Source organism: Solanum dulcamara, chromosome 11 (genome assembly GCF_947179165.1).
Source record: "Solanum dulcamara chromosome 11, daSolDulc1.2, whole genome shotgun sequence".
Classification (NCBI taxonomy): domain Eukaryota; kingdom Viridiplantae; phylum Streptophyta; class Magnoliopsida; order Solanales; family Solanaceae; genus Solanum; species Solanum dulcamara.
This window is the reverse complement of record NC_077247.1, coordinates 61,503,529-61,646,287: the sequence shown is the minus strand read 5'-3', so window position 1 is coordinate 61,646,287 and position 142,759 is coordinate 61,503,529. Positions and strand designations below refer to the sequence as shown.

At 33.1% G+C, this 142,759-nt stretch overlaps 14 protein-coding genes, 5 non-coding genes and 1 pseudogene across 23 annotated transcripts; 14 read left to right on the top strand and 6 right to left on the bottom strand.

The window, feature by feature from the left end:
• The first annotated feature begins 6,860 nt into the window (after window positions 1-6,860).
• On the top strand, window positions 6,861-10,352 carry LOC129873974 (phosphoenolpyruvate/phosphate translocator 2, chloroplastic-like). Its single transcript, XM_055949175.1, has 8 exons — window positions 6,861-7,513; window positions 7,999-8,151; window positions 8,393-8,478; window positions 8,772-8,856; window positions 9,118-9,240; window positions 9,345-9,422; window positions 9,748-9,877; window positions 10,003-10,352. Exons 1-8 carry the CDS (start codon window positions 7,046-7,048, stop codon window positions 10,077-10,079), a joined length of 1,200 nt encoding a protein of 399 aa, XP_055805150.1. The 5' UTR covers window positions 6,861-7,045; the 3' UTR covers window positions 10,080-10,352.
• Window positions 10,353-11,331: 979 nt separating this feature from the next.
• On the bottom strand, window positions 11,332-20,242 carry LOC129873971 (ATP-dependent RNA helicase-like protein DB10). The gene is made up of 9 exons (XM_055949173.1): window positions 20,009-20,242; window positions 17,278-17,611; window positions 16,486-16,608; window positions 15,436-15,504; window positions 14,652-14,921; window positions 13,622-13,972; window positions 13,158-13,435; window positions 12,114-12,488; window positions 11,332-12,041 (listed from the first exon to the last, which is right to left on the bottom strand). Exons 2-9 carry the CDS (start codon window positions 17,584-17,586, stop codon window positions 11,621-11,623), a joined length of 2,196 nt encoding a protein of 731 aa, XP_055805148.1. The 5' UTR covers window positions 17,587-17,611; window positions 20,009-20,242; the 3' UTR covers window positions 11,332-11,620.
• A 2,309-nt stretch (window positions 20,243-22,551) lies between these two features.
• On the bottom strand, window positions 22,552-28,181 carry LOC129873973 (shaggy-related protein kinase epsilon). The gene is given in 12 exon segments (XM_055949174.1): window positions 22,552-22,859; window positions 22,861-22,877; window positions 22,980-23,067; window positions 23,246-23,509; window positions 23,592-23,642; window positions 23,742-23,882; window positions 24,619-24,675; window positions 24,748-24,819; window positions 25,824-26,096; window positions 26,837-26,929; window positions 27,028-27,224; window positions 27,986-28,181. Coding segments are annotated over 11 exon segments (1,221 nt in total). The 5' UTR covers window positions 27,127-27,224; window positions 27,986-28,181; the 3' UTR covers window positions 22,552-22,793.
• Window positions 28,182-30,466: 2,285 nt separating this feature from the next.
• On the bottom strand, window positions 30,467-39,471 carry LOC129872789 (peptide deformylase 1B, chloroplastic). Its single transcript, XM_055947672.1, has 8 exons — window positions 39,460-39,471; window positions 33,925-34,255; window positions 33,688-33,826; window positions 33,100-33,292; window positions 31,499-31,609; window positions 31,112-31,174; window positions 30,883-31,013; window positions 30,467-30,803 (listed from the first exon to the last, which is right to left on the bottom strand). Exons 1-7 carry the CDS (start codon window positions 39,469-39,471, stop codon window positions 30,912-30,914), a joined length of 951 nt encoding a protein of 316 aa, XP_055803647.1. The 3' UTR covers window positions 30,467-30,803; window positions 30,883-30,911.
• A 3,967-nt stretch (window positions 39,472-43,438) lies between these two features.
• Window positions 43,439-47,972, top strand: LOC129874853 (MYB-like transcription factor EOBI). The gene is made up of 3 exons (XM_055950229.1): window positions 43,439-43,574; window positions 43,687-43,816; window positions 47,573-47,972. The coding sequence occupies exons 1-3, from the start codon at window positions 43,439-43,441 to the stop codon at window positions 47,970-47,972; spliced, it is 666 nt and encodes a 221-aa protein (XP_055806204.1).
• Window positions 47,973-54,826: 6,854 nt separating this feature from the next.
• Window positions 54,827-56,473, bottom strand: LOC129872788 (glucan endo-1,3-beta-glucosidase, acidic-like; annotated as a pseudogene).
• A 3,021-nt stretch (window positions 56,474-59,494) lies between these two features.
• Window positions 59,495-65,913, top strand: LOC129872339 (monodehydroascorbate reductase 4, peroxisomal). Its single transcript, XM_055947303.1, has 7 exons — window positions 59,495-59,685; window positions 60,924-60,975; window positions 61,577-61,657; window positions 62,553-62,671; window positions 63,644-63,863; window positions 64,453-64,571; window positions 65,004-65,913. Exons 1-7 carry the CDS (start codon window positions 59,566-59,568, stop codon window positions 65,736-65,738), a joined length of 1,446 nt encoding a protein of 481 aa, XP_055803278.1. The 5' UTR covers window positions 59,495-59,565; the 3' UTR covers window positions 65,739-65,913.
• Window positions 65,914-66,197: 284 nt separating this feature from the next.
• Window positions 66,198-66,269, top strand: TRNAP-UGG (transfer RNA proline (anticodon UGG)). The gene has a single exon. It is a non-coding gene; the product is annotated as a tRNA-Pro (tRNA).
• Window positions 66,270-66,736: 467 nt separating this feature from the next.
• LOC129874581 (50S ribosomal protein L12, chloroplastic) lies at window positions 66,737-68,311 on the top strand. Its single transcript, XM_055949884.1, has 2 exons — window positions 66,737-67,429; window positions 67,996-68,311. Exon 1 carries the CDS (start codon window positions 66,846-66,848, stop codon window positions 67,416-67,418), a length of 573 nt encoding a protein of 190 aa, XP_055805859.1. The 5' UTR covers window positions 66,737-66,845; the 3' UTR covers window positions 67,419-67,429; window positions 67,996-68,311.
• Window positions 68,312-69,330: 1,019 nt separating this feature from the next.
• On the top strand, window positions 69,331-69,402 carry TRNAP-UGG (transfer RNA proline (anticodon UGG)). The gene has a single exon. It is a non-coding gene; the product is annotated as a tRNA-Pro (tRNA).
• Window positions 69,403-71,286: 1,884 nt separating this feature from the next.
• Window positions 71,287-72,068, top strand: LOC129874966 (50S ribosomal protein L12, chloroplastic-like). The gene has a single exon (XM_055950365.1). It carries the CDS (start codon window positions 71,359-71,361, stop codon window positions 71,929-71,931), a length of 573 nt encoding a protein of 190 aa, XP_055806340.1. The 5' UTR covers window positions 71,287-71,358; the 3' UTR covers window positions 71,932-72,068.
• A 3,906-nt stretch (window positions 72,069-75,974) lies between these two features.
• Window positions 75,975-79,282, top strand: LOC129872873 (PWWP domain-containing protein 6). Its single transcript, XM_055947816.1, has 2 exons — window positions 75,975-76,199; window positions 76,528-79,282. Exon 2 carries the CDS (start codon window positions 76,531-76,533, stop codon window positions 79,072-79,074), a length of 2,544 nt encoding a protein of 847 aa, XP_055803791.1. The 5' UTR covers window positions 75,975-76,199; window positions 76,528-76,530; the 3' UTR covers window positions 79,075-79,282.
• A 12,455-nt stretch (window positions 79,283-91,737) lies between these two features.
• On the top strand, window positions 91,738-91,837 carry LOC129875387 (small nucleolar RNA snoR1). The gene has a single exon (XR_008763181.1). It is a non-coding gene; the product is annotated as a small nucleolar RNA snoR1 (small nucleolar RNA).
• Window positions 91,838-91,905: 68 nt separating this feature from the next.
• On the top strand, window positions 91,906-92,045 carry LOC129875394 (small nucleolar RNA snoR77). Its single transcript, XR_008763184.1, has one exon. It is a non-coding gene; the product is annotated as a small nucleolar RNA snoR77 (small nucleolar RNA).
• Window positions 92,046-93,964: 1,919 nt separating this feature from the next.
• Window positions 93,965-97,688, bottom strand: LOC129874885 (cinnamoyl-CoA reductase-like SNL6). The gene is made up of 5 exons (XM_055950264.1): window positions 97,340-97,688; window positions 96,806-96,987; window positions 95,140-95,325; window positions 94,382-94,535; window positions 93,965-94,291 (listed from the first exon to the last, which is right to left on the bottom strand). Exons 1-5 carry the CDS (start codon window positions 97,602-97,604, stop codon window positions 93,996-93,998), a joined length of 1,083 nt encoding a protein of 360 aa, XP_055806239.1. The 5' UTR covers window positions 97,605-97,688; the 3' UTR covers window positions 93,965-93,995.
• Window positions 97,689-106,400: 8,712 nt separating this feature from the next.
• LOC129875169 (uncharacterized) lies at window positions 106,401-109,946 on the top strand. Of its 2 annotated transcripts, none has more exons than XM_055950611.1 (8): window positions 106,401-106,502; window positions 106,674-106,738; window positions 108,904-108,951; window positions 109,030-109,076; window positions 109,417-109,483; window positions 109,563-109,606; window positions 109,714-109,771; window positions 109,855-109,946. In XM_055950611.1, exons 2-8 carry the CDS (start codon window positions 106,694-106,696, stop codon window positions 109,903-109,905), a joined length of 360 nt encoding a protein of 119 aa, XP_055806586.1. In that variant the 5' UTR covers window positions 106,401-106,502; window positions 106,674-106,693; the 3' UTR covers window positions 109,906-109,946. The 2 variants fall into 2 exon arrangements, with proteins under 2 accessions (XP_055806586.1, XP_055806585.1); XM_055950610.1 differs by having other exon boundaries at window positions 106,427-106,520.
• Window positions 109,947-111,702: 1,756 nt separating this feature from the next.
• Window positions 111,703-111,774, top strand: TRNAD-GUC (transfer RNA aspartic acid (anticodon GUC)). Its single transcript has one exon. It is a non-coding gene; the product is annotated as a tRNA-Asp (tRNA).
• A 501-nt stretch (window positions 111,775-112,275) lies between these two features.
• On the bottom strand, window positions 112,276-121,932 carry LOC129872085 (serine/threonine-protein kinase BLUS1). Of its 4 annotated transcripts, none has more exons than XM_055946956.1 (22): window positions 121,677-121,932; window positions 120,675-121,037; window positions 120,386-120,591; window positions 119,422-119,676; window positions 118,885-119,009; window positions 118,734-118,778; window positions 118,569-118,650; window positions 118,399-118,467; window positions 118,162-118,332; window positions 117,992-118,057; window positions 117,032-117,100; window positions 116,808-116,933; window positions 116,528-116,601; window positions 115,527-115,793; window positions 114,819-114,895; window positions 114,601-114,677; window positions 113,634-113,759; window positions 113,521-113,563; window positions 113,359-113,405; window positions 112,944-113,005; window positions 112,822-112,873; window positions 112,276-112,631 (listed from the first exon to the last, which is right to left on the bottom strand). In XM_055946956.1, exons 3-22 carry the CDS (start codon window positions 120,554-120,556, stop codon window positions 112,608-112,610), a joined length of 2,028 nt encoding a protein of 675 aa, XP_055802931.1. In that variant the 5' UTR covers window positions 120,557-120,591; window positions 120,675-121,037; window positions 121,677-121,932; the 3' UTR covers window positions 112,276-112,607. The 4 variants fall into 4 exon arrangements, with proteins under 4 accessions (XP_055802931.1, XP_055802929.1, XP_055802930.1 ...); XM_055946954.1 differs by having other exon boundaries at window positions 120,386-120,805; window positions 120,879-121,037; XM_055946955.1 differs by having other exon boundaries at window positions 120,386-121,037; window positions 121,150-121,932.
• A 2,443-nt stretch (window positions 121,933-124,375) lies between these two features.
• LOC129872925 (probable phospholipid-transporting ATPase 8) lies at window positions 124,376-132,624 on the top strand. The gene is made up of 11 exons (XM_055947881.1): window positions 124,376-125,300; window positions 126,324-127,684; window positions 128,753-128,863; window positions 128,996-129,272; window positions 129,385-129,473; window positions 129,556-129,664; window positions 129,740-129,949; window positions 130,076-130,201; window positions 130,641-130,739; window positions 131,085-131,276; window positions 131,894-132,624. The coding sequence occupies exons 1-11, from the start codon at window positions 124,911-124,913 to the stop codon at window positions 132,458-132,460; spliced, it is 3,531 nt and encodes a 1,176-aa protein (XP_055803856.1). The 5' UTR covers window positions 124,376-124,910; the 3' UTR covers window positions 132,461-132,624.
• Window positions 132,625-136,142: 3,518 nt separating this feature from the next.
• Window positions 136,143-137,280, top strand: LOC129873380 (uncharacterized). The gene has a single exon (XM_055948463.1). The coding sequence runs from the start codon at window positions 136,312-136,314 to the stop codon at window positions 137,140-137,142; it is 831 nt and encodes a 276-aa protein (XP_055804438.1). The 5' UTR covers window positions 136,143-136,311; the 3' UTR covers window positions 137,143-137,280.
• Window positions 137,281-142,759: the final 5,479 nt, after the last annotated feature.

Genomic DNA, 142,759 nt, shown 5'->3' with positions numbered 1-142,759 from the left:
AATTTGGAATTGGAAAAACATCCAAAATCTTGTTAACTTTTACTATATATTTTTAAAAAATTTACCCTAGTTTTTTTCTTATGCCAAGAAAAAACCGCAGTCGCTACTCTTTGTGTGTATAAGGTAAAACCGCAGTCGCTGTCATGCAATAGCTTGCAAATCATATAGTAAAGGAGTACCTCCACCCACGATCGGTAGGTCTTGGGTTCGAGTCACACTGGAGGGGAAGTGTGGAAACACTATAAATCCTTCAAAATGGGGGGTAAAAAAAATATATATATAGTAAAGGTAACTCACACTTGACCTACATGGAAGTTTCAAGTCCAAATCACCGAGCCATCCCCGAAGGTTAAGTTTACCCTAATTTTATTTATTTATTTTTATAAAAAAGATGACTTTTTTATTTTATCAAATATTGTTTACAAAAACTATAACCAAAAATAACTCCAACTTCAAAAACTTCAAATGAAGTGAAAAATATTTGTAATAGTGTGTAGTAGCTGTGTGATTATCTATTACATTATGTTACTATCTTTTATGAGATATTATTCTTTTAGAATAAATTTAATTGTATGTTTCAGATAAACTATTCAAATTCGATGATTTTGCTAATTTTTAAAAAATGAGAGGAAAAATTTTAAATTTTAAATATTCTTACAAAAATTATCACCAAACATAATTTCAATTTCAAAACTTTAAAAATTTTAAATAAAATTAATAGAGTAATATTGTCTTTGATATTTATGGCCAAATGCAACTAAAATAAATTCTGTTAGTGTGGCGTTGAGGAAATTGGAAAGGCACATCAACAGTCCACTGCACGATGGTGACCACAAAACCTCTGATGACAGTCCTTGTGTCATTATTCAAGAATACCACATATCTTCCACTCCCTTAATTCACACATGCTTTATTTTTTTTACCTGTCAACACAAGCACCCCATGTATGTAAACGACAGTGGTCGCCCCCCCAATGCCATGACAAAAATAAATAATGTCAACAACTGCAGCAGCAACGACAATAAATAGCTAGTAGAGTGGGGTTTGAAATGTCTAACAATTGCAACTTTCATGTTAGTCCTGTTAAATAGAACAGGTTGCCATTTTCCAGAAAGAAATAAGCATGAACTGAGAAACACAACTTCATTAACATTTAAGGGTGCGGCTTAGTGAATAATGAATCGGATTAAGAACAGGAGATTTCAAGTTCAAATTTCAGCATAGATAAAATAATGGGTGATTCTTTTTATTTCTTTTTGTCTTTGTGGACGGAGTTATTATTGATGAGAGATAACATATATCTCGTGAAATTAGTCGACGTGTAAAAAAACTATGATTATTAAAAAATAAAAAAGAAGAAGAACTTATTACTACTATTTTCTCTATTCTTTTTTAAATTCTGTGTTGAATTAAACTAAGACAAATACGGAGGAAGTATTATTAATGTCTCGTGAAGTAAATACCAGCTTCATCCAGAAAAAATATCCGTCTGGGTTTTTAATTTTCCTGGAATTTCTGGTTTAGCAAGTTGTTGAATCAAATTCAAAATGGCAAATGAACTGGGTTAAGCTAAAGAGAAAAGAAGGTAAATAAATGTGGCAGAGAGGAACTTTTCCTGCCACATCAACAGTCAGCTCAATACATTGTGACCATGCAAATAATACTCACTCTCCAACGACATAAATCACCACACACCACTGCTCCAGTGTCCACTCCCTTTGTGTGTATACATCTTTCGTTTCAATTTATCTATCACAATTTAAATTATTAATTATAATATTATTTACTTAATTTTAATATGTAAATTTGAACAGAGAAACTACAATCCAATAATAAGGTTATAGTTAACCAAACAAATCTGGTCCCTCATATTGTGAAGGGGACATCAGACATGTGTGACAGTATAAGATATTTAAGGGCTAACCACTGGAAATGGAGGAATGACTGACCTACTGGGGTCTGGGAGGAACAAGATCCCTCTTGTAATACTAAATTAAAAAATTATAATAGAGCCATAATTTTCATAAAAAAACGTCAAAATATAACAAAGATGACTTTTTTTTTTACTGAAAATAGATAAACTAATTATTATTATTGTCATTCTAAGTTCATTATCTCTTTTCAATCCATTCAACATTAACAACCCTCACTCCTTGATCATCTCAACGCCTGAACCCCCCAATCCTTACTCCATCTCGTCCATATAATATTTTATTAAATTATATATAAATATTTTTAAAATAATATTTTTTGGTTACTTATTAAGCATTAATAAATAAATGAATAAAACAACATGTTATAAAATAAACTAAATCTAGCAATTTGAGACGGAGAGAATCTGAGAGAAGAAAGAACAAAAGAGAATTGTCGTATGTATATTTCTGTTCTAATATGTTTTCTGTGTGTTCCAATGAATTGCCAAACCTGGCAATTTATAGCCAGGAAAAGCACGGCAACTTGCCCAATATTTCAATTAATTGCCTAACTATCCAACTATCCAAGTGGGTGGGTCCCACTTGGATATAGACATTCACACATAACACTCTCCCTTGGATGTCCATGTATAATATGTCTCTTTAACAATTTTATAAGAGATAATATACATAGTTATTTTCTGAACATCTATAGACGATGTGCCTCATTAAAACCTTACTAAGAAAAACCAAGTGGGAAAAAGCCTAGTGAAGGAAAAAGAGTACACACATCTGGTAATACGCCTTGATTGATGCCTCATTAAAAACCTTACCAGGAAAACCCAGTGGGATAAAGCCTTGGTTAAAGGAAAAAAGAGTGCAGCGCGTATTTTACTCCCCCTAATGAAAACTTCATTTGATATTTTGGAGACGACGCATTCCAATCTTATATCTTAGTTTCTCAAAAGTTGATGTTGGTAATGCCTTTGTGAATAAATCTGCAAGATTATCACTTGAACGAACTTGTTGTACATCAATTTCACCGTTCTTCTGAAGATCACGTGTGAAGAATAATTTTGGTGAAATGTGTTTCGTTCTGTCTCTTTTTATGAAGTCACTTTTCAATTGAGCTATGCACGCGGCATTGTCTTCGAATATAATTGTGGGTACTTTGACATCATTTTCCAGGCCACATCTTTCTTTGATGAACTGTATCATCGATCTCAACCACACACATTCTCTACTTGCTTCGTGAATTGCTATTATTTCAGCATGATTTGAAGAAGTAGCAATAATGGACTGCTTTGTAGATCGCCATGATATAGCAGTTCCTCCGTGTGTAAATAGATAGCCTGTTTGAGATCGGGCTTTATGTGGGTCCGATAAATAACCTGCATCTGCATAACCAATAAGGTCTGCGCAACCTTTGTTAGTACAAAACAAACCCATATCAATCGTACCCTTCAAGTATCGCAAAATGTGTTTGATACCGTTCCAATGCCTTCGCATTGGGGAAGAACTATATCTTGCTAGCAAATTAATAGAAAATGTTATATCAGGCCTAGTTGCGTTAGCAAGATACATAAGTGCACCAATAGCACTGAGATATGGTACTTCAGGATCAAGAATTTCTTCATCCTCTCCTGGAGGTCGAAATTGATCTTTTTCCACTTCAAGTGATCGAACAATCATTGGAGTACTTAATGGATGTGTTTTGTCCATGTAAAATCTTTTAAAGATTTTTTCAGTGTAGGCAGATTAATGGACAAAAACCCCGTCTGCTAAATGTTCAATTTGCAGACCTAGGCAAAGTTTTGTCTTTCCAAGGTCTTTCATTTCAAATTCTTTCTTTAGATATTCAATTGCCTTTTGGACCTCTTCAGTGGTTCCAATGAGATTTATATCATCAACATAAACAACGAGTATGACAAATTCTGATTCTGTTTTTTTATTAAAAATATATGGACAAATGACATCATTTATATATCCTTCATTTATTAAGTACTCACTAAGGCGATTATACCACATACACCCTGATTGTTTCAGACCATATAATGATTTTTGCAGTTTTATTGAGTACATCTCCCGAGACTTATTACATGTTTCACACAATTTTAATCCTTCTGGGATTTTCATGTAAATTTCATTATCAAGTGAACCATAAAGGTAGGCTGTAACTACATCCATTAGATGTATATCAAGATTTTTATGTACAGCTAGACTGATGAGATATCGAAATGTTATTCCATCCATAACGGGTGAATATGTTTCTTCATAGTTGACCCCGGGTCTTTGAGAGAATCCTTGTGCAACAAGGCCAACTTCATTTCTCTCATTTCGTTTTCGTACAAATACCTATTTATAGCCAACTGGTTTTCCACCTTCAGGAGTTTGGACTCCAGGTCCAAAAACCTCACGTTTAGCAAGTGAGTCCAATTCTGATTGAATTGCCTTTTGCCATTCTGGCCAATCACATCTACGTCGATATTTTTCGACGGATTTAGGCTCAAGACTTTCACTATCTTGCACGAGGTTAATTGCAACATTATATGCAAAAACATTATCCACCGTAATTTTTGATCGATCTAGATTTATCCCATCACCGGTAGAACTTATTGAAAGTTCTTCATTCACTTGAGTCTCAGGTTCACTGATTTCTTCAGGAATACTCAAATCTTGACCTTCTTTAGGAGGTTCTTGTGTAGTATCATCTTTATTATTTCTTACGCTTCTCTTTCTAGGATTTTTATCCTTTGACCCAATGGTCTACCACGCTTCAGGTGTGTTTGGAATTCAGAAGCTATGATACTAGTAGATGGTCCTTTTGGGACATCAATCCGGATAGGCACATTCACTGCAGGGATATGTGATTTAGTTATCCGTTTCAAATCAGTAAATGCATCTGGCATTTGATTTGCTATTTTTTGTAAGTGGATGATCTTCTGGACCTCCTGCTCACATATGCGGGTACGTGGATCAAAATGTGATAGTGATGAAACTTTCCACGCAATTTCTTTTTTTTTTTCGGGTTCCTTTTTCTCTCCCCCTAATGGCGGAAAAAATGTTTTATCAAACTGACAATCTGCAAATCGAGCAGTAAATAAGTCTCCAGTCAACGGTTCAAAGTATCGAATTATTGAGGGTGAGTCAAACCCAACATATATGCCTAACCTACGTTGAGGACCCATTTTTGTACGTTGTGGTGGTGCTATAGGCACGTATACCGCACAACCAAAAATTCTTAAATGGGCTATATTTGGTTCATGACCAAATACTAATTGTAACGGAGAGTATTTATTATAATGTGTCGGTCTGAGACGTACAAGTGCTGCTGCATGTAAGATAGCATGACCCCAAACAGTAATTGGCAATTTTGTTTTCATTAGTAAAGGTCTTGCTATCAATTACACAAATATCCTCGTGATTTATCATTGATCCAAACAAGATTTGAGGCATTTCCATATTTAATTCAATAAGAAATAAAATACGTATTAACACATGGTATATTACATAAATTTTTATTTATTTACATTGATTAGAAAAATACAAACATCATATTTAATACAGATAAAAAAATATTTACATATTATTAGTCCTGTCAATATTCATATTTTCGTCTGGAAAATTAAAGAAATCAGCTACATCCAGATGCATTGGCTCAATATTATCTTTAGAGATAAAATTTATCTCTGGATTATTTTCTGCCCTTTTTAATGATGCCTGATATAGCTGAATCAGACGTTTTGACGATCGGCAAATTCGCGACCAGTGCCCCACACCTCCACATCTATGACATATTATTTCTGAATTATTCTTTGGTAAAACTTCTGGATTTTTACCCTGCCTTTTATATTGCTGGTTATTTCTCGGTGCCAGCCGAACATCATGATTAAAATTTCTTCTTTGACTACGACCACGACCACGACTGGGGCCATGGCCTCTTTCTCGTAGGTTAGAATTTGCCTGATTCACTTCAGGGAGTGGCAAAGAACCAACTGGCCGACTATCATGATTTTTCATTAATAGTTCATTATGTCTTTCAGCAATAAGAAGGTGAGAGAAAGTAATTCATAATATTTTTTAATTTTTTTTTCGCGATATTGCTGCAAGAGCATATTCGCGGGTGGAAATATGGAGTATATCTTTTCAAGTTTATCTTGCTCAGTGATCTCTTCTCCGCATAAATTTAACTGAGCTATAATTCTAAATAAAGCAGAATTATATTCAGTTATATTTTTGAAATCCATTAATCTCAGATTTAGCCAATCATGACGAGCTTGTGGAAGCATGACTAATTTTAGGTGATCATATCTTTCTTTTAAATTTTTCCACAATTTAAGGGGGTCTTTTAATGTAAGATATTGTAATTTTAGCCCCTCGTCAAGATGGTGACGGAGAAATATCATGGTTTTAGCACGGTCTTGATTGGATGCCATATTGTCATCTTTAATGGTGTCTACCAGACCCATTGATTCTAAATGAATTTTGGCATCAAGTGCCCATGATGAGTAGCCTTTTCCAGATATATCAAGAGCAGTAAATTCAATTTTGGAAATATTTGCCATTTTATGAAAAGAAAATTAAATAAAATTCTTACCGCTTTTTGTTACTTTCAAAAACAAATAGCCGGAGTCTCGTGCTGATAACATGTTATAAAATAAACTAAATCTAGCAATTTGAAACGGAGAGAATCTGAGAGAAGAATGAACAAAAGAGAATTGTCGTATGTATATTTCTGTTATAATATGTTTTCTGTGTGTTCCAATGAATTGCCAAACCTGACAATTTATAGCCAGGAAAAACATGGCAACTTGCCCAATATTTCAATCAATTGCCTAACTATCCAACTATTCAAGTGGGTGGGTCCCACTGGAATATAGACATTCATACGTAACACAACACACTTATTTACCAATAAAGTATTTTTTAGTAAAAATGTTTTCTCCCCTGAGACACATAAAATGAAAAAAGGAAATATAAATATAATAATATTAATGGTTTTTTCTTCTCCCTGCCAAAGTCCTGCTGCCAACATAAACAGCAGATATATGTGTAATTGAACGGCCAATGGAAGAATGTCAACCATCAATGTCGTTATAAGCTGATTCGAACGACATTTGGCTCTCACAAAAATGGAAACCTCTACATTTTACATGTCTCTTCCCACACCATTTCTAAAGCCTCAAAAACCTCCCAATCAAATCTTTAGTAGTAGTAGTAATAATAATAAATTCAACTCAGCTCTTCAGCATTATGCTTTGCACAAACCAAAAAGTTTCTTAATTCATAAAACTAGTGTTCCTGTTTTGCTCAAAAAACAATGTCGATTGGATCTGTTCATAGTTAGGGCTGTGGCAGAAAATGCAGAAGAATCTGAGGTTGTGAAGCCCAAGGAAGTGATACAGACTCTGCAACTGGGCGCTATGTTTGGAATTTGGTACCTTTTGAATATCTGTTATAATATATACAACAAACAGGTTCTCAAGGTTTTTCCATTTCCGGCGACTGTTACGGCATCTCAATTTGGCTGTGGGACTTTATTAATACTCTTTATGTGGGGATTTCGTCTTCATCCCATACCAAAAATCAGTAAATCTCAAGTTACTCTTTCTCCTCTCTGCTGCCTCTTTATCGTTTTCTTCTGCTTCTCTCTATTGAGTACCTCGGTAGTCATATTTTCCAAAAAAATATTTTCATTAGTTATTTTCGTTTTTACTATTATACCTGTTGCTTTATTTGATTTGTTTATCTTGCTATTTTGTTGTCGTTTTTCTTCGATCCTATTTTGGTTACACTAATTTTGAACCCAAGAACAACCTCTTTATAATTATCTTAACTTTTAACTTTATATTACTTGCTTTGACATCTATTAATCTTTAGCACCCAAATTCATCAAAACACTCAAGGATTTGTTAATGTGATTTTATTATATATTTTTCATAGAAAACATTTCAAGAAAAATAAATATTTCACACAGAAAATGACTTCCAGTTGTATGATCAAACACACGCAAAGTCATCGAGTTTGAATTTTGTTTTCGGTATAACTAACCTTGTTTCTTTTGATTTATATATTGAATATCCAGTTTAAAACAATATTCTTACTCGCTGCAATTCACACATTGGGTAATCTTTTAACGAACATCAGTCTTGGGAGAGTAGCAGTTTCGTTCACTCACACAATCAAAGCAATGGAACCATTTTTCACCGTGCTTCTTTCCGCGATGTTTCTTGCAGAGGTATAAAAAAAATTGCAACCTTACATCTTTGTAATATATGACATTCAGTTGATTTTGACTTATAAGCACTTTAGTTGTTTACTAAATGCGTGATATAAGCTAAAACAGTATAGCATAACTTTTATGGAAACTCCCCCATATATCTTTATTGTGAAATTTTTTATTCTTATCCCTTTGTGCATTACATTAGAGAATCATCATCTATAATGATGAGCTTATTGTGATCCTCTTGCACATGTAGCGACCATCTCCTTGGATTGTATCTTCTCTGGTTCCCATTGTTGGTGGAGTAGCATTAGCATCAATGACAGAGGCCTCTTTTAATTGGTATGACTCTCCCTATTTTTGTACATTTTATCGTTTAGTTTTTGTAGGCTAGACCGGTCTATATATTGCTCTTTCCTTGTGTTTATTTCACTGTAGGGGGTTGGTTCATAGATACAACTTTTGTAACTTTTCATGGTATATCTATGGATTGACCAGTTCTTGTTTGGAAGACTGCAATTTCTTAGCCGTCACAGTTTCTACTCCCGTTAATAATTTAGCACATTTGCTGTTGTTACTGTGGGGTCCTAATAGCAAGTTAAACATTGATTCTGAACTCTCTGTCTTTGGAACAGGATAGGCTTTGGCAGTGCAATGGCTTCCAATCTGACTAACCAATCGCGTAATGTATTTAGCAAGAAATTCATGGTTAAAGAGGAGGTATAGACACAAAACATTCAGATGCTAGGAAAATGAATATTATCAATTATACTATCATCATATGTATTCAAATTCAGACATCTTACTCTTATTATAATAAAAAAACAGATATACCCTTGGGTGTGGCCCTTCTTCGGACCCCGGTGAAAGCAAGATGCTTCGTGCACCGGGCTACATTTTTTAGTCTTTCATTAATCATATTTGTTGGAGATACAATATTTTGTCTTGTGAAACCATTAACCAGCAAATATTGTCAAATAGGAGGCATTGGACAATATCAATTTGTTCTCTATCATCACAATCATTTCATTCATCCTTTTGGTACCTCCTGCCATTTTGATGGAAGGGATCAAGCTTACTCCATCTTATCTACAACATGCTGCTGTAAGTAGTAGTAGTAGTATATATTAACTTCCAGCCATGTTTGAAGTGATTTTTGTCTTCTACTTTTGCTACAATGTGATATTCAAATTTTTTTCTCAATCTAGGCAAGCCAAGGTTTATATGTCCAAGATCTTTGTGTGAGACTTCTTTTAGCTGGATTCTGCTTGCACAGTTACCAACAGGTTAGCTTCCTGTACATTTACATGATAATCTTCTCTGTTTGCTTTAGAATCTCCTGAAAATTGAAAACTATATCACTAAGCATCATCATTCTAACTCGAAGCGGATGCAGCCTTTGTGCATTATGTTCAACTGAAATAAGTATTTCCGGCTCGGGGCATAGATATATGTGTGAAAAACCACAATAATTTCAAAAAATATTAAACTGTGCACTCAAAATTGCAAAAGAACAATAGATTTATGCTAATAAACTTAAAAGCTGAATCTGTCAAATTTAAATGTTGGATCCGCCTTTCGTTCTAACTGTGATCTTCTTCTTTGTGGAAGGTATCATACATGATACTACAAATGGTATCACCAGTGACTCATGCAGTTGGTAATTGTGTGAAGAGAGTAGTGGTCATTGTATCCTCAGTCATCTTTTTCCAAACACCTGTCTCACCAATTAACTCCCTTGGTAAATATTGATTCTCTATTTACTATTTCTTTTTTTAAGCATATCAGTTTCTTAATATCTCTATTGATTGGTTGAGTGAATCTATTAGTAATTGACTAGCTTGAGAAACTGTTCAATATTCTCAGGGACTGCTTTGGCTCTAGCTGGAGTCTTTCTTTATTCAAGAACAAAGAGATTACAGCGGAAGCCAAAAGTTGCGTGACAAGTGAAGAAAATTGCCAATGTCTGTAGCCTTAATGCAGAACTAAATTTGCAACTCTGTAAAGAATATGTTAACCAAAAACAGGAACTCCAAGATTGGGTTCGAGTAATTGGAAGATTGGGTCAGGAACTTCGTTCGAGAATACCAGTCAAGAGTGTAAGGCAAAAGATAGAGGAAGAAGAAGAAGATGATATTGAGAAAAGATTATCTTTTTTATATTTTAACCTCAATAGACTAAAATCAGTTAATATAGATATTGTGTTAACATATTCATATTAATCATTATTTTTTAAAGAGCTTGAAAAATTTAAACTAGAAAAGTAAAAGTGAATGGAAGGAGTATAAAACAAGATATGAATAAATTTTGTGAAAATTATACAATAAGTGAAAAAAAATTAATTAGTTAGATTAAATGATTAAATGAATTTTGTAACGTGTCTCTGGTTAGGATCAACTTTACCACATCCCATATAGTATGTCCTTTGTGTGGCATGTCTTTCTGATGTCACTTTAACCTTTTCCGGGGTTCTTCAGTGACCTGTAATTTACTATGTTAATCGTAAATAATGATGTCCTACATTTTTGTTGCTTCTTGCCAGAGGTAAGGTTAGCTTTTACCAATACGACTCAATTATGCACTCGAGAGGAAGCTAACCTGTTGGTAACTGTGCAAGCAGAATCCATTTAAAACTGTAATAAAATGTTCATCTTACATCTTTTTTTAACTTAAAGATAAAAAGAAAGCAAAATATTGCTCATCACATTGTTTAAGTATCGTGGGAGATTATAAAGTAAGAGATTAGTAGGTTGTGAAGAACACAAATTAAGTATAAGTGTGATCTCGCTTATCCTTCCATACTAATAATTATATCACTACAACAATTATTTCTTGTTCCTCGATTTCTGTTCCTTTTTGTCACTTTTGTACTTCGATCATCATATTATTTTTTGTAGTTACTATTTCAAAATGATTTGTCATACTTTCTATAATATTTTTGCCATGGCTTCTTCATTTCTGTTATTCCTTATCCAAAATTTCTCTACCTCCAAGGTAGGGATAAAACTTGCATGGTAGGGATAAAATTTGCATACACTTGCCGTCCTCAAAGCCCACAATGGTATATGATTATACCGGGTATGTTATTGTTAAATTGTTGAAGTAATGCATTAACTACGGAAATTTGCGCATGCTTAGACCAAGTGACCAGTTAGGATAAAAGAAAATCAACGCAAGCAGCACCTAGAAGTGGGCTTTTCTTAGCAATGCACGATTGATATAGCACACCATTAAATAAAGTTTGACGTCAATTTTTTTACATTTACATCCGTCAAAAACTTTCCACTTCCAGACTTTCAGCTATCTATTTCCAATAATACGCTAAAAGCTTCTATCCAAAAACTTTGTTTACCAAAACATATACCGGTGCTAGTTTAAACAAAAATAAAAAGGGGTCCTTTTTCTTCCAGCATTTCCTATGGGGTAGCTACAACACATCAAAAATCAACAAAGGATATAAGACACGCCAAGTTAGGCTCTCGTTTCATCTCCCTTCAGGAAACATACCTTCTTCCTCCTCCCCATTGTTAGCACGGGGTCTATTGCCAGATTTCCCATCACCTTGCCATCTACGTGGAGATCTCTCTTTTTCCCAGTCCTTTTGGCAATCATCATATGACCCTCCAACTTTTTCTCTGAAATCACCAGCTGATCTACCACAGGCCATCATGCTTTCATGGAAACTGCGTCCTACTGGGACTTGAAGAGGAGCCCGATATCTTTCAGCACTAGGGCTACGACTGCGCTCCCTGCTTTTCCTATCACCCCATCCAGAACCTCTATTTGGGCTTCTGCTCCGACTTCGATCACCTCTCTGTGAAGCCTGCATCATAGTCTCGTGGAAGCTACGAGCATGGAAACTCACTGGAGCCTCGGTATCACGAGATCCATCACCATTTCTATCACTGAATCACAACCAACTAGTCAAGAGTCACGGAAAAAAAGAAATCCATATATAATTAAAAAATACACAGCACCTGTCACGTGAATCCGAGTCGTAAACACGTCCACTTCTTTCCGATGACGGGACTTCCCAACCACCCCTTCCTCCACCTCGTCCACCATAGCCAGCATCATAACGTCCCCCATGTCCTCCTTCACGTCCACCTGAGCCAGAATCCCATTGACGCCTAGCCTTTCCCATACCACCACCTCGGGAAGCCATATCACGTAGTTCAGTAGGCACTTGCTGATTTGCTCCTTCTAAAACTTTAATAAGATCTGAAGCATGTTTAGCATCCTGGTCACAAAAAAATGTGTAGGCCTCACCAGTCGCACCAGCCCGACCAGTTCTTCCTATTCTGTGTACATAATCCTCTATTCCAGTAGGAAAATCATAGTTGACCACCACCCTGTCACAAATGTTTCATCAAGTATTAGCTTACACCAAAGACAAACCCCCCTTACCAAAATAAATTAGGAGAAACTACTCTTTAAAGAATATTTATAAGGATGCATAATATTTCAACTGTACAACAACATACCCAATGAAATCCCGCAAGTGGGGTCTGGGGAGGGTAGAGTGTACGAAGACCTTACCTCTACCTCCATTATTTCCGAAGGACCCTCAGCTCAAGCATATTTAAAATGTAAAACCACAAAATGCCAGCATGATGTCAAACCATGCCACCTAGATCTTATTGACAAGATATGATGTAAACTTCACTCATCCACCTACATTGCAAACTAAATCATGACATCACAGATTCACCTGTGATTTCATTGCAAGAAAGCTACAACGTTGCAGCTTTGGCTATGCTCTCTAGAAATCACCTAATGATCCCCAAAACAAAAGCAGAAACACAACTCCACACCCCACACACCTGTTAGCACCCCATTGACTAAGGGGAAATAACATGGAAAGAGTATATAAGGAATATATATCGTATATATCGGTCCGAATGCGCACTCCATAAAAAGTGAATGCATATCTATTCTTTCATTCAGTTAGCCATCAAAAGAGAATTGAATGTGAGCCACAAATAATCAAGCACACTATTAAGATTCTTAATTCCACCAACCTGATATCTTTGACATCCAAGCCCCGAGCAGCAACATCAGTAGCAACAAGAACGGGGGACCTGCCAGTGCGGAACTGGCTCAATACATGATCCCTTTCACCCTGAGATTTATCACCATGAATTGCAGCAGCTCCAAATGGGCGTGTAAGATTCTGAGCAAGTCGGTCACACATTTTCTTTGTTGAACAGAAGATAATGATTTTTGATCCAGGCTCTTGGGATCTCAAGATCTGGTCTAGCCGCTTTTGTTTATCCATATATGATAAGACTTCAATGTACTGCACATGACAATTAATTAAATATGATGTAGCCTCACTATGTCAAGTACAGGTTCTACCTTGGGGCACAGGGATATACGAGAGGCATTCTATCATGACACCTCAGTCCTCTAACCCAGTTTGAGAGAGAGAGAATCTTAGGCATGTTTAATGAGCAATGTCCAAGAAAAGAGAATAGAAATGCACCTGTGTTATAGACTTGTTCGCAACAAGCTCATCAACATTCCCAATGTTAACCTGAACAGGATTAACCAATAGATCAGCTGCAATTCTGCGGACCTCCTTTGGCCATGTTGCTGTGTACATCAGTGTCTGCCGCCGCGTAGGCACTTCCTTCACAATCTTCCGTATCTGAGGTTCAAATCCCATGTCCAGCATACGATCCGCTTCATCTAACACCAAGTAAGAAACTTGATCCAGCCTAACTCTTCTCATCTCCAAAATATCATTCAAACGACCAGGGGTAGCTACAACAATATCAACTCCTCTGTCCAGATCTCGTAGTTGAGGGCCTTTTGGGGCGCCTCCATATAAACACTAACCAAAAACCATACAGCATTGTCAATTCTCAAGAAAATTGTCATAGCAGAGGGCCAGTTGGGTCCCCTCCGTATAGACACTAACCAAAAACCATACAGCATTGCCAATTTTCAAGAAAATGTCAAACACACATTCACTTGGTTCATCTGGCCCGAACATTAGCATGTCAACATTTCTTAATTGTTCTACAGGCAGGTGCAGAAGAGTATACTATTGTAAAGGTTTATAAAATCATTCGGTATATGTTTTTTTGGTGAAGTAAATTCATTTGGTATATGGGGCCTTCCCCTTTTCGTAATGGTGCACAGCACTATCTTGGTGCATGGCTATTTACGTTAGCAAAACTGATGTTTGACCAAAAAAAAAGCATATAACCATTTAAAGAGATTGCATAGAATTAAGCAGATGTGTGTATTATACTACAACACGGGAAGCACAATGATTACCCCCTAACTTTCACTTTTGGCCAAACAAACATTTGAAAATGGATCTTTAGAATCACACTTTACAGGAAAGTTAGAGTTGAGTATGGCAAAAAAATGTGACCGAGCTAGATAACTTCTGGTTTTTACAATTAACACATTAGATAGCCCATGCATCAGTACTTGAAATCAAAAGAAAACTCTACTTCTGGAATCCAACTTTTGGCTAAACATAGTCAAATAACAATTCATACCGTGCAAGATATCTTTGAAGATCTACCAAACTTAACAGCTTCGTCTTGTATCTGTGTGGCTAATTCTCTTGTTGGCGACAAAACCAAAATAGTAGGGCCTGATTGAGGATTACTCCGACGTTGCTTTAGAAGAATAAAGCCAGGAAGCAAGAAACCCAAAGTTTTCCCAGACCCAGTCTTTGCAACAGCTACTATGTCACGGCCCTGAAGTGCAATGGGCCAGGACTGTGCCTGTATTGGGGAAGGAGCAGGAAACCCAGCTTGATGTATCTGGAAATGTAAAAGTTGGAAAACCTCTGTCAGCAATTGTACAAGCTCAAAAGTTACTACTAGATTACTACTTTAATTTTTTTTAGTGGCCAACACAAGAAGAAGCATATCCCCCTTACGCAGGCAGCCAACACTTGCATATGCAAGCAAGAGCAAGAGGACGCCTCTTCTTCATGTCAAACCATGTGGCAGACTGACACCACCAACAGCAGTCACAGCCATGAACAAGGATGATTCAGAAAGCCCTTCAAAATTTGGTCCACCAAATAAGGGAACTCCAAATACATGGAAGACCAAAAAGAGGACCGCACAGCGTACGACATTTAGCTCCTCCCTGGAGCAAATATCGCATCTGCGTCAAAGCACAGAGGGAAAAATTGTATGAGTACTGAAATGGACCTCCAGCAGCCATTTAAATTAAAAGAAGAACATTTGATCCTTTATGAATAAGTAAGCTCTTCACTAGATATGTTCCTGAAAGAGATTAAAACAAAATAATGGACTACATGTATACCTCCCTCAAAATCTCCGAAGGAAACCCAGTAGCTTCAAACGATGTGAAAGGTGGGGGCACATCACCTCCCTGGAAAAATAGAACATAAAATAAGACATGAGTATTCATTATCAAAAAATAAAACATGAGTATGACTGACATGCCTTTTCGGGCTTGTTTGCATGGAAGGATGGATTCTAGAAAGATGATAAAAGATGAATACACAGGTTTCCAATGAGCAACATGAGTAATGTAATGAAGTGTTTTCAATAAGCAATAATGAAGTTATTATCAGTTTCACATATGAGATGCCGCACTCAGTGCTATGATCTGTGTGCACATATAAATTTAAATTTACAGACCAAAGAAACCAAAAACAGTGTATCTTCTAGATGAACCAAACAAAAAGGCCAGTCTGAGTTGCATTTCTTGTTTCATTAAATTGTTTATTATTTTTTTAAAAAAACTAATCTTGTTTCATCAAACTAAGGATTACCCTGACTACAAAATAAATTCCTCACTGTTGTCACCAAAGATATAATAACTGCCTTTTAACTTTCTATCATATTGCAAGTAGTGGTGTTTTCTGAGAGAATCTCTACAAAAAGTTTGTTATTCACATAAAAATAATTTCATGCACTACTCATGGTCACAAGTATCTATACTTGTAAATCGATTTTTGATGGGATGAAAAAGACATATATGGTAGAATCGTAAACACAGAATATGACCCTAATCAAGAAATTATATGACTTGGTACTTTAGGCAGAATATTGCAGCCACTGGACAACAAAAAAATAAAAGTGTCCACGTCCATTCTTGGTAAACGTGATATATGTAATTATTTAAAATTGGCTTCAACTTCATTAGGAATATCCACTAGTTCGTTATGATCCTCAAGTGTTAGAAATTCATATTTCTTCATAGCAAATTTTTATGAAGTTTATAGAACTGCCTTAATTAATCCAAAAATTAAATCAATGGACAACCGGGGCTCCAGTTTCCCAATTGGAACAAAAATGAATAATTAAAAAATGGTTTCTACATGATTGAAAAGGTACAGATGCCTACTGTAACAGAAATTTCATGCTGACGGCGATAGGCATCTGGAGATATGTCACTTCCAGCAGCTGGAACACTATAACCTTTAGGCGCAGATGTTCCATCACGGGAATGCTCATTTCCTCTTGCAGTCTACAAAAATGATGGGGAAAAACGTGTGTTAACAAAATCACGGAAGACAATTTAGGAAACTGTATAAAGGCAAAAGAAAAAAATTACTTGGACCAAAAGAAATCCAGTATCCTTTGGATATTAATCAGGAATGGTGTGAGCAAGCAATAATTCCAAAAAGAGTCTAAAAGTTCAAGCTAAGTGTTGTTACAATAACTACAATCACAAAAGAACACGGACGAACCTCCTCTAAAACATACAAGCGCCAAAACATATGTTATTTGCAAATTCTTTGTTGGAACTTGGAAGTATCAAACCTCTGAAACATTTACTACGTAGGAAAATAATTCCTTTTTTTTGTAAGGTCATAGACAATATGATGCACAACATAAGGTGGTTACAAAAGATCAAGAAAAATGATATTTACCATCTTTTCCAACCTCAATCATCAAAATTTCATTAATGCAATGTGATCTTATTATACATAGTGCAGGTTCTAATTTGCATTGAAAACTGTCAGAGAGAACATGGGTCGTTAATCTCAAACAGTGATTCTCAAAATGACAATGGACAATCCAATATACTATTCAAAACAAAAATTTGCTGATTTCCCCTGTTATGTGTCACTAAGCCACCGAAAGTCAGAGAGAGAAGAGATTGAATTCACATGTATTAATTAGAACTGGATACCTGAATACCCTCTCCAGAGGAAAGCTTGCTCAAGCCACCATTGGTACCTCTGTTGTCATCACGGTCAGGATGTTGACTTTGAGAAGGCCTCTCAACTGATGAACTTACAGATACGGATGATTTATGTTGTGCAGTACCCCCATGAGAAATAGCAACAGGCCTCTCGTATTGGGTAGTATTGGTCTCTGGATTCCAAAAATAGAGATATCCAGTTTTACCATCAACTAGGCCTTTCCAAGGTTTGGGAAGGGTGGGGTCCTCTGGTGCATAGCGTGGACCAGCAGAAGATGCAGTTGCAGTAGCAGCCATCTCAAGCTTCAGTATCCAATTACCTCTGGCACCAGAAAACACACAATGTTTTAAAAGCATGAAATGAGAATCAGAGTTAAACAAAGCAATTATACTGGAAAAGGACTCCATGAATCACATTTTTCATGTGTGATATTCCATCACCTTGAATAATTGATAGTGTTATATAAATGGAATTAAAAATGTACTACAGTCAAACAGCTAAATAAGGCTGCTCAAAAGAGAGAAAGAAGATCAACTACACAAGGGAAGAGAATGGTACATCAAGAATAGTAGATATGTTCTTAACAGAGAGAAAGCAACACTTCCAAATGTGCCCCTTGCACAGTATATGGATAAAAGCAAAAGGCAGCACACAATTGTTTTGTATAGCAATCCCCTCACCAACCAAAGAAACCCCACCCAGACGCCCGATTGTGACCCTTTCCCACTTTGCTACCGTGGTGACTCAATCCCCCAATTATACCATTGGGTAAAGGGCCTGACCACTACGCTACCCCTCCCCCTCCCTTGACAAAAAAACACTTAAAGTCAAATACATAAAACTGAATTAGTGGGTGGATGACCATTACACAACTCTCAGAGAACAGGAACATTAACTATCTATGGAAATAAATAAACATGACTGCTGTTGTCCCTCAAGACTACAGGGCGGATGCACCTTAAGAAAAAGGGTGTCATCCGACGCCGATTCGTCGAAAATTTAGTATATATATAAAATCTGAAAACAGAATATGTGTACATATATTATTAAATGACACCGCTTAACACAAAGTGCTCTATGGCTCGCTGGTTAAGCTCATAACTTATGTTGCATTCACCCTGAGTTTGAACCTCCTTCTCAGCGAATTTGTGTGATTTTTTTAACTTTAAGAGCTTAATTGCTAAGGGATCAAACAAAACCTATCAACGAAGTTCCGCTATTGCATAAATGGTAAACATTAAATTTATTTAACCAATTTTGAACTGGATTAGTCAATATAAATTTAAAACCCTAATGTCAAAAAATTATTCATTATTTCCTCTAATCCGTTCTCTACTAAATGTCAACACCACTTACGAAAAATCTTGCGTACGCCATTGACTACAATAACACGAAAGTGGGCTCCTCTCAACCAAAACATGCACATATGCATGTATATTCACGCAAGTGGCACTAGTTCAGAAGCTTTTGAACTGTTGGAACACAAAACAATAACAAAACAAAGACATGAAAACCTAAAACACACAAATTTGAGGCCGAACAATTTTTTAAAAAAAAACTATTTAAAACCACAGATTATCATTTACTAAAACGTAGCAGGGGTCAAATGCCAAACCTAGCAAGTTCAACTTCAAAAGGACGAGGACATCGGCCAAACAATTAAAAATATTATCTAATACATTATCATTTACTAACACGTAGCATGGGTCAAATGCCAAACCTAGCAAGTTCAACATCAAAAGGATGACAACATCGAGACCAAACAATAAACAAAAAACTGATGTAAAACCCTACATTATCATTTACTAACACGTAGCAGGGGTCAAATGCCAAACCTAGCAAGTTTGGCTTCAAAGGACATCAACATCGAGGCCAAACAATTAAAAAACTGATCTAATAAAACTGTACATTATCATTTACTAACATATAGCAGGGGTCAAATGCCAAACCTATCAAATTCGACTTCAAAAGGAAGACATCATCAAGGCCAAACAATCAAAAAGGAACTACTTCTAAAACCCTACATTATCATTTAGTAACACATAGCAGGGATCAAATGCCAAACTTAGCAAGTTCAACTTCAAAAGGACGACAGTTTTGAGGCCAAACAATAAAAAAATAATCTTAAACCCTACATTTTTATACATCAACACATAGCAGGGGTCAAATGCCAAACCTATCAAGTTCAACTTCAAAAGGATGACAATTTCGAGGACAAACAATTTAAAGAAAAGGATCTAAAACCCTAAATTTTTATTTATCAACACATAGCAGGGGTCAAATGCCAAACAAGTTCAACTTCAGGCCAAACCTATCAAGTTCAACTTCAAAAGGACGACAACATCAAGGCTAAACAATTTTAAAAACGATCTAAAACCCTACATTATCGTTTACTAACACATAGCAAGTGTCAAATCCCTAGCAAGCTCAACTTCAAGAGGACGACAACATCGAGACCAAACAATCAAAAAAAATGATCTAAAACCCTACATTTTCATTTATCAACACATAGCAGGGCTAAACAAGTTCAACTCGAGGCCAAACCTATCAAGTTCAACTTCAAAAGGACGACAACAGCGTAGGACAAACAATCCCCCAAAAAATCAACCATCTAAAACCCTACATTCTCGTTTACTAACACATATCAGGGGTCAAATGCCAAACCTAGCAAGTTCAACTCAGATCTGAAACATCGCGAGTAGAAATGAGAAATGATACCTAACGAGGTCGTTCCAATGACGATGAAAGAAGTTGATACAAACGATTCCCACCTCCGACGATCTCTCCCGTCCGTTCTCTCTCTCTCTCTCTCTCTCTCTCTCTCTCACTCTCTCTGCTGAATAATCTTATATATAAAAGTATACAAAGGTATGAGTGAAGCAGCGGAGAAGCAGAGAGAAACCTACGCTTCCGATGGTTTAGTGAGAAGCGTAGGGGCTATAAAATGGAATAAAATCGGCTGACAGATGGATATTTATAAGAGAGCAGAGAAATGAGAAATGCGAGTACAACAATAGCGCCTCCTGATGTAAGAGTTAATTAACCATGGTTAGGTTAGTAGTATTCTGTAACTTATTTCGACACGGGTCAAACACTCCGCCCATCGGCACTATATACGATACTACTGTTTTTTTTAACGATAAAAATATTCTCTCAAATTCTTTTGATGCATCACCTTTTAACATTTACTAATTTTGATGCACGTGTGTTGCATATAAATACCAAATTATATAGTTGTGATGCGCATGTGTTGTACGTAAATATCAAATTATATAGTATATCATTGTTTAAAATAATATCAATATTATTAAATTAAAAATTTAAGTGATGATTAATGGAATAATAAAGTAAAAGTTTTTAAGAATAATAGATGTAAACTTTCTTATGATTATTAATTGTGTCATTGTGTGCATACTGAAAATTATGAAATCAATATTCAATTTTTTATATATATATTTATAATATAAAGCTAAATATAGATAAAAACACTCCATCCATTGACTGTATATAGGATAATACTGCTTTTTTATCGACAAAAAGTGAGCTAACATATTATTCCCTCCCTTTTATAATGTTTTGCCTATGTTGATCTGATACAATATTCCTCATAAGAGTTTTAATTAAAAATATATTTTATTAAATTAATTTTATTAATAATATTTTAAGACTCTAAATTTGATTGTTATTATTTTAGTTAGTTATTTAATACGAAGAACATGTTTGGTGTGATGATAAAGAAAGATAATCCTTGAATAAATATTAAGTATCCTTAGTCCGTTGTTTGGTTCAATGTTTAGGATAATTTATTCAAGGATTAATATTTAGTATAGGGATAAGTTATTCTTGCATGTGGTGGAATAATAATTGTGGGATAACTTATTTCGGAATAAATTAGTTAAAATGATAAAGAATATCCTCTCAAACTCTTTTGATACATCACTTTTTATATCTTTTACACTTATGGATCGTAGGGTATTTTTATAAACAAATATCTTATTCTTAGAAATTATACAATGCATATTATTTTTAATATAACAAATCAAACATTCCCAAAGAAATAATACGGTTATCATAACTAATTACATTATAACTTGTCTTCAAAACAAAAGCCCCCTAAAGGTAGTATGGAAAAAAAAATTCAGTTGATTTGCTAAAATAGACAAATAAACTAAAATATTTATTTTTGATATAAAGATCAAGTAAAATAAAACGGGGAAGTAAATGTTTTTCATCAACCTCCTTTACAAAACATAGTAGTAATTTCATCATAATCTATATTAGTTTAACAGTGGGTGGGATGGGAGTGTGTGTATTGCAAAGCGTTTATTTTGTTTGTCCTGCCTATTAGCTTTAGTTGTCAAAAGGCGAGCCACTTTGTTTTCTTGTTTGAAGTTATGCCTGGTTTGTACCATAAGCATTAACCATCTCTGCAAGCAAGAATTAACGCGTGGTAAAGTTTCATTTCCATTTTGTAATGTGTTAATAACGTAACGTCCGTATAGTCTATTTCTATTTCTAGTGGAATAGTTGTTTATCGTTGGCCATTTTCAGTCCTTCGTGCAGGGCTTGGATTTCTGCTAGAGGAGAATTTGCATGCATACATGCTGTCATAAAAGTATTTTAATTAGCCAATTATCATGGCTATCTCCTCCAGTATTCTAATCTTTCGAAAAGTCACCATCAATGTTAAGTTGCATCATTTATCACGAGATTTATTCCATTTAATAATATTAATTAGATCTCTCGTTTGCACAGCAAAGGTCGTATTTAGTAGCACAATTGATAATTATGTTGTAACTAATTTTGAGAGAGGTGTTGTTATTATTTCTATTTGTCCAAATGTTCAAACAATAAATTAAGGGCTAAGGTTTTCCCATTTAGCGATAGGATTTGGTAGGGGTAGTGGGGTTATACAATGTCTAATGAAGTCAAGCCAATGTTGATTGATGATTTCATTTATCATAAGACCAGTCTCACTCCAAATTTTCCTTGTTGAAGGGCAGGTGAGGAAGATATATATACGAGTGATTGTTTCCTTATCCTTCCAACAAACAAGGCAGTTGTCTTTAATATTTATCCCAATGTGAAAAGGTATATCTATAGGGAATCATGCTATGATAGTATTTGCGCGAATGAGAGTAATAGATTCAACTAAAATGCAGTAAGATTATTCGCGAAGTATTTGCGCGAATGAGAGTAATAGATTCAACTACAATGCAATAAGAATGTTCGCAAACTAAGCTGGGCATACAAAAATAAAATTCTTGATAACGAATAAGGAAAATTTCATTATACATTACTATTTACAAATAATTGTCTCTGGAATAAAGTACATGGGGCAAAATCAGCTGATTACATAATTGGCTAAAAGTGGTATATAATGAACAGGAGATGTCAAAAGGTTTTCCTAATTCTCTGGTCAATATATATTAGAGAATAAATACAGGGATAGCAAAATAACAAATAGGATCAAGTTTACAAAAGATACACAGATTCTTAAAGACTAGTACCCAACTAAGGGGCACTGCTTTTTAGCATGTTCTGGTAACAGTTTGTTTAAGAGTTTTTGAAGACGCTCCTTTCAGCTCTGCAAATGATAGTATCTCATAATAAGAAAAACAACTATATGAATATGAAAGGGATAAAAAAGACGGACCACTAAAACTGGAGGAGAAGATAATAATTAAACCTTGAGGCCTGAAGTTGAACAGAGGTGGCAATGGACGACCATTAGGGTCACGTAGTTCATGAAAGAAAGTGTGAGCAAGAGTTTCCAACTGCAAAATGAATCAAATAGATCACATAAAACCAAGATATACTAAAATCTCCTCACACAAATGATCGCTGCCTCAAATTTGATGTGGAATTTTCAACAAGTACTACTTTCTTTTGCTCTGACCACTGTGTTTGCAACTGGATGATAAGGAAAAAGAAAATAGGGAGAGAACTTGTTACACTCATCACGGTGCACCTCAGATTTGGAGAATACTGGAGAAGCATTGACACAAGCTCTACAGCTTCAGGAGGCATAAAATCAGTACAATCCAGGGTTGAGGTCACGAGTTTCTTGATGTGCATCAAAAAATGTATCTTATATATAGGAACATAGCTCAAGATTCTCATCTTGTGCCAGGGGTGAGCTTTGATTTGCAGGAACTTGAACTCGGTGTAATTTGGATTCATACACTTGATTTCTTCACGCGTTGGTGTTCCAAGAACCTAAAGAGGACATTTTGAATTACTGGATTGTGCAAACCAAAGATCACAAATTTAAATCATCAATGAATCAACTAGATGATACCTTGATTATTTCGACGAGCTGATCTACACCACTCTCACCAGGAAAGAGGGGCTACAAGTTTTGGAAGAGTAAAGATTAGCATGAAACAATCATTTTTTATGACATCTTTTTATCTCAATAAAAGGAATTGAACTCCACAGGAAATACAACCTGACCAAGAAGCAGTTCAGCTAGGACACAACCCACAGACCAAATGTCAATTGCATTGGTGTACTCAGTTGCTCCAAATATAAGTTCAGGAGCACGATAATAACGTGAACAGATATATGAAATATTTGGCTCGCCTTTGACCTGTCAGGATGGCCGAAATATGAGCATGAACTATCTCAATAAGATTACAAGATAAGACTAAGCCAATCCTTCCACCCACCAATCACACATGGAAGATGAATAAAGTCAAGAAAGGAATCAAAGTAATGTCAATTTTCAACAAAATTCTTTTTTTTTCCATATTGTTGAGCTATCAAAGGTACTTCTTCATCAGTTCTTTCGATTTGATAAATCCAAACAAGTAAAAGATCAAATTCATACGAACATCTTTATCCCCATAAAATAAAAAGAAGAGATCGTATAATATTCAAGAACACTTTCATTTCCTGAGGATGGACACAACATAATATCATACAACTTACTCTAATTCTTGTAACATATTGTAAATGTGACATACTTATGAATTATGATAATACATAACCACAAGCGTTTCCTGAATTATCAAACGAAACATGACACAGCTGTATTTAGCATCCAGTTAAACTCATTTTAAGAAACCTTCTTCCGCAAGCACAACTACAAGTGATAGATGTCATCAACTACTTACAGTTATATTATGACAAGTTGTAGCGTTTCACATGTGTGGAAAATGAATAAATAGAATATTTGTGATCCAATTTTACCAAACAAGTCAACCAAACGATCACATCTATTCCTAAACTTCATAGTGGCAAGAAGTAGAAAGAGAAAGTCCAACATACACCTCAGACTTGAGAAGTAATAACAGGACTTTTGCAAGCTATCAAATAAAAATTACCAGGACTTTTGCACTCCCAAAATCACAAAGCTTAAGCTGATGTGTGGGGGGGTTGGCCTGCCATAGAAAATTGCAGTAGTCAATATCACAATGTTTTTAGTTGATTGAGTTTAAGCTTCAAGTACAAACCAGTAAATTCTGAGGTTTGATGTCCCTGTGGCAGACTCATATCCCATGTATATAAGCCAAAGCTCTAAATATCTGTACAGGTACATCATCAATCAAATATAGGTCGCAACAAAGATATGCTAAGGTGGGTGTAAAGAAGAGGTTTTGCTACTAGCCATAAACAGTAACAACAGTTAATAAATCATAATCGCAACAAACAATAACGCAAAATTTTACTCCATGCCAGAAAAGCACAACAGCACTAATTATTATCATCTTTAACAATTATAACTACAACAGAGAACTTGTTATTTTAGGATATACTAACAACTTGTAAGAACCTTTACCACTGCACATGAGGTCAACAATTTAGGTCACAGCCTAAATTTAGGGTTGCATGTAGAACAAAAGGATTGGAAAGGGAAGTGCACCAACATCCAAAAAAGAATTAATATCACATTAAACGGTACATGAAAAAATGATATAGCTACAAGGTAAATTAGGTCAAACCTCCTCCATACGTAGTTTAGCCGAAACTAAATGAATCTTCCTTTCATTTAAAAAAATAAAGATACATCTCCAATTGGATGATTGAGAACAAGTCATTAATTTTGAAGGTTATTTTACTAAAATACCTTTCTCATTTATTTCTTATCCATTTTGACAATGAGATAAATAGTACAGAGTTTTCCGAAAATAGAAAAGAACACTAAGTGGGTAAAGTTATTGGCTCCCCTGGTCGAAGATAACCTTCTATATTATTGCTCATTATTTATTCGTGAAGGATTTGGTGCCTTAAAACTTGAAGAAAATTTATACTTGGGTAGTAGGGTTGACATTGAAGAGGCTAGTATTGCCATAATATTTTGATGAGGGATACAATTTTTACACCTTTTACATACCCCATAACAATTTGAAGACAACGAGGGGAATTAAAGGCAAAGGAGGTTTCATAACAACTTGAGGCACAGTAGAGCATAAGTCACAATCAAGCTATAGGGCCAGGTCCATTTAGTTTTGTTAAATGTACTTCACCCTATGTTCATTTGTTTCTACGAACAATGAGAGAAACTTGCACATGTACTCAAATGGAATACCTGATATGTGTATAGCTTGACATATATCATAGGCATCCGTTGGCTTGCTTTGCTGTAATGTCTCAACACACGGTAGACAGTTTCAGGTACAAATTCTAGAACCAAATTTAGATAGAGCTCATCCTTTTCTGTGGTCGAAAAGAAGCAGTGCCTCAGTGAAACAATACTAGGATGATCAAGAAGCCGCATAGTCTGCAATTCTCGGTTCTTGCATCTCTTGTCCTGCAAGACCTTTTTTATTGCCAGAGTTTCTCCTATTTCAAGGCATTTGGCCTGCAATTTAGCTTCAAAATCAGTGACAATTGATTTAGTGAAGGGGGTATGTTAGAGTTACTTTTCTTTCCCAGCCACTGTGATACAACATTGTTGATTATGGTAGTGACCATCTGAGACATATTAACAACTTATACCTGGAACACAATTCCAAAGGAACCCTGTCCAACAACTCGCTCTGCCACGTAACTAATGGTCGGAATGTCAAGGAAAACATTAGCAAAAAAGTTTTGAACACCAAAAACCCACATCAGAAAGAGAAAATGCTGAGGGAAATGATAAAAACGAACAGGCACGTAAATTTAAAAGCACTTGCTCAGTCGAGATTTTATTTATTTATTTATCTGTGGGATGAAGTGCAGATAGCTTATTCACACAAACAGTGTCAGTCTCGAAGACATGGTAATAAGAGCATTTCAATTATCAATCCACGCCAGGAATACAACATTATGTTGAGTAGGACCGTGTAACCTTGCCTAATTTACAATACTTCCTAACTATTATAAGCTACAAGTTAAATAAGAGTGAGACCAAAGTGTTTGTCGACTCTCCAACTCTCCAAAGATATTATCAAGTTAAAGTCAAGAAACATTATCCCTGAGATCAATGACATTAATCTCACAACATGAAAATTCTTATCAGTTGGATCTGTTAGTATTTGGTACAGACACAACAATAAAAGATTAGTTACAAGTGTAAAATAAGATTCTTGAGGTTAATCAAATGATTGAAAATGTCACCTGCTTTGGCTGCCCCCCCCCCTCCAAAATAGTCGTCACAATGATGTGACCTGTTTCAGTTCCATTTCCATACACAACAGCTGCTTCCATTTCCTATTCAGGCTATCACAGTGAGACTTGCAAAGATAACCAAGTATAAACAAGGAAAAAGAAATCAGACAAAGAGTATGCATCCTATTTCCAAGAACGACCTTTCCTTCTTTGTCATCTTTGATCTTCATTTCATTTATTTCTTTAGGGAAGTTGTCAATAAGCGCATCAGTTATAGGTTTGCCACCTGCTGAAGACATAATACTGCCAGAAGCTATATCACTGAATTAAAAACAAACTTCCTTATGTACTGATAATTGGTTACGACTCAAATGACAGATTGTCAGCTTCTCAAAACCTGAATCATAAAGATACATATATTAGACTGGACGCAAGTGATGGCAGAGGAGATCACGGAATCTAGAAATCGCACTATGTAGACGTTCATATAACAATGACCTTTATTGACCCAAGCAGAACCCCAGCCACTTGATGCTCAGTTAACATATCGAAGGAATGTTACCTCTATCTTCACATATTTAATGTCCGTGTGCCATATCTATGATAATAACGTATAGCTCCCGCATATAAAGACATATATGAAATATTTTTAGTTCTACCAAGACTCTTTTAGCATTTTGATAGGAGAGGTGAATAAGTCAAACACAAGGTATTACATAAATACTCAGACAACTATCCACAAGCAAAAAAGAGAAGTTCAGTGCTTATTGCAAGCACAAAGCAGTATGATAGTATTAAAGTTTCAAAAGTTGTGTTCATCCTGAAACGCAGCCTATTAGTTTAGATACGTGCTCAAGCACTCAAATTAGTCACGTGAGCCTCTAGATGATCCCTATATTATCTTTTAAACCTTTTACCAATTGTTCAAAGAACTCCTAGACGTTGAAAAAACTTCTCTAGCTCATCATAAAGCCTCCAAAATTTTCTTATTGGAACAAAGCATATCTTTCCACAAAATTGCAGCCATATTTTTAACTTAAGAGCCTTCACAGGAAGCTACTAGCATCCTACATTCTCAACCACAAAAATGCATGAGATCAATTATGAAACTTGTTGAAGCAAACATATTTATGATTATTGTATCAACCGAAAGAGTACCTACGGCGGTGAAGTGAATCGCTCGTACTGGCGACGGAAATTGTAAGTGAAACAGCAAATCCCAAAGCGCGGAAGGAATAAAGTGGAAGTGAAAATGGCGTATGCCCAAGGTTTTCAGGTATTTGGTTATAGACCTCTGAGTTCTTTTTCTCACTTTGGAATTTGGATGCTCTGTGAATTTTGATGGAACTGGCGGACCTCAACTAATTTTATCCATTTTAGTTGATTGGAGTTTTGGGTGTACACGTGTAAGCTTCTGTTTGGTAGTTGGTAGGCTTACTTATTATGTTGACGGATAGTGATGGGATAAGTTATTTTGTTTATATGATGGATAAGTTATTCCACCATAGCTAATTCTAGAATAACTTGTTTCTAATCAATGGACCCTATACAGTATTAATTCTATTAGTAGAACTAAAAGAATTAGGATTGTGATGGACTCCATTTTTAATCTGTCGCTTCGGATTCGAATTAGAAAACGTTAAAAAAAAGTGTTTTACCCCTAACTGGAGACTTTCCGGGTGAAGCCACCTAAGCTGATTCGCTTTTAGGAGCAGGAGTTTTTTTCTTTCCATGGTGTCCGATAATTCTGTCACCAAAAATTAGTTAGACTTCGTTTAAGAGTCTATTCTAATAATAAATAAAAGCACTTTTTATTAAATACTCGTAGCATATTTCACTTCCAGAAAATATATAAACTTAACACATTTGTTTCTATTTCTTAACTCTGATCAGAAGATGGAAGGTAAGGCGCTCTCGAATTATGAGAAAAACGATTACGGCATTCTCACTTTTTGTTTACCGTTTTGATTGATTATAATTAGTGTTTTGCATGTTTATTCATTCCATATGACTTCTTCCTATTTGTTGTTCTAATAGGAAGTAATGATATTTCTAAAAAGTTTATTTCACCAAGTTAAAAACAGGTTTAGAACATGAAAAGTGAAACTGATAATACCCCAATCATATTTGATTCCAAATAAATCGCTAGCGCTGTTCAACAAATTTGAAAAAGGTTTTGCTCACTTCCATAATACCAAAGCTTAGGTAGATGAGAACTTGATATTCCACGTTTTTTTCCATACCGTCCTTTTCGGTAAGTCTATTGTTTAAACTCGTTTAAATCCAAAGTCGCAATACTCCTGAGAAGCAAGCTGCTTTTAAAAAGGACTTCTGTTTTACCAGAGTTTGTCTTTCTAACCAAACCTATCTCATTCCCAGGAACCAATTGCCAACTCGAAGTAGTTCTCCAGTTGAAACGTTTTGCATCTATCTGAACATTTCCTTCAGTTACACATGATCTTTATATAGGCAAAATGATTGCTCCTACAAGCCCTGTTATATGGGGATCATCAGGCTTACTACAATGACTAGAGTTTTCAAAGCATAACAAGAAAACATCAATGGAACTATAGCAGAAGATGAACAGTCCAGCATGAGAGCAAACTCTTCAAGATACAAATTATAGTAGTTCACTCGATTTGGTACTATCAATTAATTGTTCCAGCCCTCCCCATTCTTTCCTCCAGCATATGAAGAGCAATGGGTAACCGCACGACTAAGCATGCCAACAGAAAGATTCGATTTTGACTTTGCCTCGCTGCACGCCTGCAGCCAATTTATCAAGTTTAACTTAATTGCCTCCACAGCTGTAACTATAATTGCTGGGAACCTCTACAATAATTTGCTAAAACTTTGTCGAAATCTGACAGTTAAATGGAGGTTCAACGTAAAGCCCAAACACTCAGCTTTTATCGGAGTGGAAGCACCACTCAACAAACACATCAAATGTCAACTTCCAACCCTAAAAGCTCAAGGTGTGATCCACCAGATTTTGCTTCGCAACAAGCCAAAAATCCAGTTCTAGACTGGAATCGTTTATTATGATATATATAATGGTACATATGTAATTAAACAAACGTGTGACAAATTCAAATACATTTTTGTTCATTTGACCATTTCCCGTAGTCAAAGAAAACAAGCAGCACAGAACAAGTCCGAACATTTGATTACCAGCAGAAATCATTTTGCAGGAGATGACCCTCGCCATACAGAGTTGTTTTACATCATACATACACAAAACGAACTGTGTAGCTGCACATGGAAATAACATTGGCAGTCTGGGGAAGGATAACACTAAAATTTTACCTCGCAACTCCATAATTTGAAACACCACAAATATCTCCCTCTTTTTAAAATCTCTAAGACAATATAGCATCCTCACAATCTCTCTAGAAACTGGGCTTATGCGTAGCATGTATCGATTTGTTCAAGTTTCTGGAGTTAAAACCCCCATCAGGATTGATCAATTATATTTTGATGGGAAAACTGCTATCACAAAACATCAGCAGTGGAAGTGTAGGGATATTTTATTAATTCCTAAAAGGAGCATATACATTAAAAGCTGTTCATTTAGCCTCTAGTTCATTTCATGCCTTTCAGAGGTATAACAATTACCAGAAGAAAAGAGTTCAAAAACCATTCTGCTGAGGAACTTATGGAGAATTTCTCTTCCACACTGAACTACATCAACCGAAGTGTTCAAACAGCAAACTCTCTCAAGGAAAAATAAATAAGAAGAGAGGTCAACAAGGCCACTTCTTGATTTTCAAGCTTTGATCAAATGTACTTACATTTCTTTTTTCATACAAATTTCTGTGGTAACCCTATCATTCCTAAACAGAGCAGTAGTAGTAGAAGGATAAACCTCAGAGGACACACTTCTGGAAAGTTTCACAAAGCACAAGTGTCTAAATCAATGGCATACCAAAGTTCAGTAAAAGCTGGCAATCCCATTTCGTGCTTCATCATACAAATACTGCATACATCAAGTAGCATGTGTAAAACACATGCAGTAAAACAGTAAGGAAATGAAACAAAGGTAAGGCATCAAAAACCTGAGAATATCTCATAGATTTCAGTAAACTCATGATTTGCCAAATCCAACAGCAGCCTTCTTTATTTTTCGTGTATTTATGCTTTCAGGGGTTGGCAACCCAGTCCTATCTTCATATTTCTTTTCTAGCGCCTGTAAATTCCAGTTACAAAGATAAGCAACAAAATACTTGGTTCCTACGTGTAACACCTGCTAGATGTTTATCTCAACTTTAACAATCATCCACTAACCACTAAATTTTCACGGATGGTGTCCAGGACTTCGTCAGTCATTTTGTCAAAGAAAAGAACTCCCTGCACATTGCTGACTTGAGTTAAAAAGAAATGTCCAACGGGAACTAAGTCTTGTATTTAAAGCAAATTGTGCATTCATGTGCTTTCTGATGAACGTTCATCAAAGACTGCATGCACACTATACAGTACTACAGATATCTGAACTCAACCAGTAGCACTGTTAAGTAGTCTTATAAAAAGAATCAGACCAGGGAAGACTTCTGAGCTCGAGTCTTTCCAGTTCTTACTCTTTTTATTAGACTGCTCAACGTACAGTTACTGCAACTGGAAAGACATATAGAACATTTTGTCTGAATAAAGGTAAATGCAAAAATAAAAAAACACCTTTAGGTGATCAAATTCATGTTGGAAGACCCGGGCTGGAAGCGCAGACAAGCTTATCTCAAACCTTGCACCATTAATGTCCTGTGCGTCAACCTTAACTGAGTCTGGTCTCTGCAAACACACGCCATATATAAATAATCTATTAACAATTTAGAAAGTCAGAAAACTTTACAATCCAAATAGCAGATTCAGGTTCCTAGACACTAAAGCAGTCAGCCAACAAGGATTCACCAGGTAAGCTTTTGTAAGACGCAAACTGTTTTAAGATTGCATTTCTACTTCAAATACTTTTGACACTGTTTGGACAAGTCACCCAAAATCCTAGCAACTCTATTAAATAAACTCTTTACCGGGATAATGAGCCGGAAGGAGAATTATGCTGTATAAGTTGGAAGTTACTAGTTGAATAGGGACACACTTGCAAACTAGAGGATGAGGATGTCTTTCGGTATTAAGTCCTTGAGATGCTGTCTACCTTGTGGGGTAGACACATGCCTAAAGCACAACAACAAAATTGACCATTCGTGAAAAAGTTTGAAATTGTGTGACTGAAGGACTTTGAAAGATCAAGGAAGTTAGATACACGTAGCTTTAACTGCTGATATCACATCTGTTTTTCCCCCAAAGCAATAGAAGCTGCAGATTTCTGTAAAAGTAAGACCAGCTCAATGGAGCAACTTTTCCTGGAGCAGGAGACGGCAAGTCAAATTCTTCAGAATGGTGTAGTGTCCGGTGTACCAATTCAACAATATAAATGCTAGGAAAACCCCTCATAAGGTTGGGAATGTGGCAACCTTACCATCCTTTCAGATATATTAACGACTAACCTCATCTTGTCATGGGCTGGTAATATGGTATCATGCATCAATTCCAAGCAAGTTGGGTTCGGCTGGGAGTGTTTGGATTGACTTTTTTAAGTGGCTTATAAGCTAAAAGCTAAAAGCCATAAGTTGGAACACCCAACTTATGGCTTTTGGCTTTTGTCGTACTTATTAGAGCTCGTTTGGATTGGCTTATAAGTTGATGAAAATAGCTTATAAGTTATTCTCAGCTTTTTTTCAGTGTTTGGCTGCCCAACTTAGAGCCATTTTGTGCTTAAAATAATCCCAAAAAAATAATTGGGCTTGTTTGGCTTAACTTATCTAAAACAGCTTATAAGCTTAAAATAAAGTGCTTAAAAGCACTTTTTGTGTTTCCCAAACACTTCCAAAAATAAAAAAGAGTTTAAAAGTCAAAAGGTACTCAAAATAAGTCAATCCAAACAGCCACTTCATTGAGTATGTTACTCCATTACGGCTCATCTTATACCAATATTATACAAGATAGGAACTAAAACTTACTATGAGCTCTCTAGAAATTCTAAATTTTTCATTTAAGATACATATATGATATATATACAACACACAAACATTTTTTTTAAATAAGAAAAATTTCAACTGCATAGCAGCTTCTTGAGAGATATGAACAGATGACGTCAATCATATTTGATCCTACACGATCAGAGGGTCACGTTCTCTTTCCCTCTCTCACACACACAGACACAGAGTAAGACAGTAGATTGACTTGAGGTCAAACAAAGAATGGTTAATAGGTGCAAATACCTCAACAACACCATATATCATTGGAAAAGATAAGCAACCTTCTTCGTAAGGTATAATCCTCCTGGAATATCTACTAACTCGTGGATTGACGAGAACAATCTCATCCCCCTCTCCACGTTCACCAGCTGCATTAAATACCATTAGTTGAACATTCATTCCAACTTGTGGTGCAGACAGCCCAATGCCATCAGTTCTGCATAATATCAAAGCCAAGCATCCTTTACAGCCCTCTGAATAGAAAGCTTTTCTTATAAGCAAAAAAAAAAAATTATGCACTATCTACTATCTAAAACATCAACAATCTAGCTTAGTGATACAATAAATCAATCAATTACACCTCAATTCCAACCTAGTCGGATTCATTATGCTAAATCTGTGTCACCCTTACTATTTTTGTTTTATTTTCAACATATTTAGACCTTTACCAATCATAATCTCTTCGTATATCCAGGTTTGGGATCAGTCATGCTTTGTGAAGCTCACATAGATTGAGTTATCCAGTTTACTGATTGAACAATTAATTTTTACATTAAAATAAGTTATCAAAAGGATATGTAATTATGGATTGTAAGAAACGGATGGACTCACTTGTACATAATATTGAACATTTCATCAACTAACTTCTTCAAATTAGCGTCAAATTTTTCAATCTTCTTATTCTTTGCTCTCAGAATCGGGTCTGGATATTCTACAATTTTCAATGGCACCTCGAGGCTCAAATCAGCAGCTACCACACACAAAAAGAAGAATTTCAATTTGCGAAAAAAAAGAAGAGAGACTACTAATAGATTTTATCTTTAGGTCAGAATCTAGAAGGATGCTCACCAGTGGCGACTTCGTCTCCTTTGGTTTTGGAAGATAAAACTCGCCTAGCTTGAGCGTAAACAGCCAATTTTGGAGGTTTATTACTGCTTGCGGAGAAAAACAAACAACTAGCTGATTTATATCGATGAAGAGTGTAGTTAATGGGGGAGATAGATAAGCTCCAACTGACGAGAGGCTGGAGAGAGCGAGCGAACGAAGAGGAAGATGCCCAAATTGCGGCAGCCATTGCCAATTGCCACACAACAAAAACGGACAATTTCACCTCTAAAGATGCAAATATTACTCCTTTTGTCCGTGTTTTGTTACACTCGAATTTTAGATCTTTTTTTTTCTACTAAAACGATTAAAATATCTTTAAACTATACAAAATAAATAAAATATTCAATTGATATTTGATTCAAAAATACTTTCATCTTCAATAATTTGATTCAAAAATATTTTTATTTTTACTTTAATAGGTTAAAATATTATTTTTTAAATAAATATATTATTTCTTTTCTCTTTCAACACATTCTTTTCATATGATCCTATTATGATTTTGTTAATTAGAAAAATATTTATCATTCTTCAATTTGTAAAAAATATTAAGAAAAGAAAATATTTTCTATTTAGATTTTTTTTATTGTTAATAACCCAATATACCTTCTTAACTGATAATATAGATCATCTGTTGTATATAAGATTATTGTAACCCGTCATTAATTTTCATGTAGATAACGATAAAAAAACTCTAATAAAAAAAATATTTTATTTCTTTGTATTTTTTCATGAATTGAAGTAGGACAAACATTTCTATAATTAAAACAAAATCATCATAAAAAAATAATGTATTTTAAAAAAATATATATTATATTTATTTAAAAAATGATATTTTGACCCATTAAAGTAACAATAAAAATATTTTTAAATCAAACTACTAAAGACAATGAAAATTTTGAACCAAACTATTAATTAAAAACGTTTTTATTCATTTCACATAATTTAAAAACATTTCAAACCATCTTCCGTTTTTTCTATACTCAAGATATTCTCTTCTTCTTCTTTTTTATCTAAAATATATATTAATTAATCATGGAGAATTGCACCTCAAAAAAACTGACTATAAAAAACATATGAATTGAAGGGACGCCCTCCAAAGAGAACGTTCTAAAATATTCTAACTATTTGGATTCCCCTTAGTTGCCAAATATTTGCTCATACATCAAGATTAATTTTTTTAACTATGTTATTTGATTTTTTATGTTGATTCTTGGATTCTAATGATTATTGTAAAATTTACTTGAATATTAAATTATCTATTAAAATTTATTACTATCTTCTCCGGAAAAAAATAATTTGAATGACAAAATTGATAAAAAAAAATAATTTATTTTAATGTGATTAATGTATTGCTTTTGCCCATATTATTACTTTGTTGTTGTTGATTATTTTCAATTATGTTATAAAATTTTTTTAACAGAATATGGTCATCATAAAATGATAATACAAACTTATGAGTATTTTTAATAATTTTTAAAACTTACTAGTACAAAATAATATTTTTGTAACATTCAAATATTTTTAGAAAAATTTATAGTCAAACACATGATAAAACTTTACTAAGACTCCACCCAAAAATAACTTGCAAGAATATTTGGAAATTTGAAATCAAACGCTAGCGTAGTATAAGGGCGAACCCATCCGCCAAGAAGTGTAATGGAATTAGAAATTCTGATATAGAGATATCAATTTTGGGAAAGTAAAAGGTGTTTTGTTTTTGTTTTGGAAGTAGTTATTTTAGAGAGTTAATGTATTTGATCAGACTTTTAAGAAAATAATAATAAGTATATTATGTGTAGCTAGCGCACACACTTGATTTTTTTCTTCTTATGATTATCTTAGGAAAATTCGTTAAATACAAATTATTATTTTAATATTAATAAAAATAATTTAAATTGATCAGTCAAATTTAAATTATCATTTCAAAAAAAAAATCAAAAAACATTTATGACTAAAAAGATAATTTTTTTTAAATAAGCAAATTTTGAAAGTTGGTGAAATAGGGTGTAACAAACTTTAAAATTGAACTACTTTAAATCTCCTTTCCATTTTTGGTAAGTGGTGCAGGCAGCAAGTCTCTTGAGCAGTCATAGTCGTAGTAGATAGATAGAAGATTGATTAATAGTGCACTTTGCAGTTTTTAGAATTAGGTATAATCATTTGTCATCCACACATAACTACTACTTTTTTTTTAATCAAAGAAAGACAAGAAGGGGACAAAAATAAAAAATACTAAAAATTTGAAAAGTATAGTTTACACTAAATTAATGAATCTTTGTAACAAGACTAATTCCTAACAAATCTCACATCTAAATGGTCCTCCTTTAGGATAATGCATGTATTAATAACCACTCATATATCCTTAGTATTAATGGACTTTGTCTTCTTAATTATCCTATTCCCAAATATACAAAGCTTGACACTTCATTTCTAAAAGTTCTTTGGAAGTAATACTACTCTCAACTTAATTAACCTTTTTTTCTTTTTCCTTTTGTGATCATAAATGAATGATATTTTTATAGGGATATACAAATATTAATTGGACATAAACCAAATTTATGGACGTAAAATTGACAGCTTTTTTTCAATTGCTTTTTAGAAAAAGACTAACAATATTTCTGAGTAAGAAATGATAACATTTTCAGATTAGAATCCAAGGAAAAAGGAGAAAAGAGAAAAGAAATAGATGTGGGGATAAAGTAGTAGAAGTGGGTAAAGGTCAGTGAAAAACTGACACGGGACCATAAAATATGTTGCCACATGTTGGAGCGGAACGACAATCCACCTAATATTTACATATATTAATTAATTAGGTAATATAACTATAATTTAATTAAATTACAATTTGTCACTAACTTACAATCATAATTACATGGCTCACATTCAGAATTTGTATAATTGGCTCTTAATTGTATAAATTCAGAACTTGTATAATTCGATTCCTAATTATATAAATTTAGATTTTCTCTAATTAAATAAATTCAGAATTTGTATATGTTTACTCTTGCTTGTATATAATTATCCTGTCCATACATTTGATTTTTATAAGTTTTGAAAAATTACTAAATATATAAATACAAAACTTGTATATATATTTATCATGTTTGTATATAGGCAAGCGAATTATACAACAACAACAACAACAACCCAGTGAAATCCCACAACATGGGGTCTGGAGAGGGTAGAATGTACGCAGACCTTATTCCTACCAAGGTAGGACGGCTGTTTCCTGGAGACCCTCGGCTCAGTAAAAGCATAAATGCATAAAAAAATGTTAGATAAGAATAGAAAATTAAAAGCTTTATGAGAAAAACAACAAACAAATAACGAATAGATAACAAATAAATACAACTAACAAATAACGATTAAATAAATAATGAAAGCGTCACAGGTAAAATTGAGTAATCAAAGCATAGAAAGTAATAAATAATAACAGAAATAACAGAAATCAGAAGTCAAAGCGCAAGAGATCGTAATGCACTACTACGCCTATGAATAGAGAAGAATAACGAGACTATGAACTAGCCTTCTACCCTAATGTGGGTCCTCCACACCCTCCTATCTAAGGTCATGTTCTCCGTAAGCTGTAACTGCGTCATGTCCTGTCTAATCACCTCTCCCCAATACTTCTTCGGCCTACCCCTACCTCTTCTGTAACCATCCATGGCCAGCCTCTCACACCTCCGCACTGGGGCATCTGTGTCTCTCCTCTTCACATGTCCATACCATCTCAGTCGCATTTCCCGCATCTTGTCTTCCACCGAGGCCACTCCTACCTTGTCCCGAATAGCCTCATTTCTAATCCTGTCGCTCTTGGTGTGCCCACACATCCATCTCAGCATTCTCATCTCAGCAACTTTCATCTTTTGAATGTGAGAAGTCTTAACTGGCCAACACTCCGCCCCATACAGCATAGCCGGTCTAACCACCACTTTGTAGAACTTGCCCTTAAGTTTTGATGGCACATTCTTGTCACATAGCACTCCGGAAGCGAGCCTCCATTTCATCCACCCTACCCCAATACGATGTGTGACATCATCGTCAATCTCCCCGCTGCCTTGCATGATAGACCCAAGATACTTGCAACTACTTCTCTTTTGGATGGCCTGAGCACCAAGCCTAACTTCAACGCCAACCTCCTGAGGTGTCTCACTGAACTTGCACTCTAAGTTATGAGCGTAATTAGATAAAGTGTAGCTAAAAAATATAATTAAAATACTTATAGTAGCTATTTGTGAAATTTTCTCATATATTTACATATGTATAACACAAGAACCCATATGTTACTTATAAGTATCAGAAATCATGAACTCAAAATCTTTTTCAATTACTTCCTCTGTCTCATATTATCTACTTAATTTTTTTTTACACCCCTTAAAAATATTAATTAAAATTTTTATTTTTTAAAACTAGTCTACCCTATTTGATATATATAGTCGCGACTGGCAAGACACTATATAATAAGTGACTACAAAAAATATCCTTTTTTTTATTATGCAAATGCTGGAGTGGGAATCAAATCCAAATTTGAAATTTGCACGTTCAAATTTCAACAAGATGGAATTTCAATTCTTACCTTACTATCCTCAATCAGTCAAAACTAAGCCCTTAATTAAATTGGAATTTAGATGTAATATCAGAAGAACTCATTTCACAAAATCGTTATAAAATGATTTTCTTGTGGCGGTTGAAATGAATTATTTGGCAGTGTTCAATGAAGGAATTAAGGAAATAGTTATCCCCCATCTGCATGATTGTTTTAATATAGTGGTTATAAGGTCGGTGTTGAATTTAAGAACATCATTTAAGTAACTTATGACGAACGCAAAACAAGGTCAAATCATAATTCAAAAAGTTCTACTAATACTTAGTGTACTTTATATAACATTCTTTTGGTAAAAAAAAGTGTACTTTATAACATGTTGTACCAAATTAATTATCTGTTTATTCTAAGTTTAAAAAAAATCCATTATTTAAGTGTGCAACTTTTTTTTTTAATAAATAAATGAATAAATAAATGTATATGTTTTAAAAAAAGGTGCAACAACAATAACTTATTCAACGCATTTTTATAAGTAAAATATGAGAAAAATAATGTGTACGTTATTTTTATCTTATGGAAATAAAAAAGTATTTTTCGTAAGATCATCAACTCAAATAAAAAAGTTTAAAGCCAGTTTGAAAAAAAAATATCGTACTAAATAATAGTATACTATCAACACCAATAATATTATAGCCGAAAGTAAAAGAAAAAACATATGCTAATAAGAAATGAAGCAATAATATAATAGGAGAGTGATACTGAAGTAAAACAGGCAACATGTATTAGAGGGGTCAAGAATAAACATTATTATAAAAGAGTATATTACTACTAATTATGCTGAAACAGGAAATTAAACAAATTTAATTATTTACTAATCTTCTATTCTAATTTCCAACCTCAATTTTTGCCTATCTGTGAGCATGCATGTTTTCGGTAAGTCTAAGGCGACTTACCTCTTCCTCCATATCCTCATCATAGTCAACTTCTCACACCTCCTAACTCGAGTATTTGTGTATTTTCCTTCAGATGTCCAACCCATCTTTACTTCATTTCCTCAACTTGTCCACAACAGGCGGCCATTTCCACCTTGTTTCGAATGTCTTTCTTCCTAATTTTATCCTTCATATTATGCCATAACATATATATCTGAACATCCTCACTCTCATCTTGTTTTCTTAAAAATGCATCTTTCTATATTTGTAAATTCTTTAATTCTGATCTTCTACGTGATATATTTAAGATCACAATAAGATTCAAATGACATTTTAGTATATGATGCACATCGTCCTCTAGCTAATTTAAGACCAATAAATTCAAAGTTTCCCTTATTTTCTTAAATTCTGAACAATTAATATCACTTGTTATAGATAATTACATGTTGATATATACCTTTTAAGTGGCTGCAAAATATCTTTGATCAATGGGCAAGATTACCAGAAATAGGCCTCTATAGAAAAGTAATAAACGTAACTAGCTGGTGTTGGAGTTCAATTTAATGTGCATCATTAATTTGAAAAATCCAGGATGCACTATCCGTGTCTGTACATTGAACTAGGAGGAGTATGATAGTTCAAACTAATTAAAGGGAATCACATGTAATTAACATGCACCTTTTGCCTAACTTTTGTATTTAACTTTAATTACTCACGATTCTTTTTAATTCAATTATTTCCCTAATGAGGCAGGGGATCCGCACAATGATATGAATCAACAATAATAAATATTCAACGTAATTTCATAAGCAAAATCATCACAGAGCCAGTAAAGTAAGAGCCTTAGCCCTAGGCCCCTAGTATTTTGGAGGCTTCAATTTTAATTTTTTATTCGATGTTCAATACTTATATATTGAGTTTTTCGATTTTAAGAGACGTAAGGCAGATTAGCGAGAAAAGTGCTTCCTAGCAAAAAAAAATTATTCTGAGGTTTGAATCCGAAATCTATAGTTAAGAGGAATGAAACCCAAATTTTGCCAGTAGTGATTTATAAATTATTTTTTCTTTAAAATTATATTGGATAGAAAATATAAGGGCCCCATTAAAGTTGGCTTTAATTAAGTCATGTACGGATCTCGCTTATGAGCATAAATGAGGTCCTGAGAGGATGTTGTGTATTTAGACCTTTATTTTTACCTTGTGAAAATAGAGATATTAATTCTGATAGAACTTCGACTCAAATAAAGCGTATCAAAACATATTTGAAAAACAATTGTAATATGAAGAGATAAGTGTCAAAACACATCTAAACTATCCTTTTTTGAGTTTCATACCTAAACTATTGGAAGTGTGAGTTTCATACCTAAACTATCACTTATTAGTTTGAGAAACACACCTCCGTATGTAATACACTCTCTCTACTCTCTCTATTTTTTACAAAAACCTTGTCACGTAAATAAAATATTTCACATTGACAATAAATAAATAAACTATTAATAATAGTTAAAAATTTAAGGCTAAAGTACTTTTATACCAAAAAAAGAATTTTTTTGTAAAAAAAATATTTTTTTAAAAAAATTAAAATATTTCTCTCACCCCCTCCACCACCTCCCCCTCCCCCACTCCTCCTCCACACAATCCCCATCCTTTTAATTTTGAAAATTTCTTATATAAAATATTTTAAAAATTATTCATACTTCACCCTTCCCCCGCTCCTTTCTAAAACAATGTTATCATTTTTAATTTTTTTTAAAAAATAAAATTATACCTACCCCATCTAACCCTCCGTTCTTAATTTATTTATTTATTTTTTTTACATTTTTCTCGTTTTGAGTTAGATATGTGTATATATTTTTAGGATTTTTTTTCCTACTTGTGTATCAAATACGACAAAAATAAAAATTGTATTTTAAGAAAAGACTCGTGGCAAGTAAGAAATATTTTCTGAAATCATGTGTATATATCTAACACAAAATGTAAAAAAAAAATTGAAGCGGAAGGTTAGGTGGAGCGGGGTAGAATTTGTTTTTTAAAAAAATTAAAATAATATCTAAATTATTATTTGAAGGGGGGCGGGAGATGAAGTAAGAATTTTTTTATTAAAAATTTTATAAAAGAAATTTTAGAATTAAAAAATAAACTAAAAAATTGGGGGTTGGGGGAGGGTATAGTGAGAGAAAGTGGTGGAGTGGAATAAGAAATTATTTGATATTTTATTTTAGGGAAAATTACGCAGATAAGCAAAAATATATTAGTTAATTAGCTAACATGGATATATTTTGAATTAATTATGGATCGCGACAAACATCTAGCTTTAATTACAGTTTGAATTTTGTTTAATTAACTCGATTATACTGTTGAGGTTTGTATAATTCGCGCGATTTATGCAAACGATGTGCACGAATCTAATTGTATAGCAAAATATACAAACACTATAAATTGTATAGCAAAATATACAGACTTGTGCATGAATTGTATAGTGAAATATACAAACGTTATACAAAAACTGTGAATTGTATAGCGAATTATACAGACGTATACAAATATTGTGCGAATTATACAAATACTGCTATAACTATAGCTACGAATTGTAATTAACAAACTATAGCTATGGAGCATAACTAAAGTATTTTTTAGTGACTATATGCGAAAATTCTCCTTTATTTTATAATTATTTTTTTTGGAGGGATGGGGGAGTTGTAATACTTTAATCTTTAATTTTAACTTCTAATAATTTATTTAATTTTTCTCAAGTTGTTCATGTGTAGTGTGATGTGATAAAAAAATTTAAATGAAAGAGAGAGAACCATGATGAGAGTAGAATAAAACAAAGAGGTGTGTTTCTCAAACTAATAAGTGATATTTTAGATATGAAACTCAAACTCCCAATAATTTAGATATAAACTAATAAATAAATAAATATATTTTTGACACTTATCTCTAATATGAATCGACACACAAAAACCCAAAATTAAGAACAAGTTATATGGAGAAAAAGAAGTAAGAAGAAAGGATAATTTGAATAATAAAATCGGCTTTATTTTGATCTAAACCACGATTACGCAAATGCGTAGACCATTCAACTCTTTGGAAACTATGGTTGTACGTGCAGTAGTTGTGCAATTTGCGTGCGGCATGCAAGTGCAATAGTTTCATTAATTCAGAATTCAGATATTGGTATAAATCTATTGAATTTAAGCTTTATATGGATTAATTTCATTTCAGCTAATTAATAAACCGTGATAAAAATTAATTGTTAATATAACCAAAGGGTTAAAATTCTATGCACTGATGATATAAATAGGTAATTCTATAAAAGCAAATTTCTTGTCAAATATTTATTTACACTTTGAAAACCTTTTTGCACAGTAAGTGTCCATAACTGAAATTTATAGTGAAATAAATTAAGTTTTATGAATTGACAACGCAAAATATATGTACACAATAATTCATTTATTATATACAAAAAAGTTGCATTGTCAATGTAAAAACCTTAAATCTAAAAATGTGAAATATGTAGTTGAAATTCTATGCACAGAGAGCGTAATTTACACAAAAATGACTTAATATGATAACTAGTATCCTTGCAACATATTAAAAACTACATTAATTAATATGTTTTAAATTTATATTGTCAATACATATAATTGATCAAATCGAACTTAATTAGTAAGCGCTAGATCGTTGTGACCATGCACGCACACATAAGTGGCTGTTATTTACGCACGTACGTACAATTTAAATCAATTAATTGTACCGACGATTAAGTGTAACTAAGAACTTTATATTATATAAATTATTTAGAGCAAGTTAGGTTAAAAGTTATATTATGCCTGACTGATTTAAGCCTTAATTACTGTTTTAAAATCTCATCTTAGTTGCCCCCTATAAATATCAGCCCCAGCTAACATTAGTTCCTCGTCAAAATCCCCAAGTACAAAAAATATTCTTTTTCTTCACACCCCATCCCTATTCTCATTTTTATAAATAAAACAAAAAAATGGATAAAAGAACATGCAATGCCCAAGATGTTGAAGTTAGGAAAGGTCCTTGGACTATGGAAGAAGATTTAATTCTTATCAATTACATTGCTAATCATGGTGAAGGTGTTTGGAATTCCCTTGCTCGATCTGCTGGTACTATAAAAAAAAAAAAAAAACTAAATACAATTTTTTCATTTGACTGTCTTGTTGGGACTGAGCCGTAATTGTTGTTGTATATATTTAACTTCTTTTTTTGGTGTGGTAGGTTTGAAGCGTACCGGAAAAAGTTGTAGACTCCGGTGGCTTAATTATCTCCGGCCGGATGTCCGGAGGGGAAATATTACACCTGAAGAACAACTGTTGATCATGGAACTACATGCCAAGTGGGGAAACAGGTGAGTTGATTTTTTTTTTCTAGCTAGGGTTTTGATAATTAAATAAAATGATGAAATCATATAAAAGAAAATTTGGGAAAATTGTCGAATTTTCTCCTCCATGTTTTTTTTTAAAAAAAAACAATTCTCCCATGTGGTTTTTTTGTGTTGGATGGATAAAGAGGAATTGTCCCAAAATCTGTTACAACTAGATTTGGCATCATGAGAGAGAGAGAGTGATGGAGAATTTACAACGTGCTAAATATAACCTAAAGTTGAAATTTTTAATTTATTTTCTTCTTCCTAATTCCTTTTCATCCCTGAAAATAAGACAATATTTTGATGTTTTTTTTTTGTGTGTGAATTTTTTTAAATTTTGTATCAAGTTAAAATTATACAAATAAATAGAAGGAGTATTTTCTATTTTTGGGAAGATTGTCCCAAAAATATTAATTAACATGCACAAAGTACAAATTAAAACATGTCACCTCTGTTCGACAAGAATTCGGCCTTGCATTATAGCATTGGATATGCATTTGATTATAAGTTTTTGAGTTTTTAAATTTTACTTTTTGAATTTTTTTAATATGTTATAATATGTTAGTATTTCCACTTATTTTGCACATTTACACATACGTAACAGTATTTTTTTTTTAAGTAACAAAATTATTTATACTATTACAGTACTATATACAAATTGAAAAAATAAGAACCAATTCACTCTATCATATGGAAGATCAAAAGCACAAGCTCTCTAAGTTGTTTTGATTGAAGCAGACAGATACCTTATTGTTTTGGCTCATCATGAAGACAAAGGGTCCCTTCTTGTACCTTAGTTTTTTTTAGTGTATATTGAACACAATCCTTGAAATGGAACGAAAATCTAAGCAGTAAAAACACGTGTTTGGTATGAAGGAAGTCATTTCTCAATAACGTTATCAGAAAGTTATTTGCTGGTATGCCTGTATTTGGCTGTCAAAAGGGGGGAAATGACGGAACCCCAACTTCGTATACGCCAATTCCATTTCGCCGAATTTTTACTACTATTTTAACTTTAAATTTTCCTGACTTACTATTAAATGTGAATATTACTGAAGTACTAATATTTTGTTCCTTCAAAAACCTCTCCGATTATCCAATATTATTATTAATCTTAAGTATATTCTTTAACTGTAAGATATTTTTGTTAGGATTGAAAATATTAGATGTCATGTGAAAGCTAACAAAGCAAACTTCGAATGATCATGTGTAAGAAGACAAGCCAGCAATATACCAAAAGATACAAATTTTAACGTGGTTCGGTCAATCGACCTACATCCACAAGAGAAGATGAACAATTCACTATAAATATGAGAATACAAAATATCGAGAGAAATAATCTCACATAATTCACTTGGAATACAAAGAGGTTCACACAACTGTTAACATAACACTTGTGTCTCATCGTTTCTTCCCCTACCCAAAACACTCAAGGCCCTTAGGATTACATTGTGAATGCTACTAAGTTAGAAGGAATAAACCTCTATTTATAGAGTCATAAACCTTTTCCTACAAGAAAAAAGACTAGTCAAATATGGATATTCTATGTTTTTCTTTTAAGAAAAGAAAAACTCAATTATACTAGGAAGGTCAGGGCAAAATTCCAACAATTCTCCCCCTTGGCCTGAATTTCTGACAAAATAAATTTGCTCCACATTCTTCACATAATCTTCAACGGTTGCATCTCCTCTGCATAATCTCCTCTGCAAAGTCTATGTCTCAACACAGAGAACCTCTCGGAAAAATTTCTCTGACAAGTGGTATTAGAGCGCGGTTAAAAAACGGCACCACTTGTTGGTGCTCAAAATCCCAATTTTCATATGTCCATTCTCGGGTTTATGAGCAGCGAAAATGGGAAGATGCATCTTTTTCACGAACAGTAAATCTTTCATCTTGCTCTTCCATATGTTGTAGTTACTCCCATTTAAACACATCATCTTGCTCATATTTTCCTCCATCGACAATCCTTGATAGACAACAAAGGTTTTGATAGGACCAAAAATATTAGGTGTCATGCGGAAGCTAACAAAGTAAACCTCGAATGACCATGAGTAAGAAGACAAGCGAGTAATATACCAAAAGACACAAACTTTAACATGGTTCGGTCAACCGACCTACATCCACAAGAGGAGATGAACAATTCACTGTAAATATGAAAGTATAAAATATTGAGAGAAATAATCTCACATAATTCACTCGGAATATAAAGAGGTCCACATAAGTGTTAACATAACACTTGTGTCTCACCGTTTCTTCCCCTACCCAAAACACTCAAGGCCCCTAGGACTACATTGTGAATGCTACTAAGTTAGAAGGAGTAAGTCTCTATTTATAGAGTCATAAACCTTTTCTTACAAGAAAAAAGATCGGTCAAATATGAAGACTTTATGTTTTTCTTTTAGGAAAAGCAAAACCCAATTATACTAGAAAAGTCAGGGCAAAAACTCAACAATTCTTGAGGGAATTTTTGTTTATGAAAATGGTCTGTTATACTAATTATTAATTAAACACACACTAAATGATCAATGCTTGAAAAAGAAAATAGAAATTTAAGTTCCCTTTATATATGGATAGGTTAAGTTTTTGTGCACTATCAAGGTATGATTTTTCACACTATCATATTCAGTAAATTTATAGTAATAAGTAAAATTTTAAATTAAGTCTAATATGATATTCTAAAAAATAAAAACCAATTAATTGGGTCTGACAGTAATATATATAACTGAAATTTGTATAAAAGAAGTGGGACTTCGAATATCATCCACAGAACATGGACACACCTTTGATTTTTACCAAAAATTAAACGTGACTGAAAAGATTTTGAGTATTTCAATATGGAATATGTAGTACTTCACTCATCTCAATTTAAGTGTTTTTGTTTGATTGGAATTTAAGAATTAAAAAAAATTAAAATTTTGTAATTTTAAATTTAAAATGTGTGTAATTTATTTAAAATTTTATAATCTTAAACTTGTTAGTTTGACTTTACATAGAAAGGAGTGGAGCTCGCGTATTAGGGTAGAAGGGTAGTAGGGATAGGTGTTGTCTTCATGGGTGGAGCTACCCTTGCCTGAGGGATGTCAAGCTACACCCCTTCGTCGGAAAATTACATTGTGTATATATATATATATATATATATATAATATTATTGACACCTCTTAACACAAGGTGAAGGTTTAGTGTAGTGGCTAAGGGATTGTAAAAGTTGCTTGAGATTGTGTGTTTCCGCTACTGGTTGTCTTGCCTTGCGAGGTTTAATGCTTGATGTAGGACTAGTCCCGCCCTTGTAGTTCTTGTCATATGATATTCATTGTATTTCGATTATCACACTATTTTGTTGTTGTTATTATTTCACTCTTGTAGATTTTATATTGTTTTTCTTATTAACTATATTATTTCTCCACTGTTTTTCTTCTTTTATTTGGGATTGATACGAGATATTGGTAAGGTCTGCATACACTCTATCTTCCCTAGATCCTACTTTGTGGAATTTCACTGAATATAGTAATGTTCTTGTTGTTGTAAACTAGCTAAAATATTGAAATTGAAAAACTTAGTAAATATAGAAAACCACATTTTTTTTTAGATAAACCAAAAAGAAAAATAAGATAATTAGATTGGGACATGAGAAATAATATATTTTAACATGTTATAGCATATAATTTGCCTAATTGTTCAATACTATAAATTCTTTTAAGTGGTTAGAATACAAATAAAATTAATTATTATGACATGCAGATGGTCGAAAATTGCGAAGCATTTGCCAGGAAGAACAGATAATGAGATAAAGAACTTCTGGAGGACAAGAATTCAGAAGCACATTAAGCGAGCAGAAAACATGAACAGATTATCATCAAATATTTCAGAGCACAATAATATTCAACAAGCAAGCACAAGCCAAACATCTACTGGTCTTGCAGATACAATTCAAACCTACTCTGAAAATAATAATAATAATAGTTATTATAATAATAATAATAATGATAATAATAATAATAATAATAATAATAATAACAACAATAATAGTAATAGTATTATTGGCACTACTTTTCATCATCAAGGCAATTTTCCAAATGAAAATATTTGGAGCATGGAGGACCTTTGGTCCATGCAATTGCTTAATGATGCAACCAACTAATTAATAATTATCAATTAATTAATTAAGCTGCTAGCTAGCCAGCCAGCTATATATATGTAAAGTGTTAAAAGTTTCCAATTATACTCCAATATCTATGCTGCTTGGTGATCAGTCTCTATGTCCTGTTTATTACTATCTATATATTATTGGAATGTAAGTGTTTTTTTTTCTTAATAGAATATTCTAGAAAGATATCAAGTTTAGCATGCATTCATGCATGAGGCCCAGATGTTCTAGAAGCAGAGAAAATACTATAATCTGGCCAAATAGTGCTCCAACTAATCTGTCTCAATTCATGTGGTACTGTTTGACTTGTTATATTCATAAAGTTTTTTTAAAAAAATAATTGAAATTCATTAATTATTTATATGAACACAGTAAATCATAACATTAAAAATAAAAAAAAAATTAAAGTTAAATTATTTTTAATTATAAATGACGTCATTTTTATTTTAAACTAACTAAAGAAAAAACTGTATCACGTAAATTAATTCGTACTAATTAAGGGAAATGATGAGTCAATTAATCCATCAAATCAGTAGTACTTAGAAAGGGGGTTTTAATTGTTTCTTTTTTTGGACAGTTCGTTTTGACAAAGACGCCTCTTTGATTTATTATATAAAATTAAAGAAACTATTGATAGGTTTAATTTGGTACACTTTTTATTTCTCTGGATTGTAAAATATTTGCTACAACAGCTTAACTCGAATATATTCGTGTGATTATATAAATTTTATATTATTATACGATATATCGATGCAGATTTTGTAATTTCCTCGTCAAACGAATCAAAAAAAAAAAAGAATCCTTGTCCCAGGGATATCAAATATCTTCACTGGAAAATAATATTGCGTCTATTGGTAACAAATTGTTTTATGTTTATATAAGAATTCTCTTTCACTTGTTTGTATGTTTAATTTTTTATATTTAATTTGTCTTAAAGTAAAAATCATGACTCACAGAATACATGAATTAAATAAATGTAAAATAACTCATAAATATATACGCTGCCAACATATACACCGAACTAAATGCACAAGAAATCGACATGTGGAAAGGCAATATAACTATTGTGAGGAAATTAAAATTTTGCTTTCCAATATTTAACTATATCTGTGCATGGCGTTGCATGTATGAAGTTCGACGTGAGCCTAACTCTTTAAATACTCTTTAAGGAAGTACCCACATGCTCCCTATCACTTCACATCAACTTTTTCTTCATCATTATTATCAACAAGCTAATCTCAATATTATCGAATCTTAATAGTTCAATTGATTGACTATTTAAACTTTCATCTTGTTTTGATTTTTCATCTTGTAATGTTCTTCCCTAATAAAATAAACCAAAGTAATCCAATTGCCCTACTGATCAAAAGTATACACTACCAAAAAAAAAAAAATTAGCGGTAATAAATATACACATTAACAAAGAGTACTAAAACATTTATTAATATTAGTTAAATGTCATTTGATCCAATGTCAGTATAAGTTTTAAGGACATTTACAACAGTAAAAATTAAAGGATTAGTGCATATATATACTTGTTTCCATGATTTATATCTAGTCTCTAATTACACAATTTACATTCCCTAAATCCTAATACCGTTCATGCTACAATTTTAGGGTGTGCTTCATATTTTTTTTTAAAAAAGAAAGAGGCAACGTTGAAAATAAAAAGTGAAAAGGATCTCATCAAAACGTTTCATAGAAAGAACTTTTTTTTAAGAAGAAAAACCTGCAAAACAGATAACACACACAAACGCACAGAACTGGATGCGCGGTGGAGCCACAATGGTGGTTATAGGTTCGGCAGAACTTAATTACTTTGGCTTAAATTATATATTTATATTAAAAATTTTATTTAATATTGATAAATAATTTATTTAGAACTCAATATAAAATAAATAAATAAAATTGCTCCAAAACTCATAGACTAAAAACTATGCTCCTCCTCCGCACGAAAGGATAATATTGAATGACAAAAAAGACATGGAAAAGTCACGAATCTTGGTAAGATTTCGCACAAGTGCCCATATTTTTGGTGATCTTTAATTTTTTGCCTTTAAAATTATTGATCTTTACTATTTTATCCTTTAGTATTCTAAGTAAAAGAAAATAGTCAAAAATGCACTTGATAGCCAAAAACAAAAAATAACGCAAGATAAAAAAAAAATCTTAAGGCATAAGTTCAGTTAAAGTACTTTGTGTCAAAGCATAAGTTCAGTGACATAAGTTATGCCTCAGGACATAAGTTTAGTGGCACAGGTTACGTACTAAAACAAGAGAAATTATCACAAAACATAAGTGCAGTAACACAAGTTATATCTGGAAACAAAAGAAATTAACTTCAAAGCACAGTTACACCATAAGGCAAAAGTTTAATAGCCTAAGTTATGTCACATGACATAAGTTCGGTGGCACCAAATTATGTTACGGAACATAAATTTCGTGGCAAAGGTTATATTACAAATTTGAGGGATAATATTTAAAGATCCATTCTAAATAGGAGCAAAACTTGCTTAGTTGCCACACAAATTCACGTAAGTGGAATATTGTTGTAGGCTTTAATAGCACAAAGGTGATACGAAAAAAACTCCCCACAATTTTGGTCCTCTCGTTGTTTTTCATCACATGTTTTTCAAGGGTAAAATATGAAGTAAATAAAGGATAAACTCCCCACGTGAATTATATATATCACATGTTGGGTCGGCCATGGTAATTCTCACCATTCCAAAAGGATTTCAAAAAACTTAAAAGATAATTACAGATACAACAACAACAAATCCAGTATAATAAGTGGTACATGTAAGAAATATAAAATAAATAATTAAATAATTATTATAACACTTTATAATAGATTCTCTTTTTAAGGCTAGAAGTGTCGGTCGCTGCTGTTTCTGCTACGGCAGAGGATCAGATTCATATGAGAGCCACTGAAGAGTAACCTCATTCAGCCGTTTTTGACTCTTATAATGAGGCCTGTCATAGTCTGTTTTAACTCCTCCGCAAGGAAGGAACGAGTCGCTTTTGATTTTGAATCCGGCTAAGGTGTGAGCTGACTAGCTAGCTTGCCTAAAGCCCTTAATTCACTATTGGGAGAGGTAGTGATAAGAACAACGTATACTCTACTTCTCCAGACTCCACTTTGTAGGATTTCACTGAATATATTGTTGTTGTTATAATTCACCCGCTAGTATAAAGATTTATACTCTGTTGATATACAAAATTAAGTAAATTATGTTAGAAATAATGACAGAATTTAAAGTACAGAGACCAACGTATTTCATTTTCAATGTAAATTCATTTATTGATTTATCATCATGTTTTAAATAAAGCCTAAATATTTTAGAAATTAATTACATAACATTACTAATATAAATTACGTACCATTTTTTGATTGTGATGACTTAAAAAGAAGCTTAAATTACCTTTTTACACATATTCCCCTAATATATTTACTTTTATTCCCATATACATCAAAAAATTTCCAAATTCCCTCTTTTTCCTTTCTCTCTCTATACCTCTCTGATACATCCGCCTATTCCTTTATTTTTGCCCTAATTTGCTCTAGTTAATTTGTTACTCTTCAACTGTTAATCAATTTCAAGGTTCCAAATAAGGTATATTTCAATCTTTCCTTATATGGAATTTTACTTCATCCTCATTCAATCCGATTTCTCCTAAAATTTGTATATTTTGATTTCTTCTGAAAATCTTTGAAAAATCTTCTAAATTTTTATCATTTGTTTTCTTCTGTAAATCTTTCCGTTTTTGTTTCTCATTCCTTCAATGGAATCCGTTCATGGTCTCAAACAGTCCACTAAAAATCAACGAATTCTTGTTTCTCTTGGTTCTGATTCGTCTTGGGAAGGTTACGACGAAGTTAGATCCAAACATCGTAACGATCCAACAATGATGAATAAGCTACGTGAGAAATTGAAGTCGAAAGCTACAGTTAAACATGCGCCCAAAGAAATAGACAACAAGATTGAAAGGGTTACAACACGCCCTAATCTCCCAAAGGTATGTGTTCAATTAAGTTTTTTGTTTTAGAATGAAAATTTTGTGAAGGTTTTAATGATTCTGATACATATCATTTATGTATCAGATTCATAATGTATTTTTAAAAGGAATTTTTTTTGGAGATTTTATATTTCTGATACATCATGTTTAAGTGTCAGTTTCTGTTGTTTTAATTTTTAATGATTCTGATACATATACATTTATGTATCAGATACATAATGTCTTTTTCAAATGTATTTTTTTGGAGATTTTTTATTTCTGATACATCATGTTTAAGTGTCAGTTTCTGTTGTTTTAATTTTTAATGATTCTGATACATATACATTTATGTATCAGATACATAATGTCTTTTTCAAATGTATTTTTTGGAGATTTTCTATTTCTGATACATCATGTTTAAGTGTCAGTTTCTGTTGTTTCAAGTTTTAACGAAGCTGATACATATCATTTATGTATCAGATACATAATGTCTTTTTCAAATGCAATTATTTGAGATTTACTATTTCTGATACATTATGTTTAAGTCTCAGTTTCTGTTATTTCAAGTTTAATGATTCTGATACATCTACATTTATGTATCAGATACATAATGTCTGTTTCATATGCAATTTTTTGAGAATTATTATTTCTGATACATCATCTTTAAGTCTCAGTATTTGTTATTTTCAAGTTTTAATGATTCTGATACATATACATTTATGTATCAGATACATAATGTTTTTTCAAATGCAATTTTTTGGAGATTTACTATTTCTGATACATCATGTGTAAGTATCATTTTTTGATGTTTTAAGTTTTAATGATTCTGATACTTCTACATTTATGTATCAGAATATAATATATAATTGTTTCTGATACATCTTCTGTATGTATCAGATTCTCATCTCATGCATCAGATATTTTAATGCATATGATACATCGTATTTATGTATAAAGTTCAAGTTGTATTTAACCATTTTCATGTCAATGCAGGAAATGAAATACGTCATCAAGAAGATCCCGTCCCACCCACTGAGATTCGGAACGACATATAGGGCTAATTTTTTTGATGATTTTGAATCATCAATAGGTAGAGATATTGTTGTCAGAAGGCCATGGATGGTTGTGTTAGCGATAACGACGATCCAAAAAAAACTAGGAGAGACATCTCTCCAAACCAAGGAGAACTGATTGATGTCTAGTAGTTTTTTTTTGATAGTAAACATTTTAGGTGATTCTGATTCTTTTAATGTATCTGATACATAAACTGTAATGTATCAGATTTAATATGTTTTAATATTTTCATACATCAGATTTACTATGTTTTTCTCTGGTGTCAAAATCGAATATAAAATCAAAGTTTATGTTTTATATTTCTACTGTATCAAACTTGTATCGAGTATAATATTCATAAGTGTCACATTTTGTGAATTCTGATACATGAATCAAGTTTTATTTATTATGATACATCATGCACATGTATCAGATTCTCATTTCTCAATATTTAATGATTCCAATACATTAATTTTTAAAATTCACGTACATAACTGTCGCCTTCTTTAATAGATCAGTAATTGATATAAAGAGTCAATCTTTTATCCATAAATAGCTGATGTGCATTAACTATTCTATAGCTAAAGTTATGTATCAGATACATAACTTATGTATCAACAAAAGTGAAAAAATAACTGAAATCAAATTCGGTATGAATTGATGCTCTGTTTTTTCCATTCGAGACGACGCTCTGTTTTTTGGCTTGAATCTTCATGGACATAACAATTAATTTTTTTAACAATTGATGTATCAGATACATAACTTATGTATCACCAAAACTGAAAAAAAATTAAAATCGAAGTTGGTTTGAATTTATGCTCTGTTTTTTTGGCTTGAATCTTCAATTTCACAACCGTTATTTTTTAACCAAATTAATCTCATTAATTAGATTAGTAATTGATTTAAAGAACCAATCATCCCTTATATTAAGATATTATCCATAAATAGATGATCTTCATTAATTACTCATTAGATAATTGATGTATCATATACAAAACTAATGTATCAGAAAAGTTGAAAAAAAGGGGATATCGGGTAATTTTGATACAATGAGGGATGTATAGTAATTAGACTTTTCCATTATGGGATTTAGGTAAAGTTTACTAAAAAGAATCAACTCCTGCCAGCTTTCTAGCCCACTTCACGGCCCATTATGTCCTCACCAACACAGAAGGCCCACTTATGGCCCAACACGCATATTCGGTTCCTTATATTCCACTTCAAATTTTTATGGGCTGACAGCTCATCTAATTTGTATGTGTGTCGTTTCTAATTTGTACTTGGGCCGACAGCTCTATGGGCCTACTATTTTGGGCCGCCCAACAAGCACCCGTAAGCCATTTGCACTTTATCCCTTTGTTGTGCTGTTCTTTAATTTTTGCTTCTCGGGACAAATAATTTTTTCACAGGGCATAAGTTTATATTTTCGCATCATAATATTGAAAAAATTATGTCTTGCGCCTGTTATGCTCCGCTAAGCACAAGTTCGATTTCAAAGGGAAAAAATTTATCACTCTTAAATTGAAACTTCTATTGTGTCTTTTTTCTTACAACAAAACATACAAATACATAAAAGAGGCAAACATTTCTTTGACAGACAAAACACCACAAGTTTATGATTATGAGATTACAAAACTTAAAACACAACAGTCATTCAAAAAGATGATACATGTTTTTATAGCTTAAAAGCTTGTAACATCTTTACTAGCATCTTTTTTTTTTATCCATTATTCCTTATACATATTAACTAATTAAAAAGATATATGTTGATATTATAGCAACATAAATCCCCTTAGGCCTTAACTATTAAAGTTGAACAGATCATATTTTGAGTTTCTGTCAGGGTAAAACAGTCCAAAATGTCTCTCAGTTTCGTCCCCTCCTTTGCCTCTTTCATCAAACATTGCAAACAAAAATGTCTCAATTTTCCTTCCAGGCTTCTTTGGAGTGCCATTTCTAACATGATTAATCAATTTCGTGTAATAAGTCCGCGCATTATCAGCCGTTGCAGCAGGGTGTCCATTAGAAGGCCATCCAGTCTCCGAAACAACTATTTCTACATTGGGTGCACCAGATTTCTCAAGAGCATAGTACATACTATCAACGAGCGCGTCAAAAAGATTTTGGTAACCAGCTGAGTTTGTTCCCGAATCTGTAAACAGGGAATAGGATAGTGGTATATTTTTCGTATTATAAATGTAACTGAAATATGGGTAAATATTTACTAGTAATGGCAAATTATTGTCTTTAAGAAGTTTCACTATTGGATCAGTCAAACCTCTCCAATCAGGATTAAACATACTATTTTGGGGAGGCCATGTATTTGTTAACAAGGCTGAATATATCGCGGTTGAGACTTTAATTTGGTCTTGCAATCCTGCTTCTACTATCGAGTTATGAACATTTTCAATAGTAGGACCAACAAATGGAGCAAATTCCACCTTCTTTATTGGACTGATTTCATTTCCAACCGCGATATACCTGAATTTAACACTTGGGAAATAGGCATTTATGTTATCGTTCACCCAATTTCTGGCTTGATTAGGATCTTGTGCTAGTGTTTAGACATGTTCATTTGGGACATCAAGAAGGACTTCAATGTTACTTTCCCTTAGAGCATTCAAAACATCTGTGTCTGGATAATAGAGTCTTATTTTATTGATACCATTGGCATGAAAATGATTTACAACATCATATTCTGATGGCAAATTATCGGCCATTCCTCCATAACATACCCCAACAGAGTGTACTCCTGCAATATTTTAAACAAAAAATTAGCACAAAAAAAAAAGTTCCAAATTGAATTTCAACTTAAATAGTACTAGATGTCACATGATTAAGTAAATGTGAAAAATTAGAATGGAGAAGCCAAGTAAAATGAGTTTTAACTTATATACATCGGCAACATAAGAAATTTCTATCTACAGTATCAGGTTAAGACACTCATTTTCAAGATTATAAATTTCATTTCAAATAAACCTGAAAGTGTTAAAGCTCTAATACATTGTCCGTGTATAAATAAAGACATAATAATAATTTTTTACACTATCAGATCATTATATCTACAGGTAAACTTTCTTAAAATCAGAGATTTGAAATCTTGAAAATAAGATTTGTTTTATGCTACAATAAGTTAAGTGATGATGTATATTATTTATCCTGTTGATATATATTGCTTAAACTCAATATATATATATTCAAAAACATTCACAAAGAACAATATCCAAACCAAAAAAAAATCTAAATATTCTTTCAAAAGTGTCACATAAATTGAGACAAAATAAGTATTTTTTCCGAGAGAGACCTGTCATTAGGAGGCCACACATTAATAATACCACCAGTGCTACCACAGGTACAACAGAGAAACTCTTAGTGGAGAGAAAAAGCAGACTCATTATGATAATGTAAGCAATAACAAGAAAGTTTCAAGTGAGAATTAATGTGAATAACAATAATCAAACAATTGCTTCTTATATAGAGAAACATCACTAGATTTAGAAGCAAATTCTGGGAACCTAAAATTACTAATTTTCCAGTCAAGCCTAGTAGATAGTAGACCCCCTAAAGACACCAACATGAGTATTGGTGCAGTGGTGGACCGTTTCATCACTAACTAGAGATCTCGTATTCGAGTACTGAATATGGAGAATATCCTATTGAGAACGCCATCCGAATAAATCCTGCAACACGCGTAATTCAAATTTAATCAAAATTCTAATATGGACTTTAGTGCATCGGGCTGCCCCTTTTCTAATATGGACTTCGAACACTGTGTAAAAAAAAACCACTAAAGACTCTGTCAAGCAAATAATGGAACAATAAATGGAACAACGGGAAAATTAGCAAATTGCAAATTTTAGACATCTATACTAACTATCAGAACCACTAGCTAAATATATTTATCAAAGATATACGACACCGTGGGGTCGTTTGCTAACTTGGTGTAGCCGCTAAGAAAGCAACTTATTCATATACTAGTTACGTCTATTTTTACTTATTCTCTATTTTAAAATAGATTTTCAATTATTTTTTTTCATATTTTATCCATAATATTAATTATTTATTCTCAAATTATTTTCCAAAATCTAATATTAAACATCAATTAATAGAAATAATATAGTAAAATAGTTATGTCAATTATTATTTTCTTAATGAATGTGTCAAATTCAAATGTGACAATTAAAAATAAATATATAGATTATTAATTTTTGTATAAGCTATACAATATTTGGTAGTAAATTAGACAATTAGAAAATAGGTTATACATGTATAAAATTAATACGGCTCTTGTTTTGCAATTTAGAAACTTGCAAAATAAATACATGTATATAAGTTATGAGAAAATTAATGTATTATCTTATATGAAATAAAAGACGAAATAACTTATATCTTCATAATTCTAACTGGCCATCAAACAACCATATATACGTAGTGGTTATTCTTGACTTGGAAAGTTTTCGATTCACAAGATAATTTACTTTATAATTAGGGTCGTTTCATGATATATAATTGAATCCTCGCTCGACCACAAGTCCATAATATATTTTTGTCGTATAGATACCGTAATTGTGTATAGATCACTTTTAAATCATTCTAATTTAAAAAATTAAAAAATAATTTATTAATTATTTTTTATATTTTAATGACTTATAATAATTAGAAGCGATATTACAAAAGTATCATTTTGTTTATTGTTTTTAAGGAATATGTCAAGTAAAATATGAACAGATAAATATAAACAGAAGGAATATTAAGATAATTCAAAGCTTATTATTATATTTAAATGGTCATTTGAATATACCAGTTTCATAACTTCAGACACTTAGGCAAGTGGAAATTGCACGTCATATGATTTGAATCTTGATTATCATAATTCACATACAGCTAAAACATGACTTTGGTTTCATTAATTGCGCATGGCTTATTATCCTAAAGTTTATCATTGATTAAGATCGAATAGAATAAGCATACTCCTACTACACCAAACACATAAATAAAATGACAAAAACTTTTTATAAATCTTTTTTGATAAAGGAACTATAAATAACATTAGACAAGACCAATTTTGATACATTGGATGAGACTGTTTTTTTCTTAAATAGAAGTTTTGGATTGAAGTCTTGGTATAGAAAAATCTTTGATAAAGAACGCCTTAATGGGGCTCTACGTGGTGTAAATCTAAATACTCGAGCTCAAATGCAAAAATAAATTACATTTAAAAAATTTGACTTATAAGTGCATTTAATAAATGCGGCTTATAATGTGTTCAATCGAATTAAAAATAAATTATGTTATTTTTTATTTTGGGTAAATAGCATTTTTAATCTCATTGTTTGTGAATAATCACAAAAATTCTAAAGTATTAATCATTCTATCGTCTAATTACTTTTATTTTATGTTAAGCTTGTATTATTATATATTCGCGGATAATATTAATTTAAAAAAATTGCCACGTCAGTTAACTTGATCATTAACCGTCCATCACACATCCCTATGCAAAAGATGAATCCACTCCACGTGTATCAATAATGTCGCTTTCTCTCCTTTCAGTAGGTCCCATTACCTACCGTCCCCACAATAAAGAGCTAATTTCCCTTTTGATCCTTCAAATTATCACTAATAGAATTTCATTTTCATCCTTTGTGGTACTTTGTAAAACATATTTAGAACCCGTTTGGATGAACCAACTTAAAGTCCTTTTTTAGTTTTTGGACGTGTTTGACTAATGCTAACTTTAAGATATAAAGTTTTTAAAGTCAGTCAAAAATGAAAAGTTAGAATTTCTAACTTTTTTTTTCAAGTGTTCAAAGCCATTTTGTTTGACTATGAAAATTATTTTTATATCCCTTGTATTTTAACTAAATTCCCAAACTACCCTTTTTATTCTTTTAATCCTAAAATTCAAACACTTATTTTCAAGATAAGCATTTTTATCCAAACACTCAACTGCTTATTTATAAAAATAACTTTCAGCACTTCAAAATTCTAAAAGCACTTCATACATAAAAGTTACTTTTTTAAGCCCATCCAAACGGGCTCTTAATCTTGAAATAATGAAAATGCATATTTTTGATCTAAATAAGTAACAACTGTATGTTATTCACTTATTTTGTCTTTAGAATTCAAATATGAAGCAATAATACTTGAATAATAAAATGATCTATCCATAAGTGTTTCAATATCAATTTACACATTTTTTTAATCAATTAAAAAAATTATTTGAAAAATATTTCTTAAGCCCCATATTATACTTATTCCAATTACATCGTATAAATTGAGATGCAGAAAATAATAATATGTTGAGTTTTGAAGATTCAGAAGCAAAAGGAATAAACATGCAAAATCAGGACTAAAAGTGAAGTGTTTCCAATTCTGATGGTTCAAACTGCAAATGGAAGGATTTATAGAAAAGGGCAAAGTGGTAAAAGAAGTTCGAGAAATTGCTACAGCCCACGTTAATTGAATGATGCATGATAAAAAAATTTAGAAGGATAAGATTTCAAGTTTGGGATTTTTGGTCCTTAGAATTTTGGGTGAAATGGGACGGGCCTTTTTGTATGTAATATTGGGAGGAGGAGTTGCTGCTGGTTATGCAGCTCATGAATTTGTTAAACGAGGTGTCTCTCATGGCGAACTATGCATAATCTCTGAAGAACCGGTAAATATTACTTTTTTCCTTACTTTCTTCACTTCTGTTATATTAGTTTCTTGGTTTTCACTGTTAAAATTGGTTACTTTTTTCATTCTTTGAGTTCAGTTTCAGCTTTAATTTCTGGGTTTTTGATGTTTTTGTCTTCTTTTTGTTCTTCTTTAATTTGGGCATTGCTACTTATTTCTTACAATGTTGTAAATGTTCAATCTTGTGAAGTTTTGCCTGTAATCCAATTTGTGTAGGTGTTCTTCTTATTTGAGCTGAATTAGGGGTTTTGTGATGACTTTTCGAGCCTAGAATAAATTTTAATTTCTGGGTTTTTGTTTTCTTGTTGTTCTTTCTTAATTTGGATATTGCTGCGTATTTCTTAAAATGTTGTAAATGTTCAATCTTGTGAATTTTTGCGTGTAATCCAATTTGAGTAGGTTTACTTCTTATTTGAGCAGAATTAGAGGTTTTTTGATGACTCTTCCAGCCTAGTATAAATTTTAATTTGCTTGGAAGCAGGATGAGTATTTGAATCACTGAATCACATTGAGAATTTTTGAATTTTTGTAGCTTTGGCCTAATATTGATGGAAACATTAAATGCTTACAGCTGCTAATTCTCGGGTCTGGAACAAATTATTCCTGAGGATGCTTTCAAAGCAGTATCTTTGGTTAGAACGTCATTATGTCTAAGGCTGTTTGGTTATGAAGAGTTGTGAATAACAACTGTATGTTATTACTTCTAGAAAGTTTTAGGAGGAACGTAGTGATACTTGATTTGCTAGTATGAATCCGAAAAAGCTGTTCTGATTCTAATAACAATGTCACATGATAGAAATGCTAACAATCTGTAGATCAATCTGCTATTGAGTTTTTAGTGCATAGCGCCTACTTGAAGCTCTGCTGGAATGGTTATTCCTTTATACTGTTCCTCCTCTCCTCATTCATTTTCTAGGAGGCAAAGAAGCATAGAACTTAGCTATTTATATTTCTTACTCCATATTCTGTTATCCCCATCCAATTTAATGAAATTAGAAATAATAAAAATCATAGCTTCGAGTGATCTGCCCCTTTCATCTATCTTGATCTTTCACCTTAAGCTAAAACTAATGTCATTAACAAAATAAGACCAAAACTCATCAGATTATTCCTTATGGAGACACTCATTCAATGGATGGTAACACATGATGGCTCTCACTTGTTTGAGCTTCCATAATTTTCCTACATCATCTTCTAAATTTCTGCTGTTCTTTCCAGGTTGCTCCTTATGAACGACCTGCATTAAGCAAGGGTTATTTACTACCAGAAGGTATCTCTCAGTCACCTCATCCCTGTTCAGTTTTTTGTCTTAAATTTCTTCCAAGTGGATGATCATGCTTTCTTTAGATTCAAAAAGAAGTTTTTTGTGCACTGTAATTTGGGGCAACATCCTACAAGCATTAATGGTGTAATCCTCCCTGGCTATAGTTACTGTTGAGTTAGACATGCTAGCACAGGAAATTGGTATATCCAAGAGTTTGCGGTGGCGTGGATGGTAAGAACTGGGAGGATTTCCTGAAGAAAACATGATATGCACATTTACGGTAAATAGTATGGTTCATATTTACAGATTTACCAGAAGTCCAGAAGTAATAGCATGGAACCATCTTTCCAATGTACTTTAAGTTCATTGTGTTCAACTTCTGTTTAGCAGTTTTATTGTTTTTTGATTCCCCTCTTCCTGTATGTTAGCATGGACATACTGTTTTATTGGAAGCATTAAAATTAATTGCCTTGTCCTGATTACACTAGTTACAAAAGGAATAATTCTATCTTTACAGTCACTTAACAAGAGTTATCTGGATGAGTTGTTTCTTCTTTTCTCTCCTATGTTCTATTTTTTTAACTTATTGAGATTTTATTCTATGCAGATCCTGCGCGTCTGCCTGCTTTTCATTGTTGTGTTGGTTCAAATGAGGAAAGGTTGACACCGAAGTGGTACAAGGAACATGGTAATTTCTCACAATCTTTTGCTTCCTTAACCTCTTATAATATTTTAGCAGGCATCATTATAATTCATCAATTTTAATTTGTGGTTGTCATAGATATATCTAAAATTGTCCAAAATGAGCATTGCAGATACTGACTGCCTTGAACTTATAAAGGTTATTGAATTACTTGCATAGAGGTACAGCTATAGAATCACACTATGTGTTATTCTATTGTAGTTAATGTAGCAGCATAATTTTGTTGATATTTGGTTAAGGGAGTCCCTAGAAGTGATCACATAACCTTGACGACATGCCCATGCAACTCCTTTAAAAAATGTCTGAAGGATTACAAACTAAGAGCTTAACTGGACTGTGCCAACTAGTCTTCGGAGTTAGGTTTGATGTTCGTCTTCCCTTTTGTAGGACTGCCTATTGAGAGGATAGTTGTTTCATAAAAAAAAAAGATTAGGCTTTGCATTCAGAAGTTCGTCTTTGCTTGGTGTAGTTGAAACCTTTTTATATAGGAAGACCATGAACTATGATATTTAACATCTGCTTAAGTTTCATGGTTAGCCAACATTTTTAAAGATTAGAATCAGGGCAAAAGATTTTGAAAGTGTCATTCTTATTTTTTGGGGCTGTAATTAGCTGCAGCAATACTGATTTCTGAATCACTTAAAATGAAGCTTCAATAACCATAGACATCATAAGGTTTTGAAATTGATCTCGTTTCATGGAATGCACTAGCTGGGGATGGCAGCAAAAATAAAGTGCTGGTAACTGGCATCAGTGATTAAAATATGTAATTAACTTAAGCTTTTTGTTTTGGTTCTACTTATTTTTTAATGCAAAAGAATGAGCTTTTAATATCTTTCCTATGATATTGATAACTCATTGATTGTTGTATTGCCTTTAGGCATTGAACTGGTCCTTGGAACCCGTGTAAAATCAGCTGATGTGAGACGGAAGACATTGTTGACTGCAACTGGTGAAACCATAACCTACAAGATTCTCATAGTGGCAACTGGTGCTCGGGTATCTAATATATCTTCGGGCTCTTCTACTGTAGCACCATATTCTGTTGCATTTTTTATGCATCAAGACATTAGAGTAGTGTCCTTTTCTGATGGAGTGAATAAGCAGGGGTGAATGCAACTTCAAGTTTCTGGATTCAGATCTACTTTCGACGTGGAACATAAATTTATGGGTAAAAATCCATTAAAATTGCAACAAATTGTAGATGTGAACCCATAAACTAAAAAATATAATGGGTTCAATTCTCAAAACCCTTTGGGGTTTTACCTTTAATGTTCTTAGCAAACAACATACCCAGTGTAATTCCATAAGTGTGGTCTGGGTAGTGTAGTGTGTACGCAAATCTTACCCCTGCCTCTCTATCTTTACGAGGTAGGGGCAAGGTCTGCGTACACCCTACCCTCCCCAGACCCACTTCTGGGATTACACTGGGTATGTTGTTGTTGCTACTTTAAGTGATTTCCCAGAGAGGTCAGTGGATACTGACCAAACTTGAAATACAATTCTGCTGTACCGACGAAGAACGAAAATGAAAGTTTTGCTGATTCACAATACCTTAGCTTGTGCATAATCTTGTGCATGTGATTTTTTGAGTAAGTTTATACCAGTGAATATATTATTTGGTTATAAGCCTCTCCATAGAAACCTTGAAAGAATGTCAAGAATCAGTAGAATAAAAATGGCCCATACAATCATTTTGATATGTATCCTGTGCCTCCACTCTGCTGCAGAAACTAGGTGTCGATCTTGTTAGCATAGGTATTAGGCTTCATGGACATTCAGATGAGTAGAGTTCATTTAGTTCAGTATTGAAAGTTTGAAACAGAATTGGATTAATGAGTGAGCTCTGAGAGTTCATGCCAAAGGCTTTCTTTGGTATGGACAAAGTTCAACCTCAAAGACCAAATCCCTAGTGGACGATGAAATTAAAAATTTATAAAGGCTCTGACTTTTGGTTGGCATGTACTGTAGGCTTTGAAACTTGAAGAGTTTGGAGTGAGTGGCTCAGATGCTGAGAGTGTATGTTATTTACGAGATTTGGCTGATGCAAACAGGCTTGTTAATGTGATGCAATCCAATAGTGGTGGCAATGCTGTTGTTATTGGTGGTGGCTACATAGGAATGGAATGTGCTGCTTCTTTGGTGATCGGCAAAATAAATGTCACCATGGTCTTTCCAGAAGCACACTGTAGTAAGTATTCTTTTGTGAAGGTGAAAAACTTTCTTTTCTTTTTTTTTCCTCGAGTTTCTTTAGGTTGCTTGTAAATTATATTCTTTTGTGAAGATGGAGAACTTTCTTTTCTGTTTCTTACTCGAGTTGCTTAGGTTGTAAATTATATCAGAAGTAAAAAACTGTTTTTTTCCTCTCTCTAAAGAATAATCCAGAAGTATAACTTTAATAGTTGCATTTCTTTCAGAAAACACAAACAACTATCTGAAATCTGCCACATGCGTTGCTTTCCAAACCATGCTTTTAGTGGAGAAAAACAGTGATCTCAGTAATCAACAAATGCTTTAAAGATGTGAAAATTGTACAGAATGTGGGACTTCAACCCACATATTTCCTCAAAAAATGAAATCAGAGATTGAAAGCTTATGTATGAGAAAAGCAAATTTGTTTCTTAATTCTTAAAACCCGAAGTCCAAGAGTTAGTTACCGTTACAAACCATAAATGTGCAACCATGGCTATTCTTTCTTAAGTTCATCAGATGACTCACTGTTGCGTTTTGTTATGTTAATATAAAGCATTTAATTTTCTTTCCTTTTCTTTTGTTGTTAGTGGCTCGCCTATTTACTCCTAAAATTGCAAGATTCTACGAAGAATTTTACCAGTCAAAAGGAGTTAAGTTTGTCAAAGGAACGGTCTTGACATCTTTTGATTTTGACTCCAATCAGAAGGTAAAGCCTGTTGCTTGCTTCACTTAGGTGTCTTTTGCTTGAATGCTTTCTTAATAGTGTTTATTTGAACTGGTTTGCTTGAATGCCTTCACAATAGTGTTTTGTTTGAACTGGTTCGCTTGAATGCTTTCACTTTTTTTTTTTTTGAACTGCTTTTTCATTTACCTCTTTTTGAAGATTTTTAAACTAAATTTGACTAGTTTGTTAATGTAAACTCGGTTTATGAGTTTCTTAAAAACATCTTTTTTAAATCCTGTTTTGTTTGAATAAGAAAGGTTAACTTTTACTGAAGAGGGAAGATTTCCAAACTCCGTTTGACAAGTCACTTTGTTAAGCTGGAACAAACAATAATCAACTGTTGCGTTTCCCAATTTTAAATATCACTGAAGTTATACTTGACATGATGCTTGAATGCGGGAACTTTTTATGCAGATGACTGCAGTGAATCTGAGAGATGGAACCAAGCTACCTGCTGACATGGTCATAGTAGGCATTGGAATTCGACCAAATACCAGCCTCTTTGAAGGGCAACTTACTCTTGAGAAAGGAGGTATAAAAGTCAATGGCCGAATGCAGTCAAGCAACAACTCAGTCTATGCTGTTGGGGATGTTGCAACTTTTCCTGTCAAAATTTTCGGTGAAACACGGAGACTTGAGCATGTTGATTCTGCAAGGAAGTCAGCAAGGCATGCAGTAGCTGCAATCATGGAGCCAGAGAAAACAACAGACTTTGACTACTTGCCATTCTTCTACTCCAGAGTCTTCACACTCTCCTGGCAGTTCTATGGTGACAGTACGGGTGATGTAGTCCATTTTGGGGATTTCTTGGGAAATAACTTTGGTGCATACTGGGTGAACAAAGGTCACGTCGTTGGGTCTTTTCTAGAGGGTGGAACCAAAGAGGAGTATGAGGCTATTGCAAAGATCACAAGGCTCAAACCAGCAATTGAGGACTTGTCTGCTCTCGAAACACAGGGTTTAGGATTTGCATTGACATTGAGTGATAAACAGGAGCTGTCAGAGGCTGTTGTTGTCAGCAGTGGTTCGGATTCCACTCTTGTAAAGGAGAAACCTTTACATGCTTGGCATGCAACAGCTGGAGTCATTTTGGCTGCTTCAATTGCTGCCTTTGCATACTGGTATGGTAGGAGGCGTAGAAGGTGGTAAATGTCTTGTTCAAGAATCATTTCCCTACGGAAGGTTTTTACACGTCGATTCCTGCTGTGTTGTATGATTTTAGCTTAGAGAATTCGAAATACTTGGCCTGAAAATGGCTTCAATCTTACAAACATGTATTCTGTCTTTACAGTATATATCAATACACATTATCCTCAGTTCCTCATCATCATCTCTTATGTTCAAATTGCTTATGTTTTGACACTAGTACATATAATAGGAGGAAAATACAGCTTTAAAATGACTTGGGAAGAAAATCAATGCTATTGGTAGATGCTCTTGAAGAATTGGAACTTCGGATATAATAGTTCTATGAGATATCCCAAAATTATTATCCTTAATCCATCAACTCCAAAGAGGTACGTTCAAGTTTGAAGAAAAAATCAGTTTACATGTGATTATTTTAATTTTTATAATGTTACAACTTATGAGTACACAAATTCCAAACCAGGGCATTTGGTCTAGTGGTATGATTCTCGCTTTGGGTGCGAGAGGTCCCGAGTTCGATTCTCGGAATGCCCCTTTTTTTTTTCAATTATAACTTTATTTATTTACTCTCTCTCTCTATAATTCAGAAAAGATTAATTGCAGCCCCAAACCATAAATTTATTCACAAATTCTTTTTCTTGCGTTAAAAAAATATACAAATAAATTGTATCTGAAGTTTTTTATTTTGATTATTTTGTTCTCAATTATTAGTTTTACATATTGTTTTTTGTCACTGGGTTGTTGTTGTACATATTGTTTTTTGTAATTAATCAACATTTTAAAATCAATATTAGTAAGTTTTGCATAATCTAAAGTAGTATTATTAGCGATACCAGAGCCCAAAATATAGATTTAATTACTTTTTAAAATATTATTTTTTTCTCTTGTAAATCTATTTAATAATAAATAATTCGAATTAAGATATCAAACAGCAGTAAAAAACTAAAAAAATAAAACGCGTAATAAATGAAACAAAAGATAAAGGAAGAAAAGAAACAATGAAGTACATATGACCTTATCAACAGAAATTTCAATCCCCTTATCCTATTTTTTCTATCTCCCTCTTTCACTCCCTTCTCCCCTCCTCAATTTCTCTTTACCTCTGCTACAATGGCTTCCACACTATCCACAATTACCCTTCGTTCTCCTTCTCCCATTTCTCCCTCTACCGCTAACTCCACGCACGCTTCAATTTCTTTCCCCACCAAAACCCTAGAACTTCCCATTCGCACTCCAAAACTCCACCACCGCCGAGCAACATTTGTCCGCCCTCTCGCCGCCGTTGAAGCACCGGAAAAGGTAATCCATCTCGGAGATGAAATCTCCAACTTAACCCTCGCTGACGCCCAGAAACTCGTCGAGTACCTTCAGGATAAGCTTGGTGTTTCTGCCGCATCCTTCGCTCCCGCTGCCGTCGTCGCCGCCCCTGGTGGATCAGCCGCAGATGCTCCAGCTGTGGTTGAGGAGAAGACGGAATTTGACGTAGTCATCGATGAAGTGCCGAGTAATGCTAGAATTGCGACTATTAAGGCTGTTAGGGCTTTAACAAGTTTGGCTTTGAAAGAGGCTAAGGAATTGATTGAAGGATTGCCTAAGAAATTCAAGGAGGGGGTTTCCAAGGATGAGGCTGAAGAAGCTAAGAAACAGCTCGAAGAAGCTGGTGCTAAAGTTTCTATTGCTTGAATAAATTTGTGGTAAATGTTCATTCTTATTTGTGTTTTCGCAAGAGAATTCACTTGTTAGATATACTTGTACCCAATTTTCTGAAATCAATTTTTTTTTACCCATCTTTGCTTATGGTTATGCATCATTTGTGATTTGTTCCAGTTTTAGATTGTTAGTGTGTGTTTCTGGTGCCTATTGTCAACACAATTGCTCCACAAATCCATGTTTGTAAGATCAATTATTAGATGTTCCCCATTTGGGGGGTGTGGAACCTTGAAGGGTCCGACTTTTGTCTCTGTTTGACCAGTCGTTCATGCTCAGAATCTTAGCTTGAGGTTACCTTCGTGCACCTCTGTTGAATGTTAATCATGAGAGTGATATAACCAATTGGGATAATTCTATGCTTGAATTTTGTTCCAAGAATTATTTGTTCTTATGCTGGTCAATCGCAAGAATATGTAACTTCACTGTATTATATGAGTTTATCTATGAGTTAGGTTGTGTCATTTTGGCTACTGGTCATGAAAATAAGCTGATTCAGTGAAATGCAATCAACTGTTGAATGGTTTTATCCATGTCACTTCTTTGTACTCAGCTATATTACAAAGATCACAAGGCTCAAACCAGCAATTGAGGGCTAGGCTGATCTAAAAGACGCGGGTTAGGAATTTGCATTGGCATTGAGTCGTAAACCACAGCCATCAGAGGCTGTTGTTCAGTCTTCTACATGCTTGGCTGCATCAATTGATGCCTTTGCATACTATATTGTTCAAGAAGCATTTCCCCTGTAAGATTTTTACACGTCGATTCTAGCTGTGTTGTATGATTTTAGCTTTAGACGTCGAAATACTTGGCCTGAAAATGGCTTCAATCCGATATTAGTATTATATACTAATACCCATTGTCCTCAAGTCCTCATCATGCCCTTATGTCCAAATTGCTTGTGTGATAACACTAGTACATATAAAAGGAGAAGAAGACGGCTTTAAAATGACTGGGAAGAAAAACAAAATAGATCAATGTTAATGGGAGATAATGCTCCTGGAGAATTGGAACTTCCATTAGAAGAACCTTACTCCATGAATTCATGCATTTTTTTGAAGTCTATGACAGGCATTTTGATTTTTGAATGCTTTGCTTAAAAGGTATATTCAAGTTTTGAAGAGAAACACTTGGTAGGGTGTGTGTGGAATGGAGGAAAATGTTCTCCAATTTTCTTTCGCGTGTATGGTGACCAAATTTTTGGAAACAAGTTTCTTGAAAATGAAAAATATGATTTTTATAACGAAAATAAAAGAAAAATGTTTCATAAACGGCATTCTATTTTGATTATCTCATTCCCACCATCTCTATCCTAACTGTCACCCACCCAATACTGTTTGGCTATATTGTATGGCTATAGTATATAAATCCGTTGGGGACAGTAATTTTTTATTATTTTTCATATGGTTGCTTCATTATTATTTTTTTTCCTTCCTGATTTTGATATATTTTATTTGTGTCGAGAGTGTATCAAAAATAATTTTTCTATCTTTACACCGCCCTGTCATACCTTACTCGTGGAATTACACCGAATATCTTGATGTTATTTAGTTATCAAACAACATTAAATACGAAAATCATTTATTTATTAAAAAGAAGTATTTTTCATGAAAAATACTTTCCTTTATTTCCAAAACACCCTTAATGTGTGATCGTTTCAATCGTTTAAACTTCGATATGATTATTATAATATATGCACAATGAAAGATCAGAAAATAACGGATGGACTTTAGTAAAGATGGTAGGTGAGGGGAGTTTAGGATAGGAATTTTACCTCAGATTGGTCCAAGAAGATGGGCAGGGTTCTTTTCTGTCTTTTATGGTTCCGTCTTAAGTAGAAAGGAAGAAAGGGTTATTATAGAATAGAAAGTACATGAATTCCAAAGCAGGGCATTTGGTCTAGTGGTATGATTCTCGCTTTGGGTGCGAGAGGTCCCGAGTTCGATTCTCGGAATGCCCCCTTTTAATTTTTTTTTTGCTCTCTATATTAGGGAATTATTCCTCCGTTTCACATTTCAGCATTTTGTCTATTTTAGCAAATTAAGAAGAATTTTTTTACTTTTTTTTCTCATACTATATTTAGTATTAAATAACTATATAAAGTAATAGTATTCATACTAGCTTAGAGAAGAAGTTGTGGAGGTTGTGAATTAGAATAGAAAATTTGTAATTGTTGAACGTTATCTCGCTTCCCGACAGAATAAGGATGAAGAGAGTTTGGTGCACTATACTTCTTTCCCCATTCATCCTAGCTGTAGTGGTATTTTTCTTTTGTTGCATGTCCTACGATTTTTTATACTTCTCATTATTTTTGGTCCTTCGATTATCTCATTTATTATTTAGGTATTGTTATTATTAATTTCTTGTTTTTTGAATGTTATGTTGTACTTACCTTTATTATACCCTTTTTGCTTTTGGATTTTTCTTTATAACTGCTTTGATGTGCATTACTCAAGCTAAAGATCTTTTAGAAAAAATATTTCTATCTCTACGAAGTAACATAACACATGCACTTTATCATTTTTAGATCCGCCTATGAAATTATACTAATGAATATATTGATGTTGTTGTATATCATGCAATAACATACAAGTATATGCGAAAAAGAAGTTGTAGAAGGCAAGAGAGATAACTCTAATGGAAAAGCTTCGACGATTTTTGGATGAGCGCAACGTTTGGCAGTGGAGAAGCATCGGAGTAGTTGTGGCTAGCAGTAGGGCTGTACAGGACAAACTGATAAACCGCACCAAACCGACAAACCGAACCAAACCGGAAAAAAACCCGACTAGTGGTTTGGTTTGACTTGGTTTGGTGTTTGAAAAAAAATCCGACCATTATAGGGTTGGTTTGGTTTTAACTAAAAAAAGTCAAACCGAACCCAAACCGACCCGATTATAGATATACTACTTTTAAATTATGTTATACAAAAAAATATTTATTAAAATATAATTTATAAATATTTTTTAAAATTTTTTCATAATTTTTTCATAATTTTTGTTTTCTTTCTTACATTTAGATTTAGATTTGAGTAGCCCATCTAAATAATATACAAAAAAAACTTATCTTATGAAATTATATTATAAAGTTAAAACTTCAAAAAGTGTTGTGCCTCCATCTTATATGTTGATATTTTGTACTAGAACTCTTTTTAAGAAGCACTGCTCTGTGCTTTTTATTAGATACTACGAGAAACCCGAAAAAATCCGAAAAAACCCAAAAAACCCGAGAAAAATTGATATCGAAAAACCCGACTTTTATTGGTTTGGTTTGGTTTATAGATTTAATAACCCGACACAAATGGTTTGGTTTGGTTTGTAAAAAATCCGAACCAACCCGGTCTATGTACATCCCTAGCTAGCAGGTTGAATGGGGATAGTGGCAACAAGGTTTTGTGTAAGAGAAGATAAAATGAAAGAGAAAATGTCCAAAATTCATATTTTTGTGAGATTTGTCCGAAGATTTCATGTAATTTATAAAAAAATCGCCTATATGTTTTGAAATAGCAACAACAACAACTTATCTAGTATGATATCAAGCGTGATGTTTTGAAATGGTCAAGTGCCCAGTGACCTAATCTTAATTTTAGATTTATAATAGATAATAAACTAAAACAAAAACATATCAAAGCAGATCAAAATAAATAAATAAAGAAATCACGACAAAAACTTACAAAAAATAAATAAATAACTAAAGCAAAATAATGTCATAATCGAACTCCATAATTTTAAATATTGATTTATTTTAATGTATCTCAATAAAAGTCGCAAATTTCAATATAAATGGACGAAAAGGTAAAAGGAAAAATAAAAATAAAAATGAGAGGAACTATAAATGACCTCATCAGCACGAATTTTAATCCCCTTATCCTTGGTTTCCTCTCACTGGTTCTCCTCTTATCCTCCTCAATTCTGCTACAATGGCTTCTACATTATCCACAGTTACCCTTCGTTCTCCTTCTCCCATTTCTCCCTCTACCGCTAACTCCACGTACGCTTCAATTTCTTTTCCCACCAAAACCCTAGAACTTCCCATTCGCACTTCCAAACTCCACCACCGCCGAGCCACTTTCGTCCGTCCTCTCGCCGCCGTCGAAGCACCGGAAAAGGTCGTCCAGCTCGGAGATGAAATATCCACTCTAACCCTCGCCGACGCCCAGAAACTCGTCGAGTACCTTCAGGATAAGCTTGGAGTTTCAGCCGCATCCTTCGCTCCCGCTGCCGTCGTCGCCGCCCCTGGTGGAGCAGCCGCAGATGCTCCAGCTGTGGTTGAGGAGAAGACGGAATTTGACGTAGTCATCGATGAAGTGCCGAGTAATGCTAGAATTGCGACTATTAAGGCTGTTAGGGCTTTAACAAGTTTGGCTTTGAAAGAGGCTAAGGAATTGATTGAAGGATTGCCTAAGAAATTCAAGGAGGGGGTTTCCAAGGATGAGGCTGAAGAAGCTAAGAAACAGCTCGAAGAAGCTGGTGCTAAAGTTTCTATTGCTTGAATAAATTTGTGGTAAATGTTCATTCTTATTTGATTTTGATTATCTGGGCAAATTACTGTAAGTTTTTGCAAGAGAATTCAGTTGTTAGATAGTTGTACCCAATTTTCTAAAATCAATATTTTCACCCCTTTTGCTTATGGTTCTCATCATTTGTGATTGTTTCAATTAGATTGTTTGTTAGTGTGTGTTTCAATTTCTTTTGATGCAGAACTATGATCTAAGACATGGCTAGGTGATTTGTTCTCATCCGCTTAAATTGTGCTACTAAAAGTTAGTATGTACTCATGAAATAGTCCATGTGTACACAAGTCTGCTCAAATTAGCATTAAGCTAGTATCTTATTACACTAGTGTTGATTTCATCAAGGTTGTATGAGTTGTATTTGTAGTTGAAAAACCTCTTGTCCCGAGTTGGCTTAAGCCATGCGTTTACTAATGAAATTTAGTGTGGAACCTAGTTGATGAAACATATAACTTGTACAATCTTTTTCATTTTCCAAGTCGATCCAATCCATTCATTTGTTGAGGTGCCCGATGGCAGAGATTTTTGACACGAGGCAAATAGTCAATTTTGAATGAATTTGTTGCCAACCTCTTTTAGAAAAAGACAAATTGCCGATCTTTTCTTCATATCGGGAGAAATCTAATTAAAACTTGCAATTTTTTATTTTTTTGGTTTTCCACCAGTGTTCCGAGTCGGTGGAGCTTTCAATCACAGGGCTCATTCGGGAATGACGCTTCCAATAAAATTTTCACCATACATAAGGCTCGAATCCAAAACCTCTGATTAATAGTGGAACAATCTGACCACTCCACCATAACCCATGTTAGTTGCAGCTTAGGTTAATGCCCTCACATTACACATAAAAGCTGCTACTTCTTTGGCTATGTGATTACATTGTCTACTCTTGGCTTCAAATATTCTCTGGTTTCTCTTCATCCACAGAGCATTAATCCATTTGGCATATAATAATCTGTATAGTCTAGCACTTTGAGACTTGCTTTTGGAGTTGTTGATTGCTCAATCTAAGTGCTGCAAACATGTGTTGTCAAAGAAATCTGGTATGTTCATCCAAAAATAAGAACCTCTTCCACAAGGCTCTAGCAAAATCACAGAAGATAAAGATGTGGTCTCTATTTTCAAGTGTGTTTGACAGAATTTATACACTCCATCCACAAACAATCTCCATTTAGACAACCCATCTGTAGTAGGAAGCCTGTTTCTAGAACTTAATTAACATGTTTGGTTACACATTAGGGTGTGCATTCGTTGTATTTATGATATTATGTTGGGGGGACATTTCCAGAGTATTTAGTGTGAAAATTGTGAGTATTTGAAAAAAATACTTTTTGTTTTTTAAAGAAAAAAAATAATATTTGAAAATTAGAGATGTGTTTGGACATGAATACAAATGGGAGAAGTTTTTGAATTTTTATGAGTAATTTGGAGTGAAAATATTTTTTTTGATGTTTTTGAAATTGGCAAAATTCAACTTCTCAATGTTTTACAGCTAGAAATCAGAAGGCATCACCGAGTAATCCAAATTACATACCAATGGAAAAAAGTATCACATTTTCTATTAAATGTTTTAATTGAATGCAGCTCCTGGAATCATTCTTTCATTGACATGATGATCAAATAAGCTGACCAAGTTAATTTATAAACACTTCTAATTTATGTGCTTGTTCAATAAAATTTGAATTGCTTATAAATTAGGGGAATTTTCGCATATAACCACTCAAAAATATTTTAATTATGCTTCATACCTATAGTTTGTTAATTACGATTGGTAGTTATAGTTATAGCAACATTTGTATAATTCGCTATACAATTCGCAATTTTGTATAACGTTTGTGTATTTCACTATATAATGCATGCACAACGTTTGTATAACTCGCTATGCAATTCGATTCGCGCACAATATTTGTATAAATCGCACGAATTATACAAAACTCAACTGTATAATCGCACGAATTATACAAAACTCAAACTGTAATTACAGCTAGATATTTACCGCGAGCCATAATTAATTCTAACTATAACTATATTAGCTAATTAACTAGTATATGTTTGTTTATCTGGGTAGTTTTCCCTATAAGTTAAGGTTGGGTTTTAAATTGGTCACCTTCAATTTATGACTTAAAACGTTCTTTGTAAGAGTAATGAAAATCATACATATTTGTTGCTCTACAATTTTATTAAATGAGATGCTTAAAGCTAAAGGCTTTTTTTTTTATATTATTTATAGGAAATGTATTTATTGGAAAGTAAATTGAAACAATAAAAAAAGTCAAATTGAAATTGAAAATAAGATATTTCAATATTTTAGTAAATAACTAAATATTATGAAACTTTTGAACTAAAAATAGTTGACATATAAATGCAAAAGATATTATACTAGTAATTAATTTATCTAACTTTTTTATTTTAAATGATCGGCCAAGATAGTTTTATTATATTTCTTCGCTTAATTTCATGATTTAAAAACATCATTTGACATTTTGATAATTTAATTATGTTAGAACTAGGCGTTTGGCACCTTTTACAATTGAAAATATAAAAGATATAAATATTTATACGTAATTTTCATTATGTATATACAGTTAAAAAAATTTATTATTAAATGACTTTGTATCTAACACTTGGTCATATTATAAGACTGGTTAGTGTATTTTTCTTATGTATTTAAATTCTTGAATATTATAAATATTATATTAAATTGTATCAAACATTTTTATTTTAAGACCAAAAAGTTGTCATTGATACTCTTCGAACAGAGCTATACAAGAAGGTTCAGAATTGATTTATTAGAAACCAAAATATTATAGATCATCAAAGTTTATAATGAGATAAATAAGACTTCCTTCATCGTAATTTTGATTATAAGTCTTAAAAAGTAAGAAGAAACACTTTTCGTATTAATGAATTTTATGGAACGTAAATTTAAATTAATAAGTCCAAACATGAATATGGTATTTATTGAAAAAAAATCGTCATTTTAATCATCAATAAAATTTATAATAACGGGTTATGGGTTAAAGGCACGATCAAAGCGGCAGGATAATATAAGAATATAAATCAATTAAAGAAAAAAGAAAAATACAAGTGAGGAGAAGGTCAAGAGCCTTCTCCCATGAAAATTCAAAGCTAAAAAGACAAACAGACTAGTATATTGCTTTATGTTTTTTTTTTTACTACTTCTAAGAACCTGTTTGGATAAATTTAAAATAAACTGTTTATACGTTGAAAACTGCTTGTTATAAGCTAAAAAAATAAGTTGGCTTAAAAAGTTGGGGTAAGTCAATTTTTTTTTTGGCTAAACAGCTTATAAACTGTAATAGATAAGCTAAGTCAAACAAATTTAATTATTTTTTGGGGCTTATTTTAAGCAGAAAATGAATTTAAGTTGATCTGTCAAATACTCAAAAAAAGTAAAAACAGCTTATAAGAAATTTATAAGCTAATTCAAACGGGCTCTAAAATATTTTTTTATAGGTCACAAAAATGGAACTTCGCTTTAATGTATTATGCAATTGCTCATGTTTTAATACTTTCCTTAAAATTGATTGGGTATAGATTAGCCCAAGACTCGAGATTGATTGATTTGTTGATCTCCCTAAAGTGTCTCGCTATAAAATGACCCCCGACGAAAGATCCCATAGACTATTTGATCACAAAATAACTTTATATTCACAAATGTAAAATTATCTCATCTCAAAAAATAACCTTTTTATTTTCTTGAGTTATAATAAGTATTTTCTCGATCTTACTTTTACCATGTATCATAATCTGATTCGTCTCTTTTTTAGACACTATTTTTATCCCAAACATGTAGAATACAAATGGATCAAAAAAACAGAGGGAAAGAGAGCGGTAAATGATAGAAGATTCAAATTTCAGGGAGATCCCAAAAGTTTACCTTCTGCATCCTTGGAAGCCTTTCATTTCCCACGTTACATCTCAACCGTCCAACTGTCAGTGAACTCTTTCTTTCATTTCAGAGTGAATTGTCCTGAATATTTCTAAAGGCATATTACATCTTAACCGTCCACCTCTGTTTTTGACTCAATAGAAACGCAAGATAAGCAAACTGTGTATTTTTGTCCAAACGCCAGCCAAAAAAACAAAAACAACAACCCCCACCCCCCGGCCACCCCCACAATATACTCTCTGCGGTTTCTACAAGCTCATCTACTCTCTCTCTCTCTCTGAACAAACGGAACAGGCACGGCGGTTTCTCCAGAAGTTTGCAAACTCCGATCGATTTGGTTTATTCCCTTTCTCTGTTTATGTTTTCCTTCTTTTTTATTGCATATCGAAGTCATCTTTTTTTGTTTTTCATTTTGGTACCTGTTATCGTTTGAGTATATATACCTTTTAATGACTAGAAAATGAAACCCCAAACCCTAGGTTTATGGAAATTGTGAATCTTTCATCGTTATCCGTTTCTTGGGGATGTTTTTATCTATGTGTCTGCGATTGTGGTTTGTTTATTTGGGGACTTTTTATGAGCTGGGTTATTTTGATTTCTCTTCTTTTTTCCAAATTTGAATCGGTATAAAACTGAAGTGATTAAGTTTTGTAATAATTTTTTAGGGTATGTCGAGTGACGAAAACACAGAGAAAAGCAAAACCCTAGCTGGGTTGTCAGCTGAAGCATTCGTCTCTGAAACCCTAATGACTGATGCTGGTGGTACTGGTCCTGGAGCTGGGTTGCCTAATGAGGAGCCTAGGGTTTCTGTTGTTAATGGAAATGTGGATATTCGTGCTACTAGCGTGCCAGAGGAGACCCCAAAAGTGGGGAACGGCGACGCTGACGGTGATGAAATTTCTCCTATGGTGGAAGTTCATGGTTCACCGGATAATGTTGGCGGCAGCGGGAGAGAGCTTTCTAGTCAAGGGGCTGAAGCAGAGCAAGTACCTGGACATTTGGTTGAGGAAATGAACGGAGAGGAGAATTTAGCAGATAATACGGATGAGGAGATGGTTGATGCTGTTGATGGAGAAACTCCAGAGGATAACTCTGGGGAAGATACAACGAGTGTAAAACATGTTTATGCAATTGGTGATTTTGTGTGGGGCAAGATTAAGAGTCATCCGTGGTGGCCAGGGCGTGTTTATGATGCTTCTGCTGCCTCAGACTTTGCTATGAAGTATAATCAAACTGGTCGATTGCTGGTGGCATATTTTGGAGATGGCTCATTTTCTTGGTGCCCCCCTTCGCAGTTGGTGCCTTTTGTCCACAACTTTGAAAAAATGTCGAAGCAAAGCACTTCTAAGAGTTTCTTATATGCTGTTGAGAAGGCCTTGGATGAAATTAGTGTGCTTGTGGAGTTTCAAATGATCTGTCAATGTGTCACTGAAGAGAGTCGTACTGGACTTAGTTGGCCATTGGCAATGAATGCTGGAATAAGAAAGGGTATTCAAGTGCCCGTAGGAGAAACTGTCAGTCTTTTACTTTCCCAGTTTGAACCTGCTGAAAGACTTAAAGGTCTAAAACATGATGCACGAACCAATTCTAATTCCAATATACTTGAGTTTGCCGTCTTGAAGAGTTGGCTATCTGCTTTTTATCGTGCTAAATGTGGACGCCCTTTGGCTTTATATTGTGAACCCCTGCAAGTTGAAGGCCTTGAGGACAAGGAGGAGGATCAAGTCATTGATGCAAATGACTTCAGCATACCCATTGAGGTTCCTATTCAGGGTCCATCAGAAGAAGAAACTCCTAATTCTGGATCTTCAAAGTTTCCTATGACTGCTTGTGACAAGATTTATCAGAAGAGGAAGCAGAAAAGTGTGGCTGAACTTATGGGAGAGAACGCCAAGCCCAAAGGTAAGAAGACAACTGAAGAAGATTCTACACCTTCGTCTGTAGAAACATCCGAGAAGAAAAGGAAAAAGTCTGGTGAGAAAGCTAAAGGTCACTCAGGCAGCTCGAAGAGTGTTGATGAAAAAATTGGTAAGAGGGTCAGCAAGAAGTCTGGTGACAGTGGCTCGGCGAGAACAAAGAAACTTAGTGTTTCAATTCCTGAGCGTGATGAACTTGGTGATCAGCGGGACATGAATGCTAGCCCTTTATCAAGGGAAAGAAAGAAGAGCAAGTATTTGTCACCTCCTTATACGAGCCCTAGGTGGAATGCAGGAAAATCAAGCTTTAAGAAAGAACTGGAAATAGAATCTCAAAAATTTTCTGATATTACCAAGATTGGTGAGCGAATGACAAAGGCTGCTCGGCTTCTTTTGTCTTCTCCTGATGCAAATGGAAATGAGGCTGTCAAGGATGACGTTGACAAGAGTTCTTGGAACGGAAAGCAGCGAAAGTCTATGACTGTTGATACCATGGATTTCAATTCATCTGTGAATGAGGTACTGTCTGAGGTTCAGTCTACTGCTCTAAACCCTCTTCTATTGAGGAATGGATCTCTTGAGAAGGCCAGAGGTTTCATTTCCACTTTCAGAAACTCGGTATATTTTGATGGATCAAACTACAAGCAGTATCACCAAGTGGAAACAGGAAAGAAGAGAAAATCCGTGGGATCAGGAAATGTAATATCCCACATTGATACTAAATCACCAGACTCCGTTCCTTCGAAGAAGAGGAAGACAAATCATGCAAAGTCAGAAGTTCCCAAACTCAAAAAAGAATCTGGTCCTTCTAGTCGGGGAAAAGAAAATGAGGATGATGGTAATGAAGCTTCATCTGTGATTCTGATGGTGACATTTTTAACTGGTTTTTCTTTGCCATCAGAGGATGAAATCATCCGAATATATAACAAGTTTGGAGAGCTGAATGAAGAGGAAACAAAAGTGCTATGTGATTCGAACTCTGTTCGAATTGTCTACAGGCGTGGTTCAGATGCTGCACAGGCCTTCAAAAAATCAGTAAGGCAAAGTCCTTTTGGTGCTGCTAATGTGAACTTTACACTCAGCTATTCCTCCTCTAAATCTGAGTGTCCACTATCCTCGCTGAAAGCTCGCAAGGGGAAGTCACAGGTACAACTAATGAAGCAGAAGCTGAAGGGGATGACATCAATATTGGAAAAATGTAAGGGTAAGATTAGTAGCGAGGAGAAATCAGAGTTGGAGAGTGAGATGAAAGGCTTGCTGGAGAAGGTAAGTGCAGTGGCTTCATCAAACCCATAGGGGATCCCTGCATACTAAGGTGTGGAGCTGGTTGCTTCAACTTGATGTGTTCTCCTTTTGTTGATAATGTTAGTATATTGTCCAGCTTATGTTGTTGATTAGAATACTGAATGCACTTGTATTAGGTTCATGTATGAAGTAGGAGCATAGGATGCTAGCTCTGTACAATTGATTTGCTCAAGTTACTATAAAGTTGCATTTACTTTGATCAGTATGGTGTTAGAGTTGCGAGGTGCTGCTGCTTTTGGATTACCTGAATCTGCCTGCAGCTCTATGCCTCCCAATCCCCCCCTAAAACCAAAACTAAATGAAAAGTAAAAATCCTCTCACCTTTGGCATTTATGACATTCCAGTCAAGGTATATTTGCCAAAAGATCCTCAACTGCACTTGGAGATAGTAGCTTATATTGCTTGTTCATTGCAGGGATAGAAGTAGCTTGTACTTCTGGTTGATTTTCAGGGTATCACTTTTTTTTCTACTCCTATGTCATTTGCTGAGTCTACTATTTGCACATTCTGTGAGTTTATTTATATTGAAAATGGCTTGTTGATTGGTGCAAGGCACGGTTTTGACTGCAGAATTTATCTCTTAACCAACGGCAGGGTGCGCACTTTCTACTTTTTTCTTGTGAATGATCAATTACCTTGGAAAGGTTTGAGGTGCCAATGCATGTATGTCAATAGTCGCATATGTGCTAGCCAAGAACAATCTCAATGTTCTGCAAACCAAAATATCAAGCACATATATATACCGTGGAAAGTTTGGCATAAGTATAATGAATGAGTACATCAATTATAGTTAGTCATTTTACAGGGCCTTGTGGAGCCGGGACATACATTCACAAGTTTGCATAAAACTGGCTCGTAATCTTTGCCAAACAGTGATTGGAGCTATAAGGCGGCTAAACAACTTATGTAGCTCTTGATTGTTTCCATTAAACAAGCTCTGTGACATTTTAGAAAGATTATTTCAGGTATATAGTCCAATTCACAATTGAACTATTAATGAGTAAAAAAAAATTGTTCCAATATAACCCAAAATGTCATATGTAAGTTGCTAATTTTGCTCTAAAGAACTTGGAAATCAATTTATATAGTTGAGAGGATTTGGGTAAAGAAAGCGAATTGTAGAGGGAGCATGAGGATTTGCAGCGAGTGAATTCTGGTAAGCTGCAAACATGTTTGAAGAATATTATTATTTCCGTTATTTGAACCTTTAAGGCTCGTTTGGTACGAAGGATAATGGATAATCAATCTTAGGATTAATTTTAGGATGAGTTTATTTCATGTTTGATTGGGATAAACTTGTGGAATAATTTATTTTTTTATTTTTATCTTACATTTGAAGGTGGGATAACAATCCTTAGATAACTAATTTCGGAATAATTAATTTTCTGATAACTTATTCCTCAGCCAAATGAACCCTTAGTTCCAGAACTAAAATTGCTGTTGTAATATATATTATTTCCATCTCGAATTAACCACGTTATTTTCCAAAAGAATAGTATTTATTTATTCACTATTGTTTTCAATTTATTTATTCACTATTGTTTACAATGGAGCAAGGAGGGTTCAGTAGGACCAAAATGATTAGAACGCTTAATATTCAATTTCATGGCATTTACTATTTCGGATTGATTTTGACCGCTTAATTATTGGGTTATCCTTTCTTTATCTCAAGAAGAAACTTGAATAAACATGAAAACTTAAAGAAAAAAAGAATGATCTGGAAAATAAAAAAACAAACTTTATCCTGATAAAAACACAATTTGTTATTAGGATTCTCTTGTCCCTCCGTGCTTTGATAAAAAAACAATTTTAGCACTAATAATGTAAGAGGGCCACACGTCTTCTATAATATTATTAATCAAAATTTATTATTATATTGATTGATTGGGTAGGTGCAATCCATAGCCAATAGATTTACAAATTTTAGTTATTGATTCCAAATTCTGTAGATATAAATTTGAAAAATAGTGTAATTTATATAAATATCATAGGATTAAAGAGCTAATTATTGTTACGATTTTAGGCCTTGTTGTAGAATTTGGTGAAAAAATAGGTCCACGGGCCCTTTCTTCCCCTTTTGCCACATTTTAGAGTAGTTCTTTTACGAACTTATTTGCAGTTTCTCATTCTAGTAGTAGTTATTTCTTTCTAGTAGTTTGCAGTTTCTCATTCCAGTGATGTTAGGAAGTCATGTCTTTTCTAAGGGTAGTTATCTTATAAGTATTGTATTTAAACTCTATGTTTATCCCATGAAATCTAAGTAAAAAGTTAGTTTTTGATTTTTGAGTACATTATCTCAAGAGATTGCAGATTCTCTTTTAACGAATCAACACCATAGATCGTAGGAAGAAAAACATCAGATTTTATGTTGCAGCGTCCCATAACGGGGGACCGTAACATAAACATAATCATGTTGTGCAACTATTCCATCCCCCACCCTTGGCCCAATCAATTCATAAGTTGATGTTAACAAGCAAAGTGGGGAATCATTAAGCAAATATGGAGTGCTTGCTGAACACAAAGGAAGGAGGAAAAGTTACAACATAGACAAATTTTAAAACCTTAAAGAGGAGAAAAGACTTTGTTTCATTTAAAATAGAGCCTAGAGGTACTTATAACTAGTAGTATTTAAGAACAAAGACAAAGGCAGGTTTAACTATAAAAAGGCAAAATTATACATATGATATCAGTAGATAGCTTTATTATAGCCTAATTTATTCTAATATAATCTTATGATTAAGTTAATCAAAAGAAGCTACCTAAACAAGATATAAAGAACAAGGTAAACAAAATAGCACTGTGATAAAGAAAAAAGACATAAAATAAACTGTACAATTCACAAACACGAGAAACAAATTGGTGGTTTTTTACAGTTCGCCAAAACATTCTAATTCGAATAATACTGATCATACTATATTGCTCTTTTTCCCTTTCACTGTTCATGATTCTCCCATATATAGTACTCCATTTCTTAACAATGCTGTAGACAATCAGAGATGCAGCGCACGTTCGAGCTCTGAGAATAAAGTTATATTCCATAAACTGAACCTTTTTAATCTCGCAGATTTCAAACACCGGATACTTGAAGGGAAAAAAAAAGTTACCCAGTATTACCTTGAGAAGGGATTCCAGTGTATGAAACTCTGCCAAAACCCAAATGACCAACTTGTTCATACAAATCTAACCAAAATTGTTCTACATCAAACTTAGCATTAATATTGTTTTTGTCTTCTTCCCCAATTACAATTCCCAGTGATTTCTTTCCATTTCCTGTAACAACTTCTTCATCTTTAACTGATCTTGTTGAAATTCTTCCATCTATACTGTCCAATTCATACGTCACACAGTCACGGTAACTGTAACTCTTCTCCATTTCCTCCTCCTTCTTCTGATGAATCTTCTTCTTTTTCTTCTTTTTTTCCGATTTTTTAATTTTCCCCAAATATTTTCTCCCCATCATCCACGGGATCCTGAAAAACGCCAGTGCAAAAATGTCAATCACAGCGCAGGGGCAGCAGCATAAGGCTACGCAATCGGCTACAACTCCAGCTGTACATGACTTGCACGATTTCCCCGTGCACTCGATTGGGTCGACGTCGCCGTCGTCGACAACGTGGCGGTGGTTCTTCGCGGCGGTTATTGAGCAGTTTCTTGAAGGAGTACTACTTATCTCGTTGCTAGTACTCTTGTTACGTGCAACTGCTACTGGAGATTCAGGGTAACTATCCATGCTTCCTTTTATTTTCTTTGATGAAAATTACTAATATCAAATGTGGATCAACAATGACTTAAAAAAATTAAATGTATAGAGATATAAAAGATTTGTAAAAATGAAGTAGATACACATATATTTTTGTTTATATATGGATACACACATAGAATAATATTTGTAAAGAAATTAAAAAAGAGTGAAGGGAGGATGAGCTTAAGGGAATTTGGTATGGTGTGACTTTGAGAGCGTATTTGACTCTTTTAAAGGTTCTAATAAATAGTGCTCCCTCGTTTTTTTAACTCTTTTTGAAATATAAGGACTTAGACTATCAGTGGAACCAATATTTTCACGATATTTAAAATATGAAAATAAATATTATATAAAATATTAAAGGAATTTCAATATTTATTATATTATACATAAAAATAATTTTAATTATGTATAAAATTATAAAATTTTGCCAAAGATTTGGACATGATTTTAAAACACGTTGATTTGAAATTGAAATATTGTTTAAATATCTAATTTGAATTTCTTAAATTATATATTTTTCTGATAAATATAAAAGACCCATAATTTGTGAAAATATAAAACTATCAAATCTCTCATAACACTTATATACTCTTATCAAATGAGCAAATCGTAGTTCATAAAAAATATTCATGTTTTTTCTTATAAATAAATATTTATGATTATATTTTATCACCAACTTTTAAATATTTTTTTAATAAATATATATTTGTGGTTATATTTTATCACCAACTTTTAAACACACAAAAAATTATAAAAAATTATCTCTTAACAATAATAGTAACTAGTTAATTTCAAATCAAAACATGAGTTAATTTCAAATCAAATCATGAAATTGAGATCCAAGTCCTATTGGTTTTATGCTTTGATCAATGTAAATAACTTTTTGTATATGGTCATGTTATCAAAAAATATTGTAATAAATTATGATACTCGTTATAATAATTAAAAGATGACCTGTTGATGATGTAAAAGAGTGATACTGACACATACATTACTACCTAAAACTTAACTTTTAAAATTTTGCTTAAAATATTCAGAATTTAGTTTTGACGTAATATTTGCTTTCTTTCCTAACAACTATTTTACTGACCCTTTCCATCATCTCTAATATCTTTATAATTTATATTTTAATTATAGTCTTTGCTTCCAAATATCTTTAACTTTATATAATATTTCAGATCAAAATAACTTTTCGAACATTAATATATTGATATTTTTTTATTATCACCAAAATATACTAATATTTAAGTTGAATTAATATAAAAATTACGTATCGAATCAAATGTAGTACATAAAATAGAAGTACTGAAAACAAATAATGCTAGCAATACTTTTAGCAATACAATTATTTATTTTTCATGATTCCAAAGGGTAGATAAAAGTATCTACAACGGACAAGGACAAAAAAAATCCCTAAAAAAGAAATATAGGGAAAAAGCATACTGCTCACTTTGACTGCCTGAGAACTCAGTTGATAGTCATATTCTGTATGGATCGTGGTGAAAAATTCATCTCACCATTACATATTTAACCACTTTGTGCAATATGTGACAACCCCCCCTCACCCCAAAATAAAAATAAAAAAATCCCTCATTACTTTTTTTTCTCTTTTTTCTAGAGTGCAATGAGGAGAAAACAAATGGAATATCTTAAAAGTAATTGAAGATTTGGCCTTAAAAAAGGTGCTACTTAGTTAATTCAGGGTACTTGGGATTTGTTTGTTTTTGGAATGACCATTCACCGAGTAAATACTTATTCGCATTGGATGCTGTTTAATTATTTTAATTTTAGTTAACTACTCCCTCTATTTTTGACATAAATTGACCATTTTTTTTTCACTTTTATCCTTTTTAATATTTTCAATCTAGTCTTGAAAATATAAATAATTCAAAATAAAATCATAAATATGAATAATTATCATCGAAAAAATTTAAATGATGGACAAAATAAAAGAAATTTTCAACAACTCTCTTGAACTTTTGAACAATTTACTTATTTTAAATATTGAAAAAAAAACAATAGTTAAATTAATATGGAATAGAGGGAGTATTAAATAAGATAAGATTACAGTTTTTTAGTTTCCACCTAATTTTCTGGTATTCGTATTATTTGGGGTTTAAATTCTTACATTAAAGAACCTATTTCTAGGACAACACTCTCGAATTCAATACCTCAGGTTAAGGATAGAGGGGTTTCAACCATTTCACTACAACTACAACTTATGTTGGTAAGGTAAACAAACTTGTATACGAAAAAATACATGTAAACAAGTTGTTGGTGGGGGTTAAAGAAAAGTTGGCACAAGAATGAAACCAGAGCTTAGAAAGGGAATGTAAGAGAAGTGACAATATAGACAAAGACCCTTCAAGCAGAATACAAGTTGGTGAAACTTCTTCATCTGTTACTGGAATTGTCGTAAATTCCATTCCCCTTTCATTTCATGTCTTTCGATCCAACATAATCGTTTTTTTTTTCTCCTTTGACAGAACTTTGATCTCTTCTTCTCTTCATTGAATTGTCAGTGGACAATACCTACTAGTACTATCACTACTCCCATCACCCATCACCTCCCTTATTTCTCAAATGTTACTATCAATGATGATGTTCAGCTAACGCGACACTCGCCTATTTACTATCTTTTCACCAATATAAATATCGAGTATTTTTATCCATAGAATTTATTAGGTGGAATTGTAAAAAAAAACAACTAAGTGTTTAACGTTTACTAGGGATGTGCATACTTAGGTAATAAAAATCAAATTACATATATTTTGATAAATTTATAAAGTTTTATTAACTAGTATACTAATGGTATTTATTTATTCAATAATTTTGATTTATTTATATTAATTTTTTTATTGAATTTTATGTATAAATTATTAATTTTAAATTTATAAATTTCAAATTATGGTTCCGTCTCTAATTTTACTACTAATATCTCTGTTATACAACTCCATCTCTGTGTGCTTACCACAGTAATTTTAGATCGAGGAATAGCATCTTTATTTTCTTTCTATATCGTACATAGGTCAGCGTTGAGTAAAAATGTTTCCTCTTCATTTCAAAACAAGTACTCCCAATGAAGTTTAATTTATATATTTGTATAATGGATGCCTTAATTAGTAGGAGTAATTAATTAGGTCAAGATCCGCATCTAATAATGACCGTAAATTAAATAGTGTGATCACGAGGTGAGATCAGTGAATAGACATAATTAAAACACAAGAATTCTACTTCCAATGTGAATTAGTGTAGAGATTCCACATGTGATGTTTCCCAGATACGACTAATTTTTAAAAAAAATATATTCCTAATATTCAACATGGATCCTAAAGTCCATAAATTTCTTAAGTCATATATATGTATACAATAATATTTTCAGTATATATTCGCACCCAATATTTACAAATATACTATAACTCGATAATTTAATAAAGTAAAAATATATTGTTAGTCAATCAAGATTAAGTGCTAAATCTACCTGCAAACACATGTCTTGCATCGTTGACGTGGTGTAAATAGCAGGTGCAAGTAAGTGTTTGTCCAGTATTTTTTAAGTGGAAGCAAAAAATGTCAAGTGATTGTTTTCTATCTATTTTAGTTGTGGTAGATGGAGTTACTCAACATATATATATTCCATAAAATTAATCAAAATACACATAAATTGATCTAATCGGACACTAGAGTATAAAGTATAATTTTCTCTATTTTTAAATAATTGAATTGTTGAAATATGACACATATTTTAAGAAAAAGAAAAGATATAAATTAGTCATGTTTTTTTTCATTTTTGTCCTTTCCAAATTTCTAAACATTAGTAATGATCATGCTAACTCTCTATATTCATTTATTTCTATTACAAAATTCAAAAAAATACCCTTGGAATTCCTAAACATATTACTCCCTCCGGAGACGTTTAGCATTTTCGGAAGTAAAATTTTTGGTACTAACAATCTTAAAGATCTTTAAAATGGGAAGATAATAGTACAAAATATTATGGTCAATGAAAAGTTAAATCACATTAATGTAAGAAATTTCCAAGAAAATCAAGTCCTTGAAAATTTTATTAATGAAGGCTAAAATTGGAAAAATATTTCAACATCTATCTTGAACAATGAACAATTAAATTATTTTTTCCTCCGCCCAACAATACTTGTCCGCTATTGACTTTGCACAATTTTTAAGAAATTATAAATTGAAGAATTATTTTATCATATCATCCTTTGAATATATTCCTTCCGTCAATCTTTACTTGGCTCCTGTTGACTTGACAGAGGGATTAAGGAGTAGTAAATAATAAGAAAAACTTTACCAAATTATCCCTATATAATAGAAGTCATCTAAATAATTAAGATCAATTAAATCTAACTAAAAAATTTGTGCCAACTATAAGAACTCCTTGAAGTTTCCACCCCATTCTTTTAAAAAAGATTTTAAAGTGGCGCATGGATTCAGAAGGAGCATACTCCATTTATATTGAAGTGGAGGGACATGAAGGGACGTGTATTTGATCATCTACTAGACTTTGAAAGTTTAAATTTGACTTATAATTTTAAAGTATTGAAATATCTGATGTAGTATTAAATAAGGGTAAAATGGGTAGAAACAAGTAAATTATTCATTGATTTTAGAAAGTGGACAAGAATTGTTGGACATTCCAAAATAGTATAAGGGTCAAGTAAAGATGGATGGAGGGAATAGTAAATACAATGTCTTGAAATGTAATAGAAAAATGACTATTAATTAATGACAAAAGGTAAATTAGAAACTAAATGTAAATTATCTTTTGATTTCATAAATTAGATAAATATTATTAGATATTTATTTTTAGTATAGTAGATAAAATAAGATGAAGAGACGGAATATTTTGGAATGGAGGGAGTATTAAGATGGACAGTAGTCTGTAGCAATTAATTTTGCAAGTCCAATTAAGAATTTGATTCGGAATAAAGATAAAACGAATATTGATGAAATCAAGATCATTAAAGTTACTAGGAACTTTAGATTAACTTTCACGTGAACTTGCTATTATTAGCTGCAAAAAAGTTACACACTCATCAAATGTAGTATTAAAAACAAATCACAAATGTTAAGGGTTAACTTACATTTCATATTTTTCAAAAGCTATTGTACTAAAGATAGAATTTTTTGTCCAAGCATGAAAGATATTAATTAAAGAAGAATACTCTTTTGTCTTTTGATGATGTAATTGGTTTACTTACGTAGTAAAAAAATAGATGGGGTTTATGAACGGTCAGGTGCTTTTCAAAATCAGAATTTTTTTTAAAAATATACAAAAAAAGGCTACAAGTCAATACGATAATAAGTTGATGGATTGCACGATATTTGTTGCAAATACTTGATAGTTGCAAAATAATAATCTTTTATAAAGCTAAAATGTATGGTCATTTGTGGATATATGATGGCCAACTTATATTAAAACGAGCAAGGAAATTAAAACAGCTATCACACCTTACGATCCCCAAGAATTTCCTTATTTATAATTCTTTTTGTTTAATAATAAAAGTTAAGTTCCATTACAAATCAAATTTCATCTGGGTGAGAAAAAAGAAAGAGAATTATAAAGAAAATAATATTTTTAGGTATCAAATTAAATAATTTAATCTTATTAATTAAGATATGTATCATCCCATTTGTCTAAATACTCTACGCACGGTGTATAATTCAGGTTACACATTTTTGATAAAGTGCCCTAAAGTTTAAGATATGAAGTAAGAGTTTTGAATCTTATGTTTTAAAATAAGCGCTAGATATTTTTGTGCGATTATAAATTATCTCAATAAAATAAAATGAGAATATTAAATTTAAATTATTTTTAAACATAAAAAATGTGACATTTCTTTTTGAAGCATTGTAAAAAAAATAAAAAGATATCACATAAGTTGGAGACTCGGAGATATACTTTTTCCGGTCCATTCATACAACTGGACACTCTACATTAGATTCATTTTCCTCCCACTAGCATCATATAAATTTTTGGGAAAAACTACACAAAATAGATCAATTGTGAAACTATTTATCCAAATTGGACCAAACTCAAACTATTTACCCTTAATAGACTCATGGCCTAAACTATTTACTCTTTTACCCCACTTTCTCCCTTTTAATTTAGTGCATGACGTCATGCTGACGTCAGCATCACTGCTCCTCTTTGATACCATTAAAGTATATTATATTCTGATGGTATCTAGCAATTTCTTCTTGATACCATCAGAGTATAATTTACTCCGATGGTATCAAGCAGTTTCGCTAAAGCACTGTCTCTTCCTTCTTGATAACATCGGAGTATATATATACTCTCATGGTATCAAACGTGTATTTATGCTAGTGTCCCTTCCCTTGTTCCTCTTTGATACCACATAGTATATTATACTTTGATAGTATCAACCAATTTATCAAGCAGTTTTTGCTAGATACCATCAGAGTATCTTGATACCATTAAAGTATATTATATACTCTAATGGTATCAAATGCGCGAGATAGTTAAAAACAAGAGGTATGAAAGTAATGGGATATCCAATAATAAATAGTTTCTCTTTTTGGGATATAACAATAATTTTTCTAAATTTTTTCCATATTTATGAAAAACCCACACACATGAATGCAATGACAAAACCATGGTCCATGCATATGAATAATAAGAAAGAAAACAAACAAGAATTTAATTTGGAAAAATTTAATATCATTAACACTTGGTGGAAGCAATGAAAATATATCAATAATGGCAATACAAGATGAATAATTAGTACATTCTTAAATATTGTTACCCACTAATATAAGGGGTTATGATGCATCCACTATCAAATTATCTATATTGTTTAATTTTAGAAAAAGCAAAATATTGATTTGTAAATAAATTATTTTAACATATAAATAAATTTTAAAGTATAAATATAGAATCTAAGTTAAAGTTACTAAATTTTATCAAATTCGTAAGTAAAATTACATTCGATCCTCATAAAAATATCATCGATGGTATTTTATGGAACTTAGTTCCAAATAATATAATATAGTATATGCATGTCTCTATAGCATTGAAGTTTGAACAAATATTTAAGTAGTTAGTTTTTTAAATGTAGAATACAGCTAAGCATTTTTCTGATCAGTTATAAAATAGTACTATATAATATCTGCTAATATGCAGAGTTTGTACTAATATATAATAGACCATCCCACCACCCCAAAGACTTGGCTTCTTTCTCTTTTAAACAAAGTGAGAAATGAGTAAAAGGAATATTATTAAAAGGATGTCACACATTTGAACGTGCTGCCTGGCCTCAACAAGTTAATTTTAGCTGCTCACTTCTGAATATCTCTGAGCTTACAATATTTATCTCTTTCATGCATTAATCAGAGCTGAAACATCATATAACTAATGCTACCATAACATTGATACTAGGGTTACCAAATGAATGAATAGGGTTTGGACGGATTAAAATGGGATGAGTTAATAAATAGATGGATTAATAATATATTCAAAAGTTAGCAAAATAAACCATCCCCTTATTTGAGAGAGTAAATAGAAACAAGCCGGCTGGGGTCTATCATTAATTAATTAATTTTCTCAGAGAGGAGGGTTGTCATCTAGGTCTCGGTCGGGGCCGACTTCCAAATTATGGTCTCATTCTTCCCTTGATTCACGGTGAATTGAAAGAAATTAAATTAACAAATTGACGAGTCAATAATCAATCTAAACTTAAACGAATGATGTTTTTATGAACTATTTTTATCACCTTTACTTGATATCATTGGTCATTGAGTCACAATTCAATTAACCACGGTTACAAGTCAAATATGGGCTTTCTGCCTTCGGTGTAAACTATATGGAAGATAAAGGGTAGCTCACATAACTCCCATTGGTTTATGAGTTAATTACTTGAATACACGTTAGTTTTTAAAATTATACTTTTTTCATATTTTAGACTCCGAATACATGTATTTGGCGCATTCAGATTCGTCCAGATACATGTATATCGAATACATGAGGTCAAAATTAGGTGTAATTTGTTCTAGGTACATTGTATTCAAATGGATTCGCATGTATCTGGGATACATAGACAAATCTCCCTCATCTTCCTCCTTTCTCGTTCGTGTATCTCGAATAGATATATGTATCTAGTGTGATTCGCATGTATCTGAGATACATAGACAAATTTCGCTCGCCTCCCGCAAGTTCTTGTTTGCCTCTCTTCCTATTTCAGCGTATCTGATAGCATAAAATATGTATCTAGGTGTATCTGACTTGAAATTTGGTATGAAATTTTTAATCAGTGAGATAATATATAATTATTTGAAGCTATAGGAAGAATTCATAAATATACGATAGAGATGTTTGTTTAATTAGTTAGTTTTTCTGAGGATAAACGGCCCAAGTGCCACATATAATCCAACTTTGGATCACCATTTAAGTTGTACACGTCGTGCATAAAAAAATTTGAAAATTTACCTTTTTTAAAATAAAAAAAATTGATACCCAAAGCTTAAAGTAAGGCTTGACATATCTAAAGTTATTTCAAAGTGAGTAAATCTTTTTTTAAAAAAAGTAACTAAAAAGTGAATGAATACGTGAAACCGTTGGTTCTCTATTATATTTGGGCTGTATGTAAACCGATTTATGGGCTGGGCTAATGTTAGGCCTGACATTGAAATTGTGAACTGAACCAGCTGAATTTTGGAGCTTAGAGTTAAAGCCACAGCATAGTAGTGGTCTATTGGGCTGTCATAACAATCAGGGCCCATCAGGAAAGTGAAAACCCTAATTTGTAGGTCAGCCGTATAAGTACTCGCTCCATCTTCCTCTCTCAATGTAAACTACTTCAACAATTGACTTGTTATTTGATTTGATTGGATTTATCTTTTTTCTTTCTTTCGTTTATTTGTATTTTGTGGGCTTTGATGATGGTGCTTTTTTTTATTTCTGACACCTCTTGTATGAGAAGAGCCTTCAAAAAGTTCTTCGCTGAGCAAATTAAGCAAACTATCTGAGCCTTTTCTGAAACCCCAATTCCCTTTCCTCCTATTTTGTTTTCATTAGTTTGTGTACCGAGTGGAAATTCAGGCAGCCCCCTTTTCTTCCTATAAGAGGAGATGGGAAGGGAGGTGTTGATCTGCTCGTAAATTAAAATTGCTTTTGCTCTTCAGATTTGCTGAGATTTTAACCAATCTCTGAAGCTGGTCTAGTAAGCGTCAGTACATTTATTATTATCTTCAATTACACACTTTCCTGGATTCGTCTTTAATCAAAACCAAATGCTACCAATATATTGGTACAATTTATCTCAAATAATTAGATAAAAACAATTTTTTTTGGCTCATTGTCGAGATAACTCACTCAATTACTTGAACCAAACACGATTTATTTTCTAATTTTGTTCGATTGAAATGAATTTAATTGAAATTCTTTTTATCCTTGTTAAACTGATTCATAGTTATACAAATGAAAGCACAGTATATTACATTTGCTTTTTTGATCAAGTCTGAAATCTAAATAAAGAACAAATAAAGAAACTTGGCTAAAATAAAGTGCATAATTGAACTTATGGAACCAAATATAGTATAGCATTTCTTTCCTATGCTAGTACAATGGCGGAGCCAGAACTGTCTTTTTTTTTCATTAAGCCACAACTCTCTTTTCTTGAGGCTGTTTTGCTATGCTATGAAATTTATCCATCCTTCATCACCAAAATAAATAAAATAATTATAAATCTTTAATAAAAACAAAAAAACATATCTAGTGAAGTTCTAGGAGTGTATAGAGTCACTGTTTTTGAAAGTAATTTTCTTTTTTACACTTAAAAAATCAAACATTCATATCTTCTTTTTTTGAAAATGCAGTACCAGACTTTGTGGATAAATAGTTGTCCACAAATTATTAGAAGTCGAGAGGTGGCAAACTAGATATAAAATGAAATCATTAGAACGCCACTTCTGTAGGAAGTACCAGTGCCTGTTATTTTTCCTTATGCTTAACTAAAATTATTAAAAGCGGATTTTGTATTAAATTAATTTTGAGTCAATTGCACTTTGTGTTACTACGAAATTCAATAATTCATTATTGTTTAAGATTTTAGATTAATTTCTCCTAAGATAAAATGGAGTAAAATATTATGTAATAGCAACACTTCAAATTATTTGTCCCATTGGTAAGTCAAGTCGTAGAATAGGCAGTTGTAAAGTTGTCATTCTCTACTGTGATTGATAGAACCAGCCAGACCTAAAGCCAATCAGATGAATCATAGGATGTGGGTCTCTAATGTTAATACTCAAACTATGGACCACAGTTTTCTGGCTTTTTTCTTGAAGAATTGTCAATCAAGGATGTCTTTTGTGTTCTCTCAAGTAAAGACAAAATGTAACAAAAGTTACACGAGACCTGACAGAGCTGTTTAAGATATTCTTCATTGTAGCCTTGTTGTAGTGTTGAGTCTTATGTGCAACATTATAAAATCAGTTCCTGTTGTATGAAGGAATTTTGATTTGGAGTTTTGGAGTGTGTTGAAAAAGTCTATCATGTCTTGTAATAGTAGTGTTGCAAGCAAAGGGGTGAAGAGGGTTGGTAACTAGGTACAATAAGTTGTAATAGTTTACTTTGCTATTGCACCTTAATGAAGATTAACAGTTAAATTATGGTGGTCAGATTGTGATTTTTTCCCCTTGAACAAAGAGGTTTTCCACGTAAATTAGTGTGCAATACTCTTATCTTCCGATTTGTCTTATTGTTTATAATTTTGGTCCTTTGACACAGTGATGGACTCGTGCAAAGCTATCACTTTAGTTTTTTTTTTTAAAAAAAAATAGAGGGGAAGAAGCTTTCGTTTTCAGTATGTAAAAATTTGAGGAAATGTTTTGGTCTTCATAGCAAAAAAGAGATGCCTGTTCGAAAAATTAAGTAGAAAAAGAAGGCAATAATGTTACGAAAATGGGTGCGAGAAATATGTGAGCAAGGAAGACAACATGAAAGTTATCTTTATTTTCCCAACTCTTTAACCTAAAGTAGAAGTAAATTATTTTTATACCCAATAGATTTCCTCATTTCTCAATCATAGTTATGTGACTAAACCCACTCATGCCAAAATCCCAACGGTAGTCTCCTTAGTTTTGGGTTCCAAAATCCAATTCAGGCATAAAGTAAGTTTATTGATGAGAGCTAGAACTCGCTATTACATCTATGTATTGCAGAGGTTAAGCAGCAAAGCTTTGCATTTGACAATTTGACAATGTTCGAGGAATTAGGCCTCGAGTTTGATCTCATCGTCCTAATATCTATTCCGGTCTCACTTGCTAATTTTTCAAATTCCTCTTCACTCCTAATCACTCGATCAAAGCTAATGTATCTGCTGTACCCTGTGTTCTTCATGTCTTCAAACACCAATACATGTTCTAATGCTAATCTGTGAACATCTACTGCTGCCAAGAGTCCGTTTCTAAACATTTCTTGAGCTCCTGAAAATCACATGCTAAGGTATTATTAGCTCAGAGTCCAAAAATATTACTCATTAGTTTCATTTAGGTAAAAGGCAAAATGCAAATCACCTTTAAGATAGGCGATGGTAGGGGTTGGATTTCTGCTGAGGAGTTCAGGACCAGTCACTAAACCAGGACATATAGTAGCTAGTTTGAATCCACTCTCCCTAGCTACATTCCACGCTACTCTTTCTGCCTTAAGCTTACCCAGGGCATACCATAGCTGCAAATTTTCATTCAAGTACAACGTCATTTAATATCCAGAGAAGTTTTTAACGCATTATTGCTTTTCTTTTGTTAGTAAGAAGATAGATTTCATTGAAAAGAATAGCACTAAGTTAGTGCTGATCATGTACAGTATAACAAAGGGGGAAGGTCTATTAAGTTTTTAATGTGGATTGCTAATTGTTAATGAAGTGGACGACTAGTAATTGCTTTGTTGTTATCTTGACGTTTTTAAGTTCAATGGATTTACCATGTAGAAATGATTCACCAATAAAACAATTATAGCAAATAAGATAACTTTTTTATAAATAATATATTTACTTGAAAAGCAATTATAGCCAAGTCTTGACAATGAGTACTGATTACTAAAGTTGCAACTTATTTTAATCATTAATCATACTTTTTCTATGGGCTGCTACAATTTTTTCTTTTTCAAATCAAATGGTATTTTTAACCCATGGAAGCAATCAAATCAGTCAACCATCTTACTAGGGCCATACCCTTCATTTATTTTATTCTATAATTTTAAGCATGTATGGTGTTGGATAGAAGTAGGTGGGTGTGGGGGTAGGTAGAGAACACCAAATAAAATAACTCAATACCTTCTTGTCTAAGCAGATGGACTCGTCACTCCAGCAATCATGATCAATTGTTCTTGAAGAGTTAATATCTTGCCATACACAGGCTAAAAGTGAGGATGTGAGCACGCAGTTTTTGACTGAAGGTGTTATTGCACATGCCTGAGTCACATTCTTAGTTATCAACACTTCTACTTCAACCATTGATTTCTACATAAAGGAGTAATAATCAAGAGTCAAGACTTTGCCTCCAAAATTAACGAAAAGTCCACATAACTAACTAACAGAAAGTTAGGCAAGTGCTTAACAAACAAACAGATGATGAACCGTAAAATACACTCAGATGACTAAAATATCTGAATATGGTACCTATCATTTTAGTAGAATAGCTAAAAATCGCTGAACAGAAACGACATGGCAAGTGCAATTTGTATTTGCCAAATCAAAAGCGCCAATAAACTCAACAATTAATGAGATTTTCACACTGTATAATTAATAGCAATGTTGACCCATCTTTGATCAGACTATTGGGCGTTAAAATGGGCCCCACATGAAATAAGTAAAAATTTTAGGTGTATTATAAGGAGCTAATTATATTTTATCTCTATTTTTTTCAAATTTACAAAATTTCTTAAATTGAGTGGAATTCGAATACATCCAAAACATTTTGATACATCACGTTTTGGTTTCGGATACATTACTTAACGCCCTGATACATCACTTTACGTGATGTATCCAATAAAAAGTGATGTATCCAATAGATCTATCGCTTAAAGTGATGTATCTACCCGATCGATACATGTATTTGAGAATATGAGAGAGTGGAATTTTTTGTAAATAAATAAGTTATGTATTTAAATAAAATTTTTTTTATGAGAAAACGATATTTATTCTAGAAAGAAGTAGGGTACATCGAAATTGACGGGGCATGGTGCAACATAAAGCTTTCCACATAGTCTGTAAAGACGCATCTGGCTATGTCAATCATAATAACTGGAATAATATCGTGAAAAAGTTGGTGTCGACTCAAAGCTTTTAAACTGGTGAATATCAAAAACTACTACAGTAGTTAATTCAATACTACTTTAGAATTTCTTATACATCCGATGTGAACATCACTATATTTTTGGGTATATACTCCCTCCTTAATACTTATTTCTATTCACTTTATTAAGTCACTTTAACTACCAGTAATTTACTGTCAGTTTGGTGTAAAAACCTGGTGGTGCAAATAACTATTTACCTTGGAGGAATGGTAATTTTTTCTTCATTAGAGTTAATGGAAGAAAGGGTATTGCATCATGCTCTAAAATTTAGCATTGAACACATGTATTGTGGATAAAATTGTGATCTCTTCTCTAACAAACTGTACCAAACTCTTCTACTCAATTTTGGTTGTTACTATTAAAATAAAATCATAAGAAATGCGTTTCCCTGTTTTCTGGTGTCATAAAGGCCGTTTGGATTGCTGTTTTTAATTTTTTTTTAGTGTTTGACTGGCCAACTTAAAATCATTTTGTGCTTAAAATAAGCCTCAATAAATAGTTGAATTTATTTGGATGAACTTATTTTAAGCAGTTTATAAGTTGAAAACAGCTTATAAATCAAAAATTTTATTTTTAACTTATAAGTTGCTTAAAAATCAATCCAAACATACTAATAAACTGTAGGAGGAAGTAAGAAGACTTACTGAATATCCCGATAGGCCAGCAGGGTCCACGAAGGCAGCAGTGTGGAAGACACCACGACAACCGTTGAATGCTTGCGAAAGGCTTTCGATATCATTCAGCCTCGCCATTACTGCCTCTACGGTGTTCATCGACTGTCTCATTTCTCCAGAAATTTCCATCTCTCTTAGCTTTTCCAGATCCTCTGCACTTACAGCATATTAGGAATTATGTCCCGCTCAAGCAAATTGCTCGAACTAGATTTCAATTTGAGTTTAAACATATCCTAACAGAGAATGAACTGAAAATAAATATAACATTCCAAACCACGAAATCAAACAACCATACGAATTGTAAAAACCAAAATCAAATTAAATCATTAAGAAAATGGAAATTGAACAGGAAATCACGCGTTTCCAGTAAAAAACATGCGAATTGTAACAAGCGTTGACGACTGAAGCACGCCGAAGATCAGTTCAAAAATGTCAAAATTCATACTACCTTTGCGATTCTCCGCCAATCAGAAGGACTAAGAATACTCAAAGAAGAAATGGCACCTTGCTTTTCGACGATGACTCGTACCGAGTAGCCACGGAGTAAGAGTTGGTTGACGATGGCGATACCGAGGAAGGATACGCCACTGGTGACGCACACCTTCTTCTCTTCAAGCTCGCGGCTGTGTTGAACTGCCGACGGCAATTGCCCTTGGTTTCGGAATTCATCGCCGACCTTTGTCCGGTGCACCGCCGTGTTAGATAGCAGCATCCGGCGAAACTCCTCGATCTCAATCCTCTTGCTCTCATCGGGGCACACGATTCCCATGGTTGTAATTTGTATCTTTAGCTTTAGCTTAAGTCACTGAGTAACTTCTTATATTCTTCTCGTTTTGTAGGTAGATTGTTAGAATTTTGTAATTTATGGATTGTGAACATTAATTTTATTAGATTATTAGATTTTAATTGTATCTCAAATTAATTATCATATTTCATTTCCGAGAGCTAAATTATATGATTTTTTACAAATATTTGTAATAACAATTTTAAAAATAAATTAACCTAAAAAAATTATAATTTATAGTATTTTCATATAACTTTTAAATAATTAAATCTTATATATGAAATTTTAATTTGATCTAATTAAATTTAACTTTGTAAACTAGTCGTGTCTATTATTGAGAAGCGAATCACGATAATTAATTTTAGGATAAAAGTAAGAGAAACTTACATAAATATACTATATTAAGAAAATATTTATCATTTATAACAATAATTATTTTTTTTACTGGTCAGTTATAATACATTTATAATACAGTGTTAATACAACTTTAATACATATTAGTGAGAATAATTTATAAAACTCATATAATACAAATTTTATTCATGGATAATATATTTATCACACACTTTAATACACTTATAATATATTGTGTCAATTTCTTACCAAACAAATATAATATATTTTAAAACATTTATAATACATTTATATTGCAATGCATAATTCACTTTTAATACATGACATATATATTATAATATTGTTATATATTGCTATAGATGGTAATAAATAAAAAATATCGCTAAAATCAGTAATTATTTATTAAAAAGTATTCTCCCTGATAATTTTTTCTAAAAGTAATTCATATTTAATACTTATGCTTTGATTTTTTTATTGTATTTGATTTGACACGAAATTTTAAAAAAATAAATAAAATTTTTACATTTTATAGTAGTAAATTATATATATTAAATATATCAAAATATTAATTAATGTTATAGTCTTAAATATGTAATGTGAACCCTTAGAATTAAAGAATTACTTTAAAAATTACATACTTTTTAAAATGGATTAAAAACAAAAATTAGATAAATAAATTAAAATGAATAAAAAGTTATTTTAAAAATAAATATATAAAAATCAAAAATAATAAACTATTGAGTTCACATATCACTTTCCGGCCCTGTTTTTAGGACCAATGAGCGGTTCTATTTTCTACTCATTTCTTTTTTTCCGGCTCTGGGCTGTATATTTGACATGCATAAAGCACCTTTCTTTAACAATGTTTGGCACAACGGCTTGGTTTCAAGTCTCGGCCAACTTTATTGTTTTAACTTCAATTTTTAATTTTATAATCAATTTCACAAACGCTAACTTGCAATCGAAAACCTCTTTATTTGCAAAACAAGTTCACTAACAAATATCGCCATACTAATTTATATTGTTGGTGGTGTGTCAACACAAGTATAAAAGAATCTTTTTTTTGTTTTAACTATTTAAACTTTTAATGAGGTGATTGACATAAATTAACATATTAAATACTTGTTCTTTAATAAGAATTTAAATAAATGATAAAAGTTAACTAGGGAAATAACAAACTTATAGCTCATAGTCATACCATTAATTAAATACTTGTTCTTTAATAAGAATTTAAATAAATGACAAAAGTTAACTAGGGAAATAACAAACTTATAGCTCATAGTCATACCATTAATGATAAGATTTCTTATAGCTCATAGTCATACCATTAATGATAAGATTTCTCTGCTTTTAAGAGAACCGGCTTAATAAGTTTGGGAATCTAAAATCAAATTTTATTGAGAGGCCTGCCTGTTTTAGATGACATATTTAAATTCAATAGTTATAACATATTTAGTGCAATTCTACAAATGAGATCTGGAGAGGTAGGATATACACGAATATTATGAAGTAAGAATTTAAATAATGTAAATTTTCAATGAAAAATATATAATATAAAGTTAAAATAATAAAATCTAACTCAAAAATTTAAAAAGTTTATATAATGATATCGAAATAGTGTTGTGCAAAATTTGATAAGTTGATATAATGATCTTAAAATAGTATAGATAAGTTTTGTTGCTTGAAAGTTGAAGAAAACACCAAAAAAACAAATTTGATTTTTTTTATAAACATACAACAATAGATTTTGCATAATATAAAAGGTTTGACGTTTGAAGGGGAGCCTTGGAGTAACTGGTAAAGTTATTGCCACGTGACCAGGAGGTCACGAGATAGCCACATAAGAAAGGATATTCTAATTAACTAAACACTATTTCATCTCTCAATTATTACAACAATCCCTACATTAAATGAGATAAAAAATTATTATATTTTTTACTCAATTTTTTTTTAAATTTATCAATATGTGAGATTTTTTTTAAAAAAATTCAAATATATATATATGAGGGTCCTAAAAACACTTGAGGCCCCAAGCGATTGATTTAGTGATTTTATGGTTGGGACCACCCTGACTCTTAATTTAAAATTGGAAAAAGGCTCAAATATGCTATCGAACTTTGAGAAAAAAACTCATTTATGCCATCAGTTAACTGTTTGACTCATCTATGCGATTACCGTTAGAAAAAAGGTTCATCCATGCCATTCTTTTTTAATTTTGATTTTGCAAATCCACCCAAACAACTTTTAACACTTTTCAATTGGATTTTTGAATCAAACGTACTATTTTTGTTCCTTCTTTTTCAACAACATCAAGAACATATGAAGAACACCAACACCTCCAAATTTTCAACTTCTTCAACTTTTTACGAAATCACCTCAAATTTTAATGTAGCATCCCTCCGAGCTAGATATTAAAACTCAATATCTTTTAAGCTCGAATTCAACCTAACCCAACAAGACACTTAAAATTTCTTCAAAGTTTCAAAACTTTAACATCCTTTAATGGTAGAATTTTCTCCAAACTCCAAATCACTTGAAATTTTGAACATAGACATAGTGAACTTTAACATAGTGTTTTTTGAGTCTATATTCAAAATTTCAAGTAATTTGGAGTTATGGCGAAAATTCTATCATTAAAGAAGGATAAAATTTTGAAACTTTGAAGAAAATTTAAGTGTGTCTTGTTGGGCTAGGTTGAATTCGAGCTCAAAAGATATTAAATTTTGATATCTAGCTCGGATGGATGCTACTATTGAAATTTGAGGTGATTTCATGAAAAGTTAAAGAAGTTGAAAATTTGAAATTCTTGGTGTTCTTCATGTGTTCTTGGTGTTCTTGAAAATGAATAAGCAAATAGAGTACATTTGATTCAAGAATTCAATTGAAAAGTATGAAAAGTTTTTGGATGGTTTTGCAAAGTTGGAGTTAAAAAATAATGACATAGATGAACTTTTTCTCAAACGGTAATGGATAGATGAGCCAAACTTTTAACTGATGGCATAAATGAGTCTTTTCTCAAAGTTTGATGACATGTTTGAGCTTTTTTCCTCTAAAATTTTAGATTTGTATTTTGTGAACGGAAAGATTTCATAATAGGAAGTTTTTCCCCGTTTAATGACCATGCACGTTAAGTTTTTGAATAAATCGGGTTAATGAGTAATGAAAACCAAATAGTCCTTTCATTCAAGAAAAGTTCAAATCTAAAAAATTTGGTTCAAATCTTGTCCCCCTTATTACTATCAGAGTATTTACTATATTTACATATGTAGAAACAATAGAGCACAAAATTCATTTGTGAGCGTCATTCTTGAATAGATTCTGTAATTTGCAATTCAAATTTAATCGAAGATATCAGATGAAAAAAAATTCCAATAAACCTCAAAAATAAATAAGCCTCTATCTACTCAATCAATGTTTCTCTATCCAATTTTCTTTTTCTTCTTGTCAATTCAATGAAGGGGGTTTAGGTAATGCCCCCACAAAAAACACATTTTTATCATTATGGTAAGAAGGTTTGAAAAAAAATTCCAATTATTTTGTTAATTAAATAGGAACGAAGGCACGAGCAATTGATCCTAATTTCAAGAGACAGAGTGGACTATTACGCACTAATTATAATAATAAAAGATTATGGTAGCGTACGAAATGAACAATATTTTTCTATCCTGAACCAGAATCCTCTAATTCATGCCTAAGAAAGATATTTCCTCTTTAAATAGGTTTTACTTGTGCAAATTTAACAATCAGGATCCTAACATAAATACCAAATATCAGGTAAAAGCTAAAAAATAAAAGCACACACTAAAAGTTGTTGAGGGCAATAATAGCGGGGGCTGTACATTGCTAGAAAAGATATAGAAGTAATGTTTATGGATAGCATATGTAAATAAATGATGAGAGTAGCAAAAAGAATAATCTAAATATATTTTGAAAATATAAAACAACAACAACAATAACATAGTCATGAAATCACACAAGTGAGGTCTGGGAAGATAAGATGTACGCAGACCGTATCATTACCTCATGGAGATAGAAGTATTGTTTTCGAAAGACGTTCGGTTCAAAAGACAAGGTCTCAAGTAAGAGAGAAAAACAATATATATATCATAATGACAAAAAATGAAAAGCAATGCAAATTTTACACGACAAAAACAATAACGATAGCAAAGTAATGTGATAATCAAAGACAATAACAACACAACTCTGCAGGCACACCTACACCAACGGTCACTCTAAAACGACACACGACAAGACACCATTCATTCCTATTAGCTTTTTACCCTAATCTGCGATCTCCACTCCTTTCTATCTAAGGTCATGTCCTCGGTGATATGGAGTAGCGCCATATCTTGTCTAATCATCTCACTCATGGAGATGAAGTATTGTTTTCGAAAGACGTTCGGTTCAAAAGTCAAGGTCTCAAGTAAGAGAGAAAAACAATATATATATCATAATGGCAAAAAATGAAAAGCAATGCAAATTTTACACGACAAAAACAATAACGATAGCAAAGTAATGTGATAATCAAAGACAATAACAACACAACTCTGCAGGCACACCTACACCAACGGTCACTCTAAAACGAGACACGACAAGACACCATTCATTCCTATTAGCTTTTTACCCTAATCTGCGATCTCCACTCCTTTCTATCTAAGGTCATGTCCTCGGTGATATGGAGTAGCGCCATATCTTGTCTAATCATCTCACTCATGGAGATGAAGTATTGTTTTCGAAAGACGTTCGGTTCAAAAGTCAAGGTCTCAAGTAAGAGAGAAAAACAATATATATATCATAATGGCAAAAAATGAAAAGCAATGCAAATTTTACACGACAAAAACAATAACGATAGCAAAGTAATGTGATAATCAAAGACAATAACAACACAACTCTGCAGGCACGCCTACACCAACGGTCACTCTAAAACGAGACACAACAAGACACCATTCATTCCTATTAGCTTTTTACCCTAATCTGCGATCTCCACTCCTTTCTATCTAAGGTCATGTCCTCGGTGATATGGAGTAGCGCCATATCTTGTCTAATCATCTCACTCATGGAGATGAAGTATTGTTTTCGAAAGACGTTTGGTTCAAAAGTCAAGGTCTCAAGTAAGAGAGAAAAACAATATATATATCATAATGGCAAAAAATGAAAAGCAATGCAAATTTTACACGACAAAAACAATAACGATAGCAAAGTAATGTGATAATCAAAAACAATAACAACACAACTCTGTAGGCACGCCTACACCAACGGTCACTCTAAAACGAGACACGACAAGACACCATTCATTCCTATTAGCTTTTTACCCTAATCTGCGATCTCCACTCCTTTCTATCTAAGGTCATGTCCTCGGTGATATGGAGTAGCGTCATATCTTGTCTAATCATCTCACTCATGGAGATGAAGTATTGTTTTCGAAAGACGTTCGGTTCAAAAGTCAAGGTCTCAAGTAAGAGAGAAAAACAATATATATATCATAATGGCAAAAAATGAAAAGCAATGCAAATTTTACACGACAAAAACAATAACGATAGCAAAGTAATGTGATAATCAAAGACAATAACAACACAACTCTGCAGGCACACCTACACCAACGGTCACTCTAAAACGACACACGACAAGACACCATTCATTCCTATTAGCTTTTTACCCTAATCTGCGATCTCCACTCCTTTCTATCTAAGGTCATGTCCTCGGTGATATGGAGTAGCGCCATATCTTGTCTAATCATCTCACTCATGGAGATGAAGTATTGTTTTCGAAAGACGTTCGGTTCAAAAGTCAAGGTCTCAAGTAAGAGAGAAAAACAATATATATATCATAATGGCAAAAAATGAAAAGCAATGCAAATTTTACACGACAAAAACAATAACGATAGCAAAGTAATGTGATAATCAAAAACAATAACAACACAACTCTGCAGGCACGCCTACACCAACGGTCACTCTAAAACGAGACACGACAAGACACCATTCATTCCTATTAGCTTTTTACCCTAATCTGCGATCTCCACTCCTTTCTATCTAAGGTCATGTCCTCGGTGATATGGAGTAGCGCCATATCTTGTCTAATCATCTCACTCCAATACTTTTTCGATCTACACCTGCTCCTCTGCATAGCCCCAAATCCAACATAATTCTTCAAAAACTTTTCAGAACATAAGTCCCTGGCTGCTAGGGGCAACCTTTTTTTTTCTCCGAGAACATTCACGTAATGTCTATCAAAATGTTCATTTGTAAGTTATTTTTCCATAATATCTCCAAATTATTATTGGAAAACTTTTTATGAGAAGAACAGAAGAAAAAGTTGAGGTTTCTAATTGAGTCACGTGTAATGACCTTCAACAACCAGGTGGTTGATGAATGCTTTGACAAGTAGAATGGTAGATGTTCGCCCGGAAAAACAAGAAGACCAAATGACGTACGTGTCAGATGTTAGTCCTAACTTTTTTTAGTATAATTGAATTGAAAAACACAAGTTTTTATATTTGGCTAGTCATTTTTCTGGTAGGAAAAAATTTATGACTCTATAAATAAATGTTCATTCCTTCTAACATGACAACATTCACAATGTAGTTCTACAAGCTTTGAGAGTTTTGTATAGGAGGAGAATTTGTGCGACACAAGTGTTACGTCAACACTTGTGTGAACCTCTTTGTATTTCGAGTGAATTGTGTAAGGTTATTTCTCTCGATATTGTGTACTTATATATTTATATAGTGAATTGCTCACCTTCTCCTGTGGATGTATGTCGATTGTCTGAACCACGTTAAATGTTTGTCTCTCTTTTGGTATATTTCTCGTTTGTCTTCTTACTCATGGTCTATCAAGATTTGATTTGCTAGCTTCTGCATGACACTCAATTATTTCGATCCTAACAATGTACGTTCCTAGAAACACTTGGACACACTTATAACGAGTTATATCAAATCAATGAATACATTACATATTTATTTATGCACTTTATTACATAATGATACTCATAACTAATTTACACGTCGTTGTTACTTAATCCAATGTAACGATCGAATGTGGACAATTTTTTTCGAGTATAAACAAATAATAGTTTGGAAAGGAATAAGGAGGCTTTTGAACTAATCAAAATCTTTGATTGTTTTGTCTCTTTATTAGTACCACATGAATGGCGGGTAAACGTGATTGTTAGCTGACCGCAATTTGTCATGTGGGGGTTTCTTGTTGCTTCGTTGTATGTATTTTCATGTTGTCTTCATCATTTTCAGGAGAGGTTAATGGTCAAATGATCCTGGATTTTACTTGATGCAAAATGTGTACAAGAAGAGCTTGGGTCTTTGTTATTTACAAATTAATTAGTCTTGTGACAAAATACTATAAGAGTGGACTAAAGTTTCATACAGTCATATTAATTGGGAAATGAATTGACGATCTGCTTATATAGACTTGGACAATCCTTCTTTATGAGTTAACTTTTGAGGCTATATCTTTACATGGTATTAGAGTTAGGTCCATTCTTGTTTGGGCTCTAAGTTCTTGCTTCGGTTGTGCCTGTGGATGTGATGGGGTTGGGGGTGTTAGAGTGGGTTAATATCCCACATTAATTGAAAAATGAACTGACGATCTACTTATATAAACTTGAATAATCTTTTTTTCATGAGTTAGTTTTTAGAATTGAGTTACGCTCAGATGTTATATCTTTAAACAAAGATATAAGGTGATTTGAGTTTTGGACTTCCTTTCTCTTTTCCTTTAATCAATTTCTTTTGTTTTTTAAACAACTACTGTTCATTATCTACACACACAAAAACAAAAAAGACTAAAAAGAAGAGGCAAGAACCATTTTGATTTACTTAAATATCCATTTCAGGCTATTTTTAGATTTTATACCTATTTATTTTTAGAAGTCGTACAAACATAGCCGTTCAAAACTTGAAGTCTTGAACTAATAAGTATTAGACTGACGTCTCAAATTTTCTTTGGTTATCCTTTTTGGGATATCTATTTAATAAAATAAATGTTTTTTTTTCTTATAACTTATAAAATTTTTAAACCATATTCAAAAGTTACTTTTTGAGCAAATTGAAACTATTAGAATACAAGCTAAATTTTTAAAAGTTACTGTAAATATTAGACGGCAATTTAAATTTTTTATTTATAAAGTTGAGCAATATATAAACAAACATTAGATCAGACTTCAGAGTCTAACATATAAATTTTTAAGAGCAATATTTGCACAATTTTTAAAAATACAAACAAAATTTAAACATAGCCTAAAAAAGAGACAATTGTGTAAAATTAGCCGAATATTTGTACCCTCCGTCCCCCACTCAACTTGGGCCTATGCATCCAACATGGACCGATATTTTGGGCTTTCACTAGTCACCCCAATTGCGCATCAAAATGAGGCCCAACTATTTGTGAGCCCGGCCCATCAATGGAACTCAGTACCATTCCCTTTCCATCGCCATTGCTAGTTTTCAATAACACGCCAAGCTCAGAGCTCTTTGAATTTACAATCTCCACATTTTTGAAACCTCAGTTCCTCCAGGTATTTCCAGAAATCGAGGTACGGAAATGGAGAGTCACATAGAACAAAAAAAAATTAAGGAAAAAGAAGCTAATAAGTAGACAAATTGGAAGTTCTTTTCGGTTTTTTCTTCTGCTTTTAGGAACCTTTTTTTTTAAAATTATTAATGTGAATTGTTTTTATTTTTGTAAGGGGGAAGAGGAGAGGAAGCTATGGACATCCCAGTCCAGCAGAAGAAGCTTTTACTCGATATTAAGGCATGTTTCAACATTTACCCTTTCTTTCATATTGAACTGTTTGTATTTTCTCTCCATTTTTTGTAATTAGCTCTGTTGCTTATTGTCGAATACACGATTGTTTGAATTTTTCCGGTGATTAAGCTGTTTCAAAATGAAAGTCAAGTCAAAAATTCTAAAGAAGGGACGATATTATGGACGATCCTAAGTAATTCAAACTTTGAAATGAAGACATAGTTGATTGATTGATAATCACTCTGTACCAATTTATGTGACACTTTACGTTTTTCGAGGTTTAAACTAAACTTTAACTAACATTTTAAAATATATCTTTTAATCATATTGACATAAGTGAATTCTGCAACTTACGGTAATTTTCATATATGTAGTTTTTGAATATCTACATTTTAATTTTAAAATATTGAGTTGATTTAATCCAATTTAGCTATAAAAAAAGTTAAACTCGAGAAGCGAAAAGTGCAACATAAATTTGGATGGATGAAGTATATTTCCACACATTTGATAAAAATGGTAAAGGACAACTATAATTAAATTAAGAGGAGAAAGGAAAAAAGAAATGTTCACTTGGTGAATGGGAGCTTGTGACGAGAAGTAAGAAAGGTGGAGGACTTGGAGTGAGAAACCTTAGATTTCACAATAAAATTCTTCTTTGCAAATGGCTATGGAGAATGAGTGATGGGAAAGAAACTTTGTGGAAGAATGCCCTTGTTAATGAACATGGTAAAGATGAGTTTTGGGAGGCTGAATCTGTAAGCTCTCCTTATGGAGTTGCACCATAGAGGTATATTGCTAGTCTTGGGAGGTGTGTAAGAGAAACTAAAATTTGGAGATGGTAGTTAAATAAGGTTGGACTGATTGCTGGTCTAGTGATGGGATTCTTGAAGAGCAACTTCCTGTTATATTTAATTTGGTGCTGCACAAGGCTTGTTTGCTGGTAGACTGCATCTTTAACTCTGAATGGGGTTTTCATTTTAGAAAAAGGTTAATAGACTGGGAATTTATGCTCTGGTTACACTTCTTTTGAGCCGAGGGTCTATCGGAAAACCCCTTTCTACCCCACAAAGGTAGGAATAAGGTCTGCTTACATCTTACTCTCCCCAGATACTATTTGTGGATTACACTGGGTATGTTGTTGCTAATAGACTGGGAAACTACATAGATGAGTTCTTTTCTGCAGAAACTTCAAGATGTGAAGTTGACTGAGCATCAGGATGGTACTCAACAACAACAACAACCCAGCGAAATTCCACAACGTGAGGTCTGGGGAGAGTAAAGTGTACGCAGACCTGACTCCTACCAAGGTAGGACGGCTGACCCTCGACTCAGTAAAATCATAAAAAGAAGTCAAATAAGGATAAAAAGTTCAAAGTAATATGACAAAGCAAATAACGAAAGCAACCCAGATAAAATAGAGCAATCAAAGTACAGAAAGTAATAGATAATAACAGAAATCAAACCACAAAGAATTATAATGCGCTAATACGCCTACTAAAAAGAAAGAATAACGAGACTATGAACTAGCCTTCTACCCTAATGTGGTTCATCCACACCCTCCTATCTAAGTTCATGTCCTCGGTAAGTTGTAATTGCGCCATGTCCTGTTTAATCACCTCTCCCCAATATTCCCTACCTCTCGAGATCTCTAATATGGAGGGCTAAAAGTGATGGATTTTTTCTATCTGCTTTGTTATAAATTGTTGCAGGAATGCTGTGGGAATTTTGAAGAGCATGCATTATCTAATTTATCTCATTTCCATAGCTAACTAAAAAAATATTGATCTCTCTTCCCTCTCATTTCTTTGCACTAGACTTTTGTTGGCATATATGGAAGTCTTTTTATGGGTCTGTATGTATTTGTTTGTTGTTTCACCAGAAATGCTATTTGTCACAGAAATAGCCGAGGAGGATTATTTCCCTGTATTCATAAGTTGAGTATGTGTCTTACGTTCTGAAATGAACATAGTTGGATTAAATGGAGATACATCTGGAAATCTAAAATTTGGTGGCAATTTATCACAAGTTAGGATTAAGGAGACAAAAAAATGTCATTAAAGTTTGCTTTTGGTGGAGAAAGAAAATGAGTTCATTTCAATGCTATTGCAATTTAAAAATGTTTCTTGTTTTTCTACTCGTCGTTTGAGCTAAATTATCTTTCATGTATGCAGGGAAATAAAACAGATATAGTAATATGTGCCTATGATGATCATTTTCTGGTGAGTCAGAAACACCTGATTTGGTTTATAAGTTGTAGCTGCATGTGAGCATCATTGAATCTTTATTGTTCTTTTCAGGTTATAGCTACTCAAATAGGAAGCATGGGTACAATATTGCAGGCCAGGTCTGAATCATTTTTCGAAGCTATTCTTGCTTATATATATTAGTGTTTTCAGATTTCTTTTGATGAGCATGCATTTGGTTTGTGCAAAATGAACTTCTTAATTGAAGTCTGTAGATGCTATTTATGTGATATACTATATGAAATCAATTAATCTATCCTTTAGTTCCTATTAAGCCAATTTGCTTTTGAGTTTCACTTGTTCTGTCTGTTGCTGTACTGAGCATGGCTTGGGAGATCTTGCAGCTTTATAGTTGAGTTGTTTTCATAATTGATCTCTTCTCATTCAGTTGGAAAGATTTTGTCATATAACAGATGTAAGATATGTAGTTTTTCTGTGCAGGAATGAGGAAGGGGTGTCGATCCATCCAACATTTAGTGTTTCTGTATTACTGGGTAAACGCAATGAGGTAATTTAAAATATACTTCACTAATTTCACGTCTTTTGTGTATAATTATGAACTTAATAAACTGCATTTTGCTCTGCAGCCCATGCTGGTTGCATGTGCTCGGCAGATTATTGAACATATAAGGTACTTGTCGGAATTGAAGTTGATAATGACTTCGACTCTCTGTGAAGGATGATACCTGAATCAGATATTGATATGTCTCAACTAATCCATACGTTGCTTATTTGCAGTAACGCCGGATCTTCTAGGTCTTTGGTTTTATGTCTTGGTCTACGAGACCATTCTCTGGTTAGTAACATGAAGATATTTTACTCTCTTAGCACATAAAAATGTTTCTTTCGTTTTATTCATGGTCTTCTTTTTACATGCAGCCCACTTTGAAGGGTATCGTTTCGGCTGTCACTGAGAACTGCCTTTGGTGACCTAGACTCTAGTTAGTTTTGGATTGTTCATAGTTGTTAAAGCCACAAGAGAGAAACATAACGATTATTTCAGTTCTGTGAAGTGCTTATTATGCTTACTCCTCAACGATGTTCTATTACTAGCAAGACTTCTCTAGACTCTAAAAAAATGTAGTAAGAGATGTTAGGTTTAATTGATAGTTTGAATGGGAAATTGAGGGAAAAAAGAAGTGGAGAGGAAAATGATATGTTCTCTCTTGCTTTATTAAATAAGTTTTGGTCTCACATAAGTGGTGGAAATGAAAAGTCTCCTACTTAAAAGTAGAAGCACTCCTTCATGTTGCTAAAGGGTCAAGAAGAGGGTCTCCCCTCGCGCCGTCGTCGCTCGCTCCGCTCGGCTACGGCTACGGCTACGGCTTCGGCTTCGGATTCGGATTCAGATTTGGTCAATTGATTTGATTGATAATCTTTTTGGACCAAATTTTCTTTAAATTTTAATTAATTAATATTATTTATTTATTTAATTAATTTAGTGAAAAAATTCTGATCCGCGATCCGCGACCCGTTTCTTTCTTGGATTAATTTAAAATTTCCCTCCGTTTTTCCAACGGATTTTTGAAAGGTTGCAACCTTGTCCGAAAAGTTGCAAACCTTTTCTCAACAGACAAATATTTTTCCAACAGGTGCCTTTTCTTAAAAGGTGTAAACAGTCTATATATATCTGTTAATCCTCAGAATGTTCCATACGAAAATTCTGAAATAACATCTTCTTCTTCTTCTTTTTGCACTTCCTAAAATCGTGTGATATACATTCTTCAAGTGGTTCGCAGTCATCAAAGATTTGCAGTACCTCTACTTTGGTGAGTAAATCGTTCTATCCTGGGAGGAAAGATTCCAAAACCTCGGGTACTTTGAGGGGAATAATTTCCTTAAGGACACACTGTGCATTCAGTGGGCTCGATTTTGTTCGAGCATTAATTTTTCAGATTCTGTGTTTTATTACCTTTAGTTGTTGTTACTGTTTTTAATATTGACAATAAAGTTTAATAACAAGAGAAACTATTGATCAGTGTGTTTCGATTGGTGTACTTATTGAAAGAGGGGCAATTGTAGTAAGAGAAACTTATTTTTGTTATTTTGACTTAAAAGATACTTGACTTTATAAATGCATTTATTGTAAATTGGTGATCATTGTAGTGTTTTGGTGCAAAAGGAGATTGCGATTTGTTCTCACTTTTTCAAATAATTCTAACGAGGATTATCTTTTTATGGTGCACAAACCTTAACAAATTACATACATGTCAAAGAAAAGATGGAAGTTGTCTATCCATTTGCGCCACACGTTTTCCCAATCACTGAATTTGCTGGTAAGGTATCCAGTTTCACCCCTAATTACTTACAAATAGAAAGGAAGAGCTTGTTTGAATTGGCTTATTTTAGGGCTTTGGAGCCAAAATAGTTTTGAAGTACTCATGTAACGTTTTGAGTAAGATAGAAAAAGTATTTTGAGTCAAAATAACAAAAATAGTTAAAAGTTATGAGTTATAAGCCCATTCAAAGAGGTTTTAAGAACTGTTTTGCCATAATTTTTAAAATATTTGAAATAAATGAAGAGTTTATCAAAGTGACTCCTTATTTCAATTTTAAACATGAAGTTTAAAAACTACGTTTTGAAGTTTTTTCACATAAAACTTAAACTCTATGTTTATGTCCAAACATAAATCAAATACCCATTTTCAACTCGACTTCGATTATGTGCGCCGTCAAATTTCAACTAAACTGTTGTAATATCTGCTAATGCAGGTGTTAGACAACAAGGTCGTTGTAGTATAGTGGTAAGTATTCCCGCCTGTCACGCGGGTGACCCGGGTTCGATCCCCGGCAACGGCGTTTTTAATTTACCTACTGATTTTTTTAATTTTTTTTTCAGCCTAAACTTTCTGTTACTTATTATTTACTTTCTTTACCATTTTCATTTAATTCTTTCACAAACATATTTAATTACTAATAATCGAACTTAACAAGTAAAATCGAGATTCATTAATGTCTTCGAAATCATACAAATTCAACTAGCTCTTGAGAAGTGAAAATTAGAAAGTCATGGGACCTGTGTTATACAAGTCCTCTGTTGCTTTGTGTTGTTTCCTCAATCTTATAATTGTCTACTTGTTCCTTTTCAATTTAGCTGGAAAAAAAGAAGCAGCATTTCATGTCATTATAGGTCGCTTTTTATGACAGTCACTCCTCCCCGCCCCCCCCCCCCCCCCCCTACAAATCCCCACCAAAACAAAGAGGGGGGAAAATGAAAAAAATTGTTTATCTTTAAGATAAAACGTATATAAATGACACATAAGTTACATAATCAACAACTGAAAACATCAACATTAGGAGTTTCAATTGGACCAAACTCTTCCATAGAGGTTTATTTGACTTTGAAACAAGAGCTTACATTTTGCAAGGTGATTTACACAAGCTGCACTTTTTTTGTTCCTAGAATTTCAATTAATATTGAAGGACAACTTAAATACAAAACCGAATTGTTATATTACAATAGATAATCGATATTCTGACAATGAATAGCATCTCAAAATTTGGGTGCCTACTTTACATTCACATATGGTACACAAAAATACAACAACCCACTCGCCAAGTAACTTAACAATGTTCCTGAGCACAAGCATGTGTAGTAACTTCACCAACCACGTGGTGGTGTAGCCTTCATATCAGCGATTCAATTTCTTTTCCAACTGCAAGCCATAAATGACAACTTGAGAAAACATGTCATCAATAGTTACTTGGAAATTTTATTATAAACAGTGCAAGAAAAAAGCAGCACAGCATTTTCATTTTCCATTTTTCAATTTTGTTCTAAAAAAAAATCAGACTGTTGGAATAAAATAAAGGAAATGACTTCCCAGACATTTGTACAGCACATACCTGAACATTTTTCACCTTTTGTCTCTGCAACTCTTCCACAAGACTTCCAATGCTGAAAATTGATACGAGTTCAGTTTAACATAACAAGCAACCAAGTTCAAATTTGTCACCGAATATCATACCTTTGTTGCAATTGAATGACCATTGATTGCAGTTCTCTCTCCCTAACAGAAGTAGCAGGCGTCTGCAGAATGTAAGTGCTGATGTTAGGAGGATGCAGGAGCATGCCATAATTCAGACGCACACCAAGCATTTGTTTTACACACTCATGCATAGGATAGGGCACATCACCCCCACCCACCCCCTTCCTTTACTAATAAAATTCTAACCCCTTAGGCCTTAATGGCAAAAGAGTTAAGACTCAACATAAACACCACTCCCACATTATATTAATGGTCAAAGGGATAACTGGTATCTCTACAATACTCTATTTCCTAAATTGCTTGGTCTTATCTCTTTTAATAATTAAAAATACGTTATTTTCAAAATGATGTGGCACATTTCTAGTATCATATTACATAACAAACAAACAATTACCTGCGGAAGATCACCGGTCCCAGCTTCAGCCAAGTCTGTAGGGTTGACTGAAACAGATGTAAATAACAAGCCAGTCAGGGGCAACACATAAATACAGTTAACATTCAACATCGAAAGGAGTAGTAGTCAAATGTGACGACCAAATGTAAATAGAAAAATTACCAGATCCTCGCTCCGCGAACTTGATCAGCTTCACTAATTCCTCCTAACAAGATGCAGAACAGATTAGCAACAGGTAACAGCAATGCACAAGATTTTAATGTAGTAGAAATTACCCTCTGCAAAGTATTCTGCTGTAGAATGCATTGCAATGTTGGAAGAACTGAAGCAGCTGTTAGGCCTATATTGCTTGGACTAGTAGAACCTCCCTGAACTGGGTTAAAGAAATAGCTTGTAGGTTCCTGAACAAGTGAAAAAAGGGCAATGGTTACGAAGTCATTGCCTAAAGAGAGATTGCCAAGTTTGACACTTACCATGAGAAGACCAAGCAGAGAAGTAAACGCTGAAAGTGAAACTAAAGAAACCCATGCAGAATGCAACTTTATTTAGCAAATAGAAAGAAGACAGCAGCTGAAAGTACTAAAAAGCAAATTCCCTGACAAATCATTTTATGCTCATGTCACAAAGCAAACGGTCTTAATTCAACATAGAAATACTTCACTCCTCTTAATTAAGAGATCTTTAATAGAAAAGCTCAGAAACCGACAAAAATCAAAGAACAAATTTCTCCCAAACAAACCTGGAAGGATTTCTTTGTTTTTTTTTAATGAAGAAAAAAATGATTTTAATGGATAAATCATGAATAATTTTTTCCCTCTGAATGTACTATATATTCAAGTATGTGGAAGGAAAATATTGCCACTAAATGCTAAACACAATGAAGCGGAAAATCTTTTTCTTGGTGATCAACAAAGTGGCAAATCTTCAGCTTCACTAATATTTAACAGGCTATGGCACAGGTAACAATCACTTATGCAGGTATGAGGAATGCTTGTAACAAGAAAATAAAGCAGAGTCATCAAAAAACACAAAAGTTCAAAGGTATCCACAGTCTACCCCCCAACCTAACCTTTTCCACTCTTGTTGTTCATATCTTTGGATAAACCATATCATTGGCACTAGTGACTTGGTGTTAATTCACATGTATTAGAGATGCAATCTGGTCACTGAAGAAAAATCCTCTTCATAATGCATTATTATAGCTGATCTGACAATCAATGCAAGAAGGCATAGTGTGTATACCTTGGGACTTAGATCTGCTGATGTGACTTGAAAACGTCCCTTGCGTTGGACAACAGCTCCTTCTGATGAATCTTCTCCTGAGACAAGCATATACAGAGACTCAGGAGGAAAGGTAACAAAACAAAGTCATTTATAAAATCAGAATTCATAATAATCTGAAGGCACTTGTATTTTTTAAACATCACCAAGTCTAAATTCATTGTCAGAAACCGGATTACCTAAATCTTTTTTATGTCGATACTGCAATGGGCCGCTATGGTTTCGTTCAGACTGGTACTTTGGATGTTGATATTCCCTACATATAAACAATGTAACACAGCTTGAAACAACAATTTACTGCTCGAAATATGGCAAACGTAGACTGAACCATTGTCAATCATTGCACATTAGGCAGCCCCCTATGCACCTCATATTTTCCTAGAAAGGGTTTCCATGTGATTTTAAGATGACACAGACTCCAACAAATACTTTATACATGCAGATAACATCAAAACTCGAACCATATAAGTTGTAGATAAAAGTGCATTCTAGAGAAACTATCATAACTGATGTCAAAATTATATGTAAAATTGGTAGGAACTTGAAGCACTCTAACAATTCAGTCAACACAACACAATTAGCACACTCAAAGTATTCAGAACCCACAAAGCACAAGAATCACACTACTTCCTGGTTCAGTAATCTTTGCAGGTGGTTTTTCATTTTCAACTGAATTACAATTTCTTCTGTAACAAGAATCGACTAGCTTGGGGTACATTTTCACTACTCTTCCTTCCTTTTCGAGAGAATAATATGATCTACTAGCACATAAGTAGTATTACCATCCTATTATAGCTATCTTCATCAATATTGCAACTGTTTTTTGTTTTCAGAAAAAGTTGACCAACTCTAGCAGTTCAATTGGTGAACACAACAAATAAATATACCTCTCTCCATCAGTAACAACTTTTTTGGGTGAAAGAGCGTTATCCTGTAGCAGTGAACCACTAAAAAACTTTTTATGCCCTGGAATAACAGAACGTGGCAAGGAGCTACTCTGTCGCAGATTCTCACCATCATCTTTTCCACCATCTTGGTCCTCAACTTTTGCTAGTGACAGCATATCATTCTGCTGGTTAGACTCTGATCGCATAGCATCTTCCCAACTTGGACTACTAGCAGTTATGTCATCTTCACACATATCAAAACATCCCCTGCATTGGGTACAACATTTTATATACACATAAATTTCAAAAGGAACAAAAACTAACAAGTCGGAAATATAATAATTTCCACTTTTTCCTTGAAAATTTTACTTTTTAACAGTAATTCCACTATTTCTGGAACTTTTTGGCTTAACCGACTTTCCCTTTTCTTCGATAATGGGTCCTTCAACAAACTTATCCGCACTTTCTACTCTGTGAGCAGGTTGCTTCATTCATCTGTTAATCTTATGCAAGCATGCTTTCAAATCCAATCACAGGGGGAAGAGCTAGTTGAAAGATATCCCAGACACAATGAAGGTTGACATTATTCAACTCAATGAAAGCAAAAACTTTTAAATCTTTCACACAGGAAAATCAGTAGACCTTGATCATAAAACCAACTGGCTAATTCTATATCTTTAAGTCGATTACTAGCATGATGATTATGCAAATTCTATACCTCGGATCATATACCCACAGCACTTAAGCATCAAGACAGGTTTTAATATTTGAACATCACTTTCCTTAATGTTCCAGACTCAGCAAGACAACCCTATAATGCATAAACAGGGTTGTGCGTACAAAGAATATCACATTCCACATGGCAAAAAGTAACTATATATATAAATACACACACACATCTGTATTATAAAACGAACTGGCTATAATTGGGTTAGTGATGATGGATTTACTATCAATTGCCAATAGAAGAAGCAGAACCAGGAGGAAGACAAAATTCTTACTTGAGTGCTTGAAGAGGCTTAATAGGAAATGCAGCAAGTGAACCGTCCAAATCATGATCGTCATTCAGCTCATCCTGAATGGAGATATCAACAATCATAAATCTGATAATGGAGGACACATTTGAATAACTTGTAAAAATATCCAGTCCAAAGAGATAGCAGACTGGAGTCAATTGAGTATGACAAGAATTTGAGAAGGCTTATTCCAGCATCAATCCATCGAGAAAGAATCGTATATAAAGAGAAGTAATGAGTACTTCAACATGGTTAGTATGACTACCTCGTGAGATAGGACACTCGACTGATTATGCCTTTCTGCTACAGAACCAACGTCACCATTCCCCTCCCTTAGCTTCCCCCTAATACTTGAATCTTCAGCATCTGGAATTTCGTCATAATCCGGAAGCTACAGACACCATAAAGAAAGGATAAATAAATTTAATAGACAATAGATATTGTTACCTAAACTTAATTGTTCTAAGTGAATGGACAATAAGTGCATACAAGGGCAGCTTGGTTCTTCAGATCCTCCAGGTTGAAATTCCAAGCACTGATACCACGAATGTATTCTTGCTGCATCAGTGAATATTCAGAATTACATTGAGAAATTGACCTTAAATATATCTCTCTGTGTATATATTTGCAAAAGCAACACAAACATCTGATGCCAAATATTATTTCTAAAATATGATGGAATAAAACACATCAAGGTTCTTTCTCAAGTAGAATCACTCAGTATCACCTCATTTTGTAACATAGTTGGTGTCATCTCTAAGAATCATCGATTTCTGTTTCGCTCTATTCAGGCCCATTTTGCGCTAATGTTAATTCTTTTCTAACTTAAAAGAGCTAGAAGTATATTTACAACAAAACACAAAGTAGTCATTTGTGTACTTTGACCTCCCAACTAAAACAGAAATAGCTATATAATGTGATATAGTTTGTGATGGAATTATATCCGATAGCAATAACAAGACAGTACCCCAAACTCATTGAAGTCTTCTTAAATCTGTATACACGTTCTAGTATGTCTCTCACTATATAATCGTAACAAGGTTACAACTCTGGGTGAGCTTTCAAATACGCACACCACTGCTAACTATGGTTCTCCAAAATCTTGGTGAGTGTTTTGAGAAAAGAGAGGAAAGAATACAGCCTCTCATCTTGCTTATTATCCAGATTTGCTGTATGCTCTAATAATAGTAGATACTTTTGACACACTTGATGCATGTGTATAATAATATAACAATAATGGAGGTAGAATTTTTTATTTTCATTTGATATACGAAGTAAGTTACTTTAGACGATTGAAGCTTTATGAGTATAAATAAAAAATACAGACTCGCAACCAATGGCCGAAAATCCAGAGCAGCTATGAAACACAAAAAGATGCTGCGGATACATTTGTGAATCGTGAGATTTCTCTACCACGTAGTCTGCAGTTTAGGCACATTCAGTTTTCACCTGTGATAAATGGTCCTTGTCCTCATACATTGCCTGGTTCTGTAAAAGATAATCTGCTTCTTTCGCCTGATAGAGCAGTTCAAATTGCAAAAATCAGACTCACATATGATTTCCATATAATGGGGAAATGCCATCAGCCAGAAAAGCACAGTACAAGATGGGCACAAGACCTTAAGCATCCTAAAACGATCACCTAGAGGTGGGAGGCCATCAAGGATTGTACGTGCCAAATAATCACTTCCTCGTGATTGTTTAAAGAAAGGGTGCTTCAAAAGCTTCTCAGAAGACGGACGCTTCTTTGGATCTTTAACTAAGCAAGCCGCAACCATTTCTTTAAAAGACTGCAAAAGCAACAAAAACTCAGAACCAAACTTCAAATGAATGAAAAGCTTGTCAAACACACAAACCTTAGAGAATCTCTTGTCCCGTTCATAGTCAAGACCTGGAGGTGCATTCTGTAGGGTCATCAGCAGAACCTGAATTACAAGTAGAAAGAAAGGATCACAAAAGAACGAATTTTCAGAAAACTTGAAACCACTTCCTTGACTGTTTTGTATAGCAAAGAACATCCATCAACCTTCATGGGTGGGTACTTGGAGAATGGAGCATGGCCATGAGCAAGTTCAAGGGCTGTTATTCCAAACGACCATATATCTGCTCTGTTAATTTGAAACACTTATTAGAAGGTATGAGAGGTGACCTAGAACCAACAATAGAACCGATATGCAGATCAGATAATTACTTAAAATCATATCCATGCAGTTGTTGCATCACTTCGGGAGCCATCCTGATTAAGAAAAAAAAGAAATGCAATTACAAGTAAAAGAGTCGGTCCATATAATGATGACACTAACAAATAAAAGTTACACCTCACTGCAACCTAGGGAGCTTACCAGCATGGAGTTCCAACAAAAGTATTTCTTGAACGCTGCCTATCACCAGTATCAAACATGCAAGCAGCAACTCCAAAATCTGCCAATTTAATAGTACCATTTGAATCAATCAAAATGTTCCCAGCCTGCAGAGAACACATACCAAAATAATAAGTCAAAGATGAAAACTGGCATAAGTATGCACATTGGAGTCAGAAAAATGAGAGTAGATCAGATGAGATTAGCTAAAAAACTATTCCCATGTGAAAATAACTTTGCCAATTTGGTTAACAATGACAGAAGAGAATGTTATTGACAGGGAGAAAAGAAGTGGAGGAAGAAGGGTGAAGAGAAAGAGAAACTTAAGAAATTTGATCAAGACCACAATTGAATTTGCATTTTATGCAGAACATAACACAACTTTGATATCAAAGAGGCTCAAAATCCGAGACTAAAAAACATATGTACAAAAAAGAAGCATCACGTTTCTTCTTCAGTAAACAATTAGTAAAGAATGCTTAAACTGTTATTCCACAAAAGCAGATATCAGAGTGATACCTTTACATCTCTATGGATGTGTCCATGGAAATGAAGATACACAAGGGCTTTGAGGACCTCGCGCAATAATGTAGCAATTACAGGCTCTTCAAAACCATCAGGATAAGAAGATTTCATGATATGAAGGCAAGATCCACCAGCCATGAATGGCATGACAACCCAAAGGCTGTGACCTGCAGTGAATGAGCAGTGTGCACGCAGTACATTTGGATGATCAATCAAAATCATGGTCTGCACCTCTCTCCGGATTCCATCCTATTTAAATCACAAAAAATATTTTGGAGGCTTCAGCAATTGAAACGAGGCATACATTAGGTCCAAGAATGCTCCTTAAAAAAGTTTCTGTAGAAGGGATTATTAATTATGAATAAATGTGGCATATTCTGCCAAAATAATTACTGGACATGTGGTACATTCTGCACAAGTGAATACTTGTCGGATCTTTGATTTTTATAATTAATTTAGATTAAACTATTTAATAAAAGATGGATAAATCTAAGAAAGACGTACATAAAAACTAAAAGAGATGATGGCCTAAAATCACACAGTAGAGTATAGTAACACACCAATGTAGCCCCATCTTCATTAGAACTAGTAATACAAACTTGGGAACATTTTGTGCTTCAATCTTTAATGCATGAACAAGATATTTACTCAAAAGAGTTGGGGCTTTATTAATAGTATAGACTAGTACAAGTCTGTACCTATAGTAGACAGGGGACTAGGAGATTTGCTTCCTTATGTAGATGGATCAAATAAGTATGGTCATGCAACCTTCGTACAATATTGCCAATTCCTTTTCAAGAAAAAAAGATACTTCATAAAAAATAACCAGGTAACAAGAACATATCTAAATCAAAAAGGAGGTTCGCAACACCAGCATTCTGACTTCTGACCAAATTTAACACCGGGGCATTTTCCATCTAGCATATCACTAAAAGACATATATAGTTAGCAGACTTACCAGGTCATTATTGCACTTCTCCAAATCTAGAACCTTGATTGCAACAATCTCATTAAGCGGAATACACAGAGCCCGATACACAGTTGCACTGACACCGTCTCCAACTTCCTCATATAAATTATAATCTTTTGCGTTGACAGGGAACTTTTTCTCTGATAGCTGTTCCATCATTGCTAGTTATATTGCAACATAAAAACCATCAAGCACTGTAGAGAAAAGAATGTGAGGCTTCTTCCAATTATATAGCATTTTGCTTGTGATCCACAAGATATTTTATAGCTCCGGCTACCTCATGAGATGAACTTTCCCTACCAATAACTTCAACAGGAATAAATTCCTAAAATGCACTAGATATAATTGTCAGACTCCTGTCTCTCAGATTAACAAGGTTTATAACCCAACAACCTTGATCATGATCACCTTCAAACACAATATTGCTGTCAACGGTTCTGAACAACACTTGAAAATGTACGTGAAAATGAGCCAGACGAACCTGGCCAATATATTCCGTGAGACCGCTCACAGAGATAATATAATATTCAACCTGAGTAGAATCCAGAAACGCAGTGGAGTACCAAAATAGTAGAAAGATTAGATGCAATCTGCCATTAGAAGCTGAGGCCTGAGTACACTCCAGATATGATAAAGCAATCTGCTGGGACAAATAAAAGGAAGAAACAGGAAAACTGAAATAAGATGAGACACACAAGACGTGAGTGTGTGTGTGTGAGAGAGAGAGAGAGAGAGTGCGTATAATCTAGTACCCAACAGGCTGCCCGCTGCACTGACTATAGTTTCAGACTTCTAAAGGATAAATGCCCTTTCCTTTAGTTGGAATAACGGGATATATAATTGTAATCCATGTTCTCATATATGAAGGGAAACTTTAAATTCATTGGCCTACAGAATTTGTAAAATAGCAATAAAACAGAAGGAAAAGCCTAAATATGCAAACTAGTAATAGCACAGAGAGACCAAAAAAAACTTAGAAATTCATGTGATACGAGATTAGTTCAGCTAACAAAGCAATTAAGTCAACATCTAAAATCAACAATCACAAAACAAGTAGAGTCCCAATAACTTCAAGTCCAATGCAGCTGAAATCAATAAATCATCTCAAAATCTAACATTTCGGTATCAATTCATCATGGAATTAACACTATATGAATCCAATTAACAAGCAAACGTGACAGATATTGTACTATCGAGGACAAATTTGATCTTTAGCAAAGTTATAAATCTGGTATCTGGAGAATTGAAACAACAAATTTCAATCTGAAATGTGTACAACCTAGGGTTCCGATGCGAGCTGATGATATGCAAAAGAGGAATTTCGAGGACTGAATCTGACTAAAGTTTGACAGAAAAATGGAAATCCAGATAAAACAGCGTCGTTTATGGAAGGTGAATTTGGGGATGGAACGGTTGGACTACTCTGCCATTGATGATGATTACGAATCGGAAAACACTATAGTTGTTACGTTGCAGTTAGTCGTCCCCGGCTACTCTCATCGTATCTTCGCCTTTTATTTAAGAGAGAGGGGAAATTTACTTATACCTTTATATATTAAAAAGTTATAGTAAGTAATTTTATTTCTTTTTTTCTTTTCTGGAAGAAATAAGTTTGACTGCTGAACGACAGTACATTAATGGACTTTAGTTTTACCTTGGATGAAAAAAGGAACATGCCTTTAGGAAAAAAGAGCAGATATTTCGACAAGGTACTCGAATTTCCACCACTTTTGTTTTCTTTTGTTAATTTCTTGGGAGTTGTTTACTTTTACTTGTAGAATTTAAAAAATAAAAATAAATAATTTATTATTTAATTTTTAATTTATCTTCTCCATATTCTTTGGTCGTCGTTTACAATTTTGCCTGAACAAGACTTGCTTTGACATAAATTTAGCTGACCTTCCGTTGGTAGCCTCCAGAAGTAATTAATTTCCCAATTAAAAATTGCCATTTTTAACGCAGTATTTGATTCTTATTTTATTTTCTACGTAATTAATATAGATACTTATATATTGTAAGAAGTTTTTTTTTTTTTTTTTTTTTGATAATTATGGTGTCTGAATCGGTTTTCACACACCTCAATTAGTTTTACGGAAAAAAAAATCATTTAGAGTGTGTTTAGTATAAAGAAGAATATTTTCAGGATTTTTTTTTTAAATTTCTGTTGAAATTTGAGTTTGAGACATCATGATTCTCACCCCACTTTTTTATAATTTTTTTATTTTTTGTTTTTGTTTTTAACAAATTTTGCAAGAAACAACAAATCCAGCAACTTCCTCCAATTCTAACACAGCAATATTATAATTTGTTTCACTAGTTTCAAACTTAACAAAACTCTTTAATATTTAACCCTTTCTTTTTTTAAAAAAAAAAGATTTAAAAAATGTTGATGTGTGGGGGAAAACAAGGACAGAACAATCAAAAATTAAATTTGGTACATTGGAGAAACACATAAATTTATTGATATTATTCATAAGTTACATCACTTGAGTCTGCTAAGAAAATAAATCAGAAAATCAGCATATTTATTTGCCTTTTTCAAATGTGTGATAGTAATATTGTTCACTTCCAGCAAATATTGACTCTTATATTGTATATCCTCCTTTTCGATAAATTTGACAATGAGCAATAAATAGTCCATCTCCACTTTTAATTCTTGGTAGTCCCCTTCTTTTGTTAATTTTGAGACCTGGTTTAATGGTTCATAATTCTATAGGTCCATAGTTCTGTAGTGAGACCTTGTTGCAGGCTTCGACTTATTCTAATACTACCTTAACATTTACTTTGACATAGAAGAATGTTAAATAATGACTCGAAAATAAAAAAAAGAAGTTATACATGTATGATTGAACATGTAATTTGTAAGAGTTGAAATAAAAACACAACCTTTTCCTATATGATCATCAACATCGAATTTTCTTGCTAAATAATTTTATGTACAAATATTACTTTGCATTTTCTACATTTTATTTGCAATAAATTTTAATATATGAAAAAAATTAACCATAAATTCTTTTTAGAAATAAAAATATTTTATTAATAAACAGGATGTGTATAATTTTGTTTTTCACTTGATTCTTCTGAATTTTTCCGGTGATTTGAGGTCTGTTAACAGCATATTTCTTGAATATAAAATGATTTGGACCTCCTTGAAATTTGGATCTTATTAAAGTATTTGATTGTCAAGAAGAATCCAGTCATATCTTGATCTCTTTATAAATATATCAAGAGTTTATGAGATATTTTAGATGTTTTTTTAAGAAAATATGTTATCCTTTATATAAATATAAATTAGGATTTAAAATAGAATAACCTCCAAAATTTCTAATTGAAATTGAACTCGTAAAATCGCATAAAATTTAAATAATAGGTTTAATATATTTCGAAAATTGAATCAGAACTCTATGTACCAATAGATACTACTACAAAATTCATGTTGAAAAGCTTAAAATACGCCTTTGGAAATCCGAACTAAATAATGGAAAAATACACTACTACGTTTAAAGAATGTGGTGCAACGAATAAGACAATTTTTTTTAAAATTAAAAATCTCAAATTCAAATATTAATTAAAAAAAAATACTTGATAGGTGTTTTCCACGAATACTATCCTACACGGTGTGAATGTGTGATCCGCCATGGCCCCCACTAAATAGCCACCTCATCACCTCAATCAGTGCGCATCGAACCACGCACCTCCGGTCGTGAAGACTCCTGTCCAGACGGTTACAATATACGACGTCGTCCTCCACTAAAAAGTACTAAAGTACATTATAACTATAGTCATCGTTAATCTTGACCCAAACTTATATACCGATTTACATCATGAGCCACGTGTACGGTTAGGATGAATTACGTCATTTAGTCAGTCCACGTAAGTCAAAGTTCAGATAAAAGCCAAAAAAAAAGCTTCGCTATATTTAGCTGCCATAGTATAATTAGTTCGACTGTTCATTCTATTTTATTACTTGTGGAAAACATAAAATTGACACATATTGTTGGCCAACCAACTAGAAACTCCTCATTTTCATTTTTTTCTCTCCTAATCTCAACCAAATCACTTTCTTGAAAAATTTATGGAAACAAGATTGTCCATATTCCATTGTGTGGATGCTTCTACTTTTCTTCTTCTTCCTGCAAGTAAATGTAAAAAAAAAGTCGGAGTTTAGAGCATATTTGTCATTTCACCGACAGTGGAACTGTGGAAGCAAGGGATCTTTAGTAGTACTAAAGAACAAAGATAAGAATTTTCAGGAAAACTAATTGTTAGGGTTTACTTTTCTTGAAACCCCATTATCAGTTTTGGTATTTTGGTGATTTTTTATGGCAATTTTAACATAAAAACATGATAAAAGAAGGATCTTGATGTTAGCAACCCTTTCATCTTGTTTTGTTTCAGTGGTAAGCTGTAAGAAGTACTGGTTCAAATCCCCGTGGTCCTAACCCTTTTTCGGACCTGTGCATAGTGGGAATTTAGTGTACCGGACTGTTTTTTTATTTTATTTTTGGAGAAGATGGCAGGTGGTAAGATGAAAATAAGTTTTAGTAAGATATATAGTTTTTCGTGCATGAGGTGTTCATTTAAAGAGGAACATAGTCAAGTTGGGAAGAGGGGTTTTTCAAGGATCGTGTATTGTAATGATCCTGATAACCCAGAACAGGTCCAACTAAATTATAGGGGGAATTATGTTTCTACTACAAAGTACACAGCAGTTAATTTCATACCCAAATCATTGTTTGAGCAATTTAGAAGGGTTGCAAATATATACTTTTTTGTAGTTGCTTGTGTTTCATTTAGTCCTCTAGCTCCCTATACAGCCAGCAGCATTTTAGCGCCTTTATTGGTTGTGATTGGGGCAACAATGGCAAAAGAAGGGATCGAAGATTGGAGGCGCAAAAGGCAGGTATATGCTTAATGTATTATGATGCTTGAGAATCTTTTGTGCTAGCTACTAGTTAATCCACTTTCATAGTTTTTTATGCTCTGTTTTCCGCGGCTGGGATCAAATAGCTCCCATTGGTGTTCCAATCCCGTCCCTGTTCACCAATCAAGGATAAAATCTAGCTAGGGTGAAAATTAATCACTGTAATGATTTTGCTTTTACATGGTTAAATGAGCTAGGATTTAACTCGGCCAATGTGGTTGAGCAACTAAGGACAATGACTTTGGGGCAGTGTTGATTTCATAATGAGGCTGATAGAAATGTTAAGTAGATATTTGTCATATATTTATGTTGTGTCTAGGCAACAATACTCGTAAAGATAGAAACAAAGAGAAGTGTAGTGAAACTTCTTTACAAAAAGTAGTGAAGCAACTTCAAAAGAAAAGAACCTATTTGGAATAAATAAACAAATAAATGCAGTACCTTTCCTGACCCAATGGTTCATTGCCTTAATGAACATTTTCTGTAATTGAGCTTCCCAAAACGATTGGGAAATAAAAGATATTTTCTCAAGCACAAACATTGACTACTTGCTACAATTTTTTAAAATTAAATTATTACTTTACAACATTTTATATCCCTATTGGTATTTGGTTGAACGCAAGTGTTTCAACTTTTTTATTTCCCCGGCGAAAAAAAATCTTTGAAAAGGATAATTTACTTGGAATAGTTACTGTTTATTGCACCGTGTATCTCAGGTGTAAAATCAGATGTACTATAATGTGAGTGGTCTGGATGTCATGTCGAAAAACATCACTAGGACTTTCTGATGTCTTTAGTTGTGTAATTGCAAGGTTGTGCTTTTACTTTCTGATCAATAGTTTGTTCTTAGTCTATGTTGGCATGCATTTGGTCCTGGCAGTTTGACAAAAAAAAAATGTTGGCAACTTGGCATGCTTTTGGTTAGTCGTAAGCAAGTTCAGGTATATATTCTGTGGTTTTTCTTTGTAAAATTTTAGTTCTTTTTTATGCAATCTTTTTCAGGATATTGAGGCCAATAACCGGAAAGTAAACGTATACACTGAAAATCATACTTTCCAAGAGACTAGATGGAGAAGTTTACGAGTTGGTGACCTTATTAAGGTTTACAAGGATGAATATTTCCCCACTGATCTGCTTTTGATTTCATCAAGCTATGAGGATGGGATATGTTATGTTGAAACCTCCAATCTTGATGGAGAGACTAACCTTAAGGTGAAGCATGCATTAAATATCACATCCTCCCTGCACGACGACGGTTCTTTTCAAAATTTTAAAGCTGTTGTTAAGTGTGAAGATCCAAATGAAGATCTTTATACATTCATTGGAACTCTGCATTATGATAATCAGCAGAATCCTCTTTCAGTGCAGCAGATACTTCTGCGAGGTTCCAAGCTACGGAATACTGATTATGTTTATGGTGTGGCCATTTTTACTGGTCATGACACAAAAGTCATGCAGAATTCTACGGATCCTCCTTCTAAGAGGAGTGGAATTGAGAAACGGATGGATAAAATAATATATGTTCTTTTTGGTACCTTGATTACAATAGCTTTTATTGGATCTATCTTTTTCGGGATTGAAACTAAAAATGACATTTCTGGTGGGAAACTAAGGAGGTGGTATCTTCGACCAGACAAGACAAGTGTGTTTTATGATCCCAAAAGAGCTTCACTGGCTGCATTTTTCCATTTCCTGACAGCCCTTATGTTGTATGGTTACTTGATTCCTATTTCACTATATGTGTCTATTGAAATTGTGAAGGTTTTACAGAGCATATTCATCAACCAAGATAGGGAGATGTACTACAAGGAAACAGATAAGCCAGCTCATGCAAGAACATCTAATCTGAATGAGGAACTTGGGCAGGTTGACACTATACTCTCTGACAAAACAGGCACCTTAACATGCAACTCCATGGAGTTTGTTAAATGTTCAATAGCAGGTGTTGCGTATGGACGTGTTGTGACAGAGGTAGAGAGGGCCCTGGCAAAGCAAAAACGAAATGGAGCACAGGAAGTAGGTGATACTTCCAATGACGTGAAGGAATCAAGTGACCCCGTTGTTAACTTGGAGAAATCTATTAAAGGATTCAACTTCAAAGATGAGCGTATAATGAATGGTCAATGGGTCCATGAGCCTCATCGAGACATGATACAAAAGTTTTTTAGAGTGCTGGCAATCTGTCACACTGTTATTCCTGACGTGAACAAAAAAACAGGTGAGATCTCCTATGAAGCAGAGTCACCAGATGAATCTGCCTTTGTCATTGCAGCAAGGGAACTTGGGTTTCAGTTCTTTGAAAGAACACAAAGCAGAATTATACTGCATGAGTTGGATCATCAGAGTGGCAAGATGGTTGACAGGTAAATCTTTGATTTGTTTTTTTTTTCCTGTATTGGAATCTTAAATATTCAGAAGTTCTGTCGAAGATGTGAAAGTGGTTTGCTCATCCAGTAGCCAAGAATACATCCACATTTCCCAGTTTTGTCCTTTTGGGATGTGGTTTATCTACTCTGTTCTATTTCATCTCTTTTGGTTGTGTGGTTGTGAAGAATCCCTGGCAGGACTTCTTTCTGTTGGTTGATAATTTTCTCAGGGATTAAATACTAGTTTTGTGGCCTGTCAAGTGCCAACCAACAGTATGACAGTAGTAGCTTTCTCCTTCAGATTTCTTGAAAGCATAATACTATACAAATAAATAAGGTGGCAGTTGTTTCAGAAACAGGCGACAAAAGGCCATTAGAGAAATGTTTTTAGTTTTACAAAAAATTGAAAAAACTTTCTTCGATCTTGTTTTTTTGAAAAGATCTTTCTCGAGAAGTTGAAAAAGTTTTTGACAAAAAATTTCAACATCTTTTGAAACCAAGCATCAGAAGTGTCTTCTTTAGATGAAAGATCACATGTTATAAGAATAGTGAGGTCCTTGGTCCTGAGGAAAAAGAATCAGACCTGCACGTAAAGGGACATGTTGAAGACCTAATATAAACAAATGAAAAGTTTCACCTTTCGAACAACTTGATCTCCCTTTAGAGAAAAAACAGCTTAAGTTTTTAAATGAGGTGATCAAACATTTCAACAAGAATTATTGTGTAAATATCCAAACTGGGATGTTATCCTCTTCCTCATCGTCAGCCCCTAATATTGTTGAGTCAGATGCTTTTGTTTCAACAGCAAAGCAAGATTCACTGTTTCTATAAACCTGTTATGTTAGATCTGCTTTGATACTGAGATCAAATGAGATATGAATAATTTGCTGCAACTTTTTACAACTCACGTTTCTTCAGTTTCAAATAAATAATATACTGCAATGACCTTTAAAAATTATATCAGGGCATCGTCAATTCTTTACCTATCCATTGTTTATGGATTTATTTTTACCCTTTTCCTTTATTAGTTTCATTGCTTTTTGCATGACGAGGTCTTCATTTCAGATCATATCAGCTCCTTCATGTCTTAGAGTTCAGTAGTTTGCGGAAGAGAATGTCTGTAATTGTAAAAAATGCTGAGAACCAGTTGTTGCTCCTCTGCAAAGGTGCAGACAGGTCTGTATCTCCTTGCACTGCCCTTGCGTGTGTCTACTTTTTCTTATCAAGTGATCAAATATATGATTCAAATCCTCCGATTCTGTTTAATTTAGACAGATATCTTATTGCTCATAAATTTCCTTTTGTTAGTGTGATGTTCGAACGGCTTTCAAAAGATGGGCCGGTCTTTGAGGGTATAACAAGGGAACATCTTAAACAATATGCTGAAGCAGGATTGCGAACTCTTGTTGTAGCTTACCGTGAGCTTGATGAGAAAGAGTTCCAATCTTGGGAACAAGAGTTTTTGAATGCCCAAGCTTCTGTAACGGCAGATAGAGATGCTTTGGTGGATGCTACTGCTCAGAAGATCGAAAGGGACTTAATTCTACTTGGTGTTACAGCTGTTGAGGACAAACTTCAAAAAGGGGTGAGCTTTAATCTTGTGTTGTACATTGCTTGCAATTCAGCGGAGCTTGCAATCTCCTTTTTTCGCTTTGCATTGTACATGACTTGCTCCAATTGCAAACTGATCACTGCAGGTCCCAGAATGCATTGATAAACTTGCCAAAGCTGGGATTAAGATTTGGGTCTTAACTGGTGATAAGATGGAAACAGCTATCAATATTGGGTAGGTTTTACTAGTAAAATGATGCAACTTCTATAATCAAACGATGACTGGTGTTCTCATCATCTCTCTGAATGTCATCTAGGTATGCTTGTAGTTTATTAAGACCAGATATGACGCAAATCATAATTACTTTAGATTCTCAAGACATATTGGACTTGGAAAACCAAGGAAACAAGGAGACTATAGCAAAGGTAGAGGATTTTGGATTGGTTGTGCCTACAATAACACAAAAGAATTATATTTTTTACCAAGTTCAACTGTCTCAGGCTTCACATGATAGCATTACAAAGCAAATAAGGGAGGGAATGTCACAAGTAAGCTCAAACAGAGAAATTACTGCATCATTTGGTTTGATCATTGATGGCAAATCATTGTCATTTGCTCTTGACAAAAAACTAGAAAAATCATTCTTGGAGCTTGCAATAAATTGTGCATCTGTTATTTGCTGCCGCTCCACTCCTAAACAAAAAGCTCTTGTAAGTGCCATCCCTTACAATTTTGTATTTAGAGAATTTTTTTCATGAACTGTATACAAAGTTTGTTCAGTATTTCATTTTGTTGACCATTTGAATAATCTGACAAAACTATTTGAAGATATGCAGGTTACCAGATTGGTGAAAGTCGAAACACACCACACTACATTAGCAATTGGGGATGGGGCAAATGATGTAAGCATGCTGCAAGAGGCTGATGTTGGGGTTGGCATAAGTGGTGTTGAAGGAATGCAGGTTAATATTTTTCGTCTAATTCTTCCTCTTTTGTATTATCCTTTTTCCTTCCTCTATTTCTCAGTATTTGGGAAACAATTACGCTTCTACATAGATGTGAATTGCAATAGCTTGACAAATTGTCATCGCCCAAAGATGTACTAGCGTTGTTTCTCATTTCAACATTCTGCCATTGATATGGATTTTTGACTTAGCTGAAGCTGTAACACTGTTTTTTCTCTATCAGTTGCTGCTGTTTATTTTGGCATAAATATTATTTACGAAGTCAGTCAAAACTTCGAGTCATAAGCTTTTTCCAGAAGACGTTCTCTCTTCTTGTCTCTCTTGATGGACTGTGATTTCTAATTGTGTAGTAGGCTATATAAGCACATATGCTTTTCTGCCAAATAATGTCCATGTTTTAGAGGAGTTAAACTGATGATTCTGCAAATCTTACTAGGCTGTCATGTCAAGTGATTATGCAATTGCTCAATTCCGTTTTCTTGAGCGCTTGTTATTGGTCCATGGCCACTGGTGCTACAGGAGAATAGCGATGATGGTAAGTATTCGCTATCTGTTCTTGGAGAAATAAAAATAAAATTGGATATGACCAGAAACCACATCAGGCATTTTGTTCATCTTGGGTTCAACGTGCACCAAACAAAAAATTGGTACCATTTTTTTTTTAACCTTATTTGTAAAAACTGAATTGATGTAATTAACATTTGCAGGATTGAGGTGAATACTTTATTTAATCAGGCATGCAATATAATTATTTAAGCAGGCATAATTTTTAAACCATTAAGAAGTATGACACATTTTAAAAAGTGAATAGCAGTTTCATGTTCGGTTTTGAGTGAGAGACATTTATGATCTTCCTGATATCACTGTGGGATGGTTGCAGCTATGCTACTTCTTTTACAAGAACATCACCTTTGGGTTGACTCTTTTCTGGTTCGAGGGCTTCGCTTCTTTCTCTGGACGACCTGCTTATAATGACTGGTATATGTCATTATATAATGTGTTTTTCACATCACTTCCTGTCATTGCTCTCGGTGTCTTTGATCAGGATGTTTCTGCACGCCTATGTCTCGAGGTCTGTCTCCTATTTTATACTTCCTTTTAAGCACTTCAAACAAAATAATATTTGTTTTAACAAAAAACTATTTCATATTCACCGACTTACAGCTAGGCAAAAGCATGAATAGGATGTTAAATAAAGGAGTGGCCACATTTACATGATTATTAATGCATCGATTACCTTCATATAAGCATGCACTTTGGATTAGGCCAAAGCACAACGACAAGGTTAGGAAAAGACATTACAATGTTTCCATATTTTATGTGTTCTTTGATCTCTTTTCCAAGAGGATACAATTATACAAGTGAGTAAGAGGGCCCCAACCTTGAAAACCTTTTTTTCTTAATTACTTTGCGGCAAAAGGTCTGATAGAAGCGAAGATTCTCAAAGGGATTACCAACCAGGGATAGAAGGTTCTGTTAGACGAGACACGTGAAATGAATTGTTGGTGCTTTCATGCATACTGTTCTATTTATATGAAGATGTAGTTGAAAGATTCAGTTACAAGATTTAAATGAATCGCTACTAATCTATGAAGCCCGTTCATCTGCATTCTTGCTCAAGTTACTGATACATGCAAGTCGCGAAGGATTTCTTTCCTTTCTTTATATTTCTCAGCATCTCTTTTGCAGTTTCCTAAGCTCTATGAAGAGGGAACGAAGAACATTCTCTTCAGTTGGCGCCGCATTTTAGGTTGGATGTTGAACGGTGTTATCTGTTCTATGATCATCTTCTTTGGCACCACCAATTCACTCGGGCATCACGTATTCCGGGAAGATGGTCAACCAGTTGACTATGGAGTCCTCGGAGTGATGATGTACACGTGTGTGGTGTGGACAGTCAATTGTCAAATGGCAATATCTATCAACTACTTCACTTGGATTCAGCATGTTTTCATTTGGGGCAGCATCGCCATTTGGTACGTGTTTTTAGTTGTTTATGGCTCTCTTTCGCCTATAATATCTACAACGGCGTACAAAATTCTCGTGGAAGCTTGTGCTCCGAGTCCATTCTATTGGCTGGTCACCCTTGTGGTCGTCGTTGCCACTTTGTTTCCATACGTTATGTACAGGGCATTCCAAACAGAGTTCCATCCTATGTACCATGATCAGATTCAACGGAAACGATTCGAAAGTTTAAACAGTGAGAGACTGCTGAGGAGTCCAGTGGTCCGAGGCAAACAAAAGATACATCTTTAAGAATAGTTTTGTAGCTTGTCACATAACATGAATGAATGTTTAATATATGTATAAAGTTAATAACTTGTGTAAAGTAGACATATAGGTAGCGTTTGGCCCCTAGTATTTTTTGGGAAAAAATTGAAAAATATTTGAAAACTTGTGTTTGTCCATACAATTTGACATTACTTAACAAATATTTTAAGCAAAATCTCCAAGTTTCCAAGTTCTAAAAAAAAAAAATGTAGAACTTGGGAGTTTTAAAAATTTTAAAATAACTCCAAACTTTTATGTCTTATAAAACACCAATCATTTATTAATTTCAACTAAATATTTATCTATCAATTTACTTCATTAATATGATCAATCAAGATTTTATAAAAGAATGGTTTGATATTATCTTTTTCGGAAAAGAATAGTTTGAGTGACAAGATTTGAATTTTTATTTTTATTTTTAATTCGAATGATGTATTGCTCTTGCCTATAATGCTATGTTGTTGTTGTTGATTGTTATCAATTATGTTATAAGTTTTTTTTTAACGGAACATGTTCGTTATAAAATGATAACACAAATTTATAGATATTTTAAATAATTTTTAGAACTTATGGGTATAAAATAATATTTTTTGAAATTTCACCAAAATTTGGCAAAACTTGAGGTCAAACGCATGGTTCAATTTCACTAAAATTTCTCTCAAAATTAACTTGCTAAGAATATTTGGGAAGTTGGGGCAAACGGGGTCATAGTATTAATTAATGCCGAATGAATGAGCTAGGAAGTAGAAACTAGCATTTTGAAATGTCATTTTGGGGTGAAATTTATAATCATTGTGACTATATGTTTTCAGAAGAATATGTTGTTGATGTCTTCTCAGTGGATCCTCCTGAATTGTAGTATTAATTTATGGGGAAAAGACATCAAATGCATTCTAAAGTTATTCAGATAAATTGAAGAGCAACCTTTCAAAAATAACAATGATTTGAAACATAATGAGACAGCTTAACTATAGTTTGACTAATTATTTATTGTAGTTATAATTTCAGTTGTTATAGATATTTTCGTTTGTATATTTTTCTTACATTTAATATTTATACAATCTGATTTTCATTTTTTTAAAAAAGAAAATGAACGTTAAATCCCATAAATATTACTAAATATATACAAAGTTATTTTGTATAATCTGTGAGAATAAATTATTGGAATAAATATGTATATGTATAATTAGTCAGCATCTGGTATGTATAAGCAGTATTTGTATATGTATAAACAATTATCATTTGTATAATTACATACATTATACAAAAAATATAGTACACAATATTTGTATATGTATAAACAAGTAGTACATTATATTTGTATATGTATAAACAAATAGTACACATTATTTGTATATGTATAAACCAATATCATATATATAATTATATACATTATACAAATATATACACATGTTACTTATAATTTTGTATGAATCTAAGGAGATAACTAAAAAAACTAGAAGAAATCAGTGTGATATACAAATACAAATCAAAAATAAAAGATTGAAACTGTTGGAATAGAAATGAAAAAAAAAAAAAAACGCAAAGAAAATTGTGGGAGCGTGATTTGAGTGGGAGACACAAAATTTTTGAAAAATTGAAATTTGATTGTGCTTAATTAAATTAAGGAGAAAGTTGTGAGAAATACTATCAATTAAGGAGAAAGTTGTGAGAAGTATTTTGGAAAGGAAGGAGTACTATACATGTATAGTTTGTTGATTTATGAATTAGGTGTACTAATTTAATTGATGTTGATATATAATGTAGCTATGTTCGTCTTATTTCCTTCTCATCATTTGTTTCATTAATTTGTTATTTTTCCTTTGCCCCAAATTAGTTGTAGCTTTATATTATACTATTTTCAGTACTATTCAAATGTTTGTCACATTGAAAAAGGTGCTAAAACTATTTACATTGTTAATTTGCTTAAATTCAAAACAATTCAAAATTATTTTATTCCAATTTCAATACTGACATATTGCCGACATCCCGTAGTGCTATGCCGGCCCCCCTTCGAAACAAACTGAGATACAATGATAAGCCTCTCACGTATGTTTAATATGATTCGTCTAAATACATCTTTGAATTGAAACTGACTATAGGTTCAACTGATTCATAATTACATTTCAGAAACGTCTTAATTTATAGGATGTATTTCATTTATAAATTGCGATTCAAAAATACGACTTATGAATTGAAACTGACTATAGGACTCGCATGAAATGATTTATGACTTACAAATTGCATTTCTATGGTCCAACTTATAAATCGCAGTTTTAAAATTTAGTATTCGACGCACATCTAATGAGGCATTCTTGTATGTTGTCAAATGACAAATTTAGCGGCGATAGTAATATTTGTAACAGGACATAATAATACCGAATAACGAAGAAAAAAAAGGGGAAATAGGCCAACGAGATGACGTTAATTTAAACTAAGCATTACACTAGCACATTTGGATACAATTTGGGGAGTTCAGGAGAAATCCAAAATTGGAGTAAACCGTTTTGATAAAAACATGCATTAGGTTTAGTTTATCTAAAAATAAATGAGAAAACGATCAAAATATTCCTGAATATACGAGGGTTAAAAATATTTAAGTCCTTCATTATACATCATTTAGCAGAAATAGTCCTTAATGTATGAAACAATGATCATTTTAGTCCTAAGTTTTAAAAGTGACGATGCAAATCAAAAAATCAGTTAAATTTAATTAACAACACAGTCAAATGTTTGATTATTATGGGAAGTTCTATGCTTATTGATTTGAAAAAAGAAGAAGCTTGCAACCAAAATGTGTTATAAGAAGAATAAGAAAATTATATATTTCCTTATTGCAGATGCACATTATATTAGAACCTAATATATTTAACCGGATGAAATAAACATAAAATATCTTGATGCACACGTGTAAAGTGGATTGTCATCGAGGAAAAAGTTGCACCCTCTCAACTAAAAAGTATATGTGATAGAAGAGGAACAAACTTTTACGTTTTATTTATTAGTGAAAATTTGAGACAATCGAGTTACGTACTCATAGAAGCTTCCATAAAATAAAATAAAATTTGAAGACATGCTATTCAAATTGTCGTAGATTTATTTCAGAGATTTTATTTTCTATCGTGCATTAAAAATTTATTAATTCTACTTATTAGAACTTATATTAAATAAACTCATTAAAGGAGCTATATTACTCTCTTAGAAAATTATAGGCCAAAACTAAATTGCAGTTCTTTAACCTAAAATACAATGAAATAATATTTTTTATTTTCAACAAAATGTTTAAAAACGTTGCGCCAATAATGTGCTTGAATCAATTGTACTCTCAAGTGATTATCTTTTTAATAAATGCACATAAATCTCATACGACGAGCTATAATTTTAGTAGTAAATATGATCGTAAAGAAATTACATTTTATATACAAAATTTATATGTTTCATAGTTTATTAATAATTATCATATAACTAAAAGAAAGTTTATAAAAATCATAAATGATCTTTAAGTGTGAATTGTGCAACACATATATGACAATTATGTTTAAAATTTTTATATACAAATAGATATTTAAATATTTTTCGAACAAGAGAAAGAAAAACCAAAAGCCCTCCATATTAAAATCGTAACTAAATTTAAATAACATAGGCCAGGATATCATAAAGCAGACCACAACCCAAGTTAGTTCCTCTCATTACAACTTACATATATAAAAGCGCAGCTGGAAAATTGAAAGCGTCCGTTTTCCCTGTCATAAATAATTCTCTCTCCATTAATAAGATCATAACCTACAGAGACCATAAACGTGAAGCAGAGCGTTTATGAAATTACAGCTATTCACATGCAGCAAGAAGAATATTTCTGTCCTAGCTTTAGCAGCTACTCCTCAAATAGAGTGGCGGAGATTGCCGGTAAAATCTCCGATGAAATTAAACGTGATTCTGAGGTGGTGGAAGAGAACGTTGCCAGTGCCGATGGCGAAGAAGATTTTGAATTCACTTTGGTATGTGAAAATCCAGAGGGCTCGGATGGCGTGTTCCCCTTCGACCGTCATATCCAGCCTATTTACCCCGTTTTCAACCGCGATCTGTTATTAAACGACGTTCCTTATGGCGTAGATCGCGGAGGTGTTAACGGCGAATCGTCGGAAAACGACAATTGTTCAGTTCAAGTTTCGTTAAAGGATTTATTCTTAGAAGAGCGCGAACCTCCGTCGTCATCATCTTCGGAGGTCGATGAGCTGGAAAGTGTACCTCCGGGAACCTATTGTGTATGGAAGCCGAAGATAACTGAGCCTTCACCAAGCAGATGTAAGAAGAGTAATTCAACGGGATCGGCGTTTAAGCGGTGGAATATTCGAGATTTGATGCGACGGAGTAACAGTGAAGGCAAGGACAGTTTTATATTTCTGACGCCGGAAAAAGGATTGAAAAACGAAACTTCCAAAGCAAAGGACTCAGCTGAGACGTCTAAGGTCGCCAGAAAATTAAAGGCAAATGGCAACAGTAGCAACGGCAACAAGGTATCTTCGTCGCCGGCAGTTTATTTACGGAACCAAGCAGCAAAGGAAATGGATAAGAATAAGCGGAAATCATATTTACCATACCGGCGAGATCTGGTAGGTTTTTTCTCAAATGCCAACAGCTTCGGTAGAACTTTTCCTCCATTTTAGCAAACTTCCTTTTTTTTTTCATTAGTATAAATTAATTATGCGTATGTAAATATCTTAAATGAAGAACATGTGTCGCCATTCTGAATGATTTAGTTGTTAGAAAATTTTACTATCTTCGGATGATTGAGTTGTTTTGAAGGATAATCATCTATATCTACATAGATGATTCTAAATAAATTCTCTCAATAGTAGAGTTTGTCGCATAACATTTACTTAGTCCGGTTTACATGCTATCATATTGTTTGTATTTTACTGACCTAACATATTCATTAGGGCAATTTTTAATTAAAATTATATTTTATTAATATGAAATTTTAAATTAATTACTTAATACTTTCTTCATTTAAAAAAGAATGACCTATTTTTCTTTTTGGTCTGTTTCAAAAAGAATGATTAATTTTTTTAGCAAAATTTTAATTTCTAACTTTCTACGTGTCGTGTTTAAGGCTATAAAATTAAAAGGCATTTTGGTACATTTAACATATTTTTAATTTAGGACCATAAGATTGAAAAATCTTCTTTATTTTCTTAAATTTCGTATCAAATTAAATCTAAGTCATTTTTTTTAATAAATGGCGGAAGGAGTAATAAATGTACTTACTACAAATAGAAGTCTTTTTACCAAAAAGTGTTGGCGTAAATAACTACGCATATATATTGTTGTTGTTTGCATTTAAGTTGCTTGTTGAGAGTTGGGGACTCGAGGAGAGATCGTGGGGACTTTATTGTATTAATCGGGGAGTCATAACCGCGCCAACAAACTATTCCTTATTTAATAATCCTGACTAAATTTCCAACCTTAATTACCAATTCCAAAACCTGAAATCAGCTTTTAATGAAAAGCCAGTTCTCTGACTGGTTGTTGAGTTTGGTTTTGCTAGGTTAGAACATAGAGCCAATTCTGGAAATTAGCTTGCTCGAATTATGATTTAATTCCACTAATTTTATTTCATATGGTGGTTTTTGACTGAAGAAAAATAAAGTTTCTTAAAATTTGAGGATGAAACAGGACAATTTATGCCAATACGAACATTTCACTAGCTAAGAGCAAAATAAGAATAATACCTGAACTATGTATAGATTCTTTTTAAATTAATGGAGTATCGTATAAATGAAATAATACACGGATTATTTCTTAGTGAACTGCGCATGCGCCTTCTAAAACTTTTATTGGCATGTTACCTTTTACCTTTTAAATTAATGTTGCAACGTTTATCAAAATTAAGGATAATCGAGCCTCAATGCTAGGCAGAAACAGCAGAAGAATTCAAAGTGCTAAAAAGAAAATCGAAAAAGGCTAAGCTACAAACAGTATCCTTTTCAATAGTAAATAAGCTCAAGAGCTAGGAGTTCGATGTCTAGGTTGAGGCTCACTCATTGAAGTATGACCGTAGATCTGGTATACTATATTAAACCAAAAGCGACTGAACTCAATGGCCACTTCGAATGAGGAGAATCTTAGTAGCTCCTGAACTTACACTTTATTTGTGAGGTTTGATTCACATCTTGTAATTCTGTTCGTCATTTCCCAGACGTAATCGCTGATAGTTTTTCTTCCACTTGTTGCTCGGTTAACTCCGGTCTCCGAGACTTAATTCCATAAATAATGATGCACGTTCTAGTTAATCAATTCGCTACACTAACACAATAAACTATTTCTGGCTAAATGAACATATATGATTGAATCTTCGGGGGCAATTAAATGGACGAATTAAGTTGAATTTGGAGAGGAGAGAGGGGTTAAATAGACTAAGTTAATAAATAGACGGATTATTGATCCGTCTAAAAGTTTCTTGGATTGAAATAAGCTAAAAGAAGGTCATAACTCAATCCATCTAATTCTTACTAATTTATTTTATTTTATAAGTTTTTTTACTATGTAATAAAATTATATTTTTCTTTTATTATGATTATATATAACATATCAATTTTTTTAAAAAAATAAATATATTTTGACAAAATCAATGGGGGTGGCCAGGACTAAACCCAATTTTTTGATGAGCTAAAATGAGTTGGGATGAGTTAATAAATGTCAATGAACATATCATTTGCACTTTTGGCCCATATTTTGTGTTGTGATGGTCTTTAATATCTGCTCCCCCTAACAAATAATTTTTCATATGATATTAGTTTATCATATCATAATATCCATAAATTATGCGTGGACATGACTTTTAGTTTTAAAGAAACTTATACGCCTCTAGGCATAAATTTAATTGCTAATTAAAGAGCAGATATCAAAGATTAGCACATCTAAACACGGTATATAAGAATTACAAGATGACAAGAAAATTATTTATAGCTCTATCTAGTGAGAAGAGAAATTAAAATTGAAGTAGTTGAGAAATTAAAGGTGGCATAGTAGTAGTAGTGTTAACATAATTTCATATTGACAAGTAGTGAAGGAAAGTAAGTCCTTCACATGCATTCATTAATTAGGTTTCACTTTGTCAAAAGATCCATGAAATCCGCCTTATCCTTTGGGTTGTGCAATGTACTTAGACCACCTCCCGCTTAAAACAATCTTTTTCTACTGTGGTTGGGCTTTAAGTAAGTGAAAATGATTGTGAAAAATGACGTTTTGCATACGAAATTATGATATTTAATGTAAAAATTTATCCACGGTCAATAGTTATTTCATCCTAATAAATACTTCCTTTAGTCAATATAACTGAATTGTTGCCGTGTGAGATATTTTTTAAGAAAAAATATTTAAGAACGTATATCAAAGGGTAGTTTTCTAATATTACTCTTTGTAATCAATGCAATTAATCTCCTAGATAATATAAAGTAAATAAAATATAAGAAGGGTAATTCTGAAAAATAAATACTCTTGTACGATAAAAAAATGATTTATTTTTAGACTTTCTATATATATAAAAAAGTTTCAGCAATTTATTTATATTGAAATAAAGGGAGTACTTAATTACTTATACATGTCTTCCACATACATACCACATTTTTATCACTAAATGATAGTTAATTAATACGTATTATTGTTATCTTAATAATTGACTTAACCATGATAAATAAATTATTTTAATTTGATGTAAAACCTAGATGAGGTAAAGTTTTAACAGTGAGAGAAGACCTCAAATAGTGTCCGTCTAAATCATTGATGAGCCATATGTTTGTGCAGCTTGAGATAGGCTCGACTCAGGGCCGGCTAAAGGGGCCCAAAGTTGAAGGCCCAAAATATATTTATACAGAATAATTTTTCCTATATAATTATAATACTAATAGTTATAAATAACAGAGTACTAGATTTTCATTTTTATTAAAAAAAATTTTGATAGAGGTTATTGACATAAATAACCTGAAATTTATAAAAACGTGTAATATATGAAAATGAACAGTTAATGACGACTTTAATAATTAAAAAAAAAATAGAAGTCTCTAGTTGATTTTTCCTTATAAAAAGTGGATTAAGCTATTTTTTCAATTAAAAATATACTTGAATTATCTCACATGTATGAAATTATTTGATATCTACTTAATGGTATATAATTGAGATTTTTACCTTAAGAGATACAAAAACATGTTTCCACCGTCAATGTATGTTTCTTATAAAAATACATTTAAGTCTTAGTGAGTAAAATTATCAAATATCTCCTTTAATGATTGGTTGGAGTTAATAGGTAATTAATGGAGTGAAGGATCAAAATACCTTCTAGATGGTTCTTACACTATCGTTATAAATATATATATATATATATATATATATATATATATATATATATATATAATTAATTAAGATTTGAATTTACTTGACCAATTTCATATAGTCGCCCCACTCGTGTTTTTAAGCTTGAAATCAAGCTCAACAAAAAGTTGTTTGGAAGATTGTTTTTCAGTTTTATATGCACGCTATTGTAATTTTTTTTGGTTTCCTCGATTGATTCAAGTCGAAACTAAAAGGGAACTATAGATATTATTCAAAGTCGAAGCAATTGAGTGTACAATCCGGGGTCAAATTATGTCATTCTTCTCTTCTTAAATCGACGGTGAGTGTCGTGGAATATGATATTTTTTTAGATGATCAATAATCAATTAACTTCTTTTTATACTTATTTTGTGAAAACTAAGGTGCCGTTTGGCCACAAATATAAAGAAAAACTCTTTGTTAATATGTATATTCATTGCAGTTTTTATTGTAGGATCTATTGATTTGGCTCATCTTAACTCATCCAAGTTAAACCCAAACAACCAATTTGCCACCCCCGTATGAATTGAACAAATTTAAGGGCATAACAAGCGAGTCAATCAATTTCAAGATTTCAGGTACTTAAGTGAAATATGATAGATCTATAGTTGTGTCTGCACAGGTAACTAAAGAATTTTACTATTATCACTATTTGTTAATTAACAGAATTATTTATTCACAATCTATAAATATAGAGGAAAATAGCGATTTCAGTTCTTGTATTATTACATAATTTTAATTTTAGTCCCTGTATTATTTGACTATGCACAATTAATCTTCAATTATTTAAAGTGTGCAATTTTAGTCCTTGAAGTTAACTATTTAACAAAATGATTATTTGAAAATATATAAAATAAATAAAATAAAATAAAGGGTTGGTGATTTTAAATGCTTGAAGAATTACGTATATAAAATTAAAACTATATTTTATTCATTAGCTCCATTTTATTCAAATGTTCTATGCTATGGTTTTTATTCATTAACGACTCGTCCTTCCTCTTTTTTTAATGGTTACTAATCAAGGTCAAATACAATTACATTTGAGGGTTTAGTAGGTGGACAGACTCCTTAAAGCTATCAATGGTGTCCTAACAACTTTCGGTCTTTAAAAAATTTAACATTTAATTTTTATTAAATTTATTTATTTTACACACATAATTCTACAAGCATTTAAAATCATCAATCCTTCAATTTATTTTATTTTATATGTTTCTAAATAATTATTTTGTTAAATAATTAACTTTTGTTAACTCCAAAGATCAAATAATTGAAGATTAAATGTGCATAGTCAAATAACACAAAAATTGAAACTGAAATTATGATATAACAGGAGGACTCAAATCGCTATTTCCTCAGATGAGAAAGCTACTTGAGGTAATGCATTTTTGTCCTCTGCAAATTTCATTCCACTTGGAATATATATGGCAACAGTATGACAACATTCTTTCAGCTTAATTATCAGTCAAATAATTCAACTCTCTTTTCCATTTCGAGTTGTGAATATGGTCTTAAAAATGATATGAAGTATTTCTTAACCATATATAATAATTAGAATTTAAATTGACGATATATATAACTTAAAACTCTATTTATTCTTTTTCTCTGTTCCTCGCTGGCAGGCAAAAGGAAAGAAGGGTTGAGATGGGGGTCCTTAGTATATGGTTTAATCTGTAATTTGAATATCTGACCTATGTATAGCATTTACAACATGTCGTCACTGTGAAATTATATGCCTAATATGTCGAAACCTTGTGTAGTGATATAGACATTCTCAAATTGCCTAAAGAGGCTTGAGGAACATTTGCATGGACTTAAAAGGGGGCAATAATCCAGAATTTCCCTTCTACCATCCATTGCCTAAATTAAATGAAACATGCATGTTTCTCTCTACCCTTTCCCAATTTTGTGGACTCC

Excerpts from the sequence above, each read along its gene's own strand:
- LOC129873974 (XM_055949175.1), top strand. The coding sequence starts at position 7,046 with ATGGAAACCTCTACATTTTACATGTCTCTTCCCACACCATTTCTAAAG. Across the intron at positions 8,152-8,392 it reads CCGCGATGTTTCTTGCAGAG|CGACCATCTCCTTGGATTGT; the intron begins GTATAAAAAAAA and ends TTGCACATGTAG. Across the intron at positions 8,479-8,771 it reads ACAGAGGCCTCTTTTAATTG|GATAGGCTTTGGCAGTGCAA; the intron begins GTATGACTCTCC and ends TCTTTGGAACAG.
- LOC129873971 (XM_055949173.1), bottom strand. The coding sequence starts at position 17,586 with ATGGCTGCTACTGCAACTGCATCTTCTGCTGGTCCACGCTATGCACCA. Across the intron at positions 15,505-16,485 it reads AGCATGAAATTTCTGTTACA|GGAGGTGATGTGCCCCCACC; the intron begins GTAGGCATCTGT and ends CTATTTTTCCAG. Across the intron at positions 12,489-13,157 it reads TTGGATGTCAAAGATATCAG|GGTGGTGGTCAACTATGATT; the intron begins GTTGGTGGAATT and ends CATTTGTGACAG.
- LOC129872789 (XM_055947672.1), bottom strand. Across the intron at positions 31,610-33,099 it reads TGATATATGGTGTTGTTGAG|AGACCAGACTCAGTTAAGGT; the intron begins GTATTTGCACCT and ends GTGTGTTTGCAG. Across the intron at positions 31,175-31,498 it reads ATGAATTTGATCACCTAAAG|GGAGTTCTTTTCTTTGACAA; the intron begins GTGTTTTTTTAT and ends AGCAATGTGCAG.
- LOC129874853 (XM_055950229.1), top strand. The coding sequence starts at position 43,439 with ATGGATAAAAGAACATGCAATGCCCAAGATGTTGAAGTTAGGAAAGGT. Across the intron at positions 43,575-43,686 it reads TTCCCTTGCTCGATCTGCTG|GTTTGAAGCGTACCGGAAAA; the intron begins GTACTATAAAAA and ends TTGGTGTGGTAG. Across the intron at positions 43,817-47,572 it reads CATGCCAAGTGGGGAAACAG|ATGGTCGAAAATTGCGAAGC; the intron begins GTGAGTTGATTT and ends TATGACATGCAG.
- LOC129872339 (XM_055947303.1), top strand. The coding sequence starts at position 59,566 with ATGGGACGGGCCTTTTTGTATGTAATATTGGGAGGAGGAGTTGCTGCT. Across the intron at positions 61,658-62,552 it reads GAAGTGGTACAAGGAACATG|GCATTGAACTGGTCCTTGGA; the intron begins GTAATTTCTCAC and ends TATTGCCTTTAG. Across the intron at positions 64,572-65,003 it reads ATTTTGACTCCAATCAGAAG|ATGACTGCAGTGAATCTGAG; the intron begins GTAAAGCCTGTT and ends CTTTTTATGCAG.
- LOC129874581 (XM_055949884.1), top strand. The coding sequence starts at position 66,846 with ATGGCTTCCACACTATCCACAATTACCCTTCGTTCTCCTTCTCCCATT.
- LOC129874966 (XM_055950365.1), top strand. The coding sequence starts at position 71,359 with ATGGCTTCTACATTATCCACAGTTACCCTTCGTTCTCCTTCTCCCATT.
- LOC129872873 (XM_055947816.1), top strand. The coding sequence starts at position 76,531 with ATGTCGAGTGACGAAAACACAGAGAAAAGCAAAACCCTAGCTGGGTTG.
- LOC129874885 (XM_055950264.1), bottom strand. The coding sequence starts at position 97,604 with ATGGGAATCGTGTGCCCCGATGAGAGCAAGAGGATTGAGATCGAGGAG. Across the intron at positions 96,988-97,339 it reads AGTCATCGTCGAAAAGCAAG|AGGATCTGGAAAAGCTAAGA; the intron begins GTGCCATTTCTT and ends CTGTAAGTGCAG. Across the intron at positions 94,292-94,381 it reads TACCATCGCCTATCTTAAAG|GAGCTCAAGAAATGTTTAGA; the intron begins GTGATTTGCATT and ends TGTGATTTTCAG.
- LOC129875169 (XM_055950611.1), top strand. The coding sequence starts at position 106,694 with ATGGACATCCCAGTCCAGCAGAAGAAGCTTTTACTCGATATTAAG. Across the intron at positions 109,484-109,562 it reads TACTGGGTAAACGCAATGAG|CCCATGCTGGTTGCATGTGC; the intron begins GTAATTTAAAAT and ends TTTGCTCTGCAG. Across the intron at positions 109,607-109,713 it reads CAGATTATTGAACATATAAG|TAACGCCGGATCTTCTAGGT; the intron begins GTACTTGTCGGA and ends GCTTATTTGCAG.
- LOC129872085 (XM_055946953.1), bottom strand. The coding sequence starts at position 120,556 with ATGATGGAACAGCTATCAGAGAAAAAGTTCCCTGTCAACGCAAAAGAT. Across the intron at positions 117,101-117,991 it reads ACAAGGACCATTTATCACAG|CAAGAATACATTCGTGGTAT; the intron begins GTGAAAACTGAA and ends TCACTGATGCAG. Across the intron at positions 113,406-113,520 it reads GTTCGCGGAGCGAGGATCTG|TCAACCCTACAGACTTGGCT; the intron begins GTAATTTTTCTA and ends CATCTGTTTCAG.
- LOC129872925 (XM_055947881.1), top strand. The coding sequence starts at position 124,911 with ATGGCAGGTGGTAAGATGAAAATAAGTTTTAGTAAGATATATAGTTTT. Across the intron at positions 127,685-128,752 it reads AGTGGCAAGATGGTTGACAG|ATCATATCAGCTCCTTCATG; the intron begins GTAAATCTTTGA and ends TCTTCATTTCAG. Across the intron at positions 131,277-131,893 it reads CTGCACGCCTATGTCTCGAG|TTTCCTAAGCTCTATGAAGA; the intron begins GTCTGTCTCCTA and ends TCTCTTTTGCAG.
- LOC129873380 (XM_055948463.1), top strand. The coding sequence starts at position 136,312 with ATGCAGCAAGAAGAATATTTCTGTCCTAGCTTTAGCAGCTACTCCTCA.